At 48.9% G+C, this 125,216-nt stretch overlaps 1 protein-coding gene and 1 long non-coding RNA gene across 3 annotated transcripts; both read left to right on the plus strand.

The window, feature by feature from the left end:
- Positions 1 to 4,662: 4,662 nt before the first annotated feature.
- Positions 4,663 to 99,580, plus strand: NCS1 (neuronal calcium sensor 1). Of its 2 annotated transcripts, none has more exons than XM_077305742.1 (8): positions 4,663 to 5,394; positions 59,081 to 59,105; positions 82,895 to 83,033; positions 86,652 to 86,730; positions 89,437 to 89,525; positions 91,024 to 91,101; positions 93,296 to 93,414; positions 98,403 to 99,580. In XM_077305742.1, exons 1-7 carry the CDS (start codon positions 5,217 to 5,219, stop codon positions 93,392 to 93,394), a joined length of 687 nt encoding a protein of 228 aa, XP_077161857.1. In that variant the 5' UTR covers positions 4,663 to 5,216; the 3' UTR covers positions 93,395 to 93,414; positions 98,403 to 99,580. The 2 variants fall into 2 exon arrangements, with proteins under 2 accessions (XP_077161857.1, XP_077161859.1); XM_077305744.1 differs by having other exon boundaries at positions 4,671 to 5,280.
- On the plus strand, positions 38,302 to 50,590 carry LOC143821827 (uncharacterized). Its single transcript, XR_013225925.1, has 3 exons — positions 38,302 to 38,453; positions 47,425 to 47,589; positions 50,126 to 50,590. It is a non-coding gene; the product is annotated as an uncharacterized LOC143821827 (long non-coding RNA).
- Positions 99,581 to 125,216: the final 25,636 nt, after the last annotated feature.

The raw sequence follows: 125,216 nt of genomic DNA on the forward strand, positions 1-125,216 counted from the left end.
CCTGCTCTGGGGCTCCTTAGTCCTGGCCCCCTCCCTCCCTCTCCCCCCCCCCACACACATAATGCTTCCCCCACTTTCCTGCCCTCTCTCCTCTTGCTTCCCTGGTCCCTTGCCCCTCCCACTCTCTGAGATACACACACAAACCTCACAGTTAGTTAGAACTCACTCATCCCTTCCGAACCGTTCTACCAACATGTTGACGGATGACAGGGCTTTGGATGATCAAACCACCGAGGTGGAGACAGGCTGCGAGGAAGATTCCTCCAACAGTGACCACACCACAGAGACCAATGTGGAGACTTTGGAGACACAAACACAGTTTACCACCTTGACACCAAAGCTTATACCAACTTGGAAAGGTCTCAACCTCTCCAGGTATGTCACTGACTGTCGCAACATTCAACCTGCAACGGTGTATGATGAGGACCCAGGGGTATGGACTGGCACAGGAACACATAGCCGCCCTGATGTGGAAACCTTGATGGGTTGCAAAGTCCTGGAAATGAAGAATGGACTAGAAGCGGTGATGGAAGTGTTGGCAGCTTTCTGCTCGGGGAAGCAGGGAGTCATGGAAGAGGCTGAACTTTTGTTCCTAACAGGCCTGGGGTGGGAGATCTTGCTGGAGCTGCACAAACCTGAGCCATCCACCCTGGAGGAAGTCTGGAGCACTCCTAGAACCTTGACTGCAGGAGCCAGCAAGGGAATCTCAAGAACAACGACTGCTGGACCGGGCCTGATAGTACCAAGAACCTCCCTATCTGGGTCAGGACAAACAGGTCCCAGAGTTGGGGGTGGCGGTTGAACCCATAAACAGGATCGTGCAGGGGGAGCTGCATATCCAAACTTCCCAGTGCTAAACCTGGAGGTGCTCCAGGAACCAAGGAAACTTCGAGCCCTGTTCGACAGTTTGCCTGACAAATTGTCGTTTTTTCTGGTCCAGGTGCAGTCGTACATGGAAGACCGTGGCTAGCTGTTTGCAGATGGGTTGCCCAAGGTACAACATGTGGAAACTTTCCTTGAGAAGGCGGCGGCTGATTGGTACATACAGAGGCACCCAAGTTGATGGACTATGACTTGTTCATGCAAGTGCTCTGTGCCAATTTTGAGGATCCATTGCAAGCGAATGTATCCCAAGAGCAACTGAGGAGCCTGTGGCATGGGACGAAGATGGTATAATCCCAGTACTCATTTGAGTTCTGGTGCCTGACTGCAAAGTTCTATGAATGGAATGAGGTGACCAAGGTCCAATTTTTCCAGTAAGGACTAATTAAGGATCTACTGCGGCAGTGCCAGGGGCAAGCTCACCCAACTACCCTGTTGGGATGGGTTCTGCTTGTGGGAGAAGTCAATTCCCATCTTTGTATACTCGAGATGGCTGAAGCAAGAAAGACTGGCAAGAGAGCCATGGAAGGCCAAGGGCTGGAAAACCCCAATAGTAGATGCCACTGAATGGACCCGGCACAGAGAGAAAGGCCTTTGCAGAGCATTGGGAAAGAATTCAACCAGTATTGGCTCCGGAGGCAGCCTTCCCTTCAGTATCGGGGGTGGATTGGCTCTGGAAACATGACCCCAATGTGCAATGGAGGGCACAAGTCCTAACGTTCAATGATCCTGGCTGTTGGCACCATTTTCAGGCCGCCGCCCCACCTCGCGAGTCAAGGAACTCAGATTGTATAGGGGGGGGGGGTGAGCCAGAAAGAATAGGCAGCTCTCCCCAAAGACTATTGGGATTTAAGAGATGTGTTTGAGGAACGGGAGTGCAACAAACTTCCACCTCACAAGAAAACTGGTTGTGTGACTGAATTAAAACCAGGAGAACCCCTACCCAAAGCCAAGATTTACTACATGAGTTCTTGGGAAATGGCCAAGCTGCAGAGCTTTTTAGACAAAAATCTTGCCAGAGGGTCAATTCACCCCACCACTTCCCATATGGCTCTTTGTGATGAAGAAAGTCTGTGTCTTTCTGTGTCTCCACACAGATTACTGGGGGTTGAATGCAGTGTCTACATCCAATGTTTACACCCTACCCCTAATAAAGGACCTTTTGGGACGGTTGGGGAAGGCGAAGATCTTTACCAAACTGAACTTGAAGGAGGCTTATTACTGGGTAAAAAAGGGGCAAGAACACCTAACTATTTTAATACTCCATTGGGACAATTTGAATATTTAGTGATACCATTCGGGTTATCCAGCATTACCAACATGTTCATGAATCTCGTGAATGAAGTATTGTATAACGTGTTATATAAGGGGGCTCTGGTTTTTCTTGATGATATTTTGTTGTACAAGAAAACTATGGAAGAACACATTATGTTGGTGCAGGAAGTTCTTGAATGGTTGCGGGGAAATCAGCTATATGCCAATCTCTCAAACTCTCTTCTTAGAGTGTCACTAAAAGGGTTGAGCATGGACCTGCAGTGTCTGGGCTCACTTAGCATTCAGGCCAGCCTTTCTCAACTTTTTAACATTGAGAAACCCCTGAAACATTCTTCAAGCTTTGAGAAACCCCAGAAGTGGCAGGAACCTGCAGAATGTGATTGGGAAGCAGAGCTGCGTGCACGCCCGCCTGGGGCCCCTCCCCTCCCCTTCCCACCCGCCTCAGGCCTGTCATTGGCCATTTTGGGAAGGAGGGGTGGGTGGGTTGGCATGACCATGTATGGTCATATCATGATAAATGTTTAAAATTTTTAAATATATAAAAAAGTAATTAGCTTCCACCCATTTGGGAAACCTTTCCAGGACCATCAAGAAACCCTGGTTGAGAAAGCCTGCTTTAAGCATACCTGATGAAAATATTCTGATTGCAGTTAGAGATCCAGCTTGGTGTGTGGTTAGGAGTGCGGACTTCTAATCTGGTGAGCTGTGTTTGATTCCCCCACATGCAGCCAGCTGGGTGACCTTGGGCTCTCCATGGCACTGATAAAGCTATTCTGACCAAGCAGTGATATCAGGGCTCTCTCAGCCTCACCTCCCTCATGGGGTGTCTGTTGTGGGGAGAGGAATGGAAGGCAAATGTAAGCCCCTTTGAGACTTCATCGGGTAGAGAAAAGTAGCATATAAGAACCAACTCCTCCTCCTCCTCCTTCTTTTCTTCGGACTATCAGCACATCGGGTCATGTTGGAGTCTTTGTGTCTAAGGAGCCATTGATCTGTGGCAGCACAACTGTATAGTCAAGCCACATGTGTGTGAACTAGACTAGTTCTCATAATCAGGAAAGCTGAAAGGGTTGATTTGGCCCAGTCCCTTTGCAGTGCCTGCTCACAGGTGAAGTGGGGATTCTCCATATCCACAGGCGTGGAAATCGTTGCCTGAAAGGCTGCCCATGCAGCTTAGCCCAAAGAAACCTGCCTGACCTTGCTGCATCTGAGCAGCCCCAGTGTGGGTCTCAGGGCACCAACTCTGCACTACTTGGAAGCTGATAACTGTCTCCATGCTGAGAACTGGCAATCTCTGATCCATCCCAAGCCAGCCCTGGATACTGGGCTGAACCCCAAACCTCTTCATGCCCTTGATAGCCTGCTAGTATGTTTACATGTGGGGATTCAAACTTCTTTGTCCTCCTTGCGCATACAGTCTTGCTCCCAACCCAGAGGGAATTGAAACCCCATGCCCAGTGTTAGCTTGGGTTGCCAGCTGCAGGCTTGGAGATTTCTGGAGCTCTTAATTGTGATGGTTGGGGAGGGCAAGTTTGGGGGAGAAGATATCGACCCTTTCAACTTTCCACATAGAGGATGGAGCAGAATTGTTCTCTCTTGCCCCGGAGGGACGGACCAGAACCAATGGGATGAAATTAATTCAAAATAAATTCCGTCTAAACATCCAGAAGAAGTTCCTGAGAGCGGTTACTCAGTGGAACAGGCTTCCTCAAGAGGTGGTGGGTTCTCCATCTCTGGAGATTTTTGAACAGAGGCTAGATAACCATCTGATGGAGAGGCTGATTCTCGGAAGGTTCACGGGGGTGGCAGGTGACAGTGGATGAGTGATATGTTTGTGAGTGTCCTGCAGGGGGTTGGACTAGATGACCCACGAGGTCCCCTCTAACTTTATGATTTGATGATTCCATGAAAGACCTCAGTAGAGAATAATGCTGTTCAGTCCATCATCCACAGCACCCGTTTCCTCTGTAGTGGGGAGCGCAGTTTTCATTCAGGGAGATCTCCAGGCTGCAGCTGGGGGTGGGCAGCCATGATGAAGGGCAGAACTGTGTGGAGCAAGATGGGAAGAGGTTGAATAGTATTTGGTGCCTGGAGAGCCTCCGTTGGGCAGTGAGGAGACGAGAGGGGCGGGGGGCACTTGGTCGGAGGAGGGCGCTTGGCAGGTGCCTGGTCCACCGTGGCCAGCCATGTTCGGTGAACGTCGGCACTGATCCAGACAGCGAGGGCACCGGTGGCGCGATGGGCTCACTTCCTCTCTGCCCCCAAATGTGAAAGATGAGTTCTCAGGGCCAACATGTCCTGCCCCGGGTAGCTTCCCCTGAAGGGGGGGGGGGGGCTGGGAATCCGCCCTGGCTGGGGGCTCTTTCTCTCTCCTCTCTTCCAAGGAGGGGGCGGAAAAGCCCAGCCGAGAGGAGACAAAGGGAAGAGCCGCCCGCCCACCCGTCCCTCCCGGCAGATTCCGGTGCGCCCCTCCCCTCCTCCCTCCCCTCCTCCCTCCCTCCTTCCTTCCTCCTCGGCGCAGCAGCAGCAGCAGCAGCAGCGATCCCGACTGGCTCCAGCAGCCGGAGGAGGCGAGGCGAGAGGCGAGGCGAGGCGGGCGTTTTTGTAACCAGGGACGACCGGCAGCAACACGCCAGCGGGCTGTGGGGAGCCCGGCCTCCCCGTCCTCCCCGTCCCCGTCCTCCGCAGCCCCGTGGCTTGCAGGCGGGGCTTCCGCGGGGCTCCCGGCGCCTTCGGAGCGGAGCGGGATGGGCAGCGCGCCGTCGGCCGTCTGCTGATGCTCGGCGGAAGCCTGGGGCGCCTGCAGCCAGCCCGGCATCTCCCGGGCGCCGGCCCCGAGCCCACCGGGCACGTTTCCCGCCCCGCTCCCCGCCCCGGGCCCTTGGGGGCTGCTTTCCCGGGGGCTGCAAGGAGGTGATCTGGCGGGGCTCCCGGCCCTGGCCGCCCTTCCCACGCCCGCCCCCCCCCCCCGGGCCCCCCATGCCTCTGGAGTGAGGGCGAGAGGCCGCCCGTCAAGATCGATGCGCGCCCGAGCCTGAGGCCAGAGCCGCGCAGCCGCCATGGGGAAATCCAACAGCAAGTTGAAGCCTGAAGTGGTCGAGGAGCTGACCAGGAAGACGTACTGTAAGTCCCGCTCGGCTTCCTTTCCCTGCGGCTTCGGCGGCCGGCCCGGCTGGGAGAGGGCCTGGCGTGGCCCCTGTGGCGGCAGGAAGGCTCCGGGGCCCGCCACAGAGTCCGGTGCGTGGGGCGGCTGGGAGGGAGACGCTGGCGGGGCCGTCATTCTTTCTGCGGGCGCAAGCGGGCAAGAAGGGCGCTTGTGTGTTTGGGGTGATTCATGCACCTCGTCATGTTGAGATGCTGGCGGGGAGCACCTGACGCCCTCTGGCACTTCTCCGGGGCGGGCGGGGGGGGGGTCTGGAGAGAAAAGAAACCAGCGCTTCCTCCTGGGTTATGGTCGGATGCAGAGAGAAAGGGGCATAATCTTCACACGAGCTAAAATGGAGCAAAGTCTCTTGCCTACCAGCAAGTTAGCAAAAAAAAAAAAAAAAAAATTGGGCTCAGGTCTTCGACATGAAGTGGCAGAATCGTGCTCATCCAGCTGGTCCTTTGTTGCATCCTTGCTGCCTGGGGTCGGCCGGTCTGGGGGCCCGTGGGGGGGGGGGAGGGTATCAGAAACGAGTCCTCTATTAAGGCCTGGTCTTACATCCTGATGCATTTGGCTCTGAGGAAAGACCTGCGGGTAGGCCTTAGCCCTTCCTGGAAGGGCTTGAGCAGAAACATTTGCTTCAGGAATAACATCAGACTCTGGTGGGCATTTCCTCCCACCTTCCTCCTTTTTTCTTTTGTAGTTTGGCTCACTTGAGTCATCAAGTTCTTTCTTCTTTTTTTTTGCAGGGACCCCCCCCCCCCCGTAGCATCCAGAGCAGCTGTGTTGGCAACAACACAAAATGTGGTACTGAGAATTCAGCCCCTAGGAAATGTGATTTTATTATTTATATGTTTTTTTTTTTAAAAAGGTTGGTGTTTTAGCCCTTATTGATTGGGCTGCCCCTGAATCCAGGGTGGCTGGGGAGATCCTAAAAACAAAAGTGGATAGCTGAATAATCTTTCTAGCGGATCCAAGGGGTGGGGCGGAGGTGCCCAGTCTAGCCCTCGTGCCCTTCCTTGTGCCCTCGCTGCCTTGACTCTGAGGGAATAACCTGGGGTAGAGATTTTGCAGTTCTTTTCCATGAAAGTATTCAAAACAGGGAAACAGAACAGAATCTGCAATTATTCAGATGCCTTTAATTGGCATGACAGACCGGTACAGAAAAGGTACAGAAATTTGGAATCCCCTGGCCTGGAATGAACAGTTTGAATTTGGAAAAAACATTGTATTTTTCTGCCACTCTTCCTCCGACGTAGTGCACATGATGTCCCCTTTCTCCAGCAGACCTGTGACTGGTCTAAGGTCATCTGGTGAGCTGTGGGACTCCGTGCGGGTCGTACCCGTGTCTCCCCAATGCCTGGCTGGGCCTGCTATGCTGCAAGGGCTCCTTGCGTAGCCATTACTGGATTATGCAGCAGGATGGGCTGGAGGCCAGTGTGGTGTGGTGTTGTGGTCCAAACTCCTACTTGGCCACTCAGAGGGTCCTAAATCTACTCCACAGGGCCGTCATGAAGGAAAGGACAGAGCCATGTTTCCCTGTAGGAAGGCAGGGTAGAAATGTGGCAGAGGCAGCTAGCCCAGGCTAACCTGGTCTTGTTAGGTCAATATTTGGATGAGAGACCCCCAAGGAAGTCCTGGGTGGCTCTAAGGAGGCAGGCCAGGGCAAGACACCTCTGTTCGCCCCTTGCCCTAGAAACTCTGACAGCCAAAGAAGAAAGAGGGGAGCTGGCATTTGGTGGGTGCTTTGAGGGACCAGCTTTGGTGTCGGTTTTGTCTGTTGCGGTGCTCTGATTTCTGTCTGCTGCAGTTTGAAACCTTGTGTGGGTGTGTTTGGGGCATCCACACCTTTAACATGAAGAGGGACTGAGATTTTTCTCCAGCTGTAGAGCAGCAATAGGGCCGGGAAGACAAATGTGATTTAATTTATGGAATTCACAATCACAAAAGGTGGCAGGGAACACTCGCTTTTGTGGAGGATTCAACAAATTCTCAGAGAGGAAATATCAATCATAAGTGGCTGGCTTTGATGGAACCTCCATGTGCAGAGGCAGTGTGCCTGGTTCTGGGTACAAACAGCCCTCTGTGTGGGTTTCCCAGCATCTGGCAGCCGCTGACAGATTGCTGGCCCTTACATACAACTAGATTTGATGCAACAGGGCTGTTTTTTCATAGTATGCTACACAGGGGACCCCTTTTTACGAAGCATTCCTGCTGTCTTTCCCTCTTTGCTGATATTTCTGCTCACAATCTGGTTTCTGTAAGGAGTTTCCTTTCTTCCCTCCCTCCCTCCTTCCCTTCTCCTCGTCCTCCTCCACTCAACTTAATATGCTCCGTGGTCTCATTCGATTAGCCCTGCCGAGCAGGTTGGCAGCAAGAGCCATCTTTTGCTCTTCAGGGGTGATAGTAAAGAGGAGAGGCAGCCTTCCGAAGCGAAGCTTTGGCGTGTCTTGAGTTCTGTGTCCTTGGAAGCATGCAGGGGGCGGTTTCAGCACGGCAAAGCAATTGGAGACGGGACATGTAATCCAGACAAAGGTGGTGCGCACCATCCCTCTCCCCCACCCCTTCCTCTGCTATCATTGCTGCAGTCCCACAGCCTCGCTTACCCAAAAAGGCAATCAATGAGGATGCCGCAGGTTCATGCATTAGCCACACACTGGTGCAATGCACAACCTTGGAAGCCAGTGGTGCTTTTACAGGAGGCTGGCAGGAAATGGCACGTTGGAGGGCACTGTATCATTGCGCAGACCTATGAGCACACGCGGCTGGCTTGCATCAAATCAAACCCAGTGAGCGAGCCATTTAGCAACTGGTGGGTCCTGGGGCCTGATTCTGTCCCCTAAGAAGGGTGTCAGCAGCATTCCCCCAGGTTCTGTACCTCCGGTTTAAAAGGGGGTGTGGGGAGTGCTTAACCTGGGACACTTGCGGGTGCATTACATACATTTGGTTTTTCAGCTCAACTGGCAGCAGCTCTCCAAGTTCTTGGGCAGACATTTCTCCCAGTTCTGTTTTCCAAGACCTTTGTAATTGAGGTGGCAGAAATTGAACCTGGGACGTGTTGTGTGAAAGCTGCGGGGGCATAAAAATATGAATGCCTGAAGCTGCTTTATCCCAGAGCAGACCGCTGGGTGATCAGACTGGCTGGGAGCTCTTCAGAGCCACAGGCATGCCTGAATCGTTTCACTGGGGCCGAATTCAGGAATACATGCACACCCACATGCCCAGCTAAGCACATATATCAGGGAGGGGCTGTGACTCAAGGGCAGGGCACCCGCTTGGTCTGCAGAGGTCCCAGGTTCAATTCCTGCCATCTCCATTTAAAATGGATCAGGTGATAAGAAAACCTCCACCTGAGTCCCTGGAGAGCAGCTGCCAATCTGAGTAGACAATACTGACCTTGATGAACCAAATGGTCATGTATGTTCCTGTATGCAAAGTGGGTGCTCTAGTCCAGTGGTCCCCAACCCGCAGGCTGTGGCCCGGTGCCGGGCTGCGAAGGCCTTGGTGCCGGGCCGCGGCTCCCTCTTCCCGCCCCCCCCCCCCCCGCAGCGAGAAGCTTGCCAGGCTGTGAGCAAGCGGCCGATTAGCTTGCAGCCCAGCAAGCTTCTTGTTTCGGGAGGGGGGTGAAGAGAAGTTTGCCGAGCCGCAAGCTAATCAGCCGCTTTGGCGGCCGATTTGCTGGCGGCCCGGAGGGGCCGGGAGAGGGAGCCACGGCCGCCGGCATGGCGGTGGCGCAAACGCACATGCGTGGACTGCCGTGCACGCGCGTTTGCGCCCCTGCCGGGCGCAAACGCATGCGCGGCAGTCTGCGCATGCGCGTTTGTGCTGGGGCTGCCGCGTGTGTGCAGGGCCCCGGGCCGCCCTCTCCCGCCACTCCGGAGCAGCGGTCCGTGGCAACCGGAAGGTTGCGGACCACTGCTCTAGTCTAGTACTGAGCAGAAGTCCACATAGCCTGACTCAGGTGTCTTCATGCTTGGGGTCGTGGTTAAGAATGCAGGCCTCTAATCTGGAGAATGGGGTGTGATTCCCCATTCCTCCTCCACATGTAGCCAGCTTGGGCCAGTCACAGTTCCCTCAGAGCTCTCTCAGCCCTGCCTACCTCACAGGGTGTCTGTTGGGGGGAGAGGGAGGGAGAGGTGTTTGTAAGCCTCTTTAATATCCTTCTGATATTAAAAAGTGGGGTACCAGAAAACAGCTCTTCTTTTCATATGGGCTATGGTGTACCCCCTCATCCTTCCTGATCTGTGGCTGTCTAGCTTCTTTTGGAGTTGAATCCCTGTCTGGCATCTCTCATATCACCAGAAAAAGACCCACCCTGGATGTCAATTCTTGCGCAGAATTATAGCCGATTCCAGTGGATTGTAGTCATGGGAGACCCAGGGTGTAGGATGTGGAGACTTGGGTTCAATTCCCCACTTTGCCCCAGAAACTTGCTGGGTGAGGTTAGGCAAGTCACACCCTCTCACCCTAATGTACCTTGCAGGGTTGTTGTGAGAATAGAAGGAGAGAATGATGTAAGCTGCTATAAAGAAAGAAATGTTCTAGTTGGCCATGTTTTGCCCTGAAAGGGCCCTTAGGGCTAGAAACTCCCAAGGTTTGGACCCAGGCCCTGCCCGCTCTGTAGCTTTTCCATGGGCTGTGGGCTGAGTGGATTGCAGTTGGTCATTCGGAGCCATCCCTTCCACCTCTGTACCATTTGCCCTTCTGTCTGGAGCATCTTCCTGAAGCCCCCACGCAATCCCGCCTTTTCTGTGGCCTCTGTCTCCCTCTCTGTCACCATCTTGACCCCAAACAAAACCAGTGTGTGCTCTAGAGCAGGGGTAGTCAACCTGTGGTCCTCCAGATGTTCATGAACTACAATTCCCATGAGCCCCTGCCAGCAAACGCTTCAGAACACAGATGCAAGTCTGAGGTCAGAAGTCATGCAACACTGTGGTGCAGCCCTGCTGGTCTGACGTAGCAAGACAAAGGCCGAGTTTGGCAGCACCTTTAAGAATCTCAAACCTTATCTTCTCATTCCTTTTTCTCTTGTTCTCCTCCTGCATGGGATATTATTATCCCACTATCTAAAGCTCTCCCACCCTCTCTTGTCATTGTAGAATCTTATTTAGAAAGAAAAGCTTTCATGCAGCTAAAACCGTTTCCTTCTAATGTACTCTTAGGGAGGTTGAACCGTATCCCTGCAGCAGAGAGGTTGTGTCTTCCTGGATGTTCAGTCCCAGGTTTTCTTCCCCATATTATTTTGGTCTGTCCTAAATTCTCTGCACATCACTTTTTGATTAACGACATATTGTCCACTTTTCAATCAAAACTGGATGAAATTTAAATACTTAATAGACTGCCTTACGGCTCTGCTCCTATACAAACCCCTTGCATTGCAGCAGTTTTGGGTAATGTTTTTAGAATTAATTCCAAGTTCTTAGCAAAAATGAGTAACACTGTTTTATTGTAACTATAATCTTTTCCCTCTTAATAAAACAGTAAGGGGTGTTGGGGTGGGCTCAGTCCGTGATGAGGAAGGGCAACAATTGGTCCCATGGCCCTGGATTGACAAGCGGAGGGGCCAGTCGAAAGGTGCGAAGCGCCTTCCGATTGGCCCCTCACCAGGACAGACCAAAATTCCATCCAGCCAGGGGCAATCTGGAGAAATGGCTGCCAGTCTGCTCCTGACCACCAAAGGGAGAGGAGGTCAGTAGGGCTGCCAAGGGGGGTGAGAACAGAGGCTTGGACAGGCTGTGCCAGCCCTTTTCGCCCCAAGGCTGTCCTAACTGTCATGTCCAACTGCGAATTGCATCAGAACCCTGACAGAGCTGGCAGGAGGCTGCAGAGTGCTCCCCCCCCTCCAGGCCTGCTGCAAAGGAGCCTCTGACAGGCCCTGGCTGAGGGAAGGAGGCCTTTCCAAGAGCAACGCAGGGGAGACTGAGGGCCTTCCTTTTGGGGGGGGGGACTTTCCCCTTCTGCCAAACAGTTGCCTGACAGGGAGGCCACAGAAAAGCCCCTTTTCACTTAAAATACTGCTCTGGCCGGGGGTTGGACACAGCCAAGCCACGTGTCTTTCTTCTTTGCTACTCTCTGCAGGTTTGAGGCCACTATACAGCGTTATTCTGCAGATGAAACTGTTTTTTTTGTCTCCAGTTTCATCTGCACAATAACCCTGTACAGTAGGCCTCAACATTCAACCCCATGCCCATACAGACTGGACAACTCCTCCCCTTCCTCTTCCCACTGCCAAGCTCTAGCACCCATTGTATTCTTGGATACAACGGGCTTTGCCCCTAGTATTATGTATATTTTACATATCTTGTTCCTCAATGCCAATAAAGGCTTCTGTATCTTTAAGACCAAGTTTTATTCAAGGTATAAGCTTTTGTGTGCATGTCCACATCTTCAGATATATAATGGAAATTTCCAGTCCATACATATTGGTAGAGGGTGAGCAGTAACTTAGCATACGGCATAATTAAGGTGTTTAACAGATGCAAAGACCAAACAAGAATAAGCAAACTTAGTTTGCATGGTTACCATATGTCTGAATTTAGTTGGGGGGGCATAGCAAAGGAAATAAATGTCAAATTTGGAGATTGATGGGCAGATGTACCCTTAATTGTGGGATGTTGATTAATTGAGATGCCGTCATTATGCCCCATCTATCTCCTCTCAAGCATGGAAGCATCTTTACAGCATCTTCTTCTTTGAAGTAGGCCAATTGGCTGTGTAGAAATATTCTCCCGTCTCCAGAACAGACGAATACATTCTAATCACCCATTCCAAATTGTGCTACGTTCTAATATTGATTATGTTACATTACAATCTACCATTATAATCTATTATTCCAAATAATAATATTTGGCTCAGACAACTGAGAGCACGTGGAGAGAGCTACTGGGGAGAGTTGCTGCTGACCAGGTGAGGCTATTGTGCTGACTGGGTGAGGCGATTGCTGGGTGATTGCTGGGAGGATTAAAAAGGGCTGCTCCTCGCCAGAGGCAGAGCTCAGACAACTGAGAGCACATGGAGAGAGCTACTGGGAAGTGTTGCTGCTGACCAGGTGAGGCTATTGTGCTGACTGGGTGAGGTGATTGCCGGGTGATTGCTGGGGGGATTAAAAAGGGCTGCAACTTGCCAGAGGCGCGAGAGACAAAGGGCTCTTGGCCTGTGGCTCTTAGCCTGGGGTTCTTGGTCGAATCAGTAGATTATATTTCCCTAGTACTTGCACTGCCTAGAAATTACAAAGGACCTCCAGGACACTCATCCCATCATCTGCAGTGAGTGTGACATGATTGCCTTCCTCCCAGAAGACAAGATGGACTACATCTGCCCCAAGTGTAAGCTGGTAAGACTTTTGGAGGAAAGGATTAGGGGATTAGAAGACAGCATTATTACTCTGACCCAAAGTAAGAAAGAGGAGGAGTTCATAGACCAGAGCTGTGCAACTCGGAATAAAGAGGATACAACCAGTCCTGAAGAGCAGTGGTCCCCAACCTTTTTATCACCGGAGACTGGTCAACGCTTGACAATTTTACTGAGGCCCAAACGGGGGGTAGTCTTTTTGCTGAGGGACGTCGCCGCCGCCTGAGTCCCTGCTCCACTTGCTTTCCCGCCGTCCGCTGGGGGGCTCTGCCAGTAGCAGCTGCGCAGTGCCATGCCAAGGGGGAGCCTCAGCCATGGTGGCCGGCGGAGAGCACCAAAGGTAAGCCAGCAGCAGAGTGGCAGGGCAGCCCCCAAGGCAGCAGCCAGAAAGGAGGATGAGGAGGAGTCGCGGACTGGCACCGGTCCCTGGACCGGGGGTTGGGGACCACTGCTGAAGAGGATAAGGCGATTGACCTCACTACGGAGCCTCTGCAGACAGTTCGGAAAAAGACTCTACGGCGTAGAATGAGACAGTTCTCAGGGCCTTTGGAGCTCCAGAATAGATTTCAGGCCCTTGCAGAGGAGGTGCAAGGGTCAATGAGGGAAGAGGTCCCAAAACAAAGTCTAAGACAAAGGGAAGAGGCCACTGGGATAGAAGGAAATGGAGTTGAGAAAAAGAAAAAAAGGAGATTACTGGTAATTGGAGACTCCCTGCTAAGAGGAATGGATCGCCATGTGGCTGGGCCCAACCCCCTAACCCGAGAGGTGTGATGCTTGCCAGATGCGAAAATTAAAGACGTTTCAGAACGGCTGCCCAAACTCCTCAAATCTACGGATCGCTACCCATTTGTGATGGTCCATGTTGGCACGAATGACATGTCCCTGAATACTATCGCTCCTATTAAAAAGGACTATCAAGATCTGGGGAGGAAGCTCAAGCAAATGGGGGCACAAGTGGTATTCTCTTCAATCTTGCCTGTCAAGGGAAGAGGAATGCGTCGGGAGAGGAAGATAATGGAGGTGAATCAGTGGCTGCGTAGTTGGTGCCGGCAGAAGATATTTGGTTTCTGGGACCATGGGATAGGCTTTCTTGAGGAAGGCCTACTAGCACCTGATGGACTGCACTTATCGAAGCTGGGGAAGAATGTGTTTGGCAGGAACCTGGGGAGATTCATCAGGAGAGCTTTAAACTGAAGCCACAAGGGGAAGGAGACAATCAACATAGGGAGTGTAAGGAAGGGGAACGATCGGGGGCAGCCCAACCAAGAAGGCCAGCTCATAGGGAACCAAAAGTAAAAGGATTCAGATGTCTTTATACTAATGCCTGAAGCATGGGCAATAAGAAGGAAGAGCTGGGACTTCTCATGCTGATGGAAAGGTATGATCTAGTAGGCATCACAGAAACTTGGTGGAATGATTCTCATGACTGGAATGTAATGGTGGATGGATATGAACTGTTCAGAAGAAAAAGAATAGATCGAAGAAGTGGAGGAGTGGCACTGTATGTGAGGAAAGGGCTTACCTGTCAGGAAATTCTAGTGTATATCTACAGTGGAAAGCATCTGGGTGAAAATAAGCGAGGGGAAAACAAACAGTGTGGTGGTTGGTGTCTGCTACCGACCGCCTGACCAACGAGAGGATGTGGATGCTGCACTTTGTGAGCAGCTTGAGAAAATATCCAAGCGGCAGGACCTTGTCATCATGGGTGACTTCAATTTCCCAGATGTGTGCTGGGAAACAAACTCTGCGAAGCGTCCTCAGTCATGCAAGTTTCTGACCTGCCTGGCTGACAATTTCATTTATCAAATGGTAGATGAACCCACAAGAGGTTCAGCCATACTGGACTTAATACTGACCAACAGGCAAGAGTTGGTGGATGAGGTGAAGGAGGTGGGGACCCTAGGGGGAAGTGACCATGTCTTCATAGAATTCCTTTTGAGATGGGGAGCCAAGGAAGCTTGTAGCCAGACGCGGATGTTGGATTTTCGTAGGGCAACCTTTAATAAACTCAGAGACATGATGAGTGTCATACCATGGACGAGAATGCTGGAAGGGAAGGGAGCATGTGAAGGGTGGGCCCTACTCAAACAAGAGCTATTGCATGCTCAATCAATGAATATCCCAGAAAGACGAAAACACTGCAGGAGCTCTAAGAGGCCTATTTGGATGAACAGAGAACTTCAAGAGGAACTAAGAAAGAGAAGGAAAGAAAAGGGAAATGTTCAGGAAATTGATGGAAGGACAGAGCTCTAAAGAAGAGTACCTACAGGTTACTAGGCACTGTAGATCAATCATCAGAAAAGCCAAAGCTGAGAGTGAGCTAAGATTGGCCAGGGAAGCCCATTGTAACAAGAAAAGATTTTTCAGTTATGTGAGGAGCAAATGTAAAGTAAAGGAGGCAATAGGCCCACTGTTGGGTGCGGATGGACAAATTCTAACGGAAGATGCAGAGAAAGCAGATAGGCTTAGTGCCTATTTTACATCTGTTTTTTTCCCACAGGTCAAAGGGTTTAGGCACATCTAGAGATGGCAGTAGCCAAAGGATAGTGTCTGCGTGGCAGGTTAACATGGATAGAAAGGTTTTCGAGAGGCATTTAGCAGCAATGGATGAGTTCAAATCCCCTGGGCTGGATGAAATGCACCCGCGAGTGCTCAAAGAACATTCCAGAGAACTTGCACAGCCCTTGTCCATCATCTTCGGGACCTCTTTAAGGACTGGAGATGTCCCGGAGGACTGGAAGAGAGCAAACGTTATCTTCAAAAAAGGGAGGAAGGTTGACCCGGGAAACTAGAGACTGGTGAGTCTGACCTCTGTTGTGGGGAAGATAATGGAGCAGATATTAAAGGGAGCGATCTGCAAACATCTGGAGGACAATTTGGTGATCCAAGGAAGTCAGCATGGATTTGTCTCCAAAAGGTCCTGCCAGACCAACCTGGTTTCCTTTTTTGACCAAGTAACAGGTTTGCTGGATCGGGGAAATTCGGTTGATGTCATTTACTTGGATTTTAGTAAAGCTTTTGACAAGGTTCCCCATGATGTTCTGATGGCTAAGTTGAAGGACTGCAATCTGGATTTTCAGATAGTCAGGTGGATAGAGAATTGGTTAGCGAACTGCACTCAAAAGAGTTGTTGTCAATGGTGTTTCATCAGACTGGAGAGAGGTGAGTAGCGGGGTACCTCAGGGCTCGGGGCTCGGCCCGGTACTTTTTAACATATTTATTAATGATCTAGATGATGGGGTGGAGGGACTACTCATCAAGTTTGCAGATGACACCAAATTGGGAGGACTGGCAAATACTCTGGAAGATAGAGACAGAGTTCAACGAGATCTGAACACAATGGAAAAATGGGCAAATGAGAACAAGATGCAATTTAATAAAGATAAGTGTAAAGTTCTGCATCTGGGTCAGAAAAATGAAAAGCATGCCTACTGGATGGTAACTTCTAGGTAACATTGTGTGTGAACGAGACCTTGGGGTACTTGTGGATTGTAAACTAAACATGAGCAGGCAGTGTGATGCAGCGGTAAAAAAGGCGAATGGTCCAGGTAGACAGCTCAAATGATGCAGGCCTCATTTCAAGAAGGACAGATAAAATTGAAAGGGTACAGAGGAGAGCGACAAGGATGATCTGGGGCCAAGGGACCAAGCCCTATGAAGATAGGTTGAGGGACTTGGGAATGTTCAGCCTGGAGAAGAGGTTGAGAGGGGACATGATAGCCCTCTTTAAGTATTTGAAAGGTTGTCACTTGGAGGAGGGCAGGATGCTGTTTCTGTTGGCTGCAGAGGAGAGGACACGTAGTAATGGGTTTAAACTTCAAGTACAACGATATAGGCTAGATATCAGGAAAAAATTTTTCACAGTCAGAGTAGTTCAGCAGTGGAATAGGCTGCCTAAGGAGGCGGTGAGCTCCCCCTCACTGGCAGTCTTCAAGCAAAGGTTGGATACACACTTTTCTTGGATGCTTTAGGATGCTTAGGGCTGATCCTGCGTAGAGCAGGGGGTTGGACTAGATGGCCTGTATGGCCCCTTCCAACTCTATGATTCTATCCTTTGATTCTATGAAATAAGAAATAAAATTGAGAGGGTACATGGCCGTTCTGGGGGATTAATGAGACTATAACTGTAAGGGCTGAATGAGGTTCACATGTGTAGTGAGATAAGAAACCAATGTCCTTCTTGAGTCCTGGGTATTCTGTTGTTCTAAGAGAGCCAGTTTGGTGTAGTGGTTAGGAGTGCGGACTTCTAATCTGGCGAGCCAGATTGAGTTCTGCACTCCCCCACATGCAACCAGCTGGGTGACCCTGGGCTAGCCATGGCCCTGATAAAGCTATTCTGATACATATCAGGGCTCTCTCAGTCTTACTCACCTCACAGGGTGTCTGTTGTGGGGGAGAGAAAAGGGAAGGCGAATGGAAGCCGCTTTGAGACTCTTTAGGGTAGAGAAAAGTGGCATCTAAGAACCAACTCTTCTTCTAAGTGTTGTAATAGCAGTTTCCCTTTCTAGTCTATTCCTTTAGTTTCTTTGCAATAATCATAGAATTATAGAGTTGGAAAGGAGCCATAAAACCCCCTACTCAATGCAGGAGCAGCCTAAAGCAGCCATGATACATGATACAAAGTCCAGCTACTTTGAGGTCACCCACTGAATGTCCTGGAAGGCTGAAGTTGTCTCCCACAGGAGTCTCACTCTCATGATTCTTGATGTCAGATTTGTGTCCATTTATCCTTTGCCAGAGGGTTTGACCCATTTCCCCATGTAGAGAACAGCAGGGCATTGTTGGCATTTGAGGGCATATACAGCATTAGAAGATGATCGTGCAGGTGAAGTTATTAGGTCCAGTGATTGTGTGTTCTGGGTGTATGTGGCAGCAAAGTTGGCATCCGGGTTTATTGCAAACTCTGGTTTGAACATGGTACCAAATTGGATCTTGCATTCTTGTGGGTGATTGGTTTAATTACAGTAACTCCGGCCAATCATAGGACATCCGAATAACTCAGCGTTTCGCCAACACTGGGAAGCCCAGTTTCAAATTCCCTTTCTGCCCTGGAAGCCTGCTGGGTGCCTCTAGCCTGCCTCACTGGGAGGATAATAAAGCGGGGGAGGATGTGAGCAGCTTTGGGTCCCTGTTGAGGAGAAAAGGGGGGTATAAATGAACGTCATCATTAGAAACAACCAGACACAACGCACCTGAGAGACCGCCTGACAAAGGGAGATTTGGCTTTTGAAACTTGTAGCTTGAAAGCCATATCGGTCTCAAAGGTGCTACTACACTGGCCAGGCCAGGTCCCCGCAGGCAGCTGGCAGGAGACAGGTGGGGAGAGTTTACCAGGAGCTTGGAGTTTCATCGCACGTTTCAGCGACGTGCAAAATGGAGCTCTTCCGCTGGGTTTATGGTTGAGGCTGGGGTCGGCGAGGTAGATCAATGCCCCCCCCCCACCCTGGGAATGAGTAGTACATAGTCGACCTCCTTCCTCACTCCTCCTGTAGTAAGGGTGGGTGTTTGTGTGTGTGTGTGTGGGGGGGGGGCGGCGGCCATGTTTTTAATGGGGGTTTTATAAGACTTTGTAACCTGCCACAAGCCCATTCGGAAGTGGTGGGGAATAAATCGAAATAATAATACGTGACTTCCAACAGGACATGGAAGTGATGCAGGCATTCCAGGGTGACGCTCTGGTTTTTGGATTAAAATTCTCCTACCATAGAATTTTTGCCCCCAAACCAGAGTGTTGCTCCAGTGTCACTTCTGGATCACACTGAAGTCACGTGGCTAAAATACCGAGCATTCCTCCCTTGCTAGGGGGTCAATCCGTATTTCCTGTGGCTGGGCAGGAAAGGTCCAAGTGAGGAAGCGCGCCTTCCCAATCTAGATGGAGTGCAGCTAACAGGGGCCCGCTCTGCCAGGAACCTGGGAGAGATACTTGATGCCTCCCTCTCAATGGAGGCTGAGATCACGACGGTAGCACAGCTGGCATTTTACCACCTCCGCCAAGCCAAACTACTAACGCCCTACTTGGCCCCAGAACACTTAGGCACAGTGATCCATGCAACGGTCACCTCTAGACTGGACTTCTGTAACTCGCTCTACGCTGGCCTGCCCTTATCCTTGATCCAGAAACTGCAGTTAGTCCAGAATGCAGCTGCCAGGGTCCTCACATCAACACCTCGGAGGTCCCACATCCAGCCCATCCTCCAGCAGTTTCACTGGCTCCCAATTGAATTCCGGATCAGGCTTAAGGTTTTGGTTATAACCTTCAAGGCCATATGTGGTCCGGGCCCAGTATACTTGAAGGATCGCCTCTCCGTCTACACCCCTCAAAGAGCCTTGCGCTCTACCTCCTCCAACCTCCTGGTGGTCCCTGCCCCCAAGGAAGCCCGCTTGACCTCAACCAGGGCCAGAGCCTTTTCCATTCTGGCCCCCACCTGGTGGAACGAGCTCCCAGAGGAGATCAGGGACCTCAAACAGTTCCGGTCAACCTGCCCATCTCTTCCAATTGGCCGCCAAGCCCTCCCCTCCTACCATGACTGTTCAAATCAAATTTATTTGATACAGCACTGTGGCCAGAGAAAACAGATAGCGAGAAAAAACATTTAACAGTAAAAAATTGCAAAATCAGGGAGCCAGTACAAAATTTAAAATATATAAAATTGTATAATTGATGCGTACATTATAAAAAATGCATAGTAAAATACCTCTAAAAATCTTCACTTAAGCTTAAGTTGTCTTTCCCTTGTGCTAAGCACATGCGCACAAAATCTGGCAACCTGCTTAATAATATGGCCCCTACTATTCCACAGGAGGAATTTTACTTTTTCTTTGTTTGAACTGGTGGAGGAATTCCTGAGTAATGGGAGGATGAATTTATTTCTCGCAGAGCTAAAAGTAGGGCACCTTAAGAGGACGTGTTCGATTGACTCTATCTCCCCGGAATTACAGGGGCAGAGTCTTTCAGCTAAGGGGGTTTTCTTGAAGCGACCCACCAGCATGGCAGAAGGTAACGCAGAGCACCTAGCTAGTGTGAATGCTCTCCTATAGTATTTTGTTTCCAAATAGGAGAGAGAGTCTGCAGAGGCTTGAATATATCTGGAACACGGTGGTGCACCATACCTAGGGGAGCGAGAAAGGTCAGTTTGACGCTCTGTGTCCTCAATCCTTTGTTTCACTACAATTTTCGCCTGATCGTACCCCAACCCGAGTAGTGAAAGCGAGGAAAACCCTAATTTTATAATTTCCCTCTCGGTGGCCAACAGCCATTGGGATTTAAAATTGTCACAGAGGATTGAAGGAAGTAAACCAGCTGTGGCCCAGTGTGCCTTTAACCATAGGGAGATGGATGAAGTTACTGCTTTCGCTTTGAATTTTGGAAACCCTGTCTCTAGGCGTATCCATGAGTTCGAAACACAGTTTGGAACCTGAAGTAATGCTCTAAGAAATTTTGTTTGAACCCGCTCAAGTGGGGCAAAGCAAGAGGTTGGTGGCCCTAAAAAGGTCCCGTACACCATTTGAGCAATTGTCTTAGCTTGGAAGAGTTTGAGTGCTGCTGGAACAAAATAGGCTCCATTGGAGCGATGGAATTTGAGTATATTGAGGGCACTTCTCTCCCCTATGTTCGCAAGCTGTCTACAGTGTTCATGCCTTGATCCTGAAGCCTGAAAAGTAACTCCCAGGTATTTGAAGGACTTCACCTGTTCTAACCTCTTTCCGGCTAAGCGCCAGATCCTAACTCTGGGGCGATTGCCGAAGGCCATTACCTTAGTTTTTAAATCATTTATTACCAGGGCTTCTTTCTCACTGTATTTCTCCAGCCCTGCCAGGGCTCTGTTCAGACCGACAGGGGTTCTGGACAGTAAGACCACATCATCAGCATAAAGAAGAGACTGTTAACAAATCCGCCCAACCCATGGGTCTCAGTACGAGTTGAGCTAAAGTTCTTACAGTTTGACCTTCCTTTAATGTTATTGTTGTTATTGTTATTATGTAAATCTTATTGTTGTTGTTACCACCTTACTGTTACTTGAATGATATTACCTGTACTATTTTGTTGTTTCATGTAAACCACACTGAGCCTTCGGGGAGGGCGGTATATAAATACAACAAACTAACAAATAAATAAATACCGAAGTCCAAATAAGTTGTATTTTCAGATGCTGTCTCAACCAATCCCTGGCTCAGTTGTTTACCAGGCCCGGCTGAAAGTGCTGGTTGCTATCTGCAGAGTTCCAAAGAGCATCGGGGATTAGAGCGTTGGACTAGAATCTGCCATGCAGCTTGCTGAGTGGCTTTGAACCAGCCTCTCTCTATCTCTCTCCTCCTCCAGCTCATCTACCTTGCTGGGCTATTTTGTAGCTTTCACTGCCAATGGACCTAGTAATAACTGCAAGCGGGGATGGCTTAAAGAGGAGGTTCATGGATAGAGATCCGTCAATATTAGCTGTGATACCTAAAGGAAACCTCTATGTCCAGGGGAGGCAAACCTCTCAATGAGAAGTAGAACAGTTGGTTATTATGCCCCACTTTTCACTACTCAAAGGAGTCTGAAAGTGGCTTACAGTCACCTTCCCTTTCTCTCCCCACTACAAAGAACCTGGGAAGTAGGTGGGGCTGAGAGAGCTCTGACAGAGCCAACCTGGTGTAGTAGTTAAGATTGGCGGCCTCTAATTTGGGAACAAAAGTGCGTTTAGTCAAGGCGATGGTCTTCCCAGTTGCAATGTATGGCTGCGAAAGTTGGACCATAAGGAAGGCCGAGCGTGAAAGAATTGAGGCTTTTGAACTCGGGTGCTGGAGAAGACTCTTGCGAGTCCCTTGGACTGCAAGGCAAACAAACTGGTCAGTCCTAGAGGAGATCAGCCCTGCCTGCTCCTTAGAAGGCCAGATCCTGAAGATGAAACTCAAATACTTTGGCCACCTCATGAGAAGGAAGGACTCCCTGGAGAAGAGCCTAATGCTGGGAGTGATTGAGGGCAAAAGAAGAAGGGGATGACAGAGAATGAGGTGGCTGGATGGAGTCATTGAAGCAGTCGGCGAGCTTAAAATGCACTCCGGGGAATGGAAGAGGACAGGAAGGCCTGGAGGATCATTGTCCATGGTGTCACGATGGGTTGGACACAACTTCGCAACTAACAACAGCAATTTGGGAAGCCAGGGTTGATTCCCCGCTCTTCCACGTGCAGCCAGTTGGGTGACCCTGAGGCAGTCACAGTTCCTCTTAGGGCTGTTCTCACAGAGCAGGCCTGTGAGAGCCAATTCCTCTTGGTCTTCTTCTAAGACAACTGCTCTGTGAGAACTGTCCTTGGAGGGCCATGACTAGCCCAAGGTCAGTCAGCTGGCTGCGTGTAAAGGAGGAGTGGGGAATTATTTTATTTATTTATTTATTTATTTTTTAGATTTATATACCACCCCCCCGAAGGCTCAGGGCGGTTTACATTAAACTAATCAACAATACATGAAACAGTCTTCGTTAAAAACATACAGTAATTAATAACAGTATAACAATATAACAGTATAACAATATAATAAATAGTATAACGATGCAACATTGCAATACCACAACAGGTCCAGAGCGCTCTGGTGGAGTTCTGGGAGGAAAGGGGGGAGCGGGAGGAGCGGGGGCCCTTCATTCGCTGTTGGTTGTGCCTGAGCTCCTTTTTGCAGGCCCTGCGGAACTGTTTAAGCTCCGTCAGGGCCCTGTTCTCCTCCGGGAGCTCGTTCCACCAGGTGGGGGCCAGGACAGAGAATGCTCTGGCCCTGGTCGAGACCAGGCGGACTTCTTTAGGGCCAGGGACCATTAGCCAGTTGGTGGCGGTGGAGCGCAGAGCTCTTTTGGGGGCATAGGCGGGGAGGCGGTCCTTCAGGTACACTGGGCCCTGACCGCGAATGGCCTTGAAGGTAATTACCAGGACCTTTAGTCTGATCCGGAATTCAACTGGCAACCGCTGCAGTTTAAACTTAAACTTCAAGCTGGCTAGGAGACATTATCAGGGGCAGGCCTTGATCTCTGCTTTGACTCGAGGGGTCAGTTGACCACTGTGTCAAACAGGATGCTGAACCGGACGGATCCCAGTCTGATCCTACAGGGTGTGTTTCAGGTTCTTATAAGGACGTACTTTCATTCTTGTCTTATATTTTTTCAAGTGCTTGGAACTTGTAAAAATTCTGGTCCTTTCGTTGTACTTTTCTCTTGTGTTACCTTTCAGAGAGATGTAGTGTTGAAGGGGAGTTTTATGGATATTATTATTATTATTATTATTATTATTATTATTATTATTATTATTATTATTATTTGTTACTCGCCTCTCCCCGGATACTGTGAACCGTCCCCCCAAAACATCCCAATTGTAGAGCAAATCAAGGCTGATTTCTCCTAGAGGCTAAACTCACTGAACTGGTCACATCATGAGAAGCTGGGGAAAGACAGTCATGCTGGGAAAAGCAGGGGGCAGCAGGAAAAGAGGGAGACCCAACTGGAGGGGGATGGACTCTGCCAAAGAAGCCACGAGGGCCCTCAGCCTGCCAGACCCAAGCAAAGCTGTGAATGATAGGGCATTTGGGAAGACACTCATGTGTCTCTAGGGTCTCAGGCAGAGAAAGGTCTTTCCCAATCCCCTCCTGCCTGGTCCTTTTCACTTGAGATGCTGGTGATTGAACCTGGGACCTTCTGCGAGCCAAATAGATTTTTACCTACCAAGTCAGAGCCCCTCCTTATGACTCAGCAAGATGCTGTTCAGCTGCTGCTAGCTAGCAGGATCTTCCTCACTTCTTCAGAATTGTTGCAGCAGCACCATCAACCCAGCAGTAACCCCAAAATCTTTGGGGGTGTTGTATGGTGCGCTGCTGCTTCCTGGGTGTTCTTTCCATTTCTGGCTAGTGTGTTTAGTTCTTCTTTCCTTGCTACCCTTGCCTGCAAAGCTCCCCTTGAGATGGTGGTTGATTTTACAGCCAATTGGCACTGCCTCAGTATGCTGGGTCAGAGCAGCCACTGGAGCAGCCCATTGGGAACTCGGCTTTCTTACCATAAGCTCCTCAGCATGATTCACAAGAGGCCCCTCTCCAGAATTGCCACTTGCATCCCAAATGCAGGAGATGGACTCAGGGGCTCTTCTCCTGCAAAAACTGTTGAGGAGTGGCCCTGCAGACCTCCTGGCCACAACAGAACTCACGTGGGCTGTTTGGATACTCTCCTTGCATTAGTCAGTTCTCTTTCAAGTGGTAAATATGAATTTCAGTTGGCAAATGGTGATCAAACTGGCAAATGGTGATCAAACTAGGAAAAAGTAGCCCATTGCATATGCTCCCTTAAAAAGGCTTGCAAAGAACAATGGGGATGTCCATGAAAGGTACAGTTTCATGATCAGGCAAGGTATTGAATGTTCCCCAGTCTCAAAATATACGCTCATAAAGGTAAAGGTAAAGGTATCCCCTGTGCAAGCACCGAGTCATGTCTGACCCTTGGGGTGACGCCCTCTAGCGTTTTCATGGCAGACTCAATACGGGGTGGTTTGCCAGTGCCTTCCCCAGTCATTACCGTTTACCCCCCAGCAAGCATGCTGGGTATTCATTTTAACAACCTCGGAAGGATGGAAGGCTGAGTCAACCTTGATCCGGCTGCTGGGATTGAACTCCCAGCCTCATGGGCAAAGCTTTCAGACAGCTGCCTTACCACTCTGCGCCACAAGAGGCTCTTATGTATTAACAATTATTTCGCTAAGAAAGATGGTAAAAACTTCTAGATTAGGATTAATATGTGATGGGAACTGAATATGTATGTTAAAAGAGGATGGCAAACCATATCAGCTAGTCGCTTTTTCTCTTTTACTTTTCTGTAAATGCTTTATATAATAATAAATAATAAAATTATATAAAAAAAAATAGCAGACCCCCTAGCTGCCCTTTCTACTTTCTGGGAAATGAAGTTGTCAGCAAGACAAGTTAAGAATGTATTGGACTTTTCATTTTTAGCAGAGCTGGGTCATGTCTGCATGGGGCTTTTTATCCATTCCCAGCTTAAATCCCTCCCGTCTACACTGAAATCGATTTCCATTTTGATTTGGGGCACTTTAAATTTTCCCTCTGTAACATGCATGATTGATCCGTGGTGACCCTACCTTACCCTGCGATATCCAGGAGCAGATATAGTTTGCTATATTTGAAAAACCGCCACCAGTATAAGTGTAGATTTCCGCTTTTTGCGAATTAACTTCCTGCTCTGTGCTTCGTAGCAAAGCAGTCTTCCGTGATCGGCTAGGGCATCAGTTCAAAGGCTTCTTGGTTCCCAGTTGCAAGGCTTCCCTCCCTGTTTTAAAGTGACTGCACTCCAGAAGCTCACACTTCTCTCAGCAGAGATTTGCCTCGTTCTCTGAGAGGCTGGCTGCTGCTGGCTCGGGAGTCAAAAGAGAAGAAATAAAGCACTAGTGCCAGCTGGACTTCACCCAACCCCCCCTCCCCCAGCCGCCAGTTCAGGAAAGGTAATTCAGCTTCGTGACCACCACTCACCTTCCCACTCTGAGCTTTCCCAATCAAGCACAGAAGTCTTTTTGTTTCAATTTGGGGGGGGGGGGGGAGGAAGGAGAAAGACCTGAATTATGTAGCCCTCTTTTAAAGCCACCCATGCTGGTGGCTATTGTCACATCCTGTGGCCATGAGTTCCATAAGTCAGTTATACATTGTGTGAAGAAGTTTTTTTTTGTCTGTTCTGTATCTGTTGCCCATTTCCTCCCTCTGACCTCTGGTAGCTTAGCAGAGCCAGCCCATACTTCGGAGCCTCCCATTCTCTTTTGAGCCCCAGGTTCACAGGTCAGCCAAGGGACAGATTGTCTCGTGGCTGAAAACGGAGAGTGGTTGCAGTTCTCGTCTTCCTTGGTGGTAGAGTATATACATGGGTGCTCCCCCAGGGCTCCTGTCCTGAGATGCCAACAGCTTCTGAATATTTATGGTGCAAATAAGCTCCAGAGAGCTCTGAAGGCAAATCCTCTTAGGAAACATGAACATACTTTCTGCATCTGGGAAGTTTCCTGCTAGGACATGGTTCCCGTCTTTCTTGCCCGCAGATACGAATTGTGCAGATGGGTGCGGCCGGCAGAGATAATGAAAGATGAGACTTGGAAATTATCTAGTCTTTCCCAAGAGTGCTCCATGTGCACCACGTGTACACAGTTTTGATCCTTGTAGACATCCCTGTGCCTTTTAAAGATTAAAAAGAACCTAAAAATAATAAGAACAGGACAGCAGAGAGGCATCAAGAGCGTTTGTCTTATGTGCTTCACCTGTGCTAACTCAGTAGTCTCTCTTGAGACCCAGGAGAAGCAGATTTGGGGTGGGGGGGGGGTGCCGGGAGGGGAATCCTGGCCAGCTTGGTCTGTGCTGTGGCTGGCAGAACTGGAGATTGCCCTGCTGTCAGGAAAGCTCTGGGGGGCTTTAAGCTTTTGGAAGAGGCTGCATTAGAGCTCTAACTTTTTTGGCCCCAGTTAAAACAGGATATGTCCTGGCCCCTGCCACTTATCTGTCTCAGCTGGTAATAAGTAAACAAAGAAGGGCATTTACCCTTGCAAGATGCTCCGTCTTGCCTTCAGCTCTTGTAGAGGGTCACTATAAGAACATTCCCCTTACACTGAGGGAGTGGCGAAATTGATACAAGAGAGCATATATTGTTCCACTGCCCTGCTTATGTAGACATTCGTAGCAACTTGATTGAACCACTCCTTAAAAAGTTGCCAGAACATCATGATGTAGATCCAGCAAAGAGGCTGCTAAGTTTTGTGCTGCCGCCATAAAAATCTGATGCTCTAAAGTAGCATAGTTTATTTTATTTTATGATCTGTTTTAAATTGCATTATATCAAATTACCATATTCTTTTGGTCTTTTATGTATAAACTTCATACAACTTGGTCTGAACGAGTGTAATAAAGTTTGAACTGAAGAGCTTCTGCATTACACACAGAAGGTTCTAGTCTGGTCCCAAGGCTTGGGAGGCAGGATTGAAACAGGCCATAGAGAGCCACGCCCAGCCCGTGTGGCGTTCCAGGCAGCAAGAGCCGCCCCAAGCTCTGTTAGAGCCCGCCATGCCACTGCCCGGGCCCAAGCCAAGCCTCTGCAGTGATGCTGCAGGAAATTAGTCTGTGTCCGACTAGCGGCAGTATGGGCCCAGGCAGCCAGGGCAATCCCCTCCTCTGCCCAGTGCCTCTGAGCAATGTCCATAGGTGGTTTGGCTAGAAGCCCAGCCCCTTGTGTTCTCAGTGCAATCTTGATTGCCACTCCATCAAGAGCACTCGTATTTAGAACACCACGAATGATAACAAATGCATCCTGTCACCGAAGCACAGCCTTACTCCCAAAGGCTACTAGACTGGAAATTGACTCTAGCAAAAGAAAACTGGGGGGGAAAAGTCCCAAGAGGTACTTTTATTTCCCAAAGGCCCTGTGTGAAAAGTAGCAAAAGCTGCCAACCAATTAACTAATGAACCTTGCTCAGTATAAAGTTCCAGAGTGTTAGTATTCTTGTACAAAATTCTGTGTGCTGGGTGACAGTGCTTTAGATGCCTGGGGAAACAGAAAGAAAATGATCCGTTCCTGGGATGGGAGGGACTGTGAAAGGCCTGGATGGTCAGGGCTTGTTGCTGCTGGAACTGCAAAACAAGGCAGAATATTCAGAAGTCTTGACTTCCATTCAGAGAGAGAGAGAGAGAGAGAGAGTTCTGAATCATTGTGCTTATGTATGTTTGGAATTGCCTCTCAGAGGAACCCCCAGTTTTGCGTGGCAGCCGGATGTAAACAGCTCTTCAAAAGAAAAACTAAGTGGAGCCCTCCGTTTGCCAAGCTGATCAAATAAATGAGATTGTACTGCAGCTGTAATTAATCAGCGCTGTTCTAAAAAAATGTCTCTCGTTGACTGGCTGGCTGAATTCCTGCCAGTCCAAGGTGGCTTTGCAAGAGCTTTTAATCCACTTTAAAGTCCCCTTTGGGGGAAGGGAACTGCAGCATTTTGCAAAGTGTAACAGAACGTGGGTGGCTGATGAGGTGTGGGATGCTGCCCCTGACTTTCAAACCCGGCGAATATAGTTGTCACCAACATACCTGAAGGACCGCCTACTCCTTGGTGATGCTCCCCAACCTCTGTGGTCATTGTTAGAGGCCCTGTTTTCAGTGCCCTGGAGATTAGGCAGATGGCCACCCGCAATGAGGCCCTCAGTCATGGCACCGAAAGTTTTGTCGTTTTAATGCTTTCTATGTAATTTAATTTTGCTTTCTTGGAACTATGTTTTGGAAGGGGGTTCATTTCAGTAATGTTAACATGTACGAGAAACAGCTTGGTGTAGTGGCTAATAGTGGTGGCCTGTAATCTGGAGAGCCGGTTTTGATTCCCCACTGCCCCTCCACATGCAGCCAGCTGGGTGACACAGAGGATAGAATCATAGAATCATAGAGTTGGAAGGGGCCATACAGGGCATCTAGTCCAACCCCCCGATCAACACAGGATCAGCCCTAAGCATCCTAAAGCATCCAAGAAAAGTGTGTATCCAACCTTTGCTTGAAAACTGCCAGTGAGGGGGAGCTCACCACCTCCTTAGGCAGCCTATTCCACTGCTGAACTACTCTGACTGTGAAAATTTTTTTCCTGATATCTAGCCTATATCGTTGTACTTGAAGTTTAAACCCATTACTGCGTGTCCTCTCCTCTGCAGCCAACAGAAACAGCATCCTGCCCTCCTCCAAGTGACAACCTTTCATATACTTAAAGAGGGCTATCATGTCCCCTCTCAACCTCCTTTTCTCCAGGCTGAACATTCCCAAGTCCCTCAACCTATCTTCATAGGGCTTGGTCCCTTGGCCCCAGATCATCTTCGTCGCTCTCCTCTGTACCCTTTCAATTTTATCTACGTCCTTCTTGAAGTGAGGCCTCCAGAACAGCACACAGTACTCCAGGTGTGGTCTGACCAGTGACGTATACAATGAGACTATGACATCTTGTGATTTTGATGTGATGCCCCTATTGATACAGCCCAAAATGGCATTCGCCTTTTTTACCGCTGCATCACACTGCCTGCTCATGTTTAGTTTACAATCCACAAGTACCCCAAGGTCTCGTTCACTCACAGTGTTACCTAGAAGCGTATCCCCCATCCAGTAGGCATGCTTTTCATTTTTCTGACCCAGATGCAGAACTTTACACTTATCTTTATTAAATTGCATCTTGCTTATTTGCCCATTTTTCCATCGTGTTCAGATCTCGTTGAACTCTATCTTCCGGAGTATTTGCCAGTCCTCCCAATTTGGTGTCTTCTGCAAATTTGTTGAGTAGTCCCTCCACCCCCTCATTTAGATCATTAATAAATGTTAAAAAGTACCGGGCCGAGCCCTGAGGTACCCCGCTACTCACCTCTCTCCAGTCTGATGAAACACCATTGACAACAACTCTTTGAGTGCGGTTCTCTAACCAATTCCCTATCCACCTGACTATCTGAAAATCCAGATTGCAGTCCTTCAACTTATCCATCAGAACATCATGGGGAACCTTTTCAAAAGCTTTACTAAAATCCAAGTAAATGACATCAACCGAATTTCCCCGATCCAGCAAACCTGTTACTTGGTCAAAAAAGGAAACCAGGTTGGTCTGGCAGGACCTGTTGGAGACAAATCCATGCTGACTTCCTTGGATCACCAAATTGTCCTCCAGATGTTTGCAGATCGCTCCCTTTAATATTTGCTCCATTATCTTCCCCACAACAGAGGTCAGACTCACTGGTTTGTAGTTTCCCGGGTCATCCTTCCTCCCTTTTTTGAAGATCGGAATAACGTTTGCTCTCTTCCAGTCCTCCGGGACATCTCCAGTCCTTAAAGAGGTCCCAAAGATGATGGACAAGGGCTGTGCAAGCTCTCTGGAAAGTTCTTTGAGTACTCTCGGGTGCATTTCATCCGCACCAGGGAATTTGAACTCATCCAGTGCAGCTAAATGCCTCTCAACAACCTCTCTATCCATGTTAACCTGCCACCCAGACACTATCCTTTGGCTACTGCCATCTCTAGATGTCCCTAAACCCTTTGACCTGTGGGAAAAAAACAGATGTAAAATAGGCACTAAGCCTTTCTGCTTTCTCTGCATCTTCCATTAGAGTTTGTCCATCCGCACCCAACAATGGGCCTATTGCCTCCTTTACCTTACGTTTGCTCCTCACATAACTGAAAAATCTTTTCTTGTTACAATGGGCTTCCCTGGCCAATCTTAGCTCACTTTCAGCTTTGGCTTTTCTGATGATTGATCTACAGTGCCTAGTAACCTGTCGGTACTCTTCTTTAGATCTCTGTCCTTCCCTCTATTTCCTGAACATTTTACTTTTCTTTCTTAGTTCCTCTTGAAGTCCTCTGTTCATCCAAATAGGCTTCTTAGAGCTCCTGCAGTGTTTTCGTCTTTCTGGTATAGTCATTGATTGAGCATGCAATAGCTCTTGTTTGAGTAGCGCCCACCCTTTACATGCTCCCTTCCCTTCCAGCATTCTCGTTTATGGTATGACATTCACCATGTCTCTGAGTTTATTAAAGTTTGCCCTACGAAAATCCAACATCCGCGTCTGGCTACAAGCTTCCTTGGCTCCCCATCTCAAAAGGAATTCTATGAAGACATGGTCACTTCCCCCTAGGGTCCCCACCTCCTTCACCTCATCCACCAACTCTTGCCTGTTGGTCAGTATTAAGTCCAGTATGGCTGAACCTCTTGTGGGTTCATCTACCATTTGATAAATGCAATTGTCAGCCAGGCAGGTCAGAAAGTTGCATGACTGAGGACGCTTTGCAGAGTTTGTTTCCCAGCACACATCTGGGAAATTGAAGTCACCCATGATGACAAGGTCCTGCCACTTGGATATTTTCTCAAGCTGCTCACAAAGTGCAGGATTGTGAGGAGAGGAAGAGAAGGCAATTGTAAGCTGCTTTGACACTACTTCAGGTAGTGAAAAGCAGAGTATTAAAAAAAAAGCTCCTCTTCTGAGTTGTTAGTTGGTGGTCCTTGTAAGGACAGAAAGGTGTATTACTACTGTTGTGAGTAAACAAATATGAATGTTTACTATCAATCCTACCATTGGTCCATGTAGCCCAGCTCTGTCTACTCTGGACTTGGCCACCTTTCTGCATTGTGGTTTTGTTTTTTGCTGGGTAGCCATGCAAAGAATTGAGCTTTGGACCTTTTCTGTGCAAAGGAGGTACTCTGGAAATGCATCTTGACCCCACCAGATAGGTTTGCTGCCCTTCATTAACTGGACCGGTCTCTCCTGATATTGTTTGGGATTTGATGCACACAAAGCCGTCATTCCCCTGTGGAGCTGAGGACCCTTGCAAATGGAGCAGGGTGGGTTTTGAGTCATGGAATGTTCTTCTGAGTCTGGCAATAGCTCTCTGGTGGTCTCAAGCTGAGATCACTCCAACTAGTGATCTAGTCATTACTCACTCAATTTGGCAGGGTCAAGCAGGCCACCTCTGGAGCAGATTTCAGGTACTACTAAAGAGCAGCAACTTGTTACATCTCGAATGTGTCATATTTTTACTCAAGGGGATTTTCTGCCTTCTCTTTGTTCATTTGCTTCCACAACAACAGGATAGATGGTGCCACAGAACCTGATAATAACCTAAGAAGAGCCCTGCTGGATCAGACCAGTGGCCCATCTAGTCCAGCAACCTGTCTCACACAGTGGCTAACGAATTCCCCTGGAGGGCCAACAACAGGAAAGACAGGCCAATGCCTTCAAAAGAATATCAGAAGAGCCCTATTGGATCAAACTAGTGACCCATCTAGTTCAGCCATCCCGTCTCATACAGTTCCTCTTAGAGGGCCAACAACAGGCTGGAAAACTGGGCTAAAATGAATAAAATGTATTTTAATAGTGAAAAATGTAAAATTCTGCATTTAGGTAGGAAAAATCAAATGCATCTCTACAGGAGGGTGAGACTTGTCTTAGAATCATAGAATTATAGAGTTGGAAGGGACCTCCTGGGTCATTTAGTCCAACCCCCTGCACTATGCAGGACACTCACAATCCTATCACTCATCCACTGTCACCTGCCACCCCCTTGAATCTTCACAGAATCAGCCTCTCTGTCAGATGGCTATCTGTTTAAAAATTTCCAAAGATGGAGAACCTACCACCTCACGAGGAAGCCTGTTCCACTGAGAAACTGCTCTGTCAGGAACTTCTTCCGGATGTTTAGACGGAATTTCTTTTGAAATAATTTCATCCCATTGGATCTGGTCCACCCCTCTGGGGCAAGAGAGAACAATTCTGTTCTTCAGGCAAACTTTTAAATTCTTGAAGATGGTTATCAGATCCCATCTCAGTCACCTCCTCTTCAGGCTAAACAGACCAAGCTCCCCCAACCTTTCCTTATATGTCTTGGTCTCCAAAACCCTCACCATCTTTGTTGCCCTGTTCTGGAAACACTCCAGTTTGTCTACATCCCTCTTCAACTGGGGTGCCCAAAACTGAACAAAGTTCTCCAAGTGAGGCCGAACCAGAGCAGAGTAAAGCAGTACCATCACCTCCCGTGATCTGGACATGATATTCCGTTTGATACAGCCCAGAATTCCATTTGCCTTTTTAGCCACTGAGTCACACTGCTGACTCATGTTCAGTGTATGGTCTACTAAGACTCCCAGATCCTTTTCGCACATACTACTGCCAAGAGCAGTCTCCTCCATCCCATATTGGTGTATTTGGTTTTTCCTACCTAAATGTAACCTAAATGTAGAACTTTACATTTGTCCCTATTGAATTTCATTTTATTCAGTTTAGCCCACTTCTCAAGCCTATCAAGATCATCCTGTATTCTGTTGCTGTCTTCAGTTGTGTTTGCTACCCCTCCCAGTTTAGTATCATCTGCAAATTTAATAAGTATCCCCTCTAATCCCTCTTCCAAATCATTTATAAATATGTTGAACAACACAGGCCGCAGGACAGATCCTTGGGGTACTCCACTTGTCACTCTTTTCCAAGAAGATGTTGAACCATTAACAAGTACCCTCTGGGTACGATTTGTCAACCAGTTATTGATCCACCTGACAGAATTAGGATCCATACCGCATTTTGCCGGCTTCTCAATAAGAATATCATGTGGAACCTTATCAAAAGCTTTACTGAAATCCAGATAAACTATGTCCACGGCATTCCCCTGATCCAGCAAGGTAGTCACTTTTTCGAAAAAACAGATAAGGTTGGTCTGACATGACTTGTTCTTGTGAAACCCATGCTGAGTCTCAGAAATCACAGCTCTCTGTTCCAGCTGCTTAATGAATGATGATTTGTTCCAAAATTTTGCCAGCTACAGGTGTCAAGCTGACAGGTCGATAGTTGCCCGGATCCTCCTTTTTCCCTTTCTTGAAGATGGGAACAACATTTGCCCGCCTCCAATCATCTGGCACCTCATCTGTTCTCCAAGAAGTGTAAAAAATAATGGACAGAGGTTCAGAGATGACATCTGCAAGTTCTTTTAGTACCTTTGGATGCAATTCATCTGGCCCAGAAGACTTTGTTTCATTTAAAGAAACTAGGTGTTTGTTGACTGTTCCAACAGTGATCCTAGGGCACCATTCCTATCCCCCCTGTTTTGTTACGTTTTTCCCACATTGAGCACTATTTCCCTCACAAGAGAAAACTGAGAAGAAATAGAAATTAAGCAATTCAGCCCTCTCTTCATCATCTGTTATTATTTCACTTTCTTGTCCTCGCAGTATCCCTACTCTGTTTCTTACTTGGGAGAGGTACGTGTGAAAAGGATCTGGGGGGTCATTAGATCATACACTGAACATGAGTCTGCAGTGTGACTTGGTAGCTAAAAAAGAAAATGGGATTTGGGGCTGTAATAAAGGAAGTATAGTGTCTAATAAGGCAAAGTGGTGTTACCGATTTACTCCACTGTGGTAAAACCTCACTGGGAGTATTGTGTTCAGTTCTGGGCACCACAATTGAAGAAGGATGTAGACAAACTGGTGCATGTCCAGAGGAGGACAACAAAGATGATGAGGGGTTTGGAGGTCAAGACAAATGAGGAAAGGTTGAAGCAGCTTGTTTTGTTTAGCCTGGAGAGAAAACGACTAAGAGGTGATATGATAACCATCTCCCAATACTTGAGAGGCTGTCATATAGAAGATGGAGCAGAGTTGTTTTCTGTTGTCCCAATGGTCAAACCAGAACCAATGGGTTTAAATTAATTCAAAAGAATTTTCAGCTAAACATCCAGAAGAAGTTCCTAGCAATTAGAATGGTTCCTCAGTGGAACAGTCTTCCTTAGGAGGTGGTGAGTTCTCCTTCCTTGGAAGTTTTTAAGCAGAGGCTAGATAGTCATCTGACAGAAATCCTGATTTTATGAACTTGGGCAGATGGTGAGTGGGTGGGCAGGAAGGGATGTGCCAGTGTTTGTCTCTTGTGGCCCTTCCTTGCATTGCTGATTGCCGCTGTGGGATGGTAGGTGAATTTCTTCCAGGCCAGGCTGGATTCTGGAGATTTTTGGTGGAGGGGTCACTTGGGCATGAAATTGGGGTCACCATGTGTGGGCAGGTAGTTGTGAGTTCCTGCATTGGACTAGATGACTCTGGAGATCCCTTACAACTCTATGATTCTATGATTAACAGGACATGGAGACCGAGACCTTCAAAAGAACATCAGAAGAGCCCTACTGGATCAAACTAGTGGCTCATCTAGTCCAGCATGCTGTCTCACACATCGGCCAACCAGTTCATCTGGAGGGCCAACAACAGGAAAGACAGGCCAATGCCTTCAAAAGAATATCAGAAGAGCCCTGCTGGATCAGACTAGTGGCCCATCTACACCTGCATCCTGCTTCACACAGTGGCCAACCAGTTCCTCTGAATGGCCAACAACAGGGCACTGAGGCTGTGGCCTTCCCCTGATAAGAATGTTACCAGGGTTTCAGCTATATGATCCTGGGCAAGTGGCTGCTGGGAAGTTTTCTGATTTGAAAAGTGTTATATTTCTGGAATAAGGTTGCCAGCTCCAGTTTGGAAATACCTGGATATTTTGGGGGTGGGGGAAAAATAAATAAGAGGACGGGGTCTGGGGAGCATAGGAATTTCAATGGAGAACAATGCCATAAATTCCATCTTCCAAAGCAGCCATTTTATCAGGGGGAACTGATCCCTGCTGTAATCCCAGGAGATCTTCGGTAAACTTATTTTGGATATCTGTTTCCATCTTTATGGAAGCTACAAGAAACCATTCCAAAGGAGACTGACAGATATCCCTTTGGCAATTGTTTTGAGGTACATGTGTGTGTGAATAAGTTGTTTCTCACAGGATTGCAAGCCAGATGGACAAGAAAGATGGCCTCATGCAAAGAGAGCATGTCAAGGACCAACTATGCCATGCGTTCAGAGTTATTGTCTCCCTTGCTATGATGGCATTCTGTTTGCAGGAAGCTATTTGAAGAGGTACTGAAGCAGACTTAATTTGTGACCCTTCTGGATGCTGAGCGGCTGCTCTCTTTGCTGGTAGCCATTAGCCTCCTTGAGCCCTGAACCATGTTATGCCTGGCTGTATGTCTCCCTACTTCAGCTGCAGAGCTTTCTCTGTCTATCAGCCTTCCCTTACTGTTGACAGATTTTCGCCCAGCCAGAGAAATGGCTGTGCCCTGGGGAGGTAGATTGGACTGCAGGTGAGAGAAGTGTAGTTTTGCAGTGCTCTTCAAATAACTCCATGCTAGTAGAATACTAGAGCCTCTTGTGGTGCAGAGTGGTAAGGCAGCAGACATGCAGTCTGAAAGCTCTGCCCATGAGGCTGGGAGTTCAATCCCAGCAGCCGGCTCAAGGTCGACTCAGCCTTCCATCCTTCCGAGGTCGGTAAAATGAGTACCCAGCTTGCTGGGGGGTAAACGGCAATGACTGGGGAAGGCACTGGCAAACCACCCTGTATTGAGTCTGCCATGAAAACGCTAGAGGGCGTCACCCCAAGGGTCAGACATGACTCGGTGCTTGCACAGGGGATACCTTTACCTTAGTAGAATACTGGCAGAGTAATGGTATCGGATGGTGTTGGAATCTTTCTCCCTGATGTTCTAATGTTTTGTTCTTGTGACTTGTTAGGAGTGTGATTCTGCCTTTCTGAATAGTCCACTCGAACACCTCCAGATTCTCCCACTTCACTGTGCCGCACAGGTAGACCAGGCCAGTGACTGTTTTGCTGAGTGAAAGGAATAGATTCTGCTGCTTGGCTTACCTTCTTTGCTCATTCCTTCTTTACTCTTTGGTCCTCTAAATTGGATTCCCCCTCCCTTCCTGTCCCTGTGAGTCTCCAGGGAATAATTATCCATCTCTTGCTGTCGTGACCTTTCGAACCTGACCTCGGCATTTCCCCAACTCACCTCCCCCCTCACGTGCCTTGGCCCATTCTCCTCACTAGAAAAGGTCCTGTTAATTTCCAGCAAATGACAGGCTTATTGGTATTCTGCTACTCTGCCACAACATGATGGGATTCGATTTGACTGGGGAATTACGCAAGGCAAGCTGGGGGGGCGGTGGCTGGGGGCTCAGCAGACGAAATGGCCCGGAATTCACGCTTGCCATGTTTCTGATGCTTTATTAGTTTTCAATAATCCATTGCATTATTGGAGGTTTTCTATTATTGGTTGATGGTAGGCTTGCCAGTCTCCAGGTGGGGCTTGGAGATTTCCAGGAATTACAACTGAGCTCTGGATGACAGGGATTGGTGTCCATGGAGAAAAAGGGCTGGTTTGGAGGCAGAACTCTATAGTGTTATACACTGCGGAGGCCCCTCCCCTCTCAAGCCCAGCCCTCCCTGGGCTGCACCCTCAGATTTCTCAAAATTTCTCAGCCCTAGTCGGTGGAGAATATGCCACCTGAATGCTTTAAATCGGGGGTAGTCAAACTGCGGCCCTCCAGATGCCCATGGAATACAATTCCCATGAGCCCCTGCCAGCGAGCGCTATTTTAAATGAGCAAATGGCCCCTTCAGTTTGCGAGCCTGAAATACTGTCCCTGCTGCTTTCCCAAGGTGGAGCGGATCCTGAATTAGGGTTTGCATGTTCATTCTGTGTCCCCCTTACAGGTCCCTACCTGTGCTTGGATCAGCATTACCCAGGTATTGGAATTTGTGTGGAAGATGGTTCTTTTAAGTGTGGTGGTTACTCATCAAATCGCACATGATTCCATCATGCTCACCCACACACACACATGCTTTTCCTCCTGTTGTGTATTTCTGGCGGATTGACAGAAGTCAACCAGAAAGGCACCAACAGCAGACAGCAGCATCAAACACACAAATCTTGACAATGTAGACTCGCACCTAGGGAATGGCAGGTAGAGGCTGGAATTTGTGGGCCAGTTCTCACAGGAGCGGACAGACCTGCGGTTTGGGCAATCTCACTTCGGAATGGACTCTTAGGACTGCAAAATAAATGGACACATCCCTGTTCAAAAGGAAAGTAGGAGGTCAGGGAGAAGGTTAGGAGGAATCCTTTAGCCCAGGGGTAGTCAAACTGCGGCCCTCCAGATGTCCATGGACTACCATTCCCAGAAGCCCCTGCCAGCGAATGCTGGCAGGGGCTTCTGGGAATGGTAGTCCATGGACATCTGGAGGGCCGCAGTTTGACTACCCCTGCTTTAGCCCATTTGCGGGGAGATGATAATTTTTGTCCAGAGGGGAATTCAATCATGTAAGCCTAATGTAGGCCAGACCCAGACATAAGTTTACCACCTCATCTAGAAACGAACAAGGTCTGAGTGAATTATTACCCCTGCCCTCCATTTTAATATTCAACCAGCAGTGGCTGGGAGTTTTATGAGAGCAAAAATCATTAGAGCAAAACCAAGATAAAAATGAACCTAATTTGAACCATGGGATGAGTGGATATTCTGGAACAAGCAGCTGCCTTCTGCCTGTTAATGCACAAAGTATGATATTTGCCAAAAAGACTTAGACAAAACGTTTTGTGAGTTTCAGGCGCGGGAGGAGCCAGAGTGTACGGCTTACAAGTCCATGGCTTGATGTTCCTAGTTTCTGCTCCATTAATATTTGACCAGATGGTCAAACATGGCTTTTGTTCCCAGGACCCGATGTTGGCACTCTGTGGACATTTACTTGTTGACTTGAGAGAAGACAGCTTGCAGTAAACTAGTCTTGCCAGCTCTCAGAAGCTAAGCAGTGTTGGATGGGGAACCTCCTAGAAAGACTCTGCAGAGGAAGGCTGTGGCAAGCTCACTTGTCTTGAAAACCCCTCCCTGGGGTCACCAGAAGTTGGTTGCAACTTGACAGCACACGCGTATATATGTGTGTCGTGCTTTCCTTCCCAGTGGAATCCACAGCAGCTGAGATCCTCTTCTTCTCTTCCATATTATCCTCACAAAAACCCTGTGGAGTAGGTTAGGCTGAGAGCATGTGGCAGGCCCAAGACTACCCAGAGCTGGGATTTGAACCTGGATCCCCATGATCCTCATCTAGCACTATAAACACTGTAGCACATTGGTCTTCTGGCCTGGAAAACTATCCACATATTGCGTTTTTTTTTTTTTAAGTACACCTGAGGTAGTAATATGTAATAGTTGTAACAGTAGTAATCTGTTCCACTTAAAATTTCTGGTAAGGCCTGGGAGGAGGAGCATGTCTCATGGCTTAAATGCCACACCCACTCAGGGCAGCTGTCCCGCCCCTGAGTGCCTCTTTCTCCAACCAGCTTGCCTGTCTGTCCAGCAGCCAACCCACTGCCTTCCGCCCCCCCACCCCTGACCACCCCTCCTCCTTCCACTTCCCTCCAAGGCTCAGAGGCTGCAGATTGTGAGAGCTGACCCTGCCAGTGAGTTCCCTAACAGCTGCCTGCAGCCTTTCCAGGTCCTGGGGGAGGGGGAGGTGATCTGCAGAATTATTCCACCCACCCCCAATCTAGCATTTATTGTATTCCTGAATGCAGGTGGCGGGGCAGCCATGTACATTGCTCTGAAGTGAAGGGTGGGATAAATAAGAGCAAGAAATTTGCTTGTTTGGAGGATTCTGAGGTACCTCCAACACAGGTGCAGTCTATCTGAGCAGCAAGGAGCCAGGTTGCCAGCAGCAGTTCCTTTGGATCTCCACTGTTCTACTTGTCCTGATTGTATTCATTGCTCCCTGTGGGGAATTTCTATGGATAAGTTCCCCTCTTCTCTGATTTTGATTTCTTTACATGTTCTGTAATCCTTCATTAAAAGTCTTTATAGCCTGGAGAGGAGGCGACTGAGAGGGGATCTGATAACCATCTTCAAGTATTTAAAAGGCTGCCATATAGAGCAGTGGTCCCCAACCTTTTTATCACCGGGGACCCGTCAACGCTTGACAATTTTACTGGTGCCCAAGGAGGGGGAGACATTTGCTAAGGGACATTGCTGCTGCCTGAGCCCCTGCTCCATTTGCTTTCCTACCAGCCCCCTTGACTTCCTGCAGCCCACTGGGGGGCACTACCATCACCAGCTGCACAGTGTCATGCCGAGGGGGAGCCCCAGCCATGGCGGCTGCTGGAGAGCACCAAAGGTGAGCTGGCGGCAGAGTGGCAGGGCAGCCCCCGAGGCAGCAGCCAGGGAGGAGGGGGAGGAGGATGAGGAGGAGCCGTGGACCGGTACCAACTGATCCACGAACTGGTCCCGGTCCCTGGACCGGGGGTTGGGGACCACTGATATAGAGGAGGGAGCAGAGTTGTTCTCTCTTGCCCAGGAGGGACGGACCAGAACCAATGGGATGAAATTAATTCAAAAGAAATTCCGTCTCAACATCAGGAAGAAGTTCCTGACAGAAGTTCCTGACAGTCAGAGCGGTTTCTCAGTGGAACAGGCTTCCTTGGGAGGTGGTGGGTTCTCCATCTTTGGAAATTTTTAAACAGAGGCTAGGTAGCTATCTGATGGAGAGGCTGATTCTGTGAAGGTTCAAGGGGGTGGCAGGTGACAGTGGATGAGTGGTAGGGTTGTGTGTGTCCTGCATAGTGCAGGTGGTTGGACTAGATGACCGATGAGGTCCCTTCCAACTCTATTCTATGATTCTACATAATTACTTTATCTTGGAGGACTGAGAGAGACAGAACCAGAGGACTTCTCCAATCATAGGGATGGGACAGGTGCATTGCTTTTGTAATTCTAGCAGATCTGAACATTTGTATGTTAAGATATGGGATTAGGACTGGCTAACAGGGCCACATGATGACTTTTGTGGGCTCCTCCTCTCACAAAAATATCAATGTTAAAATTTTTCTTTGCTATAACTTTAAATACTTTAACTTTTTTCTGTTTTAGGCAAAATTTAACAGATTTTCACCGACCCTAAGATTTAATTATTTTCGGATGTGAGATTTAAATAATTAAAACATTTTTTAACCCTAAAAGTTCTTTTTTTTTCTTTCTGATTTTAAAAGAAATGCACACATTTTCTTGGGCCCTTATTGTTGTGGGCCCTGGACATTGTGCCTAAAGACTGAATCAGCTTTGTAGACCTGAGTTCAAGTCCCCACTTCCACATGACTCTTGTTGTGTGCTCTTGGGTCAGACCCTTTCTCAGCTTAGTCACCTCACAGGTGCTTCTCAGGGTAAAAAGGATGAGGGGAGAGCCATGTATGTGGAAGAGCAGGGTAATATATTGCACAAATTCACATGCCAAAAATTGGCTGCAGCTCCTAATCCAGTGGGGAAAGTTGGCTTTGTTTCTTGGATATGAGTGAAATAGCCTTTTGTGACAAATCTGTGTCATTTTAAAGAGAGCCTGAGGGGAAGTTTATATACAAACTGTCTAATCAAGTGGAAAAGCTTTCTCTGATTTGTACCACTCCAGGCTAATCTATGGAAACAGAATATAATTCTTTTCACATAAATGTTGCCAAGAAGGCTATGCAGAATATTTCTCCATGTCATGCTAATTTTTTTGTGAACTGGCAGACTTTTTCTTTTGGTAAGGGAGAATCAAAATATGTATTCCGCCCCTAGGGGTCCCCAGCTATCCACAAAATGGCTTCTGCAGGAGGTGGAGCCAGCCAAAAAATGGCTGCCATGGTGTGCCTGCAGTCACATAATGAAGATCCTCGTGCTGTTGTGGCAGCTGCTGCCAAAGCACCAGCTTTAAAAATCTGTGCCACCAAGTCTTTCTGGCAAAAGCCCCACTTGGCGCCACACATTTTCTAAAAACATTGGGCACCAGATAAGATAACCGGATTGGTTGGGCATGCTGTGTGGTATGTGTTTGTGTGTGTGTTTGGGGTTTTAGGTTAAGAAAGGTATGCTCATGTCTTTCAAAGCTTCATTGTGTAGGAGGACTCTTGTCTTTTAATCACTGGTATTCTGCTTTGTCCACCAAAGATGCTCAAGAACTGCCTTGCTGGGTGGAACCAAGGGCACTGTCCATCTAGCATCCCCTTTGTGTGACAGTGGCTTGTCTAGATGCTGGCTGTTACTGCAACAGTTGTTCCCTGCAGTACGTTTTCCTATCACCTGGTTTTCAGAGATATACTGCCTCTGTACATGGGAGGTTCATCAGTGTGAAAAGATGATGTTTAAGCTGTCACTGAGGATAGCGTTCTTTAACATGTTGTTTAAGCTAATGGCCAATAAAACCTATGGTGGTGGCGACATTCATAAGTGTGCATTTGTGTAAAGAAGCATGCCCTTTCGCTTGCCTTCCGTCTCCTGCCCTATAAACCCCCTGTCTGGGAATTTTAGTCGGGACCATATGCGGTATATTGTTTTTATTGTTGCTACCTGCCCTGAGCGTTAAGGCAGGGTGGGATAGAAATAATTTGACTATTATTATTATATTATACATTCTAGGTTGCATTGGTTTTTCACTTGGTCTTTGGGATCCCAGTGTGTGCAAAAAAAAAAAAAAATCAAATCAGTGTGTGCAACATACATGGAAGATTACAATTCATGTGATGGTGTTCCTCCATTACAAAAACAAACAAACAAAAAATTAAGAAGAAAGTCTTCCATACGGGAAGGAAGTAAAGTTTCTAGCCTCATTTTCTCCTGACATGCTAGTTTTCTATGTGAAAGAGAAAAGTGGTTGATATGGAGGAGCATTTCATCGCATGACCCCCGTCCCAGAAACGTGAATGCCTGCCTGAGTATGGACGAGGGTCTCATCCCCACCAGCCTGTGACCTTTAATTTATTAATGTACTTAATTTCTACCCCACCTTTCTTCTCAGTGGACACCCAAAGCAGCTTATGTAGGTCGTCTCCATTTTATCCTCACAACACCCCTGCAAGGTAGGATAGTTGTATGGCCCAACAAGCTTCCATAGCAGAGTGGGGACTGGAACCTGTGTCTCCCAGATCCTATTCTGGCACCCTAACCACTATGCCTTGCTGTCTGCCTGAAATGAAAGCAGAGATTGTGTCCTCGGTGCATTTTGCAGGCGTTCCCTTAGAAGCAAATCCCGCAGAGCTCAATGAAATCTACTGCCAAGTAAGGGCTTGGAGACTTGCAGTGAATGAGAAAGATCATACGGACCAGAAGCCTGTGAATTCCTTATGATGTTGCCAGCCATAACCCCCAAGATAGATTTAATGTTTCCCTCATGCTGTGTTGGTAAAGTTTCTTTGAGAAGAACATTTTCCTTTGTGGTCTGAGTTATATTTAAACTTTGCCTTGAGGCAGTTTTTTTTGGGATTGTTCCTCCTGGAGCAGGGGAACAAAGATTTTGCGCAACATTAAGGGAAGCTACAGGTAGGATGGGGCTGGTGACCGAGTTTTCTTTCGGAAAGCCTCATGTGTCGGACCCTTCTTAAACATCTTGATGCCATTTGTGCACATAGAATCATAGAATCATAGAATCATAGAGTTGGAAGGGGCCATACAGGCCATCTAGTCCAACCCCCTGCTCAACGCAGGATTAGCCCTAAGCATCCTAAAGCATCCAAGAAAAGTGTGTATCCAACCTTTGCTTGAAGACTGCCAGTGAGGGGGAGCTCACCGCCTCCTTAGGCAACCTATTCCACTGCTGAACTACTCTGACTGTGAAAAACTTTTTCCTGATATCTAGCCTGATAACTCTTCCTGATATCTAGATATCGTTGTACTTGAAGTTTAAACCCATTACTGCATGTCCTCTCCTCTGCAGCCAGCAGAAACAGCATCCTGCCCTCCTCCAAGTGACAACCTTTCAAATACTTAAAGAGGGCTATCATGTCCCCTCTCAACCTCCTTTTCTCCAGGCTGAACATTCCCAAATCCCTCAACCTATCTTCATAGGGCTTGGTCCCTTGGCCCCAGATCATCTTCGTTGCTCTCCTCTGTACCCTTTCAATTTTATCGATGTCCTTCTTGAAGTGAGGCCTCCAGAACTGCACACAGTACTCCAGGTGTGGTCTGACCAGTGTTGTATACAATGGGACTATGACATCTTGTGATTTTGATGTGATGCCTCTGTTGATACAGCCCAAAATGGCATTTGCCTTTTTTACCGCTGCATCACACTGCCTGCTCATGTTTAGTTTACAATCCACAAGTACCCCAAGGTCTCGTTCACACACAGTGCTATCTAGAAGCGTATCCCCCATCCAGTAGGCATGCTTTTCATTTTTCTGACCCAGATGCAGAACTTTACACTTATCTTTATTAAATTGCATCTTGTTCTCATTTGCCCATTTTTCCATTGTGTTCAGATCTCGTTGAACTCTGTCTCTATCTTCCGGAGTATTTGCCAGTCCTCCCAATTTGGTGTCATCTGCAAACTTGATGAGTAGTCCCTCCACCCCCTCATCTAGATCATTAATAAATATGTTAAAAAGTACCGGGCCGAGCACCAAGCCCTGAGGTACCCCGCTACTCACCCCTCTCCAGTCTGATGAAACACCATTGACAACAACTCTTTGACTGCGGTTCTCTAACCAATTCCCTATGCACTTAAGTATCTGAAAATCCAGATTGCAGTCCTTCAATTTATCCATCAGAACATCATGGGGAACCTTGTCAAAAGCTTTACTAAAATCCAAGTAAATGACATCAACCGAATTTCCCCGATCCAGCAAACCTGTTACTTGGTCAAAAAAGGAAACCAGGTTGGTCTGGCAGGACCTGTTGGAGACAAATCCATGCTGACTTCCTTGGATCACCAAATTGTCCTCCAGATGTTTGCAGATCGCTCCCTTTAATATCTGCTCCATTATCTTCCCCACAACAGAGGTCAGACTCACTGGTCTGTAGTTTCCTGGGTCATCCTTCCTCCCTTTTTTGAAGATCGGAATAACGTTTGCTCTTTTCCAGTCCTCCGGGACATCTCCAGTCCTTAAAGAGGTTCCGAAGATGATGGACAAGGGCTGTGCAAGTTCTCTGGAAAGTTCTTTGAGTACTCTCGGGTGCATTTCATCCGGACCAGGGGATTTGAACTCATCCAGTGCAGCTAAATGCCTCTCGACAACCTCTCTATCCATGTTAGCCTGCCACCCAGACACTATCCTTTGGCTACGGCCATCTCTAGATGTGCCTAAACACTTTGACCTGCGGGGAAAAACAGATGTAAAATAGGCACTAAGCCTTTCTGCTTTCTCTGCATCTTTCGTTAGAGTTTGTCCATCCACACCCAACAGTGGGCCCATTGCCTCCTTTACTTTACGTTTGCTCCTCACATAACTGAAAAATCTTTTCTTGTTACAATGGGCTTCCCTGGCCAATCTTAGCTCACTCTGAGCTTTGGCCTTTCTGAGGATTGATCTGCAGTGCCTAGTAACCTGTAGGTACTCTTCTTTAGAGCTCTATCCTTCCCTCCATTTCCTGAACATTTTCCTTTTCTTTCTTAGTTCCTCTTGAAGTTCTCTGTTCATCCAAATAGGCTTCTTAGAGCTCCTGCAGTGTTTTCGTCTTTCTGGGATAGTCATTGATTGAGCATGCAATAGCTCTTGTTTGAGTAGCGCCCACCCTTGACATGCTCCCTTCCCTTCCAGCATTCTCGTCCATGGTATGACATTCATCATGTCTCTGAGTTTATTAAAGTTTGCCCTACGAAAATCCAACATCTGCGTCTGGCTACAAGCTTCCTTGGCTCCCCATCTCAAAAGGAATTCTATGAGGACATGGTCACTTCCCCCTAGGGTCCCCACCTCCTTCACCTCATCCACCAACTCTTGCCTGTTGATGTAAGTTCTTTGATGTAAGATCTTTGTGGAGGAGGCCAGGGAATGTGAATTTTGTTAATGGCGTTCTTGGATTTGTCCGGACCTTTTCTGATGTGTGAGCTTGAAATGGATAATTTGGTAGAGCTGCAGGTGGGCCCCAGATTGGAGGTTTGGCTGAGCAGCTGGCTGTTTTGGGTTATCACCCCCCCCCCCAAATCCTCTCGCGGAGAACTCCCAAGGGCTGATGTCTGGTGTCCACCTTTGCCCAGGGCTTTAGCAAGAGACTGATGCAGCAAGAAGGAACCCCCCCCCCACGCTTCTGTTTGTCCCAGATAAAGTAACAGAAAACCCACCTGACTTCTCCAGTCATTGGCAATCATCCAAGGATGATGCAGAGGACTTTTTGGTTGCTTTGTTCTGGGAAGTGCTGTCCACAAGATGCTGTCCAAGGTGTCCCCTTCCCTGAGCGTAGAGCACATGGAGCTTTTTACCCATTCCCAGTTCAAATGAATCTCTCCTGTCTACACTGAATTTGATTTCCATTTTGATTTGGGGCTCTATAAAATTTCCCTCTGCAACATACATGATTGATCTGTAGTGACCCTACCTTTCTCACACGTTATCCAGAAATCAAAAACCAGCATCCGTAAGTGGGCAGATTTTTGCTTTTTTAGAATTAACTCCCTTCTCCGGCGCCTCGCAACAAAGCAGCAACAAAGCAATCTTCCCTGATTGGCCAGGGTGTCAGTTCAAAGTCTTCCTTGTCTTGAAGGTTTGTCTTAAAGTGACTGTGCTCCAGAAGCCCTAACTTCTCTCAGCAGAGATTTGCCTCTTGTTATTTCCCTCTCCTCTGCTGTCTCCAATCCTCTCCCCCCCCCACTTCAAGAAAAGAAACAGCCTCGTGCTACACTTGGCTCCCCTTCTCATTCTGAGCTTCCCCAATCAAGTGTAGAACACTTTCTGTTTCAGTTGGGGGGGGGGAGGAATAGAGGAAGACCTGAGTTCAAATTGATCTGAATTCAGCAGGATCCACAACAGAAAAAACAAAACGCAGAATCAGCCCTGGTTAGGCGCTGCCATTATGCTGATTGAGAGGTTTGGCTAGCGGATGGGGACTGATGCTTCCTGTTGCTGTTGGGTCTTACTTACCTGCCTGGCTGGATGAACAGCGCCTGCAGCCACTACAGATGTCGACCATATTATGTCCAGTTCTGAATGCGGCTGTCTGTGCTGTAAGCTTGTTTGCCAAGAGCCACAGGTTGGGGCTCCACATCTTACCATAGGCAGATGTCGGCTCCCACAGTAGCCCCAAAATGCAGCAGAGCAGTTGTGCATCTGTAGAAGAATTTGTTTATTTTAACTGCAACATTTATACCTTACACACACACCCCCCACACACACACAGGGACCCTTGGCTCAACTCAAATTACAACACCCTCAGTAAACTTTACAGTATTCATATAAGAGTGAGCACAAAAAACCAAGATTGCCAGTTTAATTAATGGTATTGATTATTAATAACACTTCGCTCTGTTGTGCTAGGAGTCAGCATTTGGGGGTTTTAATTCAGAAAAAGGTAGCCCTGTGCCTCCCCACACCATTTTTCTGCCTGCAGAGGGGGTGGGGGGGGCTAATGAATTGGTTTTCAAAAAAACAGAAAGCAAAGCCGCTGCCAAGCACCATTCAGATAATTTGCTCTGTGTCTTTCTCCTCCTTTCTCTCACCTTCTGTTATGAACTTCAGTTATGCTAATCAAGCCAGGACTTTTCTGGCAACTTCTGGCCTCCTTGGAGAAAGGCAGTCTTGAGCATCTCCGACTGGGCAGGGAGGGACATGCCAAGGTGTTGCTGATGGATGGGGGTGACGTGTGAAGGGTGGTGCATTTTTGTGGGAATGGAAAGAGACAGAGGGATGGCGGAGGCGGGGGATGGAATCACTTCCATGCAGCCTGTTCTCCCCCCCCCCCCGCTCCACCCCAGATGGCAGGTGCTACTTTTTCCAGGCTAGAAATGGTCAGCTCTCTGGACAAGGAGAGAGCTTAACTGCGGCATTGTCTCCTTTCTGGGCAGGGATTGAGAGCCATTTTGCTGTAACTGGTGCATGCCTGTGTCAGGCAGACACAAGACAGGAGGAGGGGGGAGCCTGTTTTGTTTATTTGTGAGATCAGGGGCCACCCTGTGGGGCACCCTGGGGTACCCTCTGACGCCTTTCCTGGCACCTGCTGAGTATTTTTAGGGAGGGGGTGGGGCCAGGTGGGGCCTCTCTCCAGCAGGGCTTCTGATGGGCTGCTGAAGATCTCGCGTTTGCTGAGCTTGAGGATTCAGGCTTCTCCCGGAAGAAACCTGATTCTTATTCCTCAGGGCTGTTGGGCTCAGAGGCTTTTCCCCCTCAGGGATGAACTGGGTTCCTGGAGTTTCCGGACAGCCAAATTTGACAAGATGTCAGGAAATCCGAAACAAGGTCTCCCACCTTTAAGAAAGGGCAGTGGTAGGGAGTAAAGAGAATGGGTCTGGGAAAGCAACGCCGGGGACACAGTCCCTTCCCATACGTGACAAACTGCAGGAATATGGGTTGTGTGTGGGGTGTGTGTATGTTAAAATCTTCTCCCCCAACTCTGTTTGCTCAACCTGATTTAGACCCCGGGCTGCTTTGAGTTCTTTAAAGGAGTGAGGTCTGGCCTTTGATCAACCTTCCGCTCTTCCAGGTTGGGAACCTTCTGGCCTCTTTCGATCTGTGTCTCCCCCTCGGTCCTGTCCACGGCAGGGTCATCACGGCAGGGCCCAAGAGGGCTTGTCATTCTGCCAGTCTGGAAGCTGTTCCCTGTCAGAGAAGACAGAGAGGCTGGTTTCTAAAGCTGTCCTCTAACTATGTAAGTACATAATACTCATATCAGAAGCCCAGACCCAAAGCGGAAGTTCAGTGTTACTGTACAGAGGCAGACAATGGCAAACCCCCTCTGCTATCAAAGGGTACCAGATCCTGATCAAAAACCCTGGAGATTTGGGGGTCAGGCCTGGGAAGGACAGGGACCTCAGTGGGGACAATACCATAAAGTCCCCCCTCCCAAGTAGCCCTTTCCTCCAGGGGAACTGAGCTCTGTAGTCTGGAGATGAGCTGGAATTCCAGGGGATCCCCAGCTCCCACCTGGAGGCTGGCATCCCTCAGTCCCTCTCCCAAGGAGTCCTTTCCTCCAGGGGAACTGATCTCTGACGTCTGGAGATGAGCTGGAATTCCAGGGGATTCCCAGGCCCCACCTGGAGGCTGGCATCCCTCAGTCCCCCTCCCAAGCAGCCCTTTCCTCCAGTGGAACTGAGCTCTTTAGTCTGGAGATGGGCTGGAATTCCAGGGGATCCCCAGCTCCCACCTGGAGGCTAGCATTCTTACCTATCTCTTATCATGAAAACCTTGTAGAGTCACCAAAAGTTGGATGCAGTTTGATGGCACTTTGCACTGTCATGGAGGCTCAGAAATAATAACAAAGATAATTAGCTTGCTAGCCTTTAATATGCCCCCCCCCCCCGCCTGACTGCAGCCTGAGATGGTCTGTGTCCAATAGTGGAGTATCCCTGCCAATTAACTGTAGAATTCCAGCTCCCTGCACCCCAGCAGTGCAGGCCAGACATGGCTTCCCAGATGAATTGTGTCTTCAAAGGAGACAAGTCAGTGGAGCTGAAACTGATGTGATGTCACAGCAGCTAAGCCAATGGCATCAAGTTAGGTCAGAGATTCAAAGTTCTGCAGGGCCTGTAAACTGACGCTATTCTACCAGGTGTGTAGTTGAGGCCGCGGCAAACTGGGCCTCCCCCTCCAGTGTATCTTTACATTGCTCCGCGGGAGTGGTATAAATAAAAGGCTAAGACCTGTGTGGGAGGTCTGGGATGTGGGGGGGGGGGGGCAATGATTGGCTCCCTGCCCCCGAACTGACAAGCAGAGGACCCAATTGCGCCAGCCAATTAGGCCTCCACTTGTCAGCCCACCTCCTGACCTGCCCACCCCCCAATCTGGCCCGCTTTCGGCTGCCAGCCGCTGACAAGGCAGGTAGGCAGCCGCCTGCCCTATCCTGCCATGCAGCCCTTAGAGGACTCTTTGCCTCCCCCCACCAGACTCCCGCCCACCAGACTCTTCACCTCCCCCCCAACCTCCTTGCCCCCCTGGCCCGCATCACCCCACCACACTCTGCCAGCGCGGCTTTCCTACAGCGGTCTGCCGCGGCTTTCCCGCCCCGCCTTCTCCCCTCCGCGTGATCTTACCTGCTGCCCCCCGCTCACCTCCACCGCCGCTTCCCAGCCCCCACCCACCCTTCTCAACCCCCCCCCCCAACCTTACCCACCCATCACTACTGGGCCCTCCCCCAATGGCACCATCCCCCCTCTTCCTCCCACCCCTGCCCCGTTGCCTTTCATGCCACCTCCCTCCCTCCCTTCTGCCCATCCATCCACCCACCCCACTAGCACCCACTGTATTTTGGATACAGCGGGCTTAATATCTAGTAACAATATAAATGGCCGAAAGACACAAGAATAAAAACAAGGCCCCAAAGGCGAGACAACTGGGGTACTCAGGTTTATAGTTTTATGGTTTTCACTGTTTCTGTCATTTTATCCAAGTTTATGTAGAATTTTAAAATGTTGTACACTACCGGAAGCCTATTAAGGAAGGTTGATTTAAAAATCTGTTCCATATAATATATTTCTGGTAAAGGCTTGGGGGAGGAGCATGTCTCATGGCTTTAGTGCCACTCAGCACTTAACAACCACCCAGGGCGGCTGTTCCACCCCTGAATGCCTCCTCCTCCAACCGGCTTGCCTGTCTGTCCAGCGGGCAGCCAATCACCTTCCGTCCCCCACCCCTGACCACCCCCTCCTCCTTCCACTTCCCTCCAAGGCTCGGAGGCTGCAGATCCCTGCCGTGTGAGAGCTGCCCCTGCCAGTGAACTCCCTAACAGCTGCCTGCAGCCTTTCCAGGTCCTGGGGGGGGGGGGTAGGGGAAGCACTCTGCAGAGTTCTTCCACCCACCCCACCCCCAATCTCGCACCCATTGTATTCCTGAATGCAACGGGCTTGGTAATGGTGATGTTAGAAGCCAGGAGATTGTATACACCCCTTCATACTGTTAGCAGCTGATATAGAATTAATTTGGGGGAAATTGTTCAGGATTTAATGTTATTTTTTTCAATGAGTAGAGTGGGGGCGGGCAAAGTCCTGTTACACATGAAGCTGCCTTATTTTGAATCAGAGTACGTGTTGTCTTCTCAGGCTGGCAGCTGCTTTCCCGGGTCCCCCCCATGCCTGGTCCTTTTAGCTGTAGATGCTGGGGATTGAACTAGGGACCTTGTGCATGCCAAGCAGAGGCACTGCCACTGTGCCACAGCAATGTGCCCTTGTTATTTTCTCCCGCTCTGGCAGCCAGGATGGAGGTACTTTTTGCTGGAATGTGCAGTCCTGCTCTTGAGTCTGCCTTCCCTGGAGAGATGAGTGCCAGGATGGGGAGCAATCACAGCGAAGCCGATCGTGCATCTTTACCCCCTTCACTGGCACAGTCATGCCCCTGCAGTGTGGCTGCCTCCCCTGCAGAACATTCTCTCCATCGCCTGCCGTGTGTCAATCCATCACTGGGCTAAGTGCGGCTTTTGTCCTTCCATGCTGCTTGCGCCGCTCCCTCCTTCTGTTCCTCTTCTGTCTCCAACGAGATTGCAACCTGGATTAAAGCAGCGTCTCCACCTCTCCTCACTCCCAATTAAATAAATATTGAGTGATTCCATGTTGATTAACATTTGTCTTGGGGGGGGGGATTACCCAGTTTTTCCAAGGTGACTGCTCGGGAACTGAGCGAAGGGTGTAATTTCTCTCTCAGTTTGACACTATCCTGGCCTTCTTGCCAAGTTACAGTGAAATCCCTTTTTTTGTTTTTGGCTGGACAAGGGACCCAAAGCCTTGCCTGCCTTCAGGATTAATGGATAATATCTTGGCATGAAATATTGCACTATGTAATCCTCCTCAGATTAAGGATACCGCGGCCCACCAAAAAGATCAGCAAGTGGTTCTGGATCAAATCAAGCCTGAACTCTCCCTAGAAGCTAAAATGACCAAAGTGAGGCTACTGTAGAAGAAGAAGAAGAGTTGGTTCTTATATGCCGCTTTTCCCTACCTGAAGGAGGCTCAAAGCGGCTTACAGTTGCCTTCCCATTCCTCTCCCCACTTTGTACTTTGGTCACATGATGAAAAGACAAGAGTCACACACTGGGACAGACAGGTGTGCTGGGAAAAGCGGATGGCAGCAGTAAAGGTGGGAGGCTGAGCAGGAGGGGGATGGACTCTGCCAAGGAAGCCATGAGGGCCCTAAGTTTGCAAGATCTGAGCGAGGCTGTGAACAAGAGGGCATTTTGGAGGTCATGGATTCAGAGAGTTTCCATAAGTCAGAAGCAACCTGCTGGCACTTCACACCCACACACCACCCTCCTCGAATCTCTGTGAGAAAGCTGGACCATAAATAAATGAAAAGCATTCAAGCCTTCTCTGTGCAGAACCAGGAAAATGTAAAGATTGTCCAATGCCAGCATCAAAATCTTGCTAGCACCTGCAGACATGAATTTAGAATTATTCCATCTGAGATCATTTTTGCCTATTTTTGACACAACCATGTAGTGTCTGTGATGTTGGAAGTCTGTGATGTTTGTGATGAAATGTGGAACGGAATGAGATGTGGTCTGAACTAGGGATGTGCACTTCAGCTTGGCCACCTTGGCGATCACCAAAGCCCGAGGCGGTGCGTAGGAGGCCAGCGCCACAGTGCAGAGAGGAGTGGCTGCGGTGGCAGCACTGCACCAGCCATTGGCTGTGCCGGCAGCTGGTGCGGCACTACCACTGCTACCCCTCCTCTGTGCACCGTGGTGCTGGCCTCCTACGCACCGCCTCGGGCTTTGGTGATTGCCGAGGCAGCCGGGCTGAGCCGAAGCACACATCCCTAGTCTGAACATAGGACGCTATCAGTCTGGTAGTCCATTTTGCTTGGTATGCCCCTCTTTGGGTCTGAGGTAGAGAAAAGTTTGAAGAACATCAGAAGAGCCCTGCTGAATCAGACCAGTAGGGCACTTAGTCCAGCATCCTGTCTCCCACCATGGCCAACCACGCCCTCTGGATCCTCAACAGCAAGGCATGTAGGCCCAGGCTTTCCCCAGTGTTGTCTCTTGGATTTAGAGCAGTGGTCTCCAACCTTTTAATCACCACGGACTGGTCAACGCTTGACAATTTTACTGAGGCCCGGGGGGGGGGTAGTATTTGCTGAGGGACACTGCTGCCTGAGCCCCTGCTCCACTTGCTTTCCCACTGGTGCCCCTGACTTCCCACCGCCCGCTGGAGGGTGCTGCCAGCAGTGCCATGCCGAGCGGGAGACCCAGCCATGGCAGCCACTGGAGAGCACCAAAGGTGAGCCGGCGGCAGAGTGGCAGGGCAGCCCCCGAGGCAGCAGCCGGGGAGGAGGACGAGGAGGAGCCGCGGCCCGATACCGACTGATCTACGGACCGGTACTGGTCTCCGGCCCGGAGGTTGGGGACCACTGAGGATTAGTGCCTCTGGATGTGGAGGTTCCCCTCAGTCTTGGGTACAGCAGCTGCAGGAGTTCCAAAGTTCAGTCCTTGCACCAGATCTCAAATAGCAAGTCTTCTGAAAGACCCCTCATATGGAGAGTCTGGGACCCTAGATAGCTACTGTTGGTCCAGATAGTACTGGGATAGGTAGACCAATGGTTGTAGCCATCCATGTTGGTCTATCAGGGGTGCCTAAATTGTGACTCCCCAGGTGTCCATGTACTAGTTATCATGAGTCCTTCCAACAGCTGGCTGGGACTCATGGTAATTGTACTCCATGAACATCCGGAGAATAACAGTATGGCCACCCCTGGTCGGCACAAAAAATTCCACCACCAAAAAACGTCTCTGCGATATCTTTGACTAGTAACCACCAGAATGGAACAGCACTTGTGATCTGCAGGACTCCGGGTTCAAGCACTGTGATTGCTGACCCCACGCACATTGTGTGGGCATTGTCCCTTGGAGGCTATCCTGCTACCTGTTCTTGTGGACATGCCCTGACATCTCCTGTGCAGGGTAGGGAGAAAGGCAGATACTGTGAGCCATGTCATGTGAATCAGTCTTTCCAGTTATTCAAGGAGAGACAGTTCTCCGTTAACCGCTAACAGGAGGGGGCCTGGCAGGAAAGGAATAAAAATAGTCATGTAGGGTAGCGATCCCCAACCTGTGGGCCGCGGACCACATGTGGTCCTTCGACTAATTGGAGGTGGGCCATGAAGGACGCCTTCTCCCCCCCCCCCCCGGCCCTTTACTTCATCCCCCCCGGCCCTTTACAACACACTTCGGGTGTTATTGTCTCCCATCACTCCCAGATGGGACTATCTCGTTGCAGAGAAACAAGCTCAGGGTTCCCATTGATTTGTCATTGTCATGAGTTAAAATTTCCATGAAAATAAAATGTTCCTTATGTTCATTGTTGTGGCGTGTCGGTATCTTATTTTGAAGGGATGTTTAAACATTACCATAGCGATCAGAGAGCGTTAGGGCAGTGGTTGAGAGTAGAGGAGTAAACTACCCCCCCACACACACACACCGGGCCTCAGTAAAAGTTGTTGAGTGGTCCCCGGCGTTGAGTGGTCCCCGGTGATAAAAAGGTTGGGGACCACTGATGTAGGGAAGTGGGGAGGAGAGGGGATGTGAGGGGCAGAGGGCGCCAGAAGCTGTTGGCATGGTGTGCTGCTTAAGTCCGAAGGTTCAGATTGATATAGGAAGTGGTAGGAGGAACAGTTGACACCAAAAGACCTCCGTTCCATCAGTAGCCCCTTTCCTTGGAGGATGTCAGGACTGTCTGTGGGGTGCCAGAGTGACAGCCTAGATTGTGAGGCGGCAGGTAGGGCAGGGGAAAGCATTAAACTATTTATCATTTATAATTAGATTTATAAGACTGCTGAGATAGGTGGCTCAGGGAAGAGGCATGGGCATGAGGGCCAATGGGTCTGGTGTAGGTGCACTCCTGTCTCCTTACAACCCGCAAACCAGAGATTTTTATTTTATTTTTATTTATTTTATTCAGAGATTTCTGCAAGAATGACATACAAAGCCTTGTAAACCATGCACACCCCCCCCTCCACTCCAGAACTACTACTAACTGTGGCAGTTTTTCTTATGGAGACATGACTACGGCTGCTGCCCTAGTCAACATGGTATACTGGTTAAGAGAAGCAGCCTCTAATCTGGAGATATGGGCTTGATTCCCCATTCCTCCTCCAACTGTAGCCAGCTGGGTGACCTTGGGCCAGTCCCAGTTCTCTCAGAGCTCTCTCAGCCCCATCTGCCTCACAGGGTGTCTGTTGTGGGGAGAGGAAGGGGAGGCAATTGTAAGCTGCTTGGAGACTCCTTTGGGTAGAAAATGGTGGGGTACAAAAAACAGCTCTTGTTTCTGGATTAAGAACAACAGCTTTAGAAATCTAGAGCTAGACTTGTTTCACGAGTGGAGGTACTTTCCTCTGTGGGGAGAAATCAGTGATCCAACCTAAAGGCTAATATAGAGTTAGGAAAAGCGTGCAATCATCAGTCTTCTCATTTAGGAAGAGAAGAAAAGTTTGTAAGAGGGTTGTCCCCCCCACCCCCCACAAACATACAATCCCTGAATGAGTACAGCTTTAATGTAATTAACTTGATTTCCCAGCCTCCAGCCCAATCATTCAAGACAACAAGGCCCAAAGGCAGTGTGGTGGTTGGTGTCTGCTACCGACCGCCTGACCAACGAGAGGATGTGGATGCTGCACTTTGTGAGCAGCTTGGGAAAATATCCAAGCGGCAGGACCTTGTCATCATGGGTGACTTCAATTTCCCAGATGTGTGCTGGGAAACAAACACTGCAAAGCGTCCTCAGTCATGCAAGTTTCTGACCTGCCTGGCTGACAATTTCATTTATCAAATGGTAGATGAACCCACAAGAGGTTCAGCCATACTGGACTTAATACTGACCAACAGGCAAGAGTTGGTGGATGAGGTGAAGGAGGTGGGGACCCTAGGGGGAAGTGACCATGTCCTCATAGAATTCCTTTTGAGATGGGGAGCCAAGGAAGCTTGTAGCCAGACGCGGATGTTGGATTTTCGTAGGGCAAACTTTAATAAACTCAGAGACATGATGAGTGTCATACCATGGACGAGAATGCTGGAAGGGAAGGGAGCATGTGAAGGGTGGGCGCTACTCAAACAAGAGCTATTGCATGCTCAATCAATGACTATCCCAGAAAGACGAAAACACTGCAGGAGCTCTAAGAAGCCTATTTGGATGAACAGAGAACTTCAAGAGGAACTAAGAAAGAAAAGGAAAATGTTCAGGAAATGGAGGGAAGGACAGAGCTCTAAAGAAGAGTACCTATAGGTTAGTAGGCACTGTAGATAAATCATCAGGAAGGCCAAAGCTCAGAGTGAGCTAAGATTGGCCAGGGAAGCCCATTGTAACAAGAAAAGATTTTTCAGTTATGTGAGGAGCAAACGTAAAGTAAAGGAGGCAATAGGCCCACTGTTGGGTGTGGATGGACAAACTCTAACGAAAGATGCAGAGAAAGCAGAAAGGCTTAGTGCCTATTTTACTTACTGGACTTAATACTGACCAACAGGCAAGAGTTGGTGGATGAGGTGAAGGAGGTGGGGACCCTAGGGGGAAGTGACCATGTCCTCAAAGAATTCCTTTTGAGATGGGGAGCCAAGGAAGCTTGTAGCCAGACGCGGATGTTGGATTTTCGTAGGGCAAACTTTAATAAACTCAGAGACATGATGAGTGTCATACCATGGACAAGAATGCTGGAAGGGAAGGGAGCATGTAAAGGGTGGATGCTACTCAAACAAGAGCTATTGCATGCTCAATCATCATCATCATCATCATCATCATCATCATCATCATCATCATCATCATCTGTTATAATTTCACATTTTTGTCCTCGCAGTGGTCCTATGGTATCCCTACTCTTTTTCTTACTTGAAATATAACTCAAGAACAGTTTTTTTGCTGTTTAGCATTTCTTGCTAGCCTAAGCTCATATTGAGCTTTAGCTTTTCTAACAATCCCCCTACAATAATTGGTTATTTGTTTATACTCATCCTTGGTAATAAGGCCTTCTTTCCATTTCCTAAATGGCTCTTTTTCCCCCCTCAAATCTTTTGACAACTGCTTATGGAGCCAACTTGGCTTCCTTAGGCTCCTTCCATCTTTTCTTCTCAAGGGAATTGTTTGTGATTGAGCCTTCAGTATTTCATGTTTAAGAAACTCCCAGCCCATTTCTTTAAGTCTTTCTGATCTTTTCTCATTATCAGATGTCAAGATTTCGAACCAGAGCAGTAGAGTCTGCACCTCTTCTTGTTTGTGCCCCACATGGTAGCTCTGCAGGAAAGTGAACAGGTAGATTGCATTTGGCGCCCCCACGGCAGATGGCTTAAGAACAGCACCGCAGCTACAAACTCAGCACAGCTAGGTGACATCGATCTAATTCTGATTCCTAGTTCACCCCAGTGAGCCACACTGAACCAGTAAAGAACACAGACTGGTTAGTTCAACAAGCAAATTAAAATAGTTAATGGAGGCATGAAAACACAGAACCAATACGAGAAGGAGTGCAGAGGGAAAGAAAAACGCACCGAGAACGAATTAATTGCGGAAGGCTAAGAGAAAATGGTTTCCTAACAGGGGAATGCGTTCTCTCTTATGTTCTGTCCTTTTAAGCCATGCTCTCCTCCAGCTCATCTAATTAATAAGCCTAAATTTACTCCTAAATGTGAAAAGCAGTTTTCATAATGACCTTTCTGAAGGTTAGTCCCAAGATTAAGGTGACCAGATTGTCCCACTTTTGGAGGGACATCTGGGGGTACCTGGCAAATTGTAGTTATGTTGAAATTTAAAAATATATATTACAGTACTATTTTTGCGTTCTATGCGTTCATTGAAACTTTTTGTTGCTCCATATAGACCAAATTTTTAATCAAGAACCCCCCCCCCCCCCGGTCAATGTTAAAATCTGGTCACCTTACCCAAGATCCACATCAGCAGAGCCAGGGACAAAGGGAGGAGCCGTGTCTGTCCTGTGCAGAACTTTCTTCCCTCCCTTTGGTCTACAGTTGCATGGTGGCGTTTCTGCCCCTGGGCAGTAGATTCCTCCCCAATTGCTCAGTTCAGTTAGTTTTATTACGGTCATAGACCAGCATAAGATGATACAGAAACATCCATTAAAACCAGGAATTAAAACATCTTAAAAGATAACAATAGAAAATAGAATAAGGTAGATAAACACAGCTGTCCAGTTCACTTAAAACAGACCATTCTATTACGAATTTTGATCGCTCCCCAATTGCTAATTATTTTTAATATAAATACTTAACAAAGCTGTTGATAGCAAACACGGGAGAGGCATTTTGAAGTGTCTGCGGGTTTGGCAAACACAGACCATGAGGTTCTTCAGATGAGACACCTGTTTTTTTCCATCCAGCACCAACTCCAGATACTGAATAAGAAGCACAGGCACCACATGACTTATATACACTTTGGATTGCCCATCAAAGAACCTGATTGGTCCTTAACAGGGACAGTGCATTGGCCTATTTTTAGAGTCTTGGAATAGTCTGCGATTGTGAAGCCTTCAAGCCTTCCTTTGCATAAGGTTGGGCGGCATGGAATGCCCACGTTCATTACGCATCCCTCGCAGTTTCTTACACTAGGCGGGATACTGCTCTTAGTACCATCTTAGGTGTGGTGTCCCCTCTTCTCTCACCCAAGGAAGAAATGCCCCTTTGAATACCATTTTGAGAGAGGCATTCCCCGTTCTCCTGCATTCTAGGAGGAGGGGCTTTCCCCTTGCTTTGAAGGAGGGAACGAATACATCTAACATCCTTTCTGGAGATGCATTCCCTGTGCACTGAGCCTGGAGCAAATGTTTCTTCTGATTGCACTGAATGAATCCAGTACCCTAAGATCAAAACTGTTTTCTTCATTAAACGTAAATTTATGCAATCTACGTTTGCACATTTCCTTAGACCCGAAAGCTCGCGCCTTGGATAAATCTTTGTCGGCCTTAAAGTTGCTATTGGACTTAAATTTAGTTCTGCTGCTTCAGACCAACACGGCTACGCACTTGAATCATCATTCAATGTTGATTCATACATAAAAAAGTTTCTTCAATCTGTGAATCAAAATCCATCTAATTGGTTGATTAGCAGTGAAAAAGTAGGTTCAATGACCACTTCTTTATTTCCAGAGTCTCACCCCAATGAGTACAAACATCATGCAAACACCATGCAGATACATTGCAATTAAAAGAGAGAACTGTCCTAATCACCGGGGGCCATCAACACGGTACTGGGCCGTGAAGGCCTCGGTACCGGCTGCCGCCGGCTGCGCCTGTCTCTCCACCCCCTCACAGCGAGAAGCTTGCCAGGCCGTGAGCAAAGCAGCCGCCAAAGCGTTTGTGGCCCGGCTTCATTTGCGGCATGGCTAACTTCTTGCTGCTGCAAAACGGGGGGGGGGGGGGAGGCAGGCGCAGCCGCCAGCATGCCGGCGGATACAAACACGCATGCACGGAGCTGCTGCACATGAGAGTTTGCGCCCCGTGCTAGCACAAACGCGCATGCACAGCAACTCTTGTGCAAACGTGCATGCGTGGCAACTCTGTGCATGCGCATCTTCATGCAGCTGCTGCATGCGTGTGGCGCCCAGGCCGCTGGCTCTCCCTCACCCCCGGAGGCGGTTCTCAACCGCAAAAAGGTTGGGGACCGCTGCTAATCACAACATTAAGGTCTTACAATTCAGTTTCCTTTCATGCTTTTATTAGGTAAGTTCTTGCTTTTATGACTGTTAGAATCTGAAGAAGAATGTAATTTGAAACAAGAACAATAATCCAGGTAGCTTGTCATTTGACTTAAGAATCCAGAAATAAGGATGTGGTCATTGACCCTATTTTTGGCTCTGAGCTTCAATAAAAATTATCATTTGAATGAAACTATCTGCAAACAGGGACTGTTTATACTTTGGCTCATACTTTAGTATATTTCCTTGTATCCACCTACCTTGCAATTGTAAGCTGCTTTGAGAGTCCTTTGGGTAGTGAAAAGCGGGGTATGGCCTATCCCCAAGCAGAAATGTCAGATCCCCTCAAATAACAGTTCTTTGAGAAGAAGCCACTTTTGTATGCTTGACTGCCGGTAAATGAGTGCAGAGGAGTCTTTACATGTTTGGGCCGTCTTGAGTGCTAAAGTGCCCCGCCCTGGGAAATCTAGTGAGGTATGTGAGTGGCTGCACTAATCCTTATTGTCTCTTTTCTTCTTTCTTTTTCAGTTACAGAGAAGGAGGTTCAGCAGTGGTGAGTACCCAGCTTCATTATGGATTCGTGGAAGCTCATGAGTGGGCATGTGTGTGTTCCAGTGAGCTGGATGGCCCCGTGAATACCTGCTTAGCTTAACTGCCCTCGTGGGCTGCCCTCCAGAAATGCAGCTTGGCAAAGTGATGCTGCGGAGAGAAGGGGAGGCGGCTTTCCTTAGTGCCATTCAGAAATCTGTAGTTTACAAAGGAGTGCAATCCGGACTAGGCAAAGAAACAAACAGGTGGTGTTGGGGAATTATCTGGAGATTTGGCGCCTGCAAATGTGATAAAAGAGAAGTGAGGAAGAAAAACAGCAAGAGGCGGACCAAACCTGGCAAGACACCAAGAAAGGCATGAATTGTGCAGCTTTGGGGAATTTGAGGGGAGAGACTGCAGGGGTGTGTGTGTGTTTGTGTTTAACCCTTTTCTGCCAGGCCGTTGTTCTTACTATAGCTAAGCCACTTCCCCATCGATGAGGGAAAAGATACAAGAACTCTCTTACCCTCCACACATCAAAAGTAGAAACATAGCTCTCTATCTGTGTATGCAAGAAATTTTATTTATTTATTTATTTGTCTGTCTGTCTGTTTATATTTATATTTATTTACCACCCTCCCTTGAGGCTCAGGGCGGTTTACATAAAAACAGGGAACAATACAGATAACTCAGTACTTCTAAACAATAGCAATACAATGATAACACTAGAACAATATAACAAGCAGTAGAACAATGATGAGAACATCAATTCACATACAACATATTGATGGCCCCGTGGGTTGGATGAACCAACGGCGTTTTCCATGGGAGGGAGGCCCTGGGGCCAATGGAAGTTGATTGGTTCAGGTCGACCTCAATCAAATGCCCGGCGGAGGAGCTCCCTTTTGCAGGCCCCGCAGAAATGATCTCCTGTGGGAGCTCGTTCCACCAGATGGAAGCCAGGATGGAGAAAGCTCTGGCCCTGGTTGAGGCAAAGCGAGCTTTCTTGGGGCCTGGGATCACCAGGCATTTGGAGGTAGTGGAGCGTAAGGGTCTTTGAGGGGTGTAGGCAGAGAGGCAGTCCCTCAGGCGTACTACACTGGGCCCAGACCGCATATGGCCTTAAAGGTGATTACAGAACCTTAAGCCTGATCCAGAATTCAACTGTTGAAGGATGGGCCAAATATGGGACCTCCATGGTGTTGCTATGAGCACCCCGGCCATTGCATTCTGGACCAGCTGTAGTTTCCGGATCAAGGTTAAGGGCAGGCCTATGTAGAGTGAGTTGTAGAAGTCCAGCCTAGAGGTGACCGTCACGTGGATTGCTGTGGCTAGGTGTTCCAGGACCAAGTAGGGCGCTAGTAGTTTGACTTGGCGATGGTGATAAAATGCCAGCCATACTACTTTCATGACCTGAGCCTCCACTGAGAGAGAGGCATTGGGAATCACATCCAGGTTCCTGGCGGAGTGAGCCACTGATAGCTGCACTCCATATTGGGTAGGTGTGCTTCCTCACTTGGACCCTTCCTGCCCAGCCACAGGACTTCCATCTTTGAAGGGTTGAGCTTCAGGTGACTCTGCTTAAGCCACCTCGTCACAGTTTCCAGGCAGCTGGGTAATGTTTCTGGGGGAGAGTCAGGGCGGCCGTCCATCTGGAGGAAGAGCTTAGTGTTATCAGCATAGTGGTGACAACACAGCCCAGGCTCCTGAGGGGGGAGGGAAGGAAAAAGCCTTCCCAGGCACCGGGGAGCGCAATCAACGGCTCGGAGAGGCCGCCTGCTGCCTGGAAAGGCCTTTCGCCTGGGGGGGGAGGAAAAAGCTTTCCCAGGCGCGAGGGAGCGCAATCGCTGCCTCTCCGAGCCAGCAACCATGCTCCCCGGTGCCTGGGAAGGCTTCAGCCTGGGGAGGTTGGGAGATAACCCTTCCCAGGCACCCGGGAGCTTGATTGCTGCCTCGGAGAGGCGGCGATCGCGCTCCCAGCCGCCTGGGCACGGCTTCAGCCTGTGGGGGGGGAGTTCGGGGGGGCCCAGCCCTTCCCAGCTGCCCGCCCAGCGCTTCCAGGGTGGTTGGGAACAGCTAATGCCCGCTGTATTTTTTTTTAAGTGGGCTTAATTACTTGTCCTAAATAAATGTGCTGGGCGAAAATTAGCAGATTTGATTGCAATCTAATAAAAAAATTTACCAACTTCACCGCCATCTCATAGGCTGTTAACTGCATTCTATAAGATGGTCTCAAAGCTTTGTCACAAGACTCGCTCTAGTCGTCTCAGTTCCTGTTTCTTCTCATTGAGCTCCTCGGTTTACCAAGGGGCCCGTTTGAGGCAGGGGTGGAGAGGATGTTGGAGAGCTAGCTCACCAATGGCAACCAGCATTCTGTCATTCCATTCACTGACCAGACTGTTTAGAGAAGCGCCAGGAGGCATTGGGTCCCGCAGAGCATTCAGGAATCCAGTCGGATCCATAAGTCTCCGTATGCAAGCTGAAATCTGCTTGGTACCCAACTGAGGGAAGAGCCTCTTGTGGCGCAGAGTGGTAAGGCAGCGATATGCTGTCTGAATCTGTCTGCCCATGAGGTTGGGAGTTCAATCCCAGCAGCCGGCTCAAGGTTGACTCAGCCTTCCATCCTTCCGAGGTCGGTAAAATGAGTACCCAGCTTGCTGGGGGGTAAACGGTAATGACTGGGGAAGGCACTGGCAAACCACCCCGTATTGAGTCTGCCAAGAAAACGCTAGAGGGCGTCACCCCAAGGGTCAGACATGACTCGGTGCTTGCACAGGGGATACCTTACCTTACCTTACCTTACCTTACCCAACTGAGGAGGGGGTGGCAGCCTTAGCCGGGTGCTCAGGGCATAGTGGTCTGACCATGGCATGGCCTTAATCATGACCAGATCCACATTAAATTCCACACCAAAAATGTGGACTAGGCTGTGGCCTGCTTCATGGGTAGGGCCAACAACAGATTGCGAGAGCCCTAATGTCGCCATGGCTGACACCAGGTTCAGTCCATTTCTAGAGGGTGGCAGGTTGACATGGACGTTAAAATCTCCCAGAATTTTGGGGAACTGTAGAATCCAGGCTGCCACCTCCTCTAGCAGGACCAACCAGACAGATACACTCTTGGTTGAGTACCACCCGAGGCCTACACATTCAAGTCCTGGAGTTGATGGTGCAGGGAGAGCCCTGAAGGAGAAATCCTCTCAGATTATGATTGCCACCCCTCCTCCCCGCCCTGCAGTCCAAGACTGATGGAGGACAGAGAACCTGGCATGGCCTAGCTTTTTAAGAGCAACTGTCTCACCCTCCCTGACCCAGGTCTCTGTCCCGCACGCCAGGTGTGTGTTGTAATTTGCAAAGCAGTCTTGCAAGGTGTGGTCTTACTATTAATTGACCTGGTGTTGCACAGCATAGAGGCGGATGGTTCACTTTTGCTTCCACCCTAGTGTCCCGAGGGATGGGAGGGAACTTGGAAAGGGTCCGAGCATGTCTGTATCTCTGGTCCCTTGTCTTGTCCCACCTCCTCCCATCTCTGTCTCTGCCCCTCCCTTCAATATCAGGATCCCTGACACCCTTGCCCCCCCCCCTTGTTATCTCTCCCTCCATTAAAGCCGATGTGTGTGGCATGTCCATATTTGGAGGTTATTAACTGTTTTCAGATTTCTTTACTCTATTACTACGTGGGTCTCAGTAGGTGCTTTTTTCCCTTGCTTACTAGGGCTCTTCCTCAGGCAATGGTTCTTGCTTGGGGTGTGGATTTAATCAGGAAAAAGGTTAGGCACCCTTGCCTCCGCTTTGATCAGATTAGCTGTGCTCAGTTTAAAAACTACCAATACTTTGTCTTCTGTATCTCACCTGGTTTGGCCCTGATATAGGAGCAGTGCTCTCCAAGCATGGCACCTAATTAAATATGTCTTCCCAGGAGACGAGCTGAGACGGTTGTAGTTGTAGCAGCAAAGACAGATTTGCCAAGCCGATATCTCTCTTGGGATAGGCTGGGTGTGATTTAGGTCAGGGTTATCAGTTCTCAACTGCATGATTTCTGCCCTGGCAGCCTGGGCAGGTTTTCTTTAAGAAGGCACAAAGAGTAGGAATAGGCTGGGATCCTTTGATCATGGGGGGAGGGGGGGAGTGCAACAGCTTGGAAATCTCACCCCACCACCCAGAATTTCTCCCAAAGTACTTGTCAGCACCTTGGTAAAACTCAGTATGCTATTTTTTCCCTTCTATTTTTCCTCTTGGCTGCTCTCAAAAGTTTGCTTGGTCCTCATCTGGCTGGGTTTGGTTCCCCCCCTAATGTGGAGAGCCAGGTTTGAATCCCCACTCCTCCTCTGCATACAACCAGCTGGATGGCCTTGGGCTAGTCACAGTCCTGCTAGAGCTATTCCCACAGAGCAGTTTCTCCCCAGAGTTGTCTCAGCCTCCCCTCCCTCACATGGTGTCTGTCGTGAGCAGAGCAAGGGAAAGTGATGGTAAGCCACTTTGGGTAGTGAACAGCAGGGTATAAAAACTAGCTCGTCTTCTTTGTTATTTTAAAAGTCATATTTTTATGCAGACTTGGGGCACGCCATGGGTATGTCACAAGACCTAATTAGTCTGTGGCTGCTTTGGCAGCCACTTCGCTCAGGGCCTGGCAAGCTTCTCGCTGTGGGGGGGGGAAGGCAGGTGCGGCTGCCAGCGGCCCCACACTGAGGCCTGATGTTGACGACCCCCGATGTAGAGGACGGAGCAGAATTGTTCTCTCTTACCTGAGAGGGACAGACCAGAACGAATGGGATGGAATTAATTCAAAAGAAATTCCTTCTAAACATCTGGAAGAAGTTCCTGACAGTCAGAGCGGTTTCTCAGTGGAACAGGCTTCCTCGGGAGGTGGTGGGTTCTCCATCTTTGGAACTTTTTAAACAGAGGCTAGATAGCCCTCTGACGGAGAGGCTGATTCTGTGAAGGCTTAAGGGGTTGACAGGTGACAGTGGATGAGTGATAGGGATGTGAGTGTCCTGTATAGTGCAGGGAGTTGGACTAGATGACTCATGAGGTTCCTTCCATGAGGCTCTCCAGGGTCTCAGGCAGAGAAGAGTCTTTCCGACCACCTGCTGCCTGGTTCTTGTGACTGGACATGCTGCCAGGGAGGAGACCTGGCAACCTTATCACCCAGCCAGCCTCCTCCAAAGCTCACCCAGGTGTCAGAAATTCTGGCCTCCAACTTTCTCAGGAGCAAACCAATGGACTGGGGTCTGTCCATCCTGGAAGCAGCCCAGCCTCACGTGGCTTCTGCCTCCCACCCCACAATTGTTCTGCCTCAAGTTCTTGTTGGCCTCCCCGCAGACTGGGTTAACCTTCATGGTCCTCTGGAGTCTGGAGCACAGCAGCTATGCTGGCCTGTGTTCCCTGGATCTGGTGCTGAAAAAAGGGCTGCAATCACACCAAGTACGACAGGTACTAGCACCCCAGCCCCATTGGTCTGAAGCTTCCGAGGGGGGTGGAACCTTCTGGTGGAGCAGGCAAGGAGGCTCGCTGGAGAGCTGTATGCCACCTACCATCCAGTGAGCCAGCTTAGTGAGAGCCAGCTTGGTGTAGTGGTTAGGAGTGTGGACTTCTAATCTGGCGAGCTGGGTTTGATTCCGTACTCCCCCACATGCAGCCAGCTGGGTGACCTTGGGCTCACCACAGCACTAAGAAAGCTGTTCTGACTGAGCAGTGATATCAGCGCTCTCTCAGCCTCACCCACCCCACAGGGTGTCTGTTGTGGGGAGAGGAATGGGAAGGTGACTGTAAGCCTCTTTGAGCCTCCTTTGGGTAGAGAAATTATGATGATGTTATCTGTTCAGTTGTGTCCGACCCTCGGCGATTCTATAGGAAAGTTTTGGCCGTGTGCCTCTGTCTCTGACTGCTTCTTTTAGTTAGTTCATGGTCATCTCTGTATCGGCTTTGTTTGTGTCATGCCCGCGGATCCTTTGGCGACCACATTTCCTTTTGCCGCTGACCATACCAAGCAGTAATGAGTTTGATCACATGATGTGTCCAAAGTAAAGAAGTTTTAGCCATAATATCTTCCCTTCTATGATCAATCAAAATGGTGGATGCAGCCGTGAAATGAAACGGCAAATAACACTGTACCGAAACGCAATGTTAGGCATGAACTGAATATGGAAGAGTAATAATATCAGCCCTAATACAAAGTGCCGGATAGTCAATGCCATTGTCTTCCCCATAACAACCTATGGATGCGAAAGCTGGACCCTGAAGAAGGAGAAGAGATGCTTTCGCATTATGGTGTTGGTGACGAATGCTGTGAATACCATGGACAGCCAAAGTTACCAACAAGAGAGTTTTAGAGAGGAGCAGACCAACTATGTCATTAGAAGGGAAGGTATTATGGCTAAAGCTCACTTACTTTGGATACATCATGCGATCAAACTCACTAGAAAAATCATTAATGCTCAGCATGGTCAGCAGCAAAAGGAAACGTGGTAGCCAAAGGATCCGCTGGCTCAACACGATCAAAGCTGATACAGGGATAGAATCATAGAATCATAGAATCATAGAGTTGGAAGGGTCCATACAGGCCATCTAGTCCAACCCCCTGCTCAACGCAGGATTAGCCCTAATCATCCTAAAGCATCCAAGAAAAGTGTGTATCCAACCTTTGCTTGAAGACTGCCAGTGAGGGGGAGCTCACCACCTCTTTAGACAGCCTATTCCACTGCTGAACTACTCTGTGAAAATTTTTTTCCTCATATCTAGCCTATATCGTTGTACTTGTAGTTTAAACCCATTACTGCGTGTCCTCTCCTCTGCAGCCAACAGAAACAGCATCCTGGCCTCCTCCAAGTGACAACCTTTCAAATACTTAAAGGGGGCTATCATGTCCCCTCTCAACCTCCTTCTCTCCAGGCTGAACATTCCCAAGTCCCTCAACCTATCTTCATAGGGCTTGGTCCCTTGGCCCCAGATCATCTTCGTCGCTCTCCTTTCAATTTTATCTACGTCCTTCTTGAAGTGAGGCCTCCAGAACTGTACACAGTACTCCAGGTGTGGTCTGACTAGTGCCATATACAATGGGACTATGACATCTTGTGATTTTGATGTGATGCCCCTGTTGATACAGCCCAAAATGGCATTTGCCTTTTTTACCGCTGCATCACACTGCCTGCTCATGTTTAGTTTACAATCCACAAGTACCCCAAGGTCTCGTTCACACACAGTGTTACCTAGAAGCGTATCCCCATCCAGTAGGCATACTTTTCATTTTTCTGACCCAGATGCAGAACTTTACACTTATCTTTATTAAATTGCATCTTGTTCTCATTTGCCCATTTTTCCATTGTGTTCAGATCTCGTTGAACTCTGTCTCTATCTTCCGGAGTATTTGCCAGTCCTCCCAATTTGGTGTCATCTGCAAACTTGATGAGTAGTCCCTCCACCCCCTCATCTAGATCATTAATAACTATGTTAAAAAGTACCGGGCCGAGCACCGAGCCCTGAGATACCCCGCTACTCACCTCTCTCCAGTCTGATGAAACACCATTGACAACAACTCTTTGATCACCAAATTGTCCTCCAGATGTTTGCAGATTGCTCCCTTTAATATCTGCTCCATTATCTTCCCCACAACAGAGGTCAGACTCACTGGTCTGTAGTTTCCCATGTCATCCTTCCTCCCATTTTTGAAGATCGGAATAACGTTTGCTCTCTTCCAGTCCTCCGGGACATCTCCAGTCCTTAAAGAGGTTCCGAAGATGATGGACAAGGGCTGTGCAAGTTCTCTGAAAAGTTCTTTGAGTACTCTCGGGTGCATTTCATCCAGACCAGGGGATTTGAACTCATCCAGTGCAGCTAAATGCCTCTCGACAACCTCTCTATCCATGTTAACCTGATTCCTTGGCTCCCCATCTCAAAAGGAATTATATGAGGACATGGTCACTTCCCCCTAGGGTCCCCACCTCCTTCACCTCATCCACCAACTCTTGCCTGTTAGTCAGTATTAAGTCCAGTATGGCTGAAACTCTTGTGGGTTCATCTACTATTTCATAAATGAAATTGTCAGCCAGGCAGGTCAGAAAGTTGCATGACTGAGGACCCTTCGCAGAGTTTGTTTCCTAGCACACATCTGGGAAATTGAAGTCACCCATGATGACAAGGTCCTGCCGCTTGGATATTTTCTCAAGCTGCTCACAAAGTGCAGCATCCACATCCTCTCGTTGGTCAGGCGGTTGGTAGCAGACACCAACCACCACACTGTTTGTTTTCCCCTCGCTTATTTTCACCCAGATGCTTTCCACTGTAGATATGCTCTCCTTCACTAGAATTTCCTGACAGGTAAGCCCTTTCCTCACATACAGTGCCACTCCTCCACCTCTTCTATCTATTCTGTTTTTTCTGAACAGTTCATATCCATCCACCATTACATTCCAGTCATGAGAATCATTCCACCAAGTTTCTGTGATGCCTACTAGATCATACCTTTCCATCAGCATGAGAAGTTCCAGCTCTTCCTTTTTATTGCCCATGCTTCGGGCATTAGTATAAAGACATCTGAATCCTTTTACTTTTGGTTCCCTATGAGTTCGCCTTGCCGGTTGGGCTGCCTCCAATCGTTTTCCTTCCATACACTCCCTATGTTGATCGTCTCCTTCCCCTTGTGGCTTTAGTTTAAAGCTCTCCTGATGAATCTCCCCAGGTTCCTGCCAAAATATTCTTCCCCAGTTTCGATAAGTGCAGTCCATCAGGTGCTAGTAGGCCTTCCTCAAGAAAGCCTATCCCATGGTTCCAGAAACCAAATCTCTCCTGCCGGCACCAACTACGCAGCCAGTGATTCACCTCCATTATCTTCCTCTCCCGACGCATTCCTCTTCCCTTGACAGGCAAGATTGAAGAGAATACCACTTGTGCCCCCATTTGCTTGAGCTTCCTCCCCAGATCTTGATAGTCTTTTTTAATAGGAGCGATGGTATTCAGGGACATGTCATTCGTTCCCACATGGACCATCACAAATGGGTAGATTTGTAATGGGTAAATCTGTAGATTTGAGGAGTTTCGGCAGCCGTTCTGAAACGTCTTTAATTTTCGCCTCTGGCAAACAACACACCTCTCGGATTAGGGGGTCGGGCCCAGCCACATGGCGATCCATCCCTCTTAGCAGGGAATCTCCAATTACCAGTACTCTCCTTTTTTTTTCCTTCTCAACTCCATTTCCTTCTGTCCCCGTGGCCTCTTCCCTTTGTCTTAGACTTTGTTTTGGGACCTCTTCCCTCGTTGACCCTTGCACCTCCTCTGCAAGGGCCTGAAATCTATTCTGGAGCTCCAAAGGCCCCGAGAACTGTCTCGCTCTTCACCGTTGAGTCTTTTTCCGAACTGTCTGCAGAGGCTCCCTATTGTGGTCAATTTCCTTATCCTCTTCAGGACTGGTTGTATTCTCTTTATTCCGAGTTGCAGGGCTCTGGTCTATGAACTCCTCCCCTTCCTTACTTTGGGTCAGAGTAATAATTCTGTTTTCTAATCCCCTAATCCTTTCCTCCAAAAGTCTTACCAGCTTACACTTGGGGCAGCTGTAGTCCATCTTGTCTTCTGGGAGGAAGGCAATCATGTCACACTCACTGCAGATGATGGGATGAGTGTCCTGGAGGTCCATTGTAATGTCTAGGCAGTGCAACTACTGGTCAGCAGCAACTCTCCCCAGTAGCTCTCTCCATGTGCTCTCAGTTGTCTGAGCTCTGCCTCTGGTCAGCAGAAACTCTCCCCAGTAGCTCTCTCCATGTGCTCTCAGTTGTCTGAGCTCTGCCTCTGGTCAGCAGCAACTCTCCCCAGTAGCTCTCTCCATGTGCTCTCAGTTGTCTGAGCTCTGCCTCTGGTCAGCAGCAACTCTCCCCAGTAGCTCTCTCCATGTGCTCTCAGTTGTCTGAGCTCTGCCTCTGGTCAGCAGAAACTCTCCCCAGTAGCTCTCTCCATGTACTCTCAGTTGTCTGAGCTCTGCCTCTGGTCAGCAGAAACTCTCCCCAGTAGCTCTCTCCATGTGCTCTCAGTTGTCTGAGCTCTGCCTCTGGTCAGCAGAAACTCTCCCCAGTAGCTCTCTCCACGTGCTCTCAGGATGACCATGAAGCAACTAAAAGAAGCAGTCAAAAGACAGGGGCGCATGGCGAAGACTTTCGGTGGCAATATTCTTGAGAGTGAACTAGAGACAGAAGTGGAATTTGCTGATGAGGGACTGCAGGAGGAAGAGGAAGAGGAAGGGCCCCTCTGGCAGCAGGAAATGACATGACATAAATGTCAAGCACTTGCTTGCCTCTGCATGGAGGGGAATGAGAGGATGCTCAATTGGCTGCATCAGGTCCAGAGAATAGCTCTGAGGCTCAAACAGGAACGGAGGTCTCTCGTGAGAGTGCTGGACTCCAATGGTGATGACTATAGGCAGGGCTATATTTTTGTTGTTGTTGTTCGATTTTTTGCCTGCTACTCTCGGCATACCAGCTCATGGCGGGTTGCATAAAAAATTAAATACAATAAAAATCCCCAATAACCCCCCCCCCTAAAAACCCGATAAGATTATAAAAATACAAAAACATATGGCGGAAATAATAACAGACCATCTTAACAACCCCACTAACAGCTGGGGCGGCTAGGGGAGGGGTTTGACAACCAGCCATGCTGATGGATGGACTGGCGTGGGAGTGCATCTTCCAGGGGGGAGCCCCATCTGATCTTCTACCGGCACGGGCCTCATCCATAGACCTGCGCTGAAAGCTGTCCCAGGGCGTGCAGCTCCTCTGAGAGCACATTCCACCAGGTAGTGGCCAGGACTGAAAGGGCCCTGGCCCTGGTCAAGGCGAGGCGCACTTCTCTGAGGCCGGGAATGACCCATAAGTTGGAACCTGCAGAGCGCAGAGCCCTGCAAGGGGCATAGGGTGACAAGCAGTCCCTCAGATCCATGGGTCCCAGACCGCGAAGGGCCTTAAAGGTCAAAACCAAACCCGTGGACCTGATCCGGGCCACAACTGGCAGCCAACGCAGGCTGGATGTGGGTCTTTCAAGGTGTTCTTGTGAGGACAGCATGGATGCCTCAACACCAGGCAACAGAGAAAGCAAACCTCCCAAGAAAGAGACCCCCAAGCGTCTTCCGGGGCCGTTGAGTGCCCAAGAAGGTGAGGTCCCTCGCCTACTGAGAGGCCAACCAGTGAGAAGTGCCATGTACGAGAGGAACAGGAAGGAAGGTTACGCTGAGCAGCACCAACCTTGCTTCCCATGGAAAAATCCCCTTCACAAAGAAAGACTGAAGAGGATTCTCACTGCAAGCAGAAGGATGTCTTCGCACCTTCCTGGCTGCTGTCTCGTCCCCAGGACCAGTTACTCCATTATCCCAAGGTTTCTAACCTGTTCTGATTTTGACTGAAGCTGGACCTTTCAACAGTGCCTGGCCAAACCTGAAGGGGAAATGTGATATACTTGCACCTAGGAAAAGGAGATTGACTCTGTTGTCCCATGAAGATCGTCTCAGGGTGCTCTTGTTCATTTGGAAGGGACAGTGGGGAAAATGGTCCGTGAAACTTTTACCTGATCAGAACTGGGCCAGAGTTGCTTTGGGACAAATCAAGTGAACTGCACTGCATTTTTTGAAATGGTAAAACTTGACAGTTGGTGTATAATAGAATTATTTAAGACCAAATGTATCGAAATAGAAATGGGAAAAAAAGGAAGAGTTCTGAAAATTCTGCAGCGGATGGGAAGACACACATCTACATCCATACTGTATAGAATTGCTCAATTGTAATTTTACTAAGGGCATGTGATGTGTTAATTTCTCCTTCCAATATATTTTCCTGCCACCCCATCTGCAAAACCCCACAAAATTCATTGCTGTCAGCCGAATGGTCGCCAAGCACATTGCCACCCGGTTCCTCCCTGCCATCGTCCCTGAGTCATGGCTGCAGTAATCTGAAAAATGATATAATTTACTTCCCCCCATCATTCCTCATCATTTTCTCCTTGGCTCTCCCTTCTTCCCTCCCCACCCAGCTCTGCTCGGCACGAACTGTTCGATCGTTGCTTGACAGATTTGGGTGGCCCTGTTGCATAATGCTCCCTGGTAATCTCTCTTCCCCACCCCACTTCCACCCCCGATCTCCTGGTTCTCGGCTTGAGTTCGGTGCTTATTGTAGTGGCATTGGCCAAGTTTCCATCAGCACATGGGAAGGACATATTTCTTGCACAGCTTGTTTGGGAGAAGGTGGAGAGTTGATTCCCAGAGCTGGGATAGGGAATGGAGAGGGTTAACTCTGATTCAACTAACAGCAAACCAAAAACTGGGGAGGGAAACAAAAATATATTTTTCTTCTCTCTGTTAAAAAGAACCCTCCTCCTCAGTTTATTTTCTTTTTGAACATTTTGTGTCATACTTGAAGTTGTACCTTTTATAGAGCATTTTTTTGGAAAGGTGCCTTGCAGCCTTTTGCTGGGCTGACAGAAAAGAGCAAGAGTCCGCCAGCAGCTTAAAGACTAACAACATTTCTGTCCGGGTAGGAGCTTTCATGAGTCACAGTTCAGTTCTTCAGATACTGCAAGATGGATCAAGATGGGTAGTTGTGTTAATCTGTCTGTAGCACCTGAAGAAGCGATCAGTAACTCACAAAGCCACAAGTGTTGTTATTCTTTAAGATGTTGCTGGACTCTTGCTTTTTTCTCCTGGTACCTCTTGCTCTATTTTCATTGGGCCAGCACTCCCAACATCTCTGCCAAGTAGGTCATTCATATGGCCCATTTCATAGATGGGAAACCAAAGCAGAAAAAGAGTGGTGCAAACATGCTTTACGGCAATCAATCATGCAATACAGACATAAACTGTAAACAATGGGAATTCTGTGCAATTCTATGCAAAGTTACTGCAGTCTAAGCCCATTGATTTCAGCAGACTTAAACTGGGGTAATTCTATATGGGATTGCTCTGTTAATCATTAGGTGTGTAGCTAGCTGTCACTAAGACAGCCAGTTTGGTGTAGTGGTTAGGAGTGCGGACTTCTAATCTGGCATGCCCGGTTCGATTCTTAGCTCCCCCACATGCAACCAGTTGGGTGACCTTGGGCTCGCCACGGCACTGATAAAACTGTTCTGACCAAGCAGTGATATCAGCGCTCTCTCAGCCTCACCCACCCCACAGGGTGTCTGTTGTGGGGAGAGGAATGGGAAGGTGACTGTAAGCCGCTTTGAGCCTCCTTCGGGTAGGGAAAAGTGGCATATAAGAACCAACTCTTCTTCTTCTTCTTCGGAAGCGTAATCATGAGAAGACATTACAACCAACCAGATTTAATAAACCAGGGTTAGGTGTTACATCTGGGTGGGAGAGGCCTGTAACCAAAATCAGGTCAGGGCTTCCCAGTTATTATTAGCAGTACTAATCTGTGAATTAACAAAGACTACACAGTGAGAACATGCAGGCACAAGGACATGTTTATTTGAGAGTAAGGCCCAGTGTAGTTGCTCATTGGTAAGTGTGCATTTCGGCCTTACAACTTCTTTTGTAGTATTGCTTTAGGATGCTTTGGGCTGATCCTGTGTTGAGCAGGGGGTTAGACTAGATGGCCTGTAGGCCAACTCTATGATTCTATGATTCTCAGGCACTTTCCATGCAGGTATCTTGGTCCCCTCTGGCTTCCTCACAGCAATGCTCTTTTCAGGAGAATCTGTGGGACATGGTCACCTGCTGCTCCTGTTTCTGTGTGTCTCCCCCCCTTTGCTTCTTTAAATACTAACAGGCTGGTGGTTCCCAGCCCAAGGGAAGTCTGCCTGGCCTCATCTAGGGCAGGGCCTTTTTGGTCCTGGTCCTACCTGGTGGAATGAGTTCCCAGAAGGGCTAAGGGCCCTGATGGAGCTGTCTCAGTTCCACAGGGCACGTAAGACAGAGCTCTTCCACCAGGCATTTGGTTGAGGCCAGGATACAGACATAAATATCATCTGGGCCCCTCCTCTAAACCAAGACATTCCTCTGTGTGTCGGTTGCAAGATTTATAAATCCTGTGGGTGTTGCGGCTATTGGGTTGTTTTAAATTTTATTTTATGGTTTTACTGTTGTTTAATTTGTAAACTGTTGAGAGCCACCACATTGCTGGGAGTGGCAGGATAAGAATTGCAAGTTTAAATACAAACAAACAAACAATGTTTGTTACAGTCTATATATCGTTCCATGTAAGTTGTATTATATCATGTTCAATGTAAGCCGCCCAGAGCTGCAAAGAAATGGGCAGTATAGAAATCTAAATAAATAAATAAATTAATTAAAAATTGATTCACCCATTTGGGAAACCCTTCCACAGCTGTCAAGAAACCCCAGGGTTTCAGGAAACCCTAGTTGAGAAAGCCTGGATTGGAGGGAGGTGAGCAGTGGGGTGCCACAGGGCTCGGTAATGGGCCCCGTAGTTTTCAACATTTTTATCAATGATCTGGATAAGGAGGTGGAGGGTCTCCTCATCATATTTGTAGATGACACCAAACTGGGCAGAGTAGCAAACACCCCAGGAGATAGAAGGGTTCAGTGTTGGAAAATGGGAAACATGCTAGAAAAGGGGTAAATGAGAAGGTGTAATTCAATAAGGATGAGCTGTAATTCCAGGAGCTCTCCGGGCCCCTACCTCAGGGTTGGATATATTCCTGGAGGTTTGGAGGTGGGACTTCAAAATCAAACAATGCCTCAGAGTCCAGCCTTCAAAGGAGCCATTTTTGCCTGCAGTTGGTAGGGAGTGGTGCAGGTGTGTCCCTCCTGGGCTATGGGTTATGGCCAGCCCTTACCAGCAACTGTTTGTATTCTGGGGTGCAGACAGACAGGCCAGCATCAGTCCTGTGAGTCAGGAAAGTGCAGGAAGATCTAAATAAATATTTACAGCCTGAAACTGTAAATAGTGAACAAGTAAATGGCTGGAGAGACATGGGAACTATAATGCCTTTTTTCAACCTTGGCCTGGCAAATAAAAAACCAGTATAAAAAACCTTACTAAGGTCAAGACTGCTGTGCACAGAGAGACTTTCTCTTAGGGTTGTCAGCTTCCAATACCCCCCCCCCTCCCTCATGGGTTATCTGCTATGGAGAGAGGAAGGAAGAGAACTGGAAAATGCTTTGAGACACCTGAGGCCTGCTGGGTCACTGAGGCCCATTCCCAGTTCTCTCAGATCCCTCACAGCCCCACATCCCTCACAGGTTGTCTATCGTGGGGACACAAAGGGAAAAGGTGCTTGTAAACCACTTTGAGACTCCTTTGGATAGGACACAACAGGGTACAAAAATTCAGTTCTTCTAAGGAGCAATCATGAAAGAAGCATCTGGGCACATAACATTTTATCAACAGTGAAAAAATGGAGACAGAAGGAACAGGGTGGACACCTGTGTACTGTGACTACCCCATGTGTATTAGGGCAGGGGAACATTTTGGTGTCTTTGGCCTAATTTACACAAGAAGGGAAATGACACAGAACGGGGAGAAATTGGTTGCCATGTAATCTCCCCCTAAGAAGATTCTCCAGTCTGATTTTCCCTTCACATATCTGAAGACATGGCTCTGGAAAGCTCATCTGTAACCACTATGCCACAATTCCTTGACACCCATATCTCCACACCCATACCCTCATTTGTCACCATGCCACCACAACCTCCCACACAACACACACATTCAACCCCATGCCCTTACAGACTGGACAACTCCTCCCCTTCCTCTTCCCACTGCCAACCTCTAGCGCCCGTTGTATTCTTGCCCCTAGTACAGGGAATAATTTCTTTTAAAAATTATTGAAAATTTGACACATCAACAAATATTTAAAACTAACCTATCAAACACTATTACCAATGCCAGTGTAGTAACCTCCCCTGCAAGAAGCAGTAACAAAAAATGCCCAATGCCCAGTCATGAAGATTGAAAATTATCTTTAAAAATGAGAGATGCTGAACTTGAAAGTTATTGGTTTAACTTCAGCCATGTTTGAATAGGGACAGGCCTGGTTTAAGGATTTGCAGGACCTGTAGCACCAGAGCCAGCAGGGCCCTAGCAGAGCACAATCGGCACTGTCCAGAAGGTAGCCCGCCAGGCGTTTTTCCATCTTTGTTAGGCAAGGCTACTAGCACTCTATCTGTCCTCCGAGCATCTGACCATGGTGATCCATGCGACGATCACCTCCAGGATTGATTTCTGTTACTCGCTCTATGCTGGCCTGCTCTTGTCTATGACCCAGAAGTTGCAGCTGGTGCAGAATGCAGCTGCTAGGGTCCTCACAGGAACACCTTGGAGGGCCCATATCCAGCCTGTGCTGAGGCAGCTGCATTGGTTGCCAGTTGCAGCCCGGATCAGGTTCAAGGTTTTGGTACTTACCTTTAAGGCCTTACACGGTCTGGGACCCATGTATCTGCAAGACCACCTGTCACCCTATGTCCCCCGCAGGGCCTTGCGCTCTGTGGGTTCCAACTTACTGGTTACCCCAGCCCCAAGGGGGCTTGCCTGGCCTTGACTTGGGCCTCCATGGATAGTGAGGCATCCAAGGTCACTCCATGATTCCTGGCCTGGGGCACGGTGATCAGCTGCGTCCCAGACAGGGTGGGCAAATGCGCTCTTCCTACCCAGCCATAGGACCTCCGTCTTGGAGAGCTGAATTTCAGGCGACTGTGCTCGAGCCACCCAGCAAGGGCTTCTCCCCTTCTCTCTCTCTCTCTCTCTCTCTCTCTCTCTCTCTCTCTCTCTCTCTCTCTCCTTCTACCTTTCTCTGTGCCTCCCTGCCTGCCTTTCTTCCTCCCCTCTCTTTGGGGGGAGTCAGGCCCCTGGGGGCCCTCCCGCACCCACCCACTGCCTGCTAGCGCCCGCTGTATCTCTTATACAGTGGGCTTGATTTCTAGTATTTAATAATATCCTTAATATATTTCATTTTTACCGAGGCCAAATCCTTGGATACTTAAATCTGGAGATTGGCACCATGGACGTTTGTTTGTTTGTTTGTTTTTCAGTTTATTACCCACCACTCCCAGTTATCACTGGCTTGAAGTGGTTCAGTTGACCCTGCTGTTATTCTGTGCCTCGGGGGGGGGGGGAAGTATGAATGGGGGTCAGTATAAAGTGCAAGTCCCAATAGTCTATGAATTACAAAGTCATCATTAATTTTATATAAGAGTTTAGGACTGGACTGTTAGTTATCCCTTTGAGCATTTTCTTCCGCTATCTTTTCCAGTACAGGCTGTTGAGATCGAGGGGTTTCTAGCTCCATCCTCCTGAAAAATAGACCTAGGTTTGAAGAAAAATCTTACATCTAAAAAAAAATACCTGGGGAAGACCCCCCCCCTCCTCTCCCCCAATAACAGCAGCACCTGACGACTTGCTGCCATGTGAACCCATCCAGGCTGGGCTCAAGAGCAGCCAGCCCACGGAAACCAGTGATTGCAAGCAGGATATGGGGGACCGGGTTCAAATCACCACTCGGCCGTGGAAATTCACTGGAAGCCTCTGGACCAGTTACTCATGCTCAGCCTGACCTACCTCACCGCATTGTTGTGAGGATAAAATGGAGGAAAGGAGAGTGAGGGAAGCTGCTTAAGGTGGGGCGTAGAGGAAGGGATCAAGAGTGAGCTGGAGGTGGGGAGCCTGGTTGGTGGGCGAGATGGAGAGAAGGATGCAGAGAAGGAAGGGATGATATGGGGGCTGCCAGGAAGATGGAAAGAGGACAGAGTGAGGTGAGGGGATGCAGGGGGCCTCTGCAAGGCCTGGCCGATCCCCCACTGCACAACTGGACCTGACTAGGCCGGAGTGTCCTGGGGAGAGGCTCTCAGGAGGGGAGAGAGGGGAAGCTGAACACATGGGGGCAGATAAAGGTAGGCTGGCTGTTGGGTGGGAAGGAGGGAAGGAAGGAAGCAGGAAAAGAGGCTGCGGAGGCTTTCAAGACAGGCACAGAAGACTGAGAGGGGGAAATTCCATGCCCCCCACCCGTTTCTTCAGGCCTGTTTGTCTCATACTCATACTATTAGCTGTATCCCTAGTGCCTAGAAATACATTGTGCAGAAAAGCCTTGGCAATGCTCTGTAATGCTGCAGCAGACGGATCGGCAAATGCCTCCTTAATGTCTGCCGTGTCCAGGTACAAGGGCCGTGGCACGGGGGGCTTCTCTGGCAGACACTGGTCAGAATGATTTATCAGCGCCTTTACTCTCCCAATGCTGGAGCAGAGCAGATGATCTGCTAGCATCTTTTGCAACCCGCCAGTCATCACCAAGTCCTCTTTGGGCTTTTTGTACCTCAGCATGACAAAACAGGAGGGGGGGGGCAGAATGCAGCAGAGTGTTCAAAAGAGAGACTGGTTCTACTCGGGATCCATTGAAAACATTCTGTTCCCAAGAATGCCTCGACCTAGGCCTCTGGGTGGCAAACAACAGTGGTAGAGCCTTTCTTGTCCCTAGGGGTTCACAAGTATATTGCCTCTGTACATGGAGGTTCAGTTTATAGGATAGGACCTGCAGTAGGATAGGACCTGCAGTAATGGCTTTAAACTATGTGGAGAATGACATCAGCTCGATATCAGGAAAAACGTTTACAGAGTCATTCAGCAGCGGAGCTCCCCCTTGCTGGAGGTCTTCAAGCAGCGGCTGGACAGAGACTTATCCTGGATGCTTGAGGCTGATCTTACATTAGGCAGGGGGTGGGACTGGATGGCTTAGATGGCCCCACCCAACTCTTTATTTCGTTCTTTCATTCCATTTGCATCCCACCACTCTCACATAGTGGCTGGTGGCAGGTAACAATTGTCATTCACAATAAAACTCCATAAAAGCCATACACCCCATTAAAACCCCAACCCACCCTGGGCAGTGGCCTAAAGACTCTCCCCCTTGCTCCACATATTTCAACAGCTACTTCCTGGGACTGCCCAGGCAGCCTGATATTCCAGCAAACTCAGAGTGGTACCCCAGATCTCACTCACCCTGACCTTGCTCAAAGACCTGGCAGAAGAGTTCCGTTTTACAGGCCCCGCAGAACTGGGGAAGTTCCGTCAGAGCCCTCAGCTCTCCTGGGAACTCATTCCACCAGGTTGGGGCCAGAACCAAAAAGGTGCCGGCTCGGGTCAAGGCCAGGCAATACCTCCCTTGGGCCAGGGAGCGAGGATTCCATGTCCATATATAATAGCCATCAATAGACTGTAGAAATGTCTTTATCCTAATAATGAGTGAGGTGGGGTGGGGTGGGGTGAACCACAGGGAGGAAGGTGTTTAACTCTGCTACATCCACATGGTCCTACCCCCCACTCCACACTCATGCAAAACACTGTTAGTAGGCTGAAAAGGGCTACTTTCCCCCTTAGCATGTCTGTGGGAGTGGAACATTTACAATGAGCAAAACTGAATAGGAGGGGCAAAGTGCTTCTCCTTCTCACACAACAGCCAGACCTTCTAAAAATGCCACAGACATCTTCCAGATCTTCTCTGCCCCTTTCTTTCTTTTGTTTCCTGGAAACAAACCCACCCCCTAGAAAGACACCATGGGCACACACTGCCCAGCAGCTGAACTCTAGGTTGGATGCAAACCAGCAGTGGACCCCAATGAATGGGTCAGGAAAGATACTGAGACGAGAGCTGGCCAAATGGTTTTGTCAGCCTGCCCCTGGCAAACTTGGAGACCTTGCCAATCTTGTGCCAATCCTGAGAGCGACTTGGGACCATGCGAAATCCGAGTCTTGGCATGACATAGGAAGACCCTTGATGTACCTCCACAGTCTTGCCCCAGAGCTGGGGAGAAGAACCAGGCCTCTGTGGCTCTCTGAGCACCATGCAGTTCAGTGTCAAAGGCCAAGAAGGTCACACCCATCTTGGAGGAGGGGCAAGCAGAATTTTTGTCAGCGCCAGCATGTCGTTGTGGTTAAAGTATGGGTCCAGGATGTAGGAGATCCAGGTTCAAATCCCCACTTGTCGTGGAAGCCGGCTGGATCACCTTGGGCCAGTCACAGGCCTCACCTACCTCACAGGGGAGAGGAGAAAGCCGTAACTACTCTGAATGGTGGGAAATAAATTAATAAATAATAATTACCAAGGGGAAGCAAGATATAAACACCAAGGGGAAGCATCTGTATAGGACTCTTCTCTTCCCACAGATGTCCATGTGCCACCCAAATCACTGCCGCCTGAGTGATCCATTTGGGTCCTTCCAAAGCACAGTGGGCTGCATCCTGTGGACCTTCTGGTGGAAGTAGATTTGCAGCTTTGGTTACCAATCTCTGGGTGATGCCGGACAATCTCCCACGTTTACAACGGGTCTCCGGAGTACAGAGGTCAGCTCCCCTGGAGAAGCCAACAACTTTGGAGGGTGTTCTCTGTGGCACTGGACCCTACTGAGGCCCCTCCCCACTCCAAACTCTGCCCCCTCCAGGATCCACCCCCCAAAATGGCCAGGTGTTTCCCAATCTAGAACCAGCAACTCTACTTGCCCTAGGCCTGTGGAGACCCATTGTCAGGAGTCAGGAGATCCTCACAGACCAAAAGCCCTGCAGCTCAGGAGGATGAGCTTTCAAGAGTCAAAACTGCCTTCATCTCTTGCAAGCTAGATGTCTTGTTGACCTCTGCGCTGCTGCTGGACTGCAACTGGGCAGTTCTTCCACAGGTCAACATGGGCGCCCACTGAAATGCCAGGTATGAGGGTGCTGGTTTTGGAGGGCACCTCAGGGAGATTGGCCTCCCGTTCTCTTCTATCAGCAGAGCTTCTCAAGGATGTGACCAAGTCCTAGGATTCAAAACATCACATGCCCCGAGGAATGAGACTGCCCCGTGAGAGGATAGGGACCAGCCAACCCATTCCCCATGTAAGTGAGCTTATAAGGAGAAGAGTCATGCCAGCCCAAAAGGAGGCTCCCGGGATAAACCGTGCAACTGCAAACTTTGACCAAGAAAGCCCTGCGAAAGGTAAGCCAGAGTCCCTCTGTGACAGCTGCAGCATCCATCAAGGTCCCTTTCCCTGTAAATATTATTCTAACACCGGCTAAACACCGTTCCCTAAATCAGAAGGAACAGCCAGGGGAAAGGACAAATTATAAATATTTTGGCCGCTTGTTCCCATTGGCCCCGCTGCTGCTGCTGCTGCGGATTCTGGGGTGAGATTTATGATGGCCTTGTCTCTCTTGGGTGGCTCATGGATGCTGACAAATGCCCAGAAGCTCCATCGACCCCCACAGGGCTGCTCTTCCTCCTCATTAGCCACGTGCCCCCTGGGAAAGGGCCGGGGCAGGGATGGGCTGGCTGCACAGGGATCAGGCTCTGGGGAGAATGAACAAGGAAAATAGCTTACAATCCATCAACTAAATAGGATTTTTCTAAAGGGAAAAGAAAATATACATAAATGCTAAAAAAGATATCAAAAGCAGTGGTGGATCTATGCCTATGTTTCTACAGTTTCCAAATATCTGAAAAGCAGTTGCTGTCTGTCTGCTGTGCATTCAGACACTGGTAGCGCTCTGAGGCCCTCAGTCCAATGACTTGCCAAAGGTGGGCTTTTATCTTCCCAGAGTTGTCATTTGAATCTTTTAGCTGTCGTAAGGACACAAAGGGTCCATTTTCATTGACCATTGATTAGCCTCCAAGAGACGGGCTACCAGTTTTGTTCCGTTTTGTTTATTTCCGATATTTCTGCTCCATCTTTTGAGGGGTTGGATCCAGACGTCATCTGAGAACAACTGAATTAAGAGCAGGCCGTGCCCGTGTTTTTGATTTTTTGTTTAAGGAGGAAAAACGCAATCTATTATATAATCCAGCCGGAGTGGAACAGCGGAGCAACAGAATATAACCCGAAATTTGCTATGGCTCTCTTAAAGCCACATATTTTGGAAAGAAAATCTTGGTATTCCCTTCCAAAGTGGAAAACAGCAAAAGTCCAGGAACACCTTAAGAATAAGAAATGAAATGAAATGAAATGAAATGAAATGAAAGAAATGAAAGAAAGTTCAAGGTCTACCTTTCCTATGGATGGCAGAGTTTTTCGGGAATGGCAACTGGAGCACCTATCCTGGCTGCTGCTTGGAGGTGCAGGAGGCCTCTGCTAAGCAGGCTGGACAGCGTCCCTCCCTGGGGTCCCTTGGTGGCAGTTGGGCTGGCTGGCAGAGAAGAGGAGTTGGGTGGGGTGGGCAGGCTGGTGGAGGAGACACATGGAACCGGCAGATGGGCCAGGAGGCAGTGCCTGCTGGTGCCTGCCCAGCTCCCTCCCACCATGTGCCTGACAGGCAGTCAGAGGCCATGGCAAGGTGGAGCCCAGAGCCATGGTGGAGAGCTTCAATTTTGACATGGCAGTGGCAGTGGGGTCTGCCTGGTGCTGTGGTTGGTTTGGAGCAGAGCAGGGTGAGCATGACCCCTCCTCCCCAAATAACCAGTGAGTGATGTTGCGCCTTGACACTGGCTTCAGATTGGGCATGGCTGCAGGGCAAAGAATAATCATCGGAGCCTCCATCTGGTTCCCCAGCTGGTGTTGTGGCGGCCATAAACTTGTCACGGTGGCTGGGTGCATGGTCCACCAGCTGCAGAGCCTGCCTGGGCATACCGCCCACCACTTCCCACCCCCACATCATCATGCCCTGGGTCACAAAGCCCCGCCCACCCACTTGCCCCTGGTGCCAAATAGTCTAGGTACACCTCTGACTATGGACTCTGTGTTTCATGTTTCATCCCTTTTTTCTTTATTATTTTCTTTTTATTTTTGAATATTTATACCGCCACTCCTGGAACAACCAGCTCATGGAGGTTTGCATGAATCTAAAAACCCCATAAAACAGTAAATAAAACCCAAGATGGCAGTAAAAACACGCAACAGGAGAACCCCAGTTCCTTTCCTTTTGCATTGTTCATTTCTACCTTTTGTAATGCTAGCTCAGTTGCCGGGATTGTTGGATATATTTTGTTCTCTGAGTGTATCGTTTTAGGTTGTGCAATCTTCCTTGAGTCCTGGCACAAAAGGACTCAAATACAGTAAATAACTATAGATTAATAAAAGAGGTTTTCCAAAACAACATTCCCAGTCATGAGGTGCACGTTGTTGTGTGAATTCTAGTACTGCGTTCAGAAGAGCTGCCCGGAATCGCACAATGTCATGCAGTTATAAATGCTGATCAATAAGCATGCACTTTTGTTAGTCCCTTCATTATCTCTTGAGGCTGTTGTGTGCTTTTCTCTGTTTTTGATGCTGATTGCTTTTTTTTAAGTGGAATATTGACACTTGTTGCTGCTTTATTGATTTTTATGCCACTCGCTCGTTGTCTTTATTTTCCTCTTGCTTCAAAGGATGTCCATGAGTCACCTCAAAAGGGTTTTCAATGGAAGTGCAGCATTGAAACAGTACCAATAATTAAAGTTCTTGCCTTTAAGTGTCTTGCCCTGAGTGTCCAGTGGTGTGAGCAGCAGGGGACACTTCAGGTCAGGAAAACAGCTGGGGAGGGAGGCTTAACCCCTCCCCCCATGGTCTTAGCCAAAATCAGGGGGCATGAATTGCCTTTTAAAAGGAAGAAAAAAGCTTGAGAGTTCATTTGCAGGCCTCCAGACATCTTATAGAATCCTAGAATGGGAAAGGGCCATTCAGGCCGTCTACTCCAACCTCCTGCTCAACGCAGGATTCGTCTTTTAACGTGCATAGTTTGGCCCTCTGATGAAGAGACCTCTGTTCACAGCCCTTCAAGATTTCTGACCTCCTCTAACTTCTTTCTTTCTTTCTTTCTTTCTTTCTTTCTTTCTTTCTTTCTTTCTTTCTTTCTTTCTTTCTTTCTTTCTTTCTTTCTTACTTACTTACTTACTTACTTACTTACTTACTTACTTACTTACTTACTTACTTACTTACTTACTTACTTAGGTACAAAGGCTTCATCAAGGACTGTCCCAGTGGGCAGCTGGATGCAGCTGGTTTCCAAAAGATCTACAAGCAGTTTTTTCCCTTTGGAGACCCGACCAAGTTTGCAACTTTTGTCTTTAACGTCTTTGACGAGAACAAAGTAAGTCCTCCTCTTGACAGCATCCCCAGGTGCTTCTGGGCCCTTGCTGTTTCGCGCTCCTTCCCCAGAAAGGGGATGTTTCCAGCAGACACAGCCTGCCCCCAGGACGAAGTTGCTGCCTTTAGACTCGTCCCAAAAGCTGTTGTTTTATTTTGCTTTTATGCTCTCAGGTTATAGAACAGTGGATATTAAGTATATTACTAAAAACAGGGAATTGTGGGGAAAGATGATTTGTACAACTGACAAAAACCCGCAACACGAGCCTGGCTCCCTCTCTCCCTGCCTTGATCAAGAAAAAGCTTCCAGAATTATCTGCAGCAGGAATTACAGGATGGCTTTTTTATGTTGACAACCAGATTAAGCTTTTTCACTGGCAAGCGGCAGCAAAGCTTCGTGCTAATCGGGGACCTGCTCTTTTCTTCTCCCTCCTGCTCCTCCCACCATCAGTGGCTTAAACTTTCATCTCCTTTTCAAAAGTTAAGTCTGTGTAGCCCTAAAATTGTTCTCAGAGGCACTATTTGGGGCAAGGACCACTGAAAGAGCTGGAGAAAAAGGGGATATAGTCTAATCTCACACCTCAGTGCCGGGGCAATTGTGGCATTTTGCAGAGGAAACTAGGGGCATTCACATCATCCCTCTATCCTTCCCCACCCCACCTTAATGGGACTCATTGCTGAAGGCTCTGCTCTACCTGTGATACTAATTTTCTGTGTTGTGACCAGCCCAGCATTTATTATATTTATTGATTTGATTTGATGGTTTATACCCTGCACCCTCTCCAACTACAGAGGACTCGAGGTCGTTCACAGCACACACAAAATAGCATTAACACTTAAAATGGATACTAAAACTGATAAATATAATAAAAAAGGATTCTGATTAAGGTTCCACTGGTCATTAGCTCAGGAACAACTCTGGACAGCCAGTGGACTCAAAAAAGGCAGCTTGGCATTCCCTTCAGAAACTTCATAGGTCCCACAGGGCACAAACGTCCGTGGGTAGCTGGTTCCAGATGGCAGAGGCAGCCAGCAAAAAGGACCTTGCCCTGGCAAACAGGTACCAGCAGGAGGCCCTATAATGGCGGGTGAGGGGGGTCATTTAAAAACAAAAACAACAGGGCTTCTACTGGTAATAGATATTTCAGAGCATCGTAATTGTTTTACAATATTTTAGTCTTCCGATAATTTAAAGTGTGTGTCAGCGTGTGTGTGAAGGGGCGCATGATGCCACCATATTTATTCTCGTGACAAGAGGTGCCCACTGCCCACTCAGGGATTTTAAGTTCAAGATGTGTCAGTGAGAGTGCTGAACCTTGTAGCAACTTGCACAAGTCAAATTTTCAGAAGGAATCCTTTAAAAAGATTCTAAATAGGAAGAGATACTTGCAAAAGCTTTGGAGCTTATACCATTTAATCTACTGCCATCTCAGTTAGCCACGTGCAATATACTTCTTAAATCAGCCTTCTGGCTTAGCTCATGTCATAAGTAAGCAAAAGTATCTAGATGGACAGCATGGTATTATGGTTAAAGTGTTGGACTCTGATCTGAGAAATCCAGGTTCGAATCTCAACTCTGCCTTGGAAACTTGCTGGACGATCTTGGGCCAGTCACATACTCTCAGCCTAACCTACCTCACAGGGTTGTTGTGAGGATAAAAGGAGAAGAGGAGAACAGTGTAAGTCACTTTGGACCCCCACTGACCGATTATGCACAGCAGTAGCCATGCTGGGCTGTTGCCAGGTCCTCGTGCCAGGGCCGTTTCCTGAGTACTCGGGGACAGAATCTCCTAGCGCACATGGACTGCCCCAATGTTGTGCGCACACACAATGCTGTGGCTGAAAGAGACCAGCGTGCTGCGCAGTGGTGACAGCAGTGGAGGGGAGAGAAGGGGCATGGGGCTCCCACTGCACAATGGGCACTCTCCCGCCATCGTGGGAGTGAGAGAACGCCCTGTCCAGCTCTGCGGCTCCGTGAAGCTGACGGGCGTTTGGTGTCCCTGCAGGGACAACGTAGGTCGGGAGAGGAGCTGGGCCCAAAGGCCTGTCTATTCCATTACATGCAGGGCTGGCCCAGCAGGGCCACGGATGGCAACCACGGCAGCACAGGGAGCACGTAAGCATCTGAATTCGCTTACCGTGGGCCATCCGGGGTGCTGAGATGGGCCAGATCTGGAAGGTGGCTGGGATGGCATCATTGTCATGTGCTATCAGGGATTAGCCCCACTGTGCCGCCGCTGCCAGCCCGGCCTTTCCGCCCCGTGCGTAATCGGTCATTGGGAAGAAAGGCAGGATAGTAATATAGTAAATAAATATCTAAGGGACCGCCTCTCACACTATGTCCCCCTGACGGCAATAAGGTCTAGGGACAAAATCCCCAGTCCCCAGCCTTGAAGAAATAAAATTGGTCTCAACCTAGGCCAGGCCTGGTGAGATCAGAACCCTGCGGGACCTTAGGTCATCCTGCGGGGCTTGCGAAGCATAGCAAATGGCTGAGGCAGGCCTAAACATCTAACACCAACAAGCCTCTTGCCTCCCTTCCAGATCTGCCTGAAGAACTGCCGTGAAGTGGACTTTAAATCCCCCTCCTCCTGCTGTTATCCCGGGATAGTGAGACGGATCAAGCAGACTGACACTGTTTATTGTTTTATATATCAGCTAGTCCTCAAAGCCCGCTCGTAAGAGTGGGCTTTGAAAGGGAGGGCCGCAGTGGCGGCCCCCGCACCCCCGGGCCTCCACCCCCCCGCCGAGTCCCTGGCTTCCCTGCGGGCCTCAGAGCAGGCCTGCTGCGTCGGCGACACAGTGGTCCTGCTCCGAGGCCCGCAGGGAAGCCTCCGCTGCCCCCGCTGAAGTCCGGCCATTCAGTTAATGGGCCAATCGGAAGGTGCTTTGCGCCTTCCGATTAGCACCTCACCGAATGGCTGGAATTCTTGTCAGTCCGATTGAGGGGCCAATCAGAAGGCGCTTTTCTCCGCCCACTTAGGGCTTAGCGAATTATGAAGCCCAATGCTCCCAGCAGTCACAGATGTGTTTGAAACTGCATTTTAAATTGATAAGTATAAATTTTAAATTTTAGATGTTGTATATAGTCATTGTATTGTAATGGTAATGACTGGGGAAGGCACTGGCAAACCACCCCGTATTGAGTCTGCCAAGAAAACGGTAGAGGGCGACACCCCAAGGGTCAGACATGACTCGGTGCTTGCACAGGGGATACCTTTACCTTTACTTTTATTCTCTATGTGTTTTGCTCCCTCTATTGGTAGATACAATATTGTATCTTTGGCACCTCTCCCTGCAGATTTAAAATGCAGGTTTTAGTGCAGGACATAATTTGGTGTGATACTTAATCAACCGCTGAAGGAAGATAAACACAGGCAGAACAGACCCCCCCCCCCCCAAAGAAACAAGAACACACAAGTGAGAAAAATGAAAATGCAGCAAAGCTTTTTGTTTTATAACAAAAGATAATTACTTTGGTGTTTGTTTGTCTTATTATTAACCTATTAAACATGTTGATAGTTAAATTTATCTTTTTGGATATTCTAAAAAAAGCGAATTCTTTCAAAAGATATGCTCATTTGTTCAGCCTTTGATTCACCAACTCCATTTTTCTTCTCAGGATGGAAGGATTGAGTTTTCAGAATTCATCCAGGCCCTCTCGGTCACTTCTCGAGGAACTTTGGATGAAAAACTGCGGTGTAAGTGCAATTGGGGACTTGAAAACCTGAATTTGTTACTTAAATCCCTCCCTACTGATCCCCAGGCCAAATGATCATGTGAATCTTAATCTTTCTCCATCAGGAGGGTTGCCAGTCTCCAGGCAGTGGCTGGAGATCTCTGAGATTACAACTGATCTCCAGGTGACAAACCTCAGCTCCCCTGAAGAAAATGGCCCTCCTGTAGAATACTCTATGGTGTTATACCCCATGAAAGTCCCTCCCCTGCCCTCATCAGGCTCTACCCCCCCCCCCCCAACCCAGAGCTTGCTACCTGATCCTCCAGGGCAGCCAAGTTGGCAGGTTTAGGAAGCAAGCCTAAACAGGTCTACGCAGAAATGTTTTCTTCTACTCAGAACTATTTTCTTTGATCGAGCTTACTCTCCGGACAGTGTTCTTGAGATCATAGGGGAAGGTTTTCAGTACTGGATCCCACTTCATTAGATGTATTCAAACAAATCTTCAGTCTGGAGGAAATTCATGAACAAAACACTAGGGCATCATGGAGGGCCCATATTCAGCCGGTGCTTCGACATCTGCACTGGTTACCAGTCTGTTTCTAGGTCAAGTTCAAAGTTCTGGTATTGACCTTTAAGGATATATGTGGTCTAGGTCCTCTTCACCTGTGGGACCGCTTGGTTGCTCATGCCCCCTGCAGGGCTTTATGCTCTGTGGGTATAAACTTACTGGTATTCCCAAGCCCTTGGGACGCTCGCCTGGCCTCAACCCGGGCCAGCACCTTTTCAGGCCTGGCCCCAACCTGGTGGGAGGAGCTCCCGGAAGAGCTATGGGCCCTGCTGGAGTTGTCAACTTTCCGCAGGGCCTGCAAGACGGAGCTCTTCCGCCAGGCTTATGGTTGAGGCCAGGGCTGGGTCATGTTATTCGACCTGGGAGCCCCCATGTCCATCGTGTCCATCTGTTGATCTGATTCCCTACTCCCACCAGCAGGATAGTAGGAATGTTGGCCCCTAGCTGGTTGAGGGGGAGAGTTCAGTTAGTTTTTTTTTATTCTGCCGTCTTATTAATTATTATAGAAGAATCATAGAATCATAGAGTTGAAAGGGGCCACACAGGCCATCTAGTCCAACCCCCTGCTCAACGCAGGATCAGCCCTAAGCATCCTAAAGCATCCAAGAAAAGTGTGTATCCAACCTTTGCTTGAAGACTTCCAGTGAGGGGGAGCTCACCACCTCCTTAGGCAGCCTATTCCACTGCTGAACTACTCTGACTGTGAAAATGTTTTTCCTGATGTCTAGCCTATATCGTTGTACTTGTAGTTTAAACCCATTAATGTGTGTCCTTTCCCCTGCAGCCATTAGTTTTAGTAATGTAATTAAGGGCATCTAAGGGGTTTTATTGTGTTTTTATTCTTTTATCATTGTCAACCGCTGTGAGCCCAATTGGGAACATCGGTATATAAATCCAAAAATAAAATAAATAGTGAACTTTGGGTTGAAAGGACTGGTTTGTGATATTTCTGTGCAAAATATTGCTGGTAAATACAGTGGGTCAATGGATCTGCCTTATATTAAATAAGAGTATTGGTCTGTAAGAGTCAGTAATGTCTACTCAGACAGGCAACAGCTCTCTAAACACCTGTAGTAACTGAGAAAGGTTTCAGAACTGTTGAGCCCTTGACCAATGCAGTTGATTTTAATCCAGGAATTTCCTGTCAGAGGCTCCCTTTTAAGTTCCTTTGCTGGCTTTCAGGTTAGCAACTGAGGACCAGCCTGTTTACCCTCCCATCCTGGTTTTAAAATTTTGTCCCTGCTTATGCCATGCTTCCATCCACTTATCCTTTCCCCCAGAGATTTGTCCTGTGCGTACCACAGAAGAATATTTCTGACACCCGATTGCTTAGATCACCCTAGAGGGTGAGCTCTTTGGCAACATTCAGAAAAAGTGGAGGTAGATCTTTTGGGGCCAAGGGTCAGTAACAGAGCCTCTGCTTGGCATGCAGAAAGTCCTGGGTTCAGTCCCTAGCATCTCCTGTTAAAAGGAGCAGGCAGCAGGTGATGGGAAAGACCTCTGCCTGGAATCCCGGAGAGGCCCTCCCTGTCTGAGGAGACGACACTGCCTTGATAGGCCGAGAGTCTGTTCTGTCTTTCGGGATGTACAATCCGAGCCATGGATATCCTGGTTTATCTCTTGGTCTCTTATCTGCCACACAACATCTGCTCTTAGCCAGCAGCCTCAGCTCTGCTTGAGAGGCCCTCTGCATACATTTGCAGCAGCCTCTTACAAAGGGCTGTGAGTTCTGCATCAAAAATTGCTGATGCCGGGATGCGGCTAACTTAAGCCTCAATCTGTCCAGCTTCTTAGCCCAGCTGAATGATTTAATTAGCCGCTTGCTTTGTAGGAGGGGTTTCTGTAGGAGGAGTCTTAGTTAAGTGCACACCCCACCCTTGCAGCCAGCACGCAGGTTCTGGATTGCTTGCAAGACAGAGCAGTTCTGCCAGGCCTATGGTTGAGGGATGGAAGTCAACATCAAAGACTGCTGGTCTCCCTGCAAAAGAATCCCCCATTGGAGCCAACTGGGAAGGGTTTAAAAAAAATAAAAATAATATTTATTTATTATTTGGTGACCCCTGTGCCATCTTCTTGTGGGTGGCTTGTCTGTACTCACAATCTGCTGCTAGCAATGCTCTTCCTCCCTCCTCGAACCATAAAGCCTCCTTGTGCTTTCAGGGGCCTTTAAGCTGTATGATTTGGACAACGACGGGTACATCACGAGGAATGAGATGCTGGACATTGTAGACGCTATTTACCAGATGGTGGTGAGTGTTCTGAGCAGCTGTCCAGGGCAGCCACTGTCCAGGTTTTCTCCTTCCAGGAAGAGGACCGGATGAAGGGAGGGGCAGACCATTACCAAGCTCCTCCCTCATATGTTTTGAGGCCTGGTACAGATCTATAAATAGCCACCCTCTGGTCGCCTGGGAGGAGTAAAAGTTGCCTCCAGACAACCAGGGGAAGAAGCTCGGTACATCAGGAAAGCTGTTTCTTTGAACTGCTCCTATGTTCACAAATTAGTGTTTCAGCCATACTCCTTTCAGGGGGGCTAATGAAACCTCTTACGGACTAACAGTTTTCGTAGATTTGAGTTTTCAGGACTGTGAATAGTAAGTCCAGTGACTGAGGCTCAGCTGGACAGAAATAGGTACCGAGACGTGTGAGGGCATAAGTCACAGGAGAGTAAAGTGTTAGGTGAACTACCTAATGGTAAGAGCAGTTCAACAATGGGACCAGTTACCCAGAGCAAGGTCTGTCCCATGCTGGAGACCTTCAGGCAGAAGCTGAACAGCTGTCCGCCCAGCATCAAGCAAAGAGCTGGACTAGCCTCCTTCTGGCTCTCTGATTACTTCTGCAGTGCTTGCTTTCTTCTTGTTTTGAACCAGCAAGGAGTTTGGGGCTGTGATGCTTTGGCTTCTGCTCTGGAGAGCTTACAATTATTTGGGCAAAACAGGAAGGTAGGAGACCTAAGAGATATGCTGTTTTGAGTTACTAAAAAAAACCAACAAGCCCTCATTATAGAAGAGCCCTTGTGCTTGTTTGGTGGAATTCTTTTCCCTCAGCCATCGTGGAAGTCCGCTTTTCAGCCAGGGCATGTCAGCTTGAGTCCTTAGAGCAGGTTTATTGGTGGGTGAAAACTGGTCTGATTTGAGAGAAAGGTCTTTCTCCTCCCTCTTCATTCTCCTCCCTCGAGAAATCATCCTGTTTTTCTTGCAGATGAGGATTGGGAATCCCTTGCAGGGGTTAGAATCATAAGAGTTGGAAGGGACCTCCTGGGTCATCTAGTCCAACCCCCTGCACTATACAGGACACTCACATCCCAATCGCTTATCCACTGTCACCTGCCACCCCCTTGAACCTTCACAGAATCAGCCTCTCCGCCAGATGGCTCTCCAGCCTCTGTCTAAAAATCTCCAAAGATGGAGAACCCACCACCTACTGAGGAAGCCTGTTCCACTGAGAAACCTCTCTAATTGTCAGGAACTTCTTCCGGATGTTTAGATGGAATTTCTTTTGCATTAATTTCATCCCATTCATTCTGGTCTGTCCCTCCAGGGCAAGAGAGATATTTAGCTGCAGGGACTGCCTGTAAGAGGGTTGGGTCTGGATCTGTTCAGACCTTTCAGTCAAAATAAGAGAAAGAAGAAAAGAGGTGAATGTGGGAGTGGAGGAGATGGAAATGGTGGAGGTGGGATGGGGAGGGGACTCCAGGCCTGGGGAGCGGCAGGCTGGAAAATAACAGGTTCCCTCTCCTGCTCTCAACAGGGCAATACAGTGGAGCTTCCAGAAGAGGAAAACACCCCAGAGAAGAGGGTGGACCGGATTTTTGCCATGATGGACAAAGTATGTTGTTTCAAGCAGCTTCTAGGATCAGTACAGCCTTGGAGTTTCTCAGCACAAGCCCGGCATGCATTACTTCCATTTGGCTAGATTGGCTGAGCATTTGCGCCACTTCACCTGCGTGCCTTCTGAGAGGAGACAGTTTTGCATGTGTGGAAGTGGATCAAGAGATTCAGGTTCTACAGCAGGCCACGATTCATCTGCCTTTTAGGCATCGGGGATCCATGAAGGCTTGACTAACTTCTAGTTTCGTGGAGCACCTTTTGGCAAAAGGAACTGGTAGTAGTGGTTGGCCCACTTGCCCAAAGGGTCCTTTGCCAACCCCTGTGACCATAAAAGCCACTCCTCCACTTCCCCCTTGACAATTCCAAGAAGGCAGGTGGAGGAGCTCCTCTTTGATATAGCTAGGTGTTAAAACAGTTCACGCCCCTGTTGTTTTGGATCTCCAGGGAAGACAGCCTTGAAGGGGAGATAGTGAGGCACTGTGGAAGTGGGATGAGGCCTTTGAAATGCAAGCGAGGAGCAAAGGGAGGGGTGCTGTTCCTGAGCTTGGCCGAGATGCCGGAGCCAGGCGGGAGTTCCGGGAACTATTGGGAACATAAGCACAAACATGTGGCAGATGGGACAGGAACCCAGGGTTCATGAAAGATTTGTAGTTGGACTCTTCCGTAATACCTGCGTATGCAGAAGCGTTCTTCCACCAGTAGAGCGCTCCAGCCACAGGAAGAAGGGGAATGTAGGTCCTCACTCCTTTGGGGGGGGGGGGGCACCTGTCTGTGTAGTTAGTGCCAACCAGAATTGCACAAAATTTAGCACTATTTGGAAAGGCCTCTAGAAAGCAGGCATAGACTGTGATTGGCCACTGAAAATCTGGTTGGCTGTGCAAATGGCTCCTGCCATGACTGCCTAGGTTTTAGTCAGCCTATTCCTCCTCTTTTCCAGTGTATTGTGTGAGACCCCTTTTCTTCACTGTACTTGGACTTCCTTGGAGCAGCTGTTTTGTGATTGCAATCACTAGACTGAGCCAGAATTCCAAAAGCACCTGGAGGCAAAAAAAAGTTGTCCCTCATCCCAATTTAAGCCATTTATTTAATTTAAGCCAGAAGAGCCTCTTGTGGCGCAGAGTGGTAAGGCAGCAGCCATGCAGTCTGAAAGCTCTGCCCATGAGGCTGGGAGTTTGATCCCAGCAGCCGGCTCAAGGGTGACTCAGCCTTCCATCCTTCCGAGGTCGGTAAAATGAGTACCCAGCTTGCTGGGGGTAAACGGTAATGACTGGGGAAGGGAATGGCAAACTACCCCGTATTGAGTCTGCCATGAAAACGCTAGAGGGCGTCACCCCAAGGGTCAGACATGACCCGGTGCTTGCACAGGGGATACCTTTATCTTTACTTATGTATTTAGATCATTTATTACTCCTCTTTCTTCTTCATTGTAGACCCAAAACGGCTTACAGAAACACTGAGATCTCATTTCAGTAAACAAAAGTGTAAAGAAACCAAATGCAATTTAACTAGGCAATTCTGCATCCCGAACAGAATTTCCTACCACCAATTATCAAGAAGAAAACAATTCTGCAGGTGCAAATCATGCAGTGGCTATCCTTCACAAGCTGTGGCCCAGGAGCCAAGGACCAGCCCTTTAACTTTTGCCATGTGCCTTTAGCCATGCCCAGGCAGGAAGAAAACACACACAAACTGCCTTATTCAGTTCATCGGCCCATCAGGGTCAGTATTGTCAACTCAGGCTGGCAGCTGCTCTCCAGGTTCTCAGGCTGAGGTCTTTCACTGACTGCCTGATCCTTAACTCAGGATGCAGCAGTTTGAACCTGGGACCTTCCGCATGCCGAGCAGGGCTATGCGCTCGATGCTGTATAGCTGGCAAGATGCCCCTGAAGCTTTGCAATTTCAATGCACCCAAGGCCCCTTGTTTGGCTTGCTGACTTCCATTCTTCATGTCCTGAAGCACATTAAACAAATCTGGAAGAATTGAGTGATCTCTTACTTTAGACCAGCTGGGTCTTGACATATAAGGAACAAGCTCCCGAGAAGCTTAGGTGAGGGGGCAAAAGAAATGACGGGGGAGGGGGGAACAGAGCAAGAGGTAAAGACAGAACTTGGAGGAGTTGTGGGGTGGGCAGCATTCCCATGTGTTGGTGTGACTTGTCCCTTGCTGACGCCTTATTGCTTCTCTGTTCCAGAATGCTGATGGGAAGCTCACTCTGCAGGAGTTCCAGGAGGGATCTAAGGCCGACCCCTCGATTGTACAAGCGCTCTCCCTTTATGATGGACTCGTATAGTTCCGTGGCCCTGTGCTTTGGTAAGTTGGCAGCTTCCTAAAAAAAACAGGTCCTGGAGCTCCAGAAACCATCTCCCTATCTAGTTGATTTAATTTATGGCCCCCTATTCCAAGTCCTGTTTCAAGCAGCTTGAAGACTGCATTGACTGCCAAGCACCTCTGCCAGGAATGGCTGACAAGGGAATGGGAGCTTCCAAGGGGCTCTGGGAAGTCTGCAGCGTTCATCTCCCCCTTCTTGGTCTTTCCCCTGACCTGACTTTAGAAGCAGATTTCACTGTTTTGCACGAGAAAATCCAGCACATCAACAGTGTATTATCCAACATGTGCAGGATTCGCTTTTGCAGCTGGATTGTCCTGTGCAAAATAGGAAGATCTGTGCAAAATAGGAAGAACCAGCTTAGAATCATAGAATCACAGAATCATAGAGTTGGAAGGGGCCATACAGGCCATCTAATCCAACCCCCTGCTCAACGCAAGATCAGCCCAAAGCATCCTAAAGCATCCAAGACAAGTGTGTATCCAACCTTTGCTTGAAGACTGCCAGTGAGGGGGAGCTCACCACCTCCTTAGGCAGCCTATTCCACTGCTGAACTACTCTTGGTGTAATGGTTGGAGTAGTGGTTAGGAGTGTGGACATCTAATCTGGCAAGCCAGGTTCGATTCTGTGCTCCCCCACATGCAGCCAGCTGGGTGACCTTGGGCTCCACAGCACTGATAAAGCTGTTCTGACCAAGCAGTAATATCAGAGCTCTCTCAGCCTCACCCACCTCACAGGATGCCTGTTGTGGGGAGAGGAAAGGGAAGGGGACTGTAAGCCGCTTTGAGCCTCCTTCGGGTAGAGAAAAGCGGCATATAAGAACCAACTCTTCTTCTTAAGTTATTGAGAGCACATTATTCAACATGTGTGGAATGACTGATAGATAGTAGGCATGCACAAAAAATGTATGGTTTCAGATTTGGCCCAAAACTATTCTGTCTGAAACCAAATTGCACAAATACTCCTTCACTTGGACAAATCTGAAAAGGGTTTTTTTTTTTGGGGGGGGGGAGGCAAAATAAACCCCAATTCGGCCTGTTTAAATGCAGGAATCAGTGGTTTGGGTTGAATAGGTTTGAAAAGGACCTGCACTGACATTGGTTCTGCTACTTTTTGGCTTATCTGAACTGAATCGCCCATGCCTAATAGGTAGCCCAGGCTAGCCTGATCTTGTCCAATCTCAGAAGTTAAGCGGGGTCCAGCCCTGAGTGGGAAACATACCAGGGGCAGAGGCAGGCAATGGCATAGCCCTTACTAGAGTCAGTCTGAGGAGAACATTGGCTAAGTTAGCTTCTGATTGAGCAGAGGAACAACTGAACATCAACTACAACAAAACAAGAATTATATTTTTTCCTAATCACAGATCCAGACATAGCTGGTTCATTAAAACTAACAGAATTGGACAGTGCTCCTCTTTCAAATACCTATCATCTGTGCTCTGGCAGGCCCATCCGCATGGCAGAACTCTACTGGCTAGACATTTATCTGGCACTATTTAAAAACGAAATCATCCGTGGCCCAGCCCCAGCACTCAAAGTTTACTTGAGCAAAGGTATCTCTCATCTCAGATCTGAGGTTGGCCTGATGTCTTGTGCCACAACGGCACATCTAAAACTGATAAAATCTTTAAACAGCCCGTGGCGCCACGGGTGCCACGGACTAAATAATTCGTTAAGCCCCCTTGAGGTGGGCTTTGTCCGTGATGAGGAAGGGTCCGGGTTGGACCCTTCCTCACGACAGACAATCGGAGGGACCAATCGGCAGGCGTGAAGCGCCTGCCGATTGGTCCCTCCGATTCCCAGCCTGAGCAACTGCGAGCCGCGTGCAGCGCGGCTCGCAGTTGCTCCCGGCCTGACGCCCCAGGGAGCCCCCGGCAGTCGCGCGAAGCGCGGCTGCCGGGGGTTCCCTGCCTGGCGGACTGACGCGGTGAGAGGCGCGAAGCCGACCGACGGAGCCTGCCTGCCTGCAAAGAAGCCTGCTGCTGCCGCCACCGACGACGACGCCGACCAGCCCGCCGCCGCCGTCGGTGAGTCCTAGCGCCCGCTGCATTTAGCTGCAGCGGGCTTGATTACTAGTATTATATAAAACTAGCAAATTTACCTTCAACCCATTCAGTTCAGTTTTCAATACTACCCAGAAAGGAATTACTGACATGATTTGTTCTCTTCCATTATGCTTTGCCATCACTTGACACAATGAAATCATGGGCGTTGGATAAAATCCAGGTTTGGATCCAGGAGAAAGATGTTGCCTGTGATCATAAGTTGGCACAAAAATCAAAATTTTCAGTATGGTGCCCCAGTCCTGATAGATGCTTCTCCCACTATCTAAATGATTTAGGCCACATTAACAAAGGCCTTTACTTGGGCCTGTTTCCAAACCTTCCCATCAACAAACATATCTGGGAGATTAGTATTCAAGCCTTTTGCATCCAGGAATGCAATGGCCGCTAGCGGTGTCCCCCCCCCCCCCCCGGGCGTGGCCAGTGACTTATGTTGTGTTTCCGGAGGCTGGCGGGATGACGGGGCCACAGGCAGTAATGCGAGCAGACGGCATCTTCTTAGTTTGGTGCTAGAAACTCAGGTCCCCATCCAAGGTCCACACATCCACAACCCTACCCCCCGTACCCTACACATACCTTCTTACCTGTAGCAGTAGCAGTTCTGTGGCCCTCTGCTGGTGACTGTGACGTCTCCCTGCCTCCAGGCCTACCCTGCTATGCGGAGGGCGGGACAGGCCAGGTCAGCTGGGCGCCACCACAGCAGAGCAGCCCGGCCTGCTTCAGGAGTGGCGCTGTGGCTGCAGCCGGCTTTAAGGCCTCTGCCAGCTTTATGGCCAGCCCCTCATCAGTGGTCTCCCCTGCTGGCGGCCTCACCACATTTTCTGCCATGCTCCCTGGGGCGGGGCTATGGACGTTGCATCTGTACCCATTTCCATCACGCCAGAAGATGTATTCCACATCAATAAGACTTCTACTGATAGGTTGAGGGACTTGGGAATGTTCAGCCTGGAGAAAAGGAGGTTGAGAGGGGACATGATAGCCCTCTTTAAGTATTTGAAAGGTTGTCACTTGGAGGAGGGCAGGATGCTGTTTCTGCTGGCTGCAGAGGAGAGGACACGCAGTAATGGGTTTAAACTTCAAGTACAACGATATAGGCTAGATATCAGGAAAAGGTTTTTCACAGTCAGAGTAGTTCAGCAGTGGAATAAGCTGCCTACGGAGGTGGTGAGCTCCCCCTCACTGGAAGTCTTCAAGCAAAGGTTGGATACACACTTGTCTTGGATGCTTTAGGATGCTTTGGGCTGATCCTGCGTTGAGCAGGTGGTTGGACTAGATGGCCTGTATGGCCCCTTACAACTCTATGATTCTATGATTCTATGATTCTATGAAATTATTCTTGGTTTTTATATGGATTGTTCTGTTAAGCCTGTATTGTTCAACACCCCAAGCCATCCAATCACCAGGGAGCAGTATAGAAACCACATAATAAAAGAAATGATAAATAAACAAACAAGGGCTAAGATAGCAAGGGATGCAATGCCTGCAGCTCTGTTAGTCAGGTGTCGGGCCTATTTATTCCATCCATTCCATTTGGTTCATTCATTACTTTTATGGGGACCCAGGGCAGCTGACATACTTCTGCACTCTTCTGTTTTTCCCTTGCAAGAATCCTGTGAGGTAGGCGAGGCCGAGAGGATGTGATTGGCCAGGGGTCCCCCAGCTGCCTTCTATGGCAGAGTGGGGATTTGAATGTGGGCCTCCCGACTTTCAGTTTGGCACTTTAAACACTCCAGGCTGATTTTCATGCTCCATGTCTCCAGTTTGCTTGTGGGCAATGAAGGCCATTTTACTTCTGAATCCCATCAATATGCACATGCTGCAATCTTAGATAGTAAGTAACAGTTGTGCTGTGAAAGAAGAGACTTGCAGGCCCTGTTCCTTTAGATTTCCCAAAATCCTAAAATCTTGCTGCTGCCTTCACTTGGTGCTACCGTCCCTTTCCCTTACTCCCAGGGAGTACCCAAAACAAACTGAGCTGTAACCTCTGTCAACAGCAAATCTCTTGCTGGCTGGATTTGCACATCGAGCATTCACCACATAGGGTCATCTAGTCCAACCCCTTGCAGAATGCAGGAAATTCATAACTCCCTGCCCACAGCAATGCCTTGTCTCTTTGGGTCAAGTCATTTCAGCATTGCGTTACCCAATCTGGTTGTGGGGCTTCCATTAGCATCCAGAGCAGCTGAAGCTCCTGGCACCCAAAGGATACAAGGAACTGTACTTCAGTGAGGTGCTAAGAATTCTTTGTTAAAGAGCCAATTTGGTGTAGTGGTTAAAAGCAGTGGCTTCTAATCTGGAGAGCCAGGTTTGAGTCCCTGCTCCTCCTCCTATGGGGTGACATTAGGCTCATCACAGCACTGATAAAGCTGTTCTCACAGAGCAGTTCTATCTGAGCTCTCTCAGCCCCATCTAACTCACAGGGTGTCTGTTGTGAGGAGAGGAAAGGGAAGGCGAATGGAAGCCGCTTTGGAACTCCTTTGGGTAGAGAAAAGCGGCATCTAAGAACCAACTCCTCTTCTTACTATCAGGGCTCTCTCAGCCTCACCTCCCTCACACGGTGTCTGTTTTGGGGACAGGAAAGGGAAGGTGGATGGAAGCCAGTTTCAAACTCCTGGTAGAGAAAAGCGGCATATAAGAACCAACTCTTCTTTTTCAGTAATCTCAGGGCTCTCTCAGCCTTACCCACCTCACAGGGTGTCTGTTGTGGGGAGAGGAAAGGGAAGGTGATTGTGAGCCACTTTGAGACTCTTTCAGATAGAGAAAAGTGGCATATCAGAACCAACTCTTCTTCTAAAGATTTGGACTCCCTTCCTGACAGGCCTGCAGTTTTCTGGGGAGAGGAAGCCTCCGTTAAAGGAGACCTATGCATGTGCTGCGTTCCTTTTTAACTTTCTCCCCCTTCTCTTGCAGACGCGCCTGAGGGGGCCTCTTCCAGTGCCATCCGACCACCTCCGAAGCGATGCCCCCTGACTGTGCCAGCCCTCCTTGGTGTGAATGCGAACAAGGGATGCGCTTGAAGCGTGGCGTCAACCCAACCACTTTGCGCTCGAAATCAACTGTGTCTCCATTTGCCAATTTCTGCGTTTAATTAAAAAGGGAGGGAAGGAGTGGGGGGGAGGGGAGAGGAAAGAGCAGAAGCGTTCCCTCGGGGTCGCAAACGTTGTCGTGTGGAGAATCCTCTCGCACACCTAATAACTATGTTTTTGTTTGTTTCTTTTGAATGAACTAAGATCAAGCGATATTTTACATTTTTTCACCGGGGCCAGGGGGGGGGGGGGTTGAAGATTGGAGGTGTAGATACCAGAAGAGCGTGGGCGTTTCCGGCTGCTGATGGACGGGATAGGATCCGGCAGAGTGGATCACTTGGTGCTGGCTTTGGCTTTCGAGAAGAGGGCGGCATCGGGGGGGGGGGGAGGGGAGGATAAGAAATACATTTGAAATTGATGTTGCACATCATTGTCTGAGTTTGCAGCAAACTGCATTGCTAGGAAATATGTATACATATAATTTGGGGCCGGGGTGACACAGTATTGTATGCTGTCTCTTTTGAATTTTTTTCTTTTTGTGTGCGTATAGGAAAAAGCGAGGCGCTGGTTTTTGTTTTTTAGAAAAGGAAATGACCTCTCAAGTGGTTACCTATTTATTTGGCGTTTACATGTTGCTGCTGTATTTTGTGTCTCGGAGAAAAAACAAAAAGGCGAACAGGTTTACATGGATCTCTGCTGCTCGGGTGTCGTCCCACGCAGTAGACGCAAAGCCAAAAAAAGATCCCTCCCTGACCTTTGAAGGTCTGCTGTGCCGCATGGCTGCGATCGAAGGGGGTGGATGTGGCCCCTTCTGCCTCCTGCGTCTCCCACTCTTCATTTCTCCATCCGTCCTGCTCCCGCACCCTGATGCAAGAGGCTGTTCTGTTGGGCCCTACTGGGCCTCAGAGGATTTGTAGCCGCTCTCTTTTTCCTCTGTGTGTGTGTGTGTGTGTGTGTGTTTCTTTTGCCCTCCTGTGTTAAGTTTTGCCATCTTGCCTATGTTGTAAAGATGAATGACAAAATAATACAGTACCTAGAGTTTTCTCTGCATGAAAAAAAATAGCCAAGTGTTAACGCAGCCAATATTGTTGGAGCTTTTGAAACCATTCTTTCCGAAAGAAGCAAGAAACAAACGGGCGGGCGGGGGGGGGGGGGAGGAACCCAGAATTGGTGCAGGGGGTTGCTTATCTTTGCAGACTTTTCAAAAATATAACGTGCAGTTGAGCATGCAAATGGAAGCTAAAGTTTATTTTCTCAGGACACCAGGACAGACTCTGGGAAATGTTGCTACTCTTCCGGCTTTGTTCAGAATTCCTGTGAAGTTTTGCCACAAGGGGAATTCACTGACAGTTTTGGAATACAGAGAAAAACAGGGGAGTTGTACGTTTTCACTCCTCAACCCAAGAAATGTCTTTCATGTCCCTCACAGTTTTTTAGTCCTGAGGAAGATGGAGATAGACTTCTTGGAATGTTAGTGGAGGCGGGGGATGTTGGTGGTAGACTGTGACCACAGAAGCTGGGAATGATTTCATTTATTTGTTTATTTGCCGCATTTACAGCCCACCTTTCTCCCCAGTGGGGACCCAGAACGGCTTTCATCTTTCTCCTCCATTATATCCTTGCATGGTTAGGCTGAGGGTCTGTGTACGGCCCAAGGTCAGCCAGCAGGCTTCCAGGGTAGAGTGGGGATTTGAACCTGGGCCATTTCTGCATGGAAGGATAAAACGTGAGTGGCTTCCTGGAAAGGTAAATCTCGCATTTACAGCCCTCCTCAAAGGTTTTCCCTGTGCCCTGTCGAGGCCTTTTGCCTACTGACAAGGTTGCAAGGGAAAACAAGCCGAACTTCTCCCTCCGCTACTTGGCTTGTCAGTCACAACAAGCGACCAATCACCGCACAGCAGTTCTCTCACGGGCTGAAACTTTCTCTCCCCTCCTCCAGCCCTGAAATTATTATTTTTTTAAAGGCACTTCCACATTGTTATGCCATAACACAGATGCATCTTTAATAAAATCAACACTGCCCCGTTGCTATGGAGAAATGCCAGAATGATACAGCATTCTCCCCTCCCCCTTTTGGGATTTGTATTTTTTTTGCACTTTATTTCTGTCTGTGTGGATTTCTGAAATGCTACACACTGTCCTTGGAGGCCAAGAAGAAATGTTGTGCTGATGGCAGGCTTCAGAACAAGCTGCTCAGGCCCTGTAGGATCAGGAGATGGCAGTGAGATCTCCCACTCCCCTCTCTTTCCCACCTCATTTCCCACCTCCAGAAGGTGCAAACGGGACTGATTTTGCCTGACCAAGTTATGAGAAGGCTGCACATGGTCACTGAAGCCCCAAAAGACGTTTTGTGCTAATGGCAGGCTTAGAAACAAAGCTCACACGTGGCTGAATGATTAACCCCCTGCCTCCACCCCTTTCCCAGCTCACTTCCCACCTCCAGAAAACAAAAAAGGGGCTGTGTTTTGCCTGCCTGATCCCAAGAAGACCGTGGACACCTTAAAGAAGATTTTATTTCACCTGGGCTACTGTAGGGTTGCGGTCCCAGTGCAACACAGACTGCACCATTTGTTTACAAGACAATTACTCAAAGCAGGAAATGGAGAGGGGAGGGCTGGAGCCAGGGCGGGACAAAGCCACTAGGACTATCTCGCGTTTCCCCCTCCACACGGTCTGATCCCTGGTGGCTAACCGGTAGTTCACACGGTTTAGGGTGGTAAATCCAGTTTCCTGGATTCCTGAAATCGTGATTTTAAAATGGCCAAATCGCAACCTGACTAGTGGACAGCCTTGGGATGTTGGCAACGTCATATGGAGGGGGCGAAATATGCCACCAACACGCCAAGGCTGCCCAGGAACATCTCCCACATGCGGGAGTAGCCTGGGTCTCCCAGACCGTGGTCTGACGCTCTAACCACTACACCACAGAAGCTCTGGAATGATGCATCAGGGCCAAGTGGGAGCCTCACTGACTGACTGACTTCACCTCAGGCATTTGCAATTGGGAGTCCATGCGCTCCCTCTTCTGCCTCCAGTCTATCAGTCTCTGAGGTAACGGCTTGCCTTGAACCCCTGAGACCTTCTCAAGCATTGCCACCTCAGTACGGTCCCCAAACTGGGATGGCTGTCTTGCTCCCTCAGCTCCGGAAGTGGGCTGGACGGTCTCCTTGGCTCAACAGCCACTGCTGGCACTTGGAGCCTCTTCTCTCTTGTCTGAGATCAGAGCCTGCCAAGGAACAGTGCCTTGCCTCTGGCCCGTAGCCAGAAATGTGTTGTGGGAGGGGCAATTTTTTTTGTTAAGGGGGCAGTTTAACATCCCCCTCCCAGGAAAGTACTAGATCAGCCTTCTGGGCTTTGACAAACAGAGCACAGGCATGCTGCTCTCAGGCCCTGGGCCTCCCTGTCAAGCACAGCCCACAAGCCATGGTGTTCTTGGGCTGATCAGCCCCCTTCCCCCCCTCCTTTTGGGTCTGCTCATCACCACACCAAGGAGCCTCTTGTGGTGCAGAGTGGTAAGGCAGCTGTCTGAAAGCTTTGCCCATGAGGCTGGGAGTTCAATCCCAGCAGCTGGCTCAAGGTTGACTCAGCCTTCCATCCTTCCGAGGTCGGTAAAATGAGTACCCAGCTTGCTGGGGGGTAAACGGTAATGACTGGGGAAGGCACTGGCAAACCACCCCGTATTGAGTCTGCCATGAAAACGCTAGAGGGCGTCACCCCAAGAGTCAGACATGACTCGGTGCTTGCACAGGGGATACCTTTACCTTTACATCACCACACCTACCTTCCTTCCCTGCAGCCAAGATCTGTGGAGGGGACGTGTGGCCATGGGTGGGACACGCACAATGCGCCAGTGCAATGCTGAGGCTAGGGTGGCTGCCCCACCTGGATACTGCTCAGCAGGAATCGGCTCTCTGCCCCCACCCTGCAACTCAAGACTTGCAAGGCCTGAGGATTCACGCAGCCCCCTGCCCTCCGGCAGCCCAGCAACATCAAGCAAAGGGAAAGGAAAGGAGCCCTTTGGGGGTCCTCCAACTCCCCCCTGGCCTCTTCCTCCCTAAGGGGCACTGCCCTCCTTCTGCAAGATGCCAAGAGCCTCCAGGAGGCAGACAACATGCTTGGGAAACAGCACCACCAATTTGTCCAACAAGGTTTGTAGCACAGAGCAGAATGGGACTGCAGGAAAAGACATCATCAGGACAGCCAATGCGCTGCCCCTCCTACAACAGGACAAAAGTTGATTGGGGCAGGGCATGTGTTTGGGGGGGCATTGCCCATCAGCCTCCCCCCCCCCAAGCTAAAGGCCTGGTTTGCCCTGTGATATCCACCTTAGATGAGCTGGGAAATCATGCCGTGCCTCAGGTTTCTGGTGACATTTGGGCAAGCACAGGTCGCTGGGGATCTGGGGATCCATTTTTTGCTAGCAACCATTTTAGAGGAGCAGTTAGGCCTTGGCCGAGGGGTGGCAGCAGCCTTTTCCTAAGGACTGGTTTTTGTGTGCAGAGTTGCATGTACCTTTGAGCTGGATCCCTGGATCCCTCCAAGCTGGATCCCTAAGTGGGTATGATGGAGGGACGGGGCGGGGAGAAGAGAGGAGTGCTGGCTTCTCACGTGCAGGAGAACAGCAGAGCCCTGCGGTGGACGGGAGCATTCAAGCATTTCGCCCCTCAGTGGATAAACAAAACCTGCTGAGACTACGGGCACCTTTGGAATGCTGGGGGGGGGGGTCACCCCAAAACAGCTGCTGCAGGAGGCAGAGGCAGAGGCAGACTGAATCCCTCTCTCAAAACACCTGGGAAGAAGGGAAGCCTGAAGGGGGAACCCGACTAAGAAAAGCCAGTCAAAGGTCCTTGTGTTGGAATGAGGGCAGCCAGTAACAAGCTCTGACTTAACGATGGTCCTGAAAAGGTTGGTGGGCACCAAGGGAAGTAAGGTGCACCAAGGGTACCATGGTGACTGTGGGCACCACGTTGGGGAACCTGAGGGCAGCCCATCCTGCCAGCATGTTTGTGGATATACATGGACCTGAGAGAGTATCCCAGAGGTCTTTGCACCGTCATGGGCATTCTGCTCTGGATCTTCCATTAGTTGCTTCCATTTGTCCTTTTTTCACTGCTCTGGGGCTTCCACCCAGGTGAATGTCAAATCAAAGCATGCAAAAGGCACAAGCCCACAGGCCCTCCGCCTACACGCGTGCTTGATGTTTGTGCAAGCAGGGTGTGTACATGGATCGTACACTCCTTCCCCATGATCAGGAATGTTGGGAAAGGACCACCGCACGCTACAAGGACAGAGGCTTCCTCTGAATGTCGATGCTGCATCTCAGATCCAACACCCTTATGGCCACTCCTTTGTGTGTGTGTACAGGTTGTAGTGAGTCAGTTTAGGCTGCCTTTGACTTAGCATAACAGCAGCCAAGATGGTGGGCCTTGACTCCACCAATCTCTCTTCCCAGCTGTGGAAACTTGCATGTGCAATGAAGAATATTTGCATACTTGTCTGCTGCTGGGGGAGGGGGGCAGGTAACTCTACAGGGGTTTTGAGGGCCCACCTCCTGGCAGACATCTTACTGTTCCTCCTTCCTCAACAGCTGTGATTTCATGGGGTATTTCACATCTTCCCTGAAGAATAGAAATGGGATCCTTAAAGCAAAATCAGAGATGCTTGGGAGACTGGCTGGATTTCCACCACATGCAGAATGCCACTGGTTTGCAGTGAGGCTGCAGAGTTGTGTTCACACCATCAGTACCCAGTACTCAGGCAAAGAAAAGGAGGATCAAATGTCATCTTGGAAAACTGAGCAAGGAAAGTGAATTGAAGAGCAGTGCAAAGAGGAGGGTGGAGTTACTGCAAGCAGATGTCTTGGTGCAGAAACTGAGGGAATGGGACAAGGCCTAAAGGTAAAGGGAATAGTTACACAGGGAAATAAAGAAAAGAATGGTTTTGAGGCGGGGGTCCCCAACATTTTCTAGCCCGTGGGTACCTTCGGAATTCTAACAGTATGTGGTGGACACAACCACAAAATGGCTGTCACAGCTTTCCTTCAGTCCCCAGTGGAAATCTTTGGGCTGTTGTGGCAGCTTCTGACTAAGCAATGTTTAAAAGAATCCACACAGTCAATCAAATCTCCAGTGGCCAATGAGAAGCTGAGTTCTCATTGAGAACTTCCATGAGAAGCCCCTCTTGGCCCTCTGCCCACTTTCTAAAAACACATGGCAGGCACCATGATGCTCATGGACACCATATTGGGGACTCTTGGATTAGGGCAGGGGTGGTCAAAGTGTGGCTCTCCAGATGTCCATGGACTACAACTCCCATGAGCCCCTGCCATGGAGCACATGGGAATTGTGGTCCATGGGCATCTGGAGAGCCACAGTTTGCCCCCCCCCCTGGTTTAGGGAGACCAACTATCAACTCAGAAGGATCATCCAGAGCAAACAAATACAGGGGCAAGAGTCATCCACAAATCCTCAGGCCTGAGACTTATTTCATTTGGCTGAGCTTTTGATGTTTAGTATTTGTAGTGTAGTTAAAGGATATATCTTGCATCCAGGCTGTTTCTGCATCAGAAACTTCTCTTCTGAAGCACACTAGTTCACCTTAAGTTTTGATCATGACTGGAAATCTTTCCTACCTTCCTCCTCAGTTGATTCAGATGACTGGAGGGTGTGGACCTACTTCTCTTCTGAGGAAACTCACAAATACCTGCCCACTCACAGTGGCCCCAATTCCATACCTCCCCCCCAAAAAAACAAACAAACACACCAGAATCCCTGGCCAGTCTGGCTTAGAGGAAATGTACCTCCCAACTCCAAAGTGGGGATTGGAATTCCAGGGAGAGCCATAAGGACCACGCTCAGACACAATCCCTTTGGCCCAGCCATTTTCAATTTGCCTAAATTCACAGCATCAGCATTTTTGTGAGGTGGCTATGCAGCCTCTGCTTAAAAATTTCCAAAGATGGAGAACCCACCACCTCCTGAGGAATCCTTTTCCAATGAGGAACTGCTCTGTCAGGAACTTCTTCCAGATGTTTAGTCCTCCCCCTGCCTTCTTCCATATGATGGAAAGAACTGGGCATATATTTATTATTCTGGTTTTAGTGTCTTAAATGTATTAATTTAATTTAAATTCCTAATTTTGAATTTTATTTGATCTATGTATTTATTTGATCTCTTGTGATCTGTCCTGAGTACCCAGAGAGAGGATGGAAATAAATACAATTATCTTTAACCCTCCCCCCGCTCCGGAGGAGCGGGAGGAATAAAGGAGTAAGGGCAAGTGGGGAGGAGTTAGGGCGGGCCCTGTCCGGGATAAAAACTCGGAGGGTCCGCAAAGCGGCTCCTGATTGGGCCCTCCAAGTGTCAATCGCCTGGGCCAGCTGGGGAGTTGCCGCTCAGAGTAAGAAGCCTTCCCCAGAGGTAAGTCCTCCGGCCGGCTTCCCCTCGCCCAGGGAGCCTTCTGCCGAGCCCTGGGGCAGGCTCGCCTGCCCTTGGGCCCGCCAGAAGGCCACAAAGCCCACCGCCCCCGTCCCGAGCCTTCTGCCGGGCCCTGGAGCAGCCGAGCCTGCTCCTAGGCCTGGCAGTAGGCCGAGGAGCCCACCGCCCCCGTCCCGAGCCTTCTGCCGGGCCCTGGAGCAGCCGAGCCTGCTCCTAGGCCTGGCAGTAGGCCGAGGAGCCCACCGGCCCCGTCCCGAGCCTTCTGCCGGGCCCTGGAGCAGCCGAGCCTGCTCCTAGGCCTGGCAGTAGGCCGAGGAGCCCACCGCCCCCGTCCCGAGCCTTCTGCCGGGCCCTGGAGCAGCCGAGCCTGCTCCTAGGCCTGGCAGTAGGCCGAGGAGCCCACCGCCCCCGTCCCGAGCCTTCTGCCGGGCCCTGGAGCAGCCGAGCCTGCTCCTAGGCCTGGCAGTAGGCCGAGGAGCCCACCGGCCCCGTCCCGAGCCTTCTGCCGGGCCCTGGAGCAGCCGAGCCTGCTCCTAGGCCTGGCAGTAGGCCGAGGAGCCCACCGCCCCCGTCCCGAGCCTTCTGCCGGGCCCTGGAGCAGCCGAGCCTGCTCCTAGGCCTGGCAGTAGGCCGAGGAGCCCACCGCCCCCGTCCCGAGCCTTCTGCCGGGCCCTGGAGCAGCCGAGCCTGCTCCTAGGCCTGGCAGTAGGCCGCGGAGCCCACCGCCCCCGTCCCGAGCCTTCTGCCGGGCCCTGGAGCAGCCGAGCCTGCTCCTAGGCCTGGCAGTAGGCCGAGGAGCCCACCGCCCCCGTCCCGAGCCTTCTGCCGGGCCCTGGAGCAGCCGAGCCTGCTCCTAGGCCTGGCAGTAGGCCGCGGAGCCCACCGCCCCCGTCCCCAGCCTTCTGCCGGGCCCTGGAGCAGCCGAGCCTGCTCCTAGGCCTGGCAGTAGGCCGCGGAGCCCACCGCCCCCGTCCCGAGCCTTCTGCCGGGCCCTGGAGCAGCCGAGCCTGCTCCTAGGCCTGGCAGTAGGCCGCGGAGCCCACCGCCCCCGTCCCGAGCCTTCTGCCGGGCCCTGGAGCAGCCGAGCCTGCTCCTAGGCCTGGCAGTAGGCCGCGGAGCCCACCGCCCCCGTCCCGAGCCTTCTGCCGGGCCCTGGAGCAGCCGAGCCTGCTCCTAGGCCTGGCAGTAGGCCGAGGAGCCCACCGCCCCCGTCCCGAGCCTTCTGCCGGGCCCTGGAGCAGCCGAGCCTGCTCCTAGGCCTGGCAGTAGGCCGAGGAGCCCACCGCCCCCGTCCCGAGCCTTCTGCCGGGCCCTGGAGCAGCCGAGCCTGCTCCGAGCCTGCTCCTAGGCCTGGCAGAAGGTCCCAAGGCCACCTACCTTCCTCTGTTCCTCCCTTCCTCCCAGCATTCCCTTTGCCCTTTCCTTCCCTTCCTCCCAGCATTCCCTTTGTTTTTCCCTTTCTCCCTTCCTCCCTCTCTTCCATCTGCCTCTTTCTGGCTACCTGTTTCTCTGCCTCTTCTTCTGTCTCTATCTTCCTCCCTTTCTTTCTTTCTTTCTTTCTTTCTTTCTTTCTTTCTTTCTTTCTTTCTTTTCTTTCTTTCTTTCTTTCTGTCTGTCTTTCTGTCTTTCTGTCTCTCTTTCTCCTTCTCCTCCTTCCTTCGCCCCATCCCTCCACCCACCCATCATGCTAGGGCCCGCTGTATTTTGGCCACAGCGGGCTTAATATCTAGTAAGCAAATAAAATGATAAAAGCTTTTGGGGTTACCCTATGTCCCCATCCCCAAGGAAAGACTACAGACAAGGGCCTCTGGCATGGAAGTCCCTGAACCGTTCTAGGTGGACTTGGGGGCTTTTTCATTTCAATCAAAGGGATTGAATCGCTGTCCAGTTTTCATATGTTGCTAACAATTTGGAGGTAGGTTTGTAGAGGGAGAGGATAATCTCTCCAAAGTTCACTCCACAGTGTTCCAGATTCTCTAAACACCTCTTGGGTTGCTGCTTTATCATCTCCCTTGGAAACCTGAGCTCTCATATGTCTTTCTTGAGTCAGAGAGAAGTTGGAGACAATTTCAACAACTGTTTGCTGCACCAGCTCTACATTACCCTTTCCAAGAAGGGGACATAATCATAATCATTATTATTGTTATTATGATGATTATTAATTTGATTGATATCCTGCCACTCTCAGTAGACTGTCTTGTGGCGGGTTACAAGATAAAACCCCCACATAAAACCTTTACCCCATTAAAACCCACCCCGGTGGCAACAATCTCCAACCCCCACAGCCACTGGGCTGCCTTTGGTGCCCAGAGGGGGGCTCCGGGTGCCGGCTGCACACCAGTAACGATGGACAGCTGGGTGGAGATCTCTCCTTTGTCTTCTTCTGGGGGGGGGGGGGGCATCAGATCTCCTGTGCCCCAGCCTCAACTAGGGGTGAGCACTTTGGCACAGTTCAGCTGCCTCCGCGATCGCTGAAGCCCGGGGTGCCCAGTGCCGCAGTGCAGAGAGGAGGGGCGGCAGTGGCGTGCCAGCCAGCATCTGCACGCAGGCGTTGTGCCTGCATGTGATTGCCAGCTGGCGCTCCACTGGCGCCCCTCCTTTCAGCGCCACGGTGCTGGCTGCCGTGGGCTTCAGGGATTGCCGAGGCAGATGAGCCGCGCCGAAGCATTCACCACTAGCCTCAGCCATAGACCTGGTGGAAGAGCTCTGTCTTACAAGCCCTGCAGAATGCCAGAAGGTCCAGCAGGGCCCTCAGTTCTTCCGGGTGCTTGTTCCACCAAATTGTGGCCAGGACCGAAAAAGCCCTGGCCCAGGTTGAGGCCAGGCAAACTTCACAGGGTCCAGAAATCACCAACCTGTGGGGGGCATAGGGCTTATATTTATATTTTCAAATCTGACTGCAGCAAAATGCTTCCCACACACCCTCCTCCCAGAGTGGGCACAGTGGCGGTTCCTAGAACGGTGCGGTTCTGCTCCCGAAGGGCGGCTGCCTATGTCTGGTCCTGCAAACCAAAGGCAAGGTTTGTGCTGCCTCTGATAAAGGCAGGTTTATGGCCTGGAGCCCTTCTGGTAGCGAAGGCTGCAGCCCTCCAAGCTGCTGCCACAAGGTGATCTGTTTGCCTTGAAGGCTGCACAAAGACCCACCATTTGAGCAGTTGGATCTTTGCCATTTCTTCCCTAAATAATTTCTGCCACAGCCTTTGCCTGGCTTACATTATGACTTAGCTGTAGGTGAGGCACTCGCCCTCATAGAATCATAGAATCACAGAATTTAAAATCATAGAATCATAGAATCATAGAGTTGGAAGGGGCCAAACAGGCCATCTAGTCCAACCCCCTGCTCAACGCAGGATCAGCCCTAAGCATCCCAAAGCATCCTCAAGCATCATCCTAAAGCATCCTAAAGCCCTCGAATGAGTACTGCCCCCAAAACAATAAAATCAGAGTCCAGTAGCACTTTTAAGACCAACAAAGATTTATTCAGGGTGTGAGCTTTCGAGTGCAAGCACTCTTTGTCAGACTAAGAACTCCTTACACCAGTGGTTCCCAACCCCCGGTCCGGGAACCGGTGCCGGTCCGTGGATCAGTCAGTACCGGGCCGTGGCTCCTCCTCGTCCTCCTCTCTGGCTGCTGCCTTGGAGGCTGCCCTGCCACTCTGCCACCGGCTCACCTTTAGTGCTCTCCAGCGGCTGCCGTGGCTGGGACTCCCCCTTGGTGTGGCCCTGTGCAGCTGCTGGCAGCACCCCCTAGTAGGCAGCAGGAAGTCAGGGGCACCGGCGGGAAAGCAAGCGGAGCAGAGGCGACGTCCCTCAACAAATGACTCCCCCCCCCCCCAGGCCTCAGTAAAACTGTCAAGCGTTGACCGGTCCCCAGTGATAAAAAGGTTGGGGACCACTGGCTTACACGACCGTGGGAATATATAGCAAAAATTAATTCTGATACATTAGTAAACTGTCACACATCCAAATACATCCAATGATAAGTCTTTGCAAAACAGCCTATCAATCCCCTTGAAACTCAGTTGTTATTCACACAAACATGGGAGAAATAAAACTGCCTGTGAAAGTGATCAAGGGCTCTCACCTCACCGTATGCTGCTTGACCCATCTGTCTCCATACAACTCTGAAACATTCTTACAAGGTAATTACCAGTAACTATCTTATCTATCAGTAACTATTAAAGGTAAAGGTATCCCCTGTGCAAGCACCGAGTCACATCTGACCCTTGGGGTGACGCCCTCTAGCGTTTTCATGGCAGACTCAATACGGGGTGGTTTGCCAGTGCCTTCCCCAGTCAATCAGTAACTATTATACAAGTGGTATTCTCTTCAATCTTGCCTGTCAAGGGAAGAGGAATGCGTCGGGAGAGGAAGATAATGGAGGTGAATCACTGGCTGCGGAGTTGGTGCCGGCAGGAGATATTTGGTTTCTGGGACCATTGTCAGACGTTGCAAGGACTCACAACCAACTTCTTAGAAAATGAAAGTTTTATTGAGAAGCACTTCATACATCTAGACTAGCTAAGTCAAATCTGCCTGAGGCTGGATTTGCTTCTTCTTATCAATACAATTCTCCCGCCCAAAACTTGAGAGTTCCCAAGGGAGAGGAGGCAGAGAGAGGAGCCAAATGCAATTAGAAACAGTGTTACTTTCACATGTCCTTGGCTGTCTTCAGACTTAGATAAGTCCCAGCCGAGAGGCCTCACTGAAAAGCACATTGAGAGATAATGGCTACAATAACATACATTTCACTTTTAACTAGTTAGCATGATAACTAGGAGCTACCAGGCACCAAGCAATATAACTGTCATGGAGGAACTTAGGCTAATTTATGACAGGGTTTTCTAACAATCCTGACAACCATGGGATAGGCTTTCTTGAGGAAGGCCTACTAGCACCTGCACTTATCGAAACTGGGGAAGAATGTGTTTGGCAGGAACCTGGGGAGATTCATCAGAAGAGCTTTAAACTAAAGCCATTAGGGGAAGGAGACGATCAACATAGGGAGTGTATGGAAGGAAAACGATCGGAGGCAGCCCAACCGGCAAGGCCAGCTCATAGGGAACCAAAAGTAAATGGATTCAGATGTCTTTATACTAACGCCCAAAGCATGGGCAATAAGAAGGAAGAGCTGGAACTTCTCATGCTGATGGAAAGGTATGATCTAGTAGGCATCACAGAAACTTGGTGGAATGATTCTCATGACTGGAATGTAATGGTGGATGGATATGAACTGTTCAGAAAAAACAGAATAGATAGAAGAGGTGGAGGAGTGGCACTGTATGTGAGGAAAGGGCTTACCTGTCAGGAAATTCTAGTGAAGGAGAGCATATCTACAGTGGAAAGCATCTGGGTGAAAATAAGCGAGGGGAAAACAAACAGTGTGGTGGTTGGTGTCTGCTACCGACTGCCTGACCAACGAGAGGATGTGGATGCTGCACTTTGTGAGCAGCTTGAGAAAATATCCAAGCAGCAGGACCTTGTCATCATGGGTGACTTCAATTTCCCAGATGTGTGCTGGGAAACAAACTCTGCGAAGCATCCTCAGTCATGCAACTTTCTGACCTGCCTGGCTGACAATTTCATTTATCAAATGGTAGAAGAACCCACAAGAGGTTCAGCCATACTGGACTTAATACTGACCAACAGGCAAGAGTTGGTGGATGAGGTGAAGGAGGTGGGGACCCTAGGGGGAAGTGACCATGTCCTGATAGAATTCCTTTTGAGATGGGGAGCCAAGGAAGCTTGTAGCCAGACGCGGATGTTGGATTTTCGTAGGGCAAACTTTAATAAACTCAGAGACATGATGAGTGTCATACCATGGACGAGAATGCTGGAAGGGAAGGGAGCAGGTGAAGGGTGGGCGCTACTCAAACAGGAGCTATTGCATGCTCAATCAATGACTATCCCAGAAAGACGAAAACACTGCAGGAGCTCTAAGAAGCCTATTTGGATGAACAGAGAATTTCAAGAGGAACTAAGAAAGAAAAGGAAAATGTTCGGGAAATGGAGGGAAGGACAGAGCTCTAAAGAAGAGTACCCACAGGTTACTAGGCACTGTAGATCAATCATCAGAAAGGCCAAAGCTGAGAGTGAGCTGAGATTGGCCAGGGAAGCCCATTGTAACAAGAAAAGATTTTTCAGTTATGTGAGGAGCAAATGTAAAGTAAAGGAGGCAATAGGCCCACTGTTGGGTGCGTATGGACAAACTCTAACGAATGATGCAGAGAAAGCATAAAGGCTTAGTGCCTATTTTACATCTGTTTTTTCCCACAGGTCAAAGTGTTTAGGCACATCTAGAGATGGCCGTAGCCAAAGGATAGTGTCTGGGTGGCAGGTTAACATGGATAGAGAGTTTGTTGAGAGGCATTTAGCTGCCCTGGATGAGTTCAAATCCCCTGGTCCGGATGAAATGCACCCGAGAGTACTCAAAGAACTTTCCAGAGAACTTGCACAGCCCTTGTCCATCATCTTCGGAACCTCTTTAAGGACTGGAGATGTCCCGGAGGACTGGAAGAGAGCAAACGTTATTCCGATCTTCAAAAAAGGGAGGAAGGATGACCCGGGAAACTACAGACCAGTGAGTCTGACCTCTGTTGTGGGGAAAATAATGGAGCAGATATTAAATCTGCACACATCTGGAGGACAATTTGGTGATCCAAGGAAGTCAGCATGGATTTGTCTCCAACAGGTCCTGCCAGACCAACCTAGTTTCCTTTTTTGACCAAGTAACAGGTTTGCTGGATCGGGGAAATTGGGTTGATGTCATTTACTTGGATTTTAGTAAAGCTTTTGACAAGGTTCCCCATGATGTTCTGATGGATAAGTTGAAGAACTGCAATCTGGATTTTCAGATAGTTAGGTGGATAGGGAATTGGTTAGAGAACTGCACTCAAAGAGTTGTTGTCAATGGTGTTTCATCAGACTGGAGGGAGATGAGTAGCGGGGTACCTCAGGGCTCGGTGCTCGGCCCGGTACTTTTTAACATATTTATTAATGATCTAGATGAGGGGGTGGAGGGACTACTCATCAAGTTTGCAGATGACACCAAATTGGGAGGACTGGCAAATACTCCGGAAGATAGAGACAGAGTTCAATGAGATCTGAACACAATGAAAAAATGGGCAAATGAGAACAAGATGCAATTTAATAAAGATAAGTGTAAAGTTCTGCATCTGGGTCAGAAAAATGAAAAGCATGCCTACTGGATGGGGGATACGCTTCTAGGTAACACTGTGTGTGAACGAGACCTTGGGGTACTTGTGGATTGTAAACTAAACATGAGCAGGCAGTGTGATGCACCGGTAAAAAAGGCAAATGCCATTTTGGGCTGTATCAACAGGGGCATCACATCAAAATCACAAGATGTCATAGTCCCATTGTATACGGCACTGGTTAGACCACACCTGGAGTACTGTGTGCAGTTCTGGAGGCCTCACTTCAAGAAGGACGTCGATAAAATTGAAAGGGTACAGAGGAGAGCGACGAAGATGATCTGGGGCCAAGGGACCAAGCCCTATGAAGATAGGTTGAGGGACTTGGGAATGTTCAGCCTGGAGAAAAGGAGGTTGAGAGGGGACCTGATAGCCCTCTTTAAGTATTTGATAGGTTGTCACTTGGAGGAGGGCAGGATGCTGTTTCTGCTGGCTGCAGAGGAGAGGACACGCAGTAATGGGTTTAAACTTCAAGTACAACGATATAGGCTAGATATCAGGAAAAAGTTTTTCACAGTCAGAGTAGTTCAGCAGTGGAATAGGCTGCCTAGGGAGGTGGTAGGCCCCCCTTCACTGGAAGTCTTCAAGCAATGGTTGGATACACAATTTTCTTGGATGCTTTAGGATGCTTAGGGCTAATCCTGCGTTGAGCAGGGGGTTGGACTAGATGGCCTGTGTGGCCTCTTCCAACTCTATGATTCTATGATTCTATGATCCCAAGGCCAGGGAGTAAACTCAACATACCATAACATTACCATTACTTTACAGTCACATTATCACAGTATCACAAATAAAATAAGTTGTGAGGAAGCTCCTCACAGAAAACTGGGATGTCAGGGAAATGTCAGCTTTCTCCCAAATGGCTCAGTTTTCTGCATCCAGGGATATTATTTGGAGGTCACAGAAATCAGGAATAGAAGTGCCCATCTGCAAGACATAGCCCAGAAATGGCTTGAGTAATAACAACAAACAACAACAATAAATGTGGTCACAACAACATATAACATGCACATAATATTACATAGTTAAATAAATTATTTAAAAGCTGGCTCTTTAAAACCCGACTGAGGGAGACGCCACCACTGCAACAGGCCCGTGAGGTGCTCCTGACTCCATCCCCTTCCAGACCAGCGGGTCAGAGGTCGGGCTTGAGTCAGGTCTCATGGTTCAGGAACATCAGCCAGCATAGGCAAGTGCAGACTGCTTTTTAAATTTATTCAAAGAAATATAGTCTCCAGATCACACAAGGTGATGTTACTGCTTTACTCTGCTTCGGTAAGACCTCACTTGGAGTCCTGTGTTCAGTTTTGGGCACCCCAGTTGAAGAGGGATGTAGACAAACTGGAGCATGTCCAGAGGAGGACAACAAAGATGGTGAGCGGTTTGGAGACCACATTGTGTGAGGAAAGGTTGAAGGAGCTTGGTCTGTTTAGCTTGGAGAGAAGACGGCCAAGAGGTGATATTATAACCATCTTCAAATACTTGAGGATGGAGCAGAGCTGTTTCCTCTTTGCCCCAGAGGGTCAGACCAAAACAAATGGGTGGAAATTAAGTCAAAAGAATTTTCGGCCAAACATCCAAAAGAAGTTCCTGACAGAATGGTTCCTCACTGGAAGAAGCTTCCTCGGGAGGTGCTGGGTTCTCTTGCTTTGGAAGTTTTTAAGCAGAGCCTGGATAGTCTTCTGCCAGAAATGATGATTTTATGTACTTAGGCAGATTGTGAGTGGGTGGGCAGGAAGGGATGTGCCAGGGTTTGTCTCTTGTGGCCCTTCCTGGCATCCCCAGGGAATTGCTGATTGTCACAGTGGGATGGTAGGTAAATTTCCTCTAGGCCAGGATGGATTCTGGAGATTTTTGGTGGGGGGATCACTTGGGCATGAAATTGGGGTCACTGTGGTGGGCAGGGAGTTGTGAATTCCTCCATTGTGCAGGGAGTTGGACTAGATTACTCTGGAGATCCCTTCCAACTCTATGATTTGAAACATTTGTTCACCACCTTTCTACTCTGCAGAACTGGAGGCAGCTAATAAGGCAAGTCAGCTTGGTGTTGTGGTTAAGAGCAGTGGCTCCTAATCTGATGAGCCAGGCTTGATTCCCCACTCCTCTTGCCTTTGCTATGGGTTTTCTTCCCACTGCCTACTCCCCAGCAGGCCAGCCCCCACCACTGTTTCAGGTTCCATTGGGCTGGGCAAAGAAGAAGAGTTGCATCTTATATGCTCCTTTTCTCTACCCAAAGGAATCTCAAAGTGGCTTCCAATCATCTTCCTTTTCCTCTCCCCACCACAGACACCCTGTGAGGGTGAAGCTGAGAGTCCTGATATTACGGAAGAAGAAGAGCTGGTTCTTAGATGCCGCTTTCTCCCTGAAGGAGTCTCAAAGCTGCGTATAGTTGCCTTCCCTTTCCTCTCCCCACAACGGACACCCTGTAAGGGAGGTGAGGCTGAGAGAGCCCTGAGATTCCTGCTTGGTCAGAACAGCTTAATCAGTGCTGTGGCGAGCCCAAGGTCACCCAGCTGGCTGCATTTGGGGGAGTGTGGAATCAAACTGGGCTTGCCAGATTAGACGGCCTAACCACTACACCAAGCTGGCTCTTGGAGGGGACAAGGGGAGGGAAGGAAGACAAAAGGCACACAGCCCCCCCCCTCTGGGAAGTGACAAGGGGAGGACATTGGCAGCAATGAAGGAGGATGCATTATCTTTATTTTGCCCCCCTCATGTACAGGGTGACCTTGGAAAGAAGAGGCCCTCAATTCTAGCCTCTCTATCTCCCTTATTAGTCTCTTCTAGCCTTGTGCAGAAGTAGGGTCTGGGTTACTGAGGCTGAGTGGAAATCAAAGAAAACAGGAAATCAAAGAAAGTGCTCAACAGAGGCATGGCAGAACAGCGTTTGTCCCTCTCATCTGCTGTGGCAGCAAAGGGGAAGGTAGCCCTGCATAATGGTTCACTTGCAAAATGTCCTGTGGAAATACGTGCAAGACCCCAGTGGAGGGTTTGAAGGGCTTGGGACCGTCTGACTTGGAATGTGTCTAGGAACAAATAAGGCACACCAATTCCAGACACTGCAAGAAAGAAGAAAAGAAACAGCAGTGGCTTCTCAGTAAAGATTTTAATCCATTGAATATAGGTGTATTTGGGCTGATCCTGCATTGAGCAGGGGATTGGACTAGATGGCCTGTATTGCCCCTTCCAACTCTATGATTCTATGATTCTATAAATGTAGTAGTTCAACAGGATACAGTCAAAATGCAGCCTGGATGTTGCATGTAGCCCCATTTTCAAACATGCTTTTTCTCAGTGACTAAACCCCATATTTATAAAATATTATACAGTCCCTTTCAAAGTGTAATAAACATCACAACCAACATAAATTAATAATAACTCAAGGGTTCCCACCTTTTAAATATGTGTAGCATTCCTACTTCAAAAGTACAACATCAAGTTATGACTTTGTCCCAGGACAGTTTATTTGATGCACGTGATCCATTGTGGGGGGCAGAGGTGGATGGCCATGGTAACCCACCACTGAAGAGACTGGAGAGAGGTGAGTAGCGGGGTACCTCAGGGCTCGGTGCTCGGTCTGGTACTTTTTAACTTAATGATCTAGATGAGGGGGTGGAGGGACTACTCATCAAGTTTGCAGATGACACCAAATTGGGAGGACTGGCAAATACTCCGGAAGATAGAGACAAAGTTCAACGAGATCTGAACACAATGGGAAAATGGGCAAATGAGAACAAGATGCAATTTAATAAAGATAAGTGTAAAGTTCTGCATCTGGGTCAGAAAAATGAAAAGCATGCCTACTGGATGGGGGATACGCTTCTAGGTAGCACTGGGTGTGAACGAGACCTTGGGGTACTTGTGGATTGTAAACTAAACATGAGCAGGCAGTGTGATGCACCGGTAAAAAAGGCAAATGCCATTTTGGGCTGTATCAACAGGGGCATCACATCAAAATCACAAGATGTCATAGTCCTATTGTAGACGGCACTGGTCAGACCACACCTGGAGTACTGTGTGCAGTTCTGGAGGCCTCACTTCAAGAAGGACGTAGATAAAATTGAAAGGGTACAAAGGAGAGCGACGAAGATGATCTGGGGCCAAGGGACCAAGCCCTATGAAGATAGGTTGAGGGACTTGGGAATGTTCAGCCTGGAGAAAAGGAGGTTGAGAGGGGACATGATGGCCCTCTTTAAGTATTTGAAAGGTTGTCACTTGGAGGAGGGCAGGATACTGTTTCTGATGGCTGCAGAGGAGAGCACACGTAGTAATGGGTTTAAACTTCAAGTACAACAATATAGGCTAGATATCAGGAAAAAATTTTTCACAGAGAGTAGTTCAGCAGTGGAATAGGCTGCCTAAGGAGGTGGTGAGCTCCCCCTCACTGGCAGTCTTCAAGCAAAGGTTGAATACACATTTTTCTTGGGTGCTTTAGGATGCTTAGGGCTGATCCTGCGTTGAGCAGGGGGTTGGACTAGATGGCCTGTATGGCCCCTTCCAACTCTATGATTCTATGATTCTATGAACTAAGATGGTAAAATATTATCCAATGTGCATATTTCTTACTACAAATGCAAATACTCCTTGCTGTTTTTTTAAATTCAGAATTTAGATGCTGGCGGGAGACAGGACCACAGGGTTGCTAAGCAACTGTATCATCTCCAGCTGACGTTACGGTGTTGCCCAGTGCTACACATTATTGGGTCCCCAAGCAACTGAATCATATTTAATTTCACTCCTCAAGATCCCACAATAAGCAGTTTTCATGAAGTGGTATCGAACAGATGGTGTGCATATGGGGAGGGAGACAAACTGAAGCACGGTTCCAAAACTGAGAGCTCTCTAGAGTTTAGCAATACCTTTTCCAAAACCAAAACACTTGCAAATGGCATCTGACATTTCTGAGGCGGGAGGGAGAGTGGTTGGGAGGCACTTTCTGCTAACAAAGCCCACCCCAAGCATCAGTTTAACTTCAGCAGGGTGTGCTTCCGTCCTCTGCTGGCTTTATGTTTATCTCCTGAGAAAATTACTCTTTGGTTAACATCTAAGTGCATGTTTGAAGATGTTCTTCGAACTGAAGTATTTGAAGCGTGGATTTAGCAATGCAGAAAGAGGAAAAAAGCAAACTTAGCACTGTCCTGCTTGTACAAAGTCTCATTTTTGTGCATTCTTCCCTCAAAATGCCTAGAAATTGGTTCCAAAGGATCTTGTGCAAATGGGAATGAAACAGGGATTCAAGAAACTTGGGATATTCTGCATTGGGAAACCTTCCACAGCCATACACTTGAGCACAAGCCTTGCTGAAATGGAGAACCATCAAGGTAATTCAGGCATTTCTTGCACAGCCATCAGGAAACCCCAGGGTTTTGTGAAAGCCTGCTGTTAGGAGAGAATGACTGTTTTTCAGATATCAGAAAAACGTTATTCCGGGGGGGGGGGGCTCTTATCAATACTAAACAGATACATGAGTCTCACCCTATTCCCACCAAACCCCACACTTTACATATCTTCCTGCCTCAGTGAAATCGCAGGTCAGGCAGAGTCCAATGATTTTTATTCTGTAGCATTATCAAAAAGAAATAAAACCTCTTGATATGTGATGAAATAAAGCCCGCTGTGAAGGGAAATACAGTGGGCGCTAGTGCGTGGGGAGGAAGAATGTCGCGAAGGAAGGTAGAAGAGGGGAGGAGGAGTGGGAGGGAGAAAGGAGGGGAAGAGGATTTTGCAGGGATGGATAGAAGGGAGAAGAACAGGAAGGGATCAAAGAATTAAGAGAGGAAGTAAGTGAGAGGGAGAGACAGAGAGAAGAAGGAGATGCAGAAAGGGAGGAAGGAAAGAAGGAAGGAAGGGAAGAAGGCAGGCAGGAAGGTAGATAGAATGGAACGAAAGAGGGGTATATGTGAAGGGGCGGGTTGGCAGGGGGGAAGTGGGAGGGAGATGGCGTTTGTGTGGGTAATAGGTGTGTGTGTGTGCGTGCATGTGTGTGGGTCGGGAAGGGAGAGTTAAGGGAGAGGTGAGGTGGGTTGGGCAGGGGGAAGAGCAGTGTGTGTGTGTGTGGGTGTTGGGTGGACTTCTCCCGGGCAGAAGCCTAAGAAGGTTGGTGGCTTGTTCCGGGGCCAGGCACACCCTCGCGGCTGCAAGGAAGCGGCTGGGCCCAACAGAAGCCTGGAAACAGCGGCGGAGCGCCTGGGCCTGGGAGAAGCCAGGAGAACGGCAGCGGAGGGAAGGCGAGGCTTCTGCCGGGCCCAGGCGCACCTTCGCGTCCCCGAAGGAGCGGCTGGGCCTGGGAGAAGCCAGGAGAACAGCGGCGGAGGGAGGGCGAGGCTTCTGCCGGGCACAGGCGCACCTTCACGTCCGCGAAGGAGCGGCTGGGCCTGGGAGAAGCCGGGAGAACGGTGGCGGAGGGAAGGCGAGGCTTCTGCCGGGCGGGAGTGACCAGGGTCCCCGGGGTGGAAAAGGAACAGGGACGCCGCGTCTTTGACACGGCGCCCCTGCTCCTTGCTGAAGACAGCGGAGTGGCAGGGCCGGAGGACTTACCCCGTTGGCTGCGAGCGCGATCTGCGAGGTGAGTCTGCGGCCGGCCTGACAAGGCCTGGCCAAGCCGCCAATGGGGAGCCGCGCAAAGCTTCGCGGCTCCTGATTGGTCCCTCCGAGTTTTTATCCCGGACAAGGCCCACCCTAACTCCTCCCCGACAGGGCTTACTCTTTTATTTAGTCCGTGGCACCCCGCGGGCGCCACGGGACATTTAAAGATGACAGTCCTTGACTGACTAGTCTTTTATTAGCTAGGTGTTCCCCTCAACTCCTGCTTTGTTGTAAACCAACCCAAATCACAATTGAAAAGCTAGCATTCTGCTTTTAATTGTCCTCCACAACCGTACCCTTGCAACACCCCTGTAAGGCAGGCTAAACTGAAAGGGTGTCACTGCTCCTAGCCCCCACCCCTGCATGCTGCCACAGCATAGTGAGGATCCAGAACAGGGTCTCTTAGATTCCTGTCTAGCACTCTGACCTCTATACTCAACTGACAGGCTGAGTTGCCCCTAACATTGTATATCTGAACAAACTGCTGTCCAGATTGTTGACAGCAGGTTTTCAGAATGCATAGGAACAATGCTGTTATCGAGTATAACTTTGTTTAAACATTGTATAAACATTGTATAAATATCCAAATACATAAATAAATTTCTGGATTAAACACACTGTGTTGAGAATATTTTGGGTAGGTGGGGGTCTGTGCTCTTTACACTCTGTCTATGTTGTGGTATTTATTATTTTGTGAATTTTCATCAATACTAGAAGTGGCATTAACACAAGACTATCAAAGAAAAGTACACATATGGGGAGGGGGGGAGCCTGCTTTTGTGGGGTAGCAAGAGTTGTCCCAGGAATAGCATCTAGGAAACAGACACAGAGCAGAAAATTGAACATCATCATCATCATCATCATCATCATCATCATCATATTTCCCGCCACTTTCGGCAAAGCCAGCTCATGGTGGGTTACAGGATAAAATATACATGTAATTTGGCCCTAGATAGAAGTTGAATGTGTGTAACTAGATTGGTGTTGTGGTAATGAGGAACTTTCTGCTTTCCATCTGTTATTTACCCCACTGAGAACTTTCCTCCACTTTTCTAGGTCTATTAAGTCTGCAGGTTCAGTGATCACAGACTCCAATTCTTCAGAACAGCTCTTTTTATTTAGCAACTCCAGCAACAGACTACAACTACTAAACAGAGAAAAACAGGCAAACTCATGCGCTTTTATACCTTTCAGGCAGACAGCTGCTGCCTCCGATTGGCTCTAAGCTGAGCAATCTGATTGGCCCTAGTGGAGCAATCCGATTGGCCCTAAGCAAAGCAATCAGATTAGTTTCTTGGCTGGCAGAAGCCCACATTTGCATCAGTGGCCAAATGTCCACAGACATAACAAGGTCCATTAAGTTCTGATATGGAAAAAGACAGGCATGTGTATTATGCCCATTTCACCCCCCCCCCGCCCCCAAGTTTGGGGAAGGCCATTGTTTTGACTGGTGAAATGACTTTGGGACAAAAGTTAATCACTTTCCCCTTTCTCCATTTCCATGGCCCAACCCCCCATCAAATTCCCTTTAGCCATTTTTGAGAGCCAAATTATTCAGTTGGTGTTCTAATCACAAGATCTTCCATAGAATGTAGATCTAATTCTTAGTGAGATGGTGATCCTCCATGTGGCTTACCATGGCAGACAAAAATACCACTGCATAGAAATTCTCTGCCCTGGAATTAAGATCAAAGGGAGAGGCCTGCCTGATTGTCCCAGTAAATCGGCCGTTAAAGTGGCCGATTAGCTTGCGGCTCAGCAAGCTTCTCTTCCCCCCCCTCCCGAAGCGAGAAGCTTGCCGGGCCGCAAGCTAATCGGCCACTTTAACGGCCGATTTGTTCACGGCCTTGCGAACTTCTCGCTTCGGGGGGGGAGGGAAGAAGGAGCCGCAGCCCGGCGCTGAGGCCTTCGCGGCCCGGCACCGGGCCGCGGCCCGCGGGTTGGGGACCACTGCCCTAGAGCATCCCATAGTGTGTATACCTGTACAAAGACTGCCCTGCAGGGTTGGCTTTTAGCATCAAAGATCCAAAATTAGTTCATTTTCATAGAATCATAGAATCATAGAGTTGGAAGGGGCCACACAGGCCATCTAGTCCAACCCCCTGCTCAACGCAGGATCAGCCCAAAGCATCCTAAAGCATCCAAGAAAAGTGTGTATCCAACCTTTGCTTGAAGACTGCCAGTGAGGGGGAGCTCACCACCTCCTTAGGCAGCCTATTCCACTGCTGAACTACTCTGACTGTGAAAGATTTTTTCCTGATAGCTAGCCTATATCGTTATTTTGTTATTTTAATCACTCCTTGATTAAAATAACAGAATAACAACAATATAGCCTATATTTTGTTATTTTAATCGCTCCTTGATTGGATACAGAGTGTAGAGGGAAGAAAGGCAGAGGTGCTTTACATGCTGGTAATGATACCCTTATTGGCATAAAAACTAATGAGGGGAGAGATACATTCAAAGTGTGTGAATAATAAAAAAGGGATCTAGCACAGAATACAACCATTAAAAAATTCAGCCACACACAGTGTGGTCTCTGCACATCATTTAATATGTGTTGGGTGGGTGGGGATATTAAGAGGGCCAGGCTAGGAGATGTGCAAAAGGATTCCTGCAAACCTCATGTTTGAAGCAGCAAGAGGTGGGGGTGGGGGGTCATTCCCTGATTCCCACCCTCCAAAAAAAAATCAGAGGCTCTCACATCGCTGACTGTATGCAGCTAGGAGCTATCAGGCTCTGTGTATTAGGAGCAGAGGTCTGGTACTTTGAAATTAGCAAGAATAAAAACTTCATGTTGATCAGTTTTAAGAGTGCACTCAGAATTTCCTATATTCTATTCCACGAATCTGCAGATATCCCCCACAATATAAAAACCGTTACTCATACCCGGCCCCTCTGCTAATCACACCAAAACACACTCCCTGCCGTTTCAGAGGGGGAGGGGGGAGCCTAACCAGCCTTTTTCTTTCTAGCATATGGTTTTTAGCATCAAAGATCCAAAATTAATTTGCTTATTTTAATCAAGCGATGATACTTTGAAATTAACAAGAATAAAAACTTCAGTCAATGTTTAAGTGCCAAGTTACGTTCTGATCGCTTTTTGACCTATGTGGTTCTGTCTGAGAGACTCTCCTGGTTTTGTTTGTTTGCTTTTAATTCATCAGTTTTAAGAGTGTACTCAGAAATTCCTATATATTCATTTTGTTATTTTAATTATGCCTCAGTTTAATTATCCCCCTGATAATTTGAAATTAACAAGAATAAAAATGGAGCCCACCCCCCAAAAAAAATACTCTCCTAGCACCCCATGGCACACTCACTGAGACTCCTCCCAGCCACCCCTGAGAAGCTGAACACTCTGTATGTGTAAATCTGTACAACAGACCACCCTGCAAGAGTGACTTTTTAGCATCAAATATCTAAAATTAACTTGCTTATTTTAATCAAGCCAGAACCCAAGCTACAGCAAGACACAATCGCACTCTCTGCCATTTCAGAGGGGAGGGGGAACCAGCCCATGTGTACAGGCCCTTACATCCGCCTTCTCTGCTCTCTCATTGGTTAGAAAATATGGCTCTCTCATTGGCTAGTGGCACCTGTCAAATCACTTGAGGTGTAAAGGGTAGGCCCCTTATTCTTCTTGTGGACCAAATCTTAGGACCACAGCAGAGCCACTGGGATGTGTATTCGGAGATTTCTGTGGTCCTAAAAGTGCCCATACTCATAGCCATGATACGTAATTGGGTAATGATTTGGGGGTGACTAAAAGTAAAACTTCATCTATCCATGGGGATCCATGCTTTGGAACCATGTTCTTGCTCTGTGGCGGGCCATGAAGGCATGGGTCTGTGATTTTTGTGGTGTAAGCTGTGGCTGTCAATAGAAGAAATTATCTTGTGGTGAGTTTGGGATGGCCGAATACAAAAATCATGAGGATCCATGTATTTTAACCATGTTTTTGCCCCACTGTGGCACCACAATGCTGTGGATGCATGATATTTGTAGTGCTGCCTATAGTCTAAGACACAGTTTACAGAATGAAGGTGGTTTTATTTCATTTCAGTGTAAAAATCATATGAATTCATGAGGATCCATTTGAAATCCTCTAGATCTAGCTTTTACCCACACCTCCCCAAAAGCTCTTTGAAGAAAAGTAAAGTAGAAATCAGGATTTATTTGTGATTCTTCACCCCACTTCCAGAAAGGAAATTAGGAGAGTTAACCCAGAAAATGTTTCCAGGTAATCTCCCCCCCCCCCACGTGCTCCCAGAAAGAACAATACATGTCTCTTCAAAGACAAAAGCTAAAAGACATGGGCCTGCCCTCCACAAGGCTCTGATTGACAGGCGCTCATCCTCTTGAGGTGGTTGAATGCCAGACAGAAATGAACAGCTGAAAGCCCAGAGGTAATGCTGAAGGGGCTCCTTCCCTCTAAACCCTCCACTTATTCCGGAAAATTCTCTCCCCCCAAATAGCTCCCCCCTCTCTCATTCATTCCCTCCCACCGAAAGCAAAAGAACGCACGGAGCTCCCATGTAGCCCCGGGGAGTTTAGATGCAGTGTTTCCCACTGAAACCGAAGGGAGCACCAATCTTCGTTTACAAGGATGCCAATCAAGCTAAACGGGTAATTTTTGGAGTAGCCACAGAAACCAAAAGACAACCCTACCAAGCCACGTCTATGCTGGAAGAGGGATTTTCGCGCACTTCACATGCTCATGCACAAAAAGCCTGCGGCACACACAGAGGGGTAAGACCTATATATGGTCATACACAGTCATTGGAGGTGTGGCCATATGGGGGGGGCAATGGCATCAGGGGTGGGGGAAGGACACAAGTCTCACTTCCCCTGGCGGGAAAGGGATCCTGAAAGCTGAGGCTAAGAAAACACTAGAGATGCCAGTTTCCAGAATTACGGTTAATCTCTGGACAACAGAGACCAGTTCTCCCTGGAAAAAATGGGTGCTTTGGGTGGGCTCTATGGCACCAAACCCCACAAAGTTCCCTGCCCCCCCCCCCGGCTGCATCCCCAAATCTCCAGGAGTTTCCCAACCTGGACTGATTCTGCACTTACTTTATTTTTCCGTTGTCAATCCTGTTGAATTCAGATTGATTTGAACCCAGGTCTTCCTCCTTCCTCCCTCTCCTTGAATTTAAACAGAAAGCCTTCTGCACTTGATTGGGGAAAGCTCAGAACAGCGAGGTGAGCGATGGTCACGAAGCTGAACTACCTTTCCTGAACTATGGGTGGTGGTGTCGGGTGAAGTCCAGCCAGCACTAGTGCTTTATTTCTTCTCTTTTGACTCCCGAGCCAGCAGCAGCCTCTCAGAGAACGAGGCACATCTCTGCTGAGAGAAGTGTGGGCTTCTGGAGTGCAGTCACTTTAAAACAGGGAGGGAAGCCTTGCAACCGGGAACCAGAAAGATTTTGAATTGATACCCCGGCCAATCAGGGAAGACTGC

The sequence above is a fragment of the Paroedura picta genome, chromosome 12 (assembly GCF_049243985.1).
Source record: "Paroedura picta isolate Pp20150507F chromosome 12, Ppicta_v3.0, whole genome shotgun sequence".
NCBI lineage: Eukaryota > Metazoa > Chordata > Lepidosauria > Squamata > Gekkonidae > Paroedura > Paroedura picta.

Bases quoted from the DNA above. Each gene is read 5' to 3' on its own strand.
- NCS1 (XM_077305742.1), top strand. From the start codon at position 5,217: ATGGGGAAATCCAACAGCAAGTTGAAGCCTGAAGTGGTCGAGGAGCTG. The intron at 59,106-82,894 runs GTGAGTACCCAG...TTACTTACTTAG, and splicing joins GAGAAGGAGGTTCAGCAGTG to GTACAAAGGCTTCATCAAGG. The intron at 91,102-93,295 runs GTATGTTGTTTC...TCTCTGTTCCAG, and splicing joins TTTTTGCCATGATGGACAAA to AATGCTGATGGGAAGCTCAC.